This window comes from Tiliqua scincoides, chromosome 2 (genome assembly GCF_035046505.1).
Source record: "Tiliqua scincoides isolate rTilSci1 chromosome 2, rTilSci1.hap2, whole genome shotgun sequence".
NCBI lineage: Eukaryota > Metazoa > Chordata > Lepidosauria > Squamata > Scincidae > Tiliqua > Tiliqua scincoides.
In genome coordinates, this window is record NC_089822.1 from 118,108,613 (window position 1) to 118,223,059 (window position 114,447).

General features: G+C 45.9%; 4 protein-coding genes and 1 pseudogene across 10 annotated transcripts; 3 read left to right on the plus strand and 2 right to left on the minus strand.

Annotated features, from left to right (window-relative positions):
• The first annotated feature begins 12,609 nt into the window (after positions 1-12,609).
• SLC38A5 (solute carrier family 38 member 5) lies at positions 12,610-61,355 on the plus strand. Of its 2 annotated transcripts, XM_066613570.1 has the most exons (16): positions 12,610-12,696; positions 32,421-32,624; positions 34,582-34,666; positions 37,846-37,961; positions 38,264-38,337; positions 39,498-39,590; positions 40,004-40,085; positions 42,816-42,898; positions 44,428-44,486; positions 44,763-44,888; positions 45,604-45,683; positions 46,265-46,365; positions 50,214-50,338; positions 51,300-51,444; positions 56,313-56,416; positions 57,384-61,355. In XM_066613570.1, the coding sequence occupies exons 2-16, from the start codon at positions 32,533-32,535 to the stop codon at positions 57,486-57,488; spliced, it is 1,470 nt and encodes a 489-aa protein (XP_066469667.1). In that variant the 5' UTR covers positions 12,610-12,696; positions 32,421-32,532; the 3' UTR covers positions 57,489-61,355. The 2 variants fall into 2 exon arrangements, with proteins under 2 accessions (XP_066469667.1, XP_066469668.1); XM_066613571.1 differs by lacking the exon at positions 32,421-32,624 and having other exon boundaries at positions 12,647-12,696.
• On the minus strand, positions 22,272-22,388 carry LOC136642308 (5S ribosomal RNA; annotated as a pseudogene).
• A 3,715-nt stretch (positions 61,356-65,070) lies between the features above and the next one.
• WAS (WASP actin nucleation promoting factor) lies at positions 65,071-84,886 on the plus strand. 2 transcript variants are annotated; one of them, XM_066615939.1, is made up of 12 exons: positions 65,071-65,184; positions 68,933-69,073; positions 72,517-72,603; positions 74,566-74,662; positions 76,147-76,188; positions 76,982-77,032; positions 77,652-77,829; positions 78,674-78,716; positions 80,417-80,570; positions 80,841-81,256; positions 83,573-83,678; positions 84,072-84,886. In XM_066615939.1, the coding sequence occupies exons 1-12, from the start codon at positions 65,071-65,073 to the stop codon at positions 84,125-84,127; spliced, it is 1,485 nt and encodes a 494-aa protein (XP_066472036.1). In that variant the 3' UTR covers positions 84,128-84,886. The 2 variants fall into 2 exon arrangements, with proteins under 2 accessions (XP_066472036.1, XP_066472037.1); XM_066615940.1 differs by lacking the exon at positions 68,933-69,073.
• A 7,502-nt stretch (positions 84,887-92,388) lies between these two features.
• SUV39H1 (SUV39H1 histone lysine methyltransferase) lies at positions 92,389-100,906 on the plus strand. Of its 2 annotated transcripts, XM_066615929.1 has the most exons (6): positions 92,389-92,466; positions 96,768-96,913; positions 97,299-97,964; positions 99,758-99,904; positions 100,011-100,140; positions 100,567-100,906. In XM_066615929.1, the coding sequence occupies exons 1-6, from the start codon at positions 92,448-92,450 to the stop codon at positions 100,701-100,703; spliced, it is 1,245 nt and encodes a 414-aa protein (XP_066472026.1). In that variant the 5' UTR covers positions 92,389-92,447; the 3' UTR covers positions 100,704-100,906. The 2 variants fall into 2 exon arrangements, with proteins under 2 accessions (XP_066472026.1, XP_066472028.1); XM_066615931.1 differs by lacking the exon at positions 99,758-99,904.
• Positions 100,907-102,813: 1,907 nt separating this feature from the next.
• WDR13 (WD repeat domain 13) lies at positions 102,814-113,311 on the minus strand. Of its 4 annotated transcripts, none has more exons than XM_066615925.1 (10): positions 113,258-113,311; positions 109,666-109,752; positions 108,767-109,007; positions 107,941-108,050; positions 107,553-107,683; positions 106,753-107,060; positions 106,015-106,195; positions 105,773-105,914; positions 105,482-105,600; positions 102,814-105,261 (listed from the first exon to the last, which is right to left on the minus strand). In XM_066615925.1, the coding sequence occupies exons 2-10, from the start codon at positions 109,704-109,706 to the stop codon at positions 105,077-105,079; spliced, it is 1,458 nt and encodes a 485-aa protein (XP_066472022.1). In that variant the 5' UTR covers positions 109,707-109,752; positions 113,258-113,311; the 3' UTR covers positions 102,814-105,076. The 4 variants fall into 4 exon arrangements, with proteins under 4 accessions (XP_066472022.1, XP_066472024.1, XP_066472025.1 ...); XM_066615927.1 differs by lacking the exon at positions 113,258-113,311 and adding an exon at positions 111,101-111,172 and having other exon boundaries at positions 102,814-104,553; XM_066615928.1 differs by lacking the exon at positions 113,258-113,311 and adding an exon at positions 111,101-111,172 and having other exon boundaries at positions 102,814-104,783.
• Between the last annotated feature and the right edge of the window lie 1,136 nt (positions 113,312-114,447).

Genomic DNA, 114,447 nt, shown 5'->3' on the forward strand with positions numbered 1-114,447 from the left:
CATTATCATGAGCTTATTATTATTTTTTTAAAAATCACCACAATAAAGGCTCCTAAAATGCACTTCATCTTTACAAATCAAAAAGCTGGTCTTGCAACTTGCTGGAAATCTTTGTTTCCTGCCCCAACCTGAAAGCGGCACCTCTGCCCAGCCCATACTGCTACTTCAAACTTGGGTGTTTGCTTTCTAAGTCTTTGAGGGGAGGAATGGGTCCTGTTCCCCCAAGCCACCTGGTCTGCCAGCCTCTCTCCTTGGTTGTCACATCATTCTGTTGGATCCAGACCTCACATGGGTTCAGCCCTAGAACCTCTTTTCAATGCAGCATTCCTGATGGAACTGTTAACTACTTCACTATAACAGTCATAAAGATGAGAGCGCCTCTGAGCACACGCAGAATACTTTGCTCCAGTTGCATCTCTAAGCAGCCCCAGGCTTATCCTCAAATGTTTTAGTATGGGAGGTGGCGCTTAAAGCAAGGAGGCTTGGCTTCCAGGCAGGCTCGAGTTTAGCTTTTTCTCTTATTGACATTGGCCACAGTGTTAGATGCCTGCTAACTGCATTCAACACAGAAGCACTAAGTTCTTTCGTCTCAGCTTGTTCACTCCTTAATCTTCTTCTTCAGCCTTCTGAGCTGCTGTTCCTTCAGCCACATAGGGCTGTATCTACATCCTGCTGTGAACTGAGGAAAGGGCCCAGGAGACCTCCTGTTATGACTTTTTCCCCCTGGCTTTAAAAGGCACACAGATGCTTGTGATCTGCCTGGAATCCCTGAAGTGTGAGCTGTTAAATATCTTCCCTTGAAACTTTCCAATTCACAGTGAACTGAAGCAGTTTGGCGGGTTGCTTTGCTTATTGAAGACCATTTGGACCAACAGAACTGTAAGTAGCAATGATGACTGCCTAGCAGGAAGCTTGGCTGTGTTAGTGACAAAGCAGGGAGCAGCACCGAGAACGACTGGGTTGGGATCTGGGGAAGCAGAATGCATAGCAGTAGCAATGATCTGCCATGAGTCCCCAGGGGGCTTGCAGTCTCAAGTGCGTCATGTGCTTCCTATTTGCCAGGGAAAGTCCCTATTTTCTCATACCTGTCACTGATCAATCATTGTCCCTAGTTTCAGAGAAATGCTAGGGGTGACTTTAAGCATCTTGTTAGTCTGAGTTGCCATTCATTTGTTTCAGTCTCCTTCTCCCTGTCTCTAGAAGTTAAAGGTGCGTGTTTATAGCTCATGCATCAATGTGCACATGCAAACAGTCTCTTTCCCGCCCCTCTCACCTATATATGCATGGTAACTGCCTGTTCAGATAGACAGTGTTGCTGAGTGTGTTTGCCTGGCAGCTATATGATAATGATGACTGAATTCTCTCAATGAAACTGTTTTGATCAGCTTATGAACACATGCTTCTTCCATAGCCAGGGCAATCTAGATTACTGCAGTGTCAATGACTTCAGCATATACAGTCGCCAAGAGCAATGACTGGTCAGGCAGATCCTGGGATTGAAAACATGCCCATGTGCTCCTTCAAACTGTTAAAAAAGAGAACAATACAATGCACTAAGGCAGCACAACTGAAATCCAGTTCTGCCTGGACACACCCTTAGGGCAAATGTACCTTCATGATAATATCACCACTATGGTCCTTCCGCATCCAAAAGTGTCCCCATCCAGAATTAGCCTCAGCCAAATGTCCTGGGGACAACGTTTCACAGCCAGGGGGTTAGGGAATTCAGAGTTGGTTGAACTGTTCCCAAGAAAATGCAATTAAATGGCTCCCTATCAATCTGGGAGCAGGTATCAAGTGAAGTGCCACAGAAACTCTGTCTTGGTAGCTAATGATCATGTAGCCCGGTGCCAAGCTCAGAATGTTGCCCCGGAAGTGATGTCACAACTGGAAGTGATGTCACACCCAGGCTTTTTTTAAAAGTGAAAATTGGGAGAAACCTACCTCCTCCCCCCAGCAGCTTGCCACCTACTTGCTCTGCTGCCTCCCCCCAGTCAGTGGCATAGCTAAGGCATCTATCTGCTTTCTGGGGTCAAAGAGCATTTGTCACTCCCCCCCCAGACAAAATCAAATTAATTTAGTAAATAGTGTGCCCCTGACAGGTTCAAGACACTGTGCTGGGGTGAAGAGAGATACTTTTTCTCCCCTTGCTAAATATAAGAGGGGCACCACTTGAAAAAGTGCCTTTTACCCAGTTAGCAGGGGTAACTGTATTATGATACACGGAAATGAGAGCTGACTCATATTAATACCTTATTGGTTTCTTGCTGTACCATGATAACATGTCATTGTAACATGTCAATAACATGATAATATGTCACTGGCTCTCAGAATAATCAGGTTGGTTTTGAGTTAAAGAAATGCACTTTTTGTTCCGTAAGGCAATTATGTTTTCATTTTCTGCTTAATTGGTCACAACTTTTGATAGAATACCGTTATTCCAATGCAGTTTATTTCATTGCATTCTGCATTAAATTACCTTTCCAGTGATATATAACATGATGGTATTATTCATAATATCAAGATTTTCACAATTTTGGTCACTAGTGTCAAGCTCAGCTTGTTGCCTCCCTAAAGCTTGATGCCCGGTGCAACTGCTACCCCCTGCACCCCCTTAGCTATGCCACTGCTGTTCAGTATTTTCTACAAGTGACCTGGATGAGGCACTGAAGTGAATGCTTATCAGATTTGCAGATGACATGAAGCTAAAGGGGATAGCTTGTTAGGATAGCTGGTTTACGCAGCTGGTGTTTGGGAACCTTCTGCCAAGAAGATTGCTTCAGGGCATGTGGTCATAAAGGAAATCCTTTATTTATAAGGACTCCAGGTAGAGACAGAGAGAGACAGAGGTGCTACTTATTTGCTTAGCTGAAAGGGGAATTCTGGGAAGAAGGTCGAAGGAAGGATAGTCTTTAAGATTTGTATACCAAAAAGAGCTGTACTAGAAGAGTAAGAGTGGAGAACTCTCACATCCATCTGGCTAGCTCACTAGCTCTATTGCTCTCTTTGGAGCAGGGTTCTTGGGCAGTATTGTGGCACATTTCTCCATTTCCAACACAGCTAATGCTCTGTGAGACCGTATCTCAACAGTCTTTGTCTTGCTGGCATGAGCCCAATGATCACGTTCAATGGAGTCAAATGTACAAAAAAAATCTGAAATTGTACGAGATGGGAGAGACACGGCTTGGCATCTCAGTGTCTTAGGCTGCAATCCTAACCACACTTTCCTGAGAATAAGCCCCATTGAACAAAAGAAGACTTACTTCTGAGTAGATCTGGTTAGGATTGTGCCCTTAGTGAACCACCAGTTGAACATGACCAGCAGTGTGATGCGGCTGCCAAAAAAATTAGTGGATTTCTGGGCACCACATTTTAAGGAGATTGATCAGGTGGAGCCTGTTCTATGGTGGAGCCTGTTCTAGGAGCCTGTTCTAGGTCAACAGGTGGACCTGTTCTAGGTCAAATGAGATTGACCTAAATCCCTGTGTGGCAGTGCAGCAGCACCAGCAGGGCTACCGCTGTATCCCACTGGGAATTTTTGGCTGCTGGAGGTTTCCTTAGGTAAGAGGACATTTCCAGTGTCTGAACCCTATCATGGGAAACAGATGCTGAAGTTGAGACCTGGTGAATCTAGGCTCACACCAACCCCTCATGCGTATACCCCCCATGTGTACACTTCTTGGCAACAGCACTCGGCTTGATTTTGAAGGGGTCACCCCACCCTGTGAATCTCTCCTCTGGTGAAATTTCCAGTCCTGCTGCTTTGGGTGTACAGCAGGCTGTTGACTGTACCACCACAGTCCCTTTGCCCATACAATGCAAATGCAAGCTCATCAGTGGAGGACTACCTACCCCAGGCATGACAACAGCCGGGGAAGCTGGCAGTTTGAGTGAGGAAATGGTTCTGTGTGCAGCAGCCACAGCAAGAGAGGAAGCGGGAGTGTAAATTCTGCTGGGTGGGGAGAGGCCTGTTGGGTGGCTGATTTTGTTATCTCCCTGCTCTACTCCTTGGGAAAGGCCCTGTGGGCAGCAGCTGCAGAGGAGCCTTGGTTTGCCAAATATTAACTACCTTCCAGGCAGGGCTACATGGGGGCTGGACTTAGCAGAGTTCAGTCCCAGAATGTTTCCTGAATACAGGGAGGCCTCAGTCCTGAAACATGAGAACAGTGAATGAGAGGTTCCCTGGGCATTTACAGAATGCCTTGCTCCCTTACTGCTGAGTAAGCACAACCAACCCAGGTGCACTACCCCACCTAGGATTTTTTTCCCCAAGAGAATCTCCTGGGAAGACACTAGGCTACCTCCTCACCTCCTTCAGGCACATTTTCTTCTCTCTGCTTTTTTTAAATCATGGAAGTGGGCCAAAGAGGAGCAGCTAAGTGGTTGAAGCTGGCACAGTGAGGTGGAGGAGCGGGCAGACGTAAGTGGGCGCAGGGAGCACCCCTACCACTCTGCCACCTCTACCAGTCCACTGCTTGAGGCAGCCAGCTGCAGACCCATCTAGAATGTGGCTGTGCCACTTAGCAAGGAAAGCTGGTTACGGACCTGACTGAACTTCACACCTCTAAGATTAGGGGTAATGATATCCAGGCAGACTTGAATCCTAGCGTGCCTATGTATCAGTTTGTAAGTCATTGCCAGGGCTGGATAATGTTTTATTACTTAGGCTCACAGAGATACATATGCGGCATCAAATTAAAGCACAACACACAGAGAATGCGATCCAGTCTCCCCCACCCCCCACCCTCATGTATGGAAAGTGCTTCCACTTGTACATGGGAGGAGGGGCAAAAATTCTTCTGATGGCAGTCCCTTGGTTCCTTTTGGGATGCCACTACAGGGGAGAGAGATTTTGGGAGGGCAGGGTGTCTGACATCAAGTTTGGAACTTAAAACTCAATCCCCTCTAAGCATACTAGTTTAGATGCCAGCCGTAGATTTACATGAAAAATTGTAGTTTTACCAGCTTACCCAGCAAATATAGTAAATTTGATCAAAGGAAAAATATGACATCTACCAGGTGCAATCTTTAGCTGTAGTGATTGGTTTTGAGAATTCTGGGTTTGTAGATTGAAATGCGTGCTCCTTAGCCACTGGCAAAACTGGTGAGGTGTTATGGAATAAGAGTATAAGAGCCCCGCTGGATCAGGCCAAAGGCCCATCTAGTCCAGCTTCCTGTATCTCACAGCTTCCTGTATCTGGCCCACCAGATGCCTCAGGGCGCACACAAGAGAACGAGACCTGTGTCCAGGTGTCCTCCATTACAGTGGCCTTCTTAGGGGGGTGCGGGTTGCACCAGGTGATGTGCAGGGGGGGTGGTGATACTACTACTGGCCAAAACTGTTGAAATCACAGTTTTTAGGAATAATATCATTGTGTATTATTGTGATATATCTTTTGATGTGTAATTTCCTGCAGAATGCAATGAAAAAAACCCTGTTGAAATATCTCTATTCTATCAAAAGTTATAGCCAAAAAACCAGCAGAGGCCACGCCCACTGCATGGGAGGAGGTCCATCATGAAGGTGACATACTGGCCTTCTGCACCAGGTGACACAAACCCTAGTGACACCACTGGTCCCTTACTTCCGGCGTTCTGAAGTTGCCTACTTCTAAAATCAGGAAGTTCCACATATCCATCATGGCTTGTAACCTGTGATGGACTTTTCCTCCAGAAATTTGTCCAATTCTCTTTTATAGGCATCCAGGCCAGATACTATCACCACTTTGTGTGGCAAGGAGTTTCACAGACTAACTGCATGCTGAGTAAAGAAATATTTTCTTTTATCTGTCCTAACTCTCCTAACACTCAATTTTAGTGTAATGTCCCTGGTTCTGGTGTTGAATGTTCATGAAACAGTTCCGATGTTTTTACAAGCTGTCACTCAGGTTAGGGACAGATGGGGCTATGTGTTGTTGGTGAGAAAGGGTGTGATAGGGAAGGAATAGGTAGCCCCGTTACAATGCTGTTCTGTTGGCTAAACTGGCTGCAGTTGTGGGTGTGTGCGTCTGTGTGTGTGTGTGTGTGTGTGTGTGAATAAGGGAGCAAAAATGTATAGTTTCCTGAAAGGATGTATCAGTGTCAAAAATAAATATAGGGTATTGTATCTTATCAAACACATAAGCAATATGCATCGGGGAGTGTGTGAGGGAATTATGGAGGAATGGACGCGATTACCTGCAAGAATCTACATATGTCAGTGTCTTTTGTTTAATAACAACAAGGGCTGGGGTGACCGAACTGGTTGTGTCTCATTATGTCCACATACTGTTTTTACATTCTCATTTTGTATATGTAATTTTGAAAGAGAGTACCTGTAGTGGTATGTTAATTATAATCTTAATGCTTAGTTGAATAATATGTGAAGGATTACAGTACTGTAATTAAGGCTTCAATCCTATGCACACCTCAGTCCTTTGGCTATAACCATGTATAGCACTGGCCACAAAGTCCAGCATTATTGGCCCCTCCAGATTTCTCAGTGGCTGTGAGAATACGGCAGAGTGGGACTTAACAGGTAGTGGCCAAAGACTATGGTCAACAACCCCTTCAATGTGATTAGAACTGTATCATGTGACATTTTGTGACTTGGAAAAGGCAGTCCTATCCAGTGGCTAGAGCTGGCACTGGGGATTCTCTGAGCGCTCCTGGGCATTCAGGTTCCTTTGGCTTTCTTTATGGGTTAATAATCCTTAGCCCTTTGGAATCCCAAGCTGCTTGAACAAAGGAATGGTTTATAATTACCCCTAATTAGTGAGGAGGCATAATTATATCCATTGTCAGGCACTAGCCTGTTGAAAGGCTGGTGCTTGGAGAAATATGGAGATTCCAGTGAAGGGTTCTTCTGAGAGGTGGCTGCAGCTGAGCTGAGAAACAGACCCTTATACAGACATGGATCTCTGGGCTTGTATACAGATCACTGCATGCAGCATAAACAGCACAGAAATCAGCTGAAGTTCCCTTTTCAAGCAGCCAACACTGCAGCCTTTGCTGGGACCAGAGCAGCTTGGAGGGCTTGACAGCCAACTTCCTTTTTCTGCTGCCTGGTGAGCCTCCAGGGAATGGAGTAGGTAGGTAGCTTCCCTACTCAGAGTCACACAGCCATCCTGGTCCCAGGCAGTACAGTAATCTCTGTGGGAATTGGAGTGACTCCAAGATAATGTGCTCACGTTTTTCTTCACAGAGCAGGCTCTCCCCAAGAGGAGCATTGGGGGTGTATGAAACAGAATAACATTGTGGTGTGATGAGACAAGGGGAAGGAACAGGGCACACTGCAGCATTTTTAAATATTCTGGAAACAAATGGGGCATTTGTCCCTTCCATGCACATGTAGACACACAGCATCTGAATTCTGAACTAAGACAGACTGAAACGAGACAATTCTCAAGTTGCCGATGTGTTCAAGAATATCATCTCCAAGGCTGATCCAAAGCCTCCTGGCACCTGAGGTGGTGCATCAAATGTCATCACCCCCATTCCTTGTGTGGTGCCACCTCTTTACCTGGACAGGCAGACATGGCTGCCCAATTGATGGGCACATGCCAATTTCAGTAGGAGGCTTGGCAAGCCCAGACTTAGAGAAGGACTGAAACACATTCAGCCACATGGCTGCCTGGGCATGACGTTTTTCAAACAAAGGACAACAGCCACTGCAGGGGGGATGTCCCAGCAGCTTTTAGGCTACTGAACCAGCACAGATGATTCTCAGGGATTTGAAATGTCAAAGAATAAGGAAAAGTGGAGAAAAATGAGAATAAAAGCAGGGCATTCAGCACAGTGTCTAAGTTTAGAGAGTGTTACCCTGCACATGCCCAATCTTGTCTGATCTTGGAAGCTAAGCAGGGTCAGGCCTGGTTAGTACTTGGATGGGAGACTGCCTGGGAATACTGGGTGCTGTAGGCTTATACCATAGTCTTTCGAGACTGAAGGTTGCCCACCAGAGCAGGCCTGGTTTTGTCTTTGTGTGTGGTTTGCCATGCCAGGCCAGGATGCTTCTGGGCAAGGGGTCTCTTCTGGGTGCAGGGCGTCTTCCATGTGTGTTCTCCACATTAGTCGCTGGCACAGCCAGCCTCTGAGTTGGTGTGGCTTGGTCAAGGCGTGCAACAATGTTATAAAGTGCAATCCTGAAGCGCTAGGTTACATACAGAGTAAAAGCATTGGGTGAAAAATAAAGGAGAGAATGAAGCACATGGGCAAGTCCTTCTCCTTCTCCACTGACTTTTTTGCTGAAGCTACCACCCCCTTTTCACTGCTTGCAGGGTTCTGTAGGTGAGTAGATTTGGGGACTTGCCTGGCAACTGTATTGGGTTGAGTTAGTATGGGCGTTGGTTACTTTTGGAAGCACTACAGTGAATTGCGTAAATGTGACACCCTAGGTCTGCCTACTCAGAAGTAAGTCCCACTGTGTTCACTACGACTTGCTCTCAGGTAAGTGTGTATAGGATTGCAACATCTGAAGCTTTTCCTAGACAGAACTATGAGATTGTTCCTAGATAAGACTCTGTTGGCTTTATCTCCTGGATCATCTTCTGGGAAAATTTTGTGAATAACTAAAGAAGCTATTGTCAGTGGTTAAAAGAGAGAACTTACAATCTGTAGTAGCAGATAATTTTTTTTTTATAAATCTGGCAGCCTTCAAGAACACCCTCCCATAACTTGGGGCTTCCCAAATTATCTTTCCCATAAGGCATACAAGAATATGATGCAAGACTGGGGGGGGGGGGCGGGGGGAGAAAAAGCCTAAAACAAAAATACTTACATTGGGTACTTGATTGCAGCATGCAGCTGTTGGGAATGGAACAGTTTTCCACTACTGAGCTCTTCTTGTGGGGGAAGGTCTATTTGCTCCTGGTTTAAAATATTGGATATCTAGATGCCATACCACTTCGTATATTGGCTACTTGGGGATCTTGGTACCATTCCTTCCAGCTCTGTGAAACTGCAGGATAACAGTTTCCATAGCCAATGTTATGAACAGTGCAGTCCTATACTGTATATTCTTACTTTGGAGTTAGTTCCACTGAGCTCAATGGGGTGTATGTCTGAGTATACATGAGTAGGATTGTGCTGCTAATCTTACACTGTGGAGGACTCATCTAAATTGCGGAGGTTTCGTGATCATTAATTTGGTACCTGATGAAGATTTTGTGGTAAGTTAAAAATAGGTTCAGTGATGACCACCAGACATTGCTGAGTTAGGTCTGCATTAAATTATGTGGACTTCCAGATTTATTTATTTGGCAGGTATCAAACAACCAGCATATTTCATATGGACAATTTGTGACTTGGTACTACAATGAGTCCTCACAACCTGTTATATCGCATTGTATATGCATAGGTCCTTGTATATTTATCCCTCTGAATTGGTCCTTGTATATTATATGACTGGGACTAATTTTGTATCTTATTGAAATATTTAATGCCGCTGTTGCCTTTGTGTTATTTGCCTTTTGGAGGTTCAGCTCTGCAGGACACCTCCTATTTTTGTGTTTTGACTTTCACTGCTATGTGCACACGCTTATTTGATCCCTCCCCTCCAAGAACTGCATCAATCTGCAGCAACCAAGAAAGAGGCAAGACCCCAAGGAGGTCCCTGGCCTGGCAAAGACCCAGTATTGCACTGTAACAACTAAGCCTACGTAAATGTACATCAGACTATTTATTTATTTAAGAACATTTACATCCTGTCTTTTTCTTTAAAAAGAGAACCAGGGCAGCTAACAACCAATCAAAATGCAAAACAATAAAATACAGCAATAAATACAATGAATATAAAATGATCAAAGTAACATGACAGCAATAACATGACAACAAAGGCAGTAAAAATAGCAATGTTCAAAGAGCACAAATGTTCCCAAATTTAAAAAGTCTTGGACTCTTGCCAGAAAGTTTTCAATTCTTAATTCAATAGGGAAGGAGTTCCATAATTGTGGTGCCACTGCAGAGAAGACCCTTCTTTGCCACTATAGAGAAGACCCTTTCTGGTTGCCACCAGTTGAGCCCCAGAGACAGGTGGCACCCTTCGGGGGAGGGCTATCTCATATGGAAGAGAGTGGTCCTTGAGATGCCTCAGCCATAAAGTACTTTGAATAATCACATATTCCCCATTTTGCCCTTTCTCTACTCCCCTTCCTTTGCTGTTTCCTCACAACTGTTTCAAGACTATGACCTTTGGAGCTAGGGAATTGTCTTCTCTTTCTTCTCCTTCTCATTCCTTCTATGTAAATTGCAGTGAGATGTACTCAATACAGTAATTATTGCTCAATGTCTTTTTTTAACTACACGAAATTCCATTTGAAAGCCATTGTCAATTCAGCTTCCCAGCACATGTTTTGTATATGCAACACATAGATTTATATATGATCTTCAAATATAATCATGTGGAAGAGTTTTTCAGGTGTCTAGTAGACACTGTCCACGTAGTGAACACATCATGAGCTTGGCTCACATGTGCATTTTTGTCATTTGATGAACTTCTGGGAGTGACTTATGTGTATGAATGACCCATCCTCAAGCTGACACTGTAGACTGTCCACATTCCCTCCAAAACCAAGCTTCTGAGGAATTGCACATTTGATTGCCAGGCAGCGAGGCCTGGTCCACATTCAGGTGTACATTTATTTCTCTCATTGGTTTACTGTACACTTGATGGCTGTCCCTTGAATGTGAGAACTGCGTTTGTTTTGAGGAGACAGAAATGGGGGGGCATTCTTTTGGCAGTTGTAGGCCCGTGTTGACCCAAACACAAAGGTAAGACAGTCCTAACAAGGGAGGACTATGCATTTCTGACTAAGTAATTGGGTGGGGTGGGGCCCAGGGCCTAGGAGAGGGGGGTAAAGGGGGTAATTTGTACCTGGGCCCAGGGTCAGAAAGGGGGTGCATGAGCCAAAAGAGGGAGCCCAGAATGTTCCTGGGATCTGACATTTTCCTATCTCACCTGAACTCGCTGCCTACGCATGATGCAGTGTTAACTGCTGCTACAAGCCATGCACACCAGGCCCACGAAAGCATCCATGACCCTCCTTAACACAATGTTAAATCTGGGAGGAAGCTGGCCTGCCACAGTAGCTCTTTTGGCTTGTGGATCCCATAACCATGAAGGAGTGTATAGAAGCTCAGGGACCCAGCTGTGGGGCTACAGCTGCTGAAGTTCATTTTGCAGGAGGTCTGGTCTAGAGGGTAGAGCCTCCATTTGCCTGAAGATAACATCCGCAGGTCGCCAGTTCGAGGCCAACAGCACCGTGAATGGTGAAGCAGCTGACAAGCTGAGGCGAGTTATTCCACCTGCTATTTGGTGTGAGCAAAGAAGCATCTTGGTTGCCCTCCACGTGAGAGATGAAGGAGCTGCTTGTCAGCTTGCGTGGGAGGAAACTGGAGGTCAGAATGTGATACCAGATCAGAAAGACCCATCTGAAATGTTGTGGTTCTGGAAAGATAGAACCTTTCTTCAATTGTATAAATCCCTACGGGGATTTAGAACAGCCTGCCTTTGTAAACCGCCTTGAATAAAGTCTGAAGAGAAATCTGAGGACCAAGAAAGGCGGTATATAAATACCTTAGTATTGGCAACCTTCAGTCTCGAAAGACTATGGTATCGCGCTCTGAAAGGTGGTTCTGGCACAGCGTCTAGTGTGGCTGAAAAATAAATACCTGTATTATTATTATTTTATTATTTTGAATAATAATGAGCGGCCCGCTTGGAGGCAGGCTGTGCAGCATGGCCTTTCCCAGTTTGAAGAGACACTTTGCCAACAGTCTGAGGCTAAGAGGCAAAGAAGGAAGGCCCATAGCCAGGGAGACAGACCAGGGACAGACTGCACTTGCTCCCGGTGTGGAAGGGATTGTCACTCCCGGATTGGCCTTTTCAGCCACACTAGACGCTGTGCCAGAACCACCTTTCAGAGCGCGATACCATAGTCTTTCGAGACTGAAGGTTGCCAATACACATTATTTTGATCTGTTCTAGTGTGAGCCTAAACACGATGATGCTGTTTTTCTGCAATGGATTTTCTATATTTCAAAGATTTTAGAGAGACTTAGGAGTGTGTTTGGTTTTCAATATTACTTTATCTAGCTGCCAATGCCGAATGGTCGAGTAGACCTGGGCTGCGCATCAAGAAGCCTAGCAGACCTGAGCTCCAAAACTATTGTGGTTGTCAGCACCCTCCCCTATTTTGCCCCCACCCCGTCTGCCTGCTCCCATTGCCCCCTCCCCCTTTGGGAAGGGCCCAGAAGAAACTTTGTCCCCCCCTGATAAAATTCCTCTCATAGGCCCTGGTGGAGCCAGTGTTGGGCAAACCAGGCCCAGGCATGGCCAAAAGAACTGCCAAGAAGGCAAGAAGCATGTGTGTACCACATGGCTGGCCACATCCCCCTCGGCCACTGCAGGCTGGCTGGGTGTGGGCGACCCTGGGAGTCAGCAGCAGAGCGGATCCAGCGACCCACCTGCTCCCGTTCCCAGGCGCTGCCACCCCGGCCCCGCTGTGCCTGCCGGCCAACTTTTCAGGCTCTGGCTTCCAGCGCACCCGGGGCGTGATTGGTCGAGAGGCGTGTGTGCGTCTCCGGCCGTGTCTGCGAGCGCGCGGGAGGGAGGCAGCCTCTCGCCCGGCGCCCTGCCTGGGGACGGTTCACTGCTTGGGGGTGGCGGTCCGGTCCATCGCGCGCCGGCTCTTCCCCCGACGCCGGAGCCGCCCGAGGGTGAGTGCGCGCACCGCCAAGGGAACAGGGCTCCTGTGGGACGCAGGGCTGTGCGAGCGAGCCAGCCAGGCGCGAGTTGGTTCCCTCTCGCAACGCAAGCGGGCTGTTGCATCAGACTCCGGGGGAAGGCGGGCTGGAAGGGACGCGGGAGCCGCGGCGAGCGGGAGGGCTCCTCCCCGGCCCCCCGCACCCCCTCGCAGAGGCGCCTTCGCTGCGGGGGCCGCAATCGGAAAGCATTGCAGGGTCCCTGACCACAGCCCTCCCCCCCAGGGCACCCCGAAGCCGAAGTGGCGGCGGGGGGAGCGAGCAGTGCTTGGGGGAAGCTGGATCGGAGGGCGATCGTGGTGGGCTTGGCTGACCACGCGGGGATTAAACCGAGACCCCCTTCTGCGAGGCCCCTGTAAGGGGAGAGGGCGGGCGTCGAGCGGCTGCTGGGGCGGGCACTGTGGCTGGGACGAGGGAAGCGCTCGCTCGCTCGCTTTGTTGTGCAAAAGTTGTGTGACTGTCGTATGTGGGAGCGCGCGCGATTGGAGAGTCTTGACACTGCCACGTGGGCTTCCAGGGGACACACCGAATGGGTCTGGGGAAGTGGAAGGAACCATAAAGAACCTGGGCACATAAGAACCGACGCTGCTGTAAAAGACCAAGCACAATTCTTCATGGAAACCCTTGCAGCTTCTCTTGGGGTGGGTGGAGAGCCAGGCAGCCAACCTATGTCTGCCCACTAACAGCAGCACACACTGTGTTTTATTAACAGTATTTCATAATGTACACCAGTGTTTCTCAAACTGTGGGTCGGGACCCACTAGGTGGGTCGCGAGCCAATTTCAGGTGGGTCCCCATTCATTTCAATATTTTATTTTTAATATATTAGACTTAATGCTACCAAGGTATGCGACAGTGTTTGGGGAAATGTCACAGATCTGTACTTTTTAACAGGCTACTGTGAAGATGCTTTTAACAATGATAGTCAAGGGGACTTACTCCTGGGTAAGTATGGGTAGGACTGCAGCCTAGGATTGTTAAAAATGTTCCTGCTTGATGATTTCTCTTCCTGTCATGACATCACTTCTGGTGGGTCCTGACAGATTCTCATTCTAAAAAGTAGGTCCCAGTGCTAAAGGAGTGAGAACCACTGGTGTACACAGTATTTGCAAAAGTCACACTTCTGGTACACTGTTGTTGGCAACCTTCAGTCTCGAAAGACTATGGTATCGCGCTCTGAATGGTGGTTCTGGAACAGTGTCTAGTGTGGCTGAAAAGGCCAATTCGGGAGTGACAATCCCTTCCACACTGGGAGCAAGTGCAGTCTGTCCCTGGTCTGTCTCCCTGGCTATGGGCCTTCCTTCTTTGTCTCTTAGCCTCAGACTGTTGGCCAAGTGTCTCTTCAAACTGGGAAAGGCCATGCTGCACAGCCTGCCTCCAAGCGGGCCACTCAGAGGCCAGGGTTTCCCACCTGTTGAGGTCCACTCCTAAGGCCTTCAGATCCCTCTTGCAGATGTCCTTGTATCGCAACTGTGGTCTACCTGTAGGGCGCTTTCCTTGCACAAGTTCTCCATAGAGGAGATCTTTTGGGATCCAGCCATCATCCATTCTCATGACATGACCGAGCCAATGACAAACACCTGGTTCCAGACTTGTCTGCAATGTGGACTTGAATCCTCCCTTCACTCATGTTTGTGCTTTAGAAAGATGACCAAAACATCAGTGTAGCTTCGTGTAGTCCAGTCAAAGTGAAGGATGTTGAAGTCCCACTGGGCAAGTTCATTGGGACTTCAGTCCACAAGTGCTTCTGCGTTTGGTAAGTCTTTCAGGTGCTACAGGATTAGTGGTTTTGATTTTGACCGCAACAGGCTAACACAGCTGTTAGTACTACCCCTCTGGAATTTGAGACTTAGAATTGTGTAATAAGGTGGATGTCCCTAGTCATCCCCTTGATTATAGGTCCAGTTTAGCTACATGTATCTAAAGAATATCAAGGATAAACTAGATCTCATGAAGTGGTCTTGGTAATACAGTACCTGGAATTCTTTGAGATATCTCTCCATAGGAGGAACTGCAAAGAGCAATTCTGAGGTAATAGGACATGTACACACAAAATGGCAAAAGGGTATATGACATGCATATTTGGGGGACCTGTTAAAATTTGGATTTGGATTTGGATTGGGCTGCCTAAATTAGAATCTGGATTACTGATTGCGTGTACAGAGCTAGCAAGAGGTAATTATTCTAGGTTGGTGTAGCACATTGTACAAGCTTGTTATTATTTGTGCGTGTGTGTGAGTGTTAGTGGTTTGAGAGCTCATGCATGACATGACATTTTATTCCTGATCTGGAGTAACTCCCACACCTTGAACTATGCTTGAAACTGTTCCACCATATGCATGAATTTAAATGATGAAAAAGTAACCCTTTGCCACTCAGATTTGCTCCATAAATGTTCTGCTGGAATATCAAAGAAGCCTGCTGGCACCTTGACTGTGGGGATGAACTGGTTACCATGTGTTGAAGGTTACTAATCCAGATAAAGTGATTTTGGCAATGCAGTTTTGTTTTTCTCCCTATTTCTTCGCACAATATATGCAGTTTTATGATCCTTTAGTGTCCTTAACCACCTTTTTGTACAGATTTTTAGAGGGGCTAGAGAGAAGTGGCTCTCCCCCCCCATTCGTTAATTGCCTATTTATTTGGGTACACTCAGATTCATATTACTACTTTATGAGAACAGAACCAGGAGTAATAGTAGTTCTGGATTAAACCCCAGTGAAAGATTGACTGTGATCTTCTGTGTGCGTCCTGGGATTGCACCGACACCAAATACGAAATGCCAGCAGCAGGTTTATTTGATGCTGTAGTAGCAAAATTTATGGAGTAAAATCGAATCCTCTTCTAGAATGACAGGATGAAGCCAGCGCCTTGTGTGAATCCTTCACACCAACCATTGGGATCAGTTAGCCCTCGGGTGGATTAGCGCTCCATTTCTACGCCTTTTGCTTTCATATTTTTAAGAATTTGTCCTTCCTATACATTTTGGCAACATTTTAAAGTCTTCTTGCTAATAAAAAAAAACTATAAAACTTAATTACTGTAAACTAAACTGAAAAACTGATGTAAATCCAAACTATCCCTGTTCTAGTTCCCACCCCTACTCTAGTTTCTCCCTTACAAGTGTTAATGCAAGGCTTCATCTAATCCATCCCCCTCCCAGATGTGTTCTGTAGAGACTCTGCATCATTCTCCATCCCTCTAATCCAGCTATTTTTCAACCCTTTTCTTCTCTTGGCACACTGACAAGGCGCCTAAAATTGTCAAGGCACACCATCAGTTTTTTGACAGTTGACAAGGCACACCGAACTACTCACATACCCCAAAGGCCCTACTAATCCATCACCCTCCCCCAAACTCCTGATGCACACCTGTAAACTATTTGCGGGACACCAAAGTGCTGCGGCACACTGGTTGAAAACTGCTGCTCTAATCATTCCTGAGTCTCAAACCAAAGGATATTGTTATTTTTTTATTATTTATTACATCCATATCTTGTAGATGGGTGTCATCCCCCCTCCCATTTTATCTTATTAACTCCATGAAGTAGGTTAGACTGAGAGACCTTACTATGCTTTAGGCTGGATGACTTGATAGGGACAACTGACTGTGTGACCTGACTCCACCGGAGACAGAACTGATGATGTGACACAAAATGAAAAGTTCTGTTTCCTGTTCGCACATGCAAGACATCGCTGTATGTTGCTGTCCTGAAATGATGAAGGAGCATGTGTGAACCAGCCCCTTGGGGGTTGGCAGCAGACCATTATGAACAGACTTCATTGAAAAGTATTGTACGTGAGGCAATGTGAAAGCTCTGGCAGTGATGTTTGCTCAGCGGAAGCCCATTTACGTGCATTTCTGGATGTTTTAGTCAACTGAGTGATGAGAGTGCATGCACAAAGCAGCCCTGACATGCTGCGGGTGCTTTGAAACATTCTTTTCTTATTGCTGCCTGCTATTTAGGGTGCAGACCTGGCACGGAAAGCCGCCTAGAGGGCTAGAGCTTGTTGATCAGTATCTGGATTTGAGCCAGTGCCCCCTAGAGGCCATGAAGCCAATTCACTGCCTCTCTGAGCCAGCCAAGCACATTTTGGAGCCAGTTGGAAAGGGACCAATTTGTGTACCTCTCAATCATTTCCCAGAAGGTAGATACCGTATCGCTGTGCCCTTTCCTCTTTGCAGCCTTTCCCTGGACACTGAGCATGCGGAGAGCACTCTGTTTATTTCTGGACACGAACTCTTTCCATTGCTACTCCTGGGAGTAAGAACAAGGATTGCAATTATAATATGGGAGTGGTGGGATGGTTGCCAGTGGACAGAGGCTTATATGCTGGCTAGTCCACATCCTGTATGACTATCTCCCATTGCCTGCTGCAGCAGCGAGGAAGTGGCTGTAGAGCATATGTCTCATCCCAGGTTTTGGTTCCTGGCACCTCTAGTTAAAGCCAGACAGTTCATGGCGTTAGTCCTTCCGGCCACATACATGTCCTACAGTTGCAGAGGGAAACAGAAAGCTGAACTGAGCTGTCTGTGGATACAGCTGGAAGCCACAGTGGCACTTTTTTTCCAGCCAACTTGATCTCAACAAGGCTAGATGCAGCTGCCTTTGTGTGCTGGTTGGCTCATGCTCATGTTTCTGTGTGTGGTTGCATCAAAAAATCACATGGGGAAAATAAGAGGTCTTACATATGGGGAGTGGCCATCAGGCAGGAGGGCTGGGAAAAATGCTGGTCTCAAATCCTGGACAGCTGCTTTCTATTGCTGTTGACAGCAGCCAGAACCATGTGTACTCTTAAGCTATGCATATGTCTGTGTGCTTGTAATAGAGAGCCAGAGTGGTACAGTGGGTAGAGTACTGGCCTTCAGCCAAGAAGAGTGGTGTTCAAGACCCCTCTCGGCCATGAAGCTCACTGGCTGACCAGTCATTATCCTTCAGTCCAAGCTACCTTGCAGGGTTGTTGTGAAGATAAAAGGAGGGGGTGGAACTGCCTTGAGCTCCCTGGAGGAAAAAAAAATATAATACAATATATACACATGCGTGCACTTAAGATTCAGCACCAAGGTAACCCGTGTTCTGAAAACCAAATACTTTGACTTGTATAAATTATGTATTTGCTTATTTTGCATTATTTCTTCTGCTTATGTTAGTCCTGGGGATGGGTAAGTAGCTATGTGGGGCAATGAAGTTCCACCCCGAGTTATTCAAAGTTCTTTTTTTTCATCCAGTTCATTCATAGTACTTCCAACATTTATAGACATAGTCTGAAGGCAGATAATATTGTCACCACCTTGCTGAACCTAAGCAGATTTCAGGTTTGTCAGTGCCTAGATGGATGACAGCCTGGGAGCCAGAGCTGGCCCAAGACTTCTTGGCACCTGCAATTGCATAACACCTGCTGCCCTCCCTTCCCTAGGAATGTGCCAGTCTGTTTTCCTCAATTGGAAAAGGGAGAGGGGATGAAGCAGAAGAGGAGGTGGAGAGGAGAGTGGTGTGCTAAAGTCCATCCATGAGGTGAGGTGAGGTGGGCTGCATCAGTAGTAGATTGCAGAGAGACTAGAGGATGGTGAATTTGAAGTGCCCTTCACCCCATATCTGCTGCCACTACCTCTCCCCAACCCATCACAGATGTGAGAGCTGCATTGATCCACTTCCCACCTGCTAAAAGTGAGTGGAAAGCAGATTATCCAACATTTTACCTTGCTCCAGGGGCAGTTTCTTCAAATGCAGGGGCTTCTGGTTCGATTTCCAGGGATTGAGTGATCGAAGGAGCACCTTCATTTGCATGTCCCTTTAAATCAAACTGGAAGTCCTGCACTTCAACTATGAACAGTGCTAGGAGCAAGGTAAGGCACTTTCTCTCTCTGTGTGCGTGGATGTGTAGAGGCGGCAGCATACCAATGTCATGGGTAGTGTGAGAACTCATGCTGCCAATGAGCAGCAAAGATGCTCCACCCCTCTCCCCTCTTCTTCCTTATCTAAGCTAGGAAGTTGGGTAAGGAGAAGGGAACAGTGGAGGTGAGTGTGTGGACAGAGGTAAGCATTCCCCCATTACCAATCTGCTGCCTGAGATGACCACTTCAGTAGGCTTCATGGATAGGCTGATCCTGCTGGGAGCTCCCTATATGTTCCCCCAAACTGCCCAATGAAAAAAGTCAAGATATGAATGAATATCTTTTGGAAAGGCTGGTACAGGTGCCATATGTAAGTCTAGCACATTTTTGGTGTTGATCTATTTTAAAACAGGACTGCACATTTGAATCAGTTTAATTGCTAGACTGACCATAGAGAATTTCAGTTGGTTCATCTGTGCAGGCTTTGGTGATGCAGAGACTTGAGAAACTCCCCCCCCCCCCCCCCCCGTCAATGACACTTGGCCCAGGTGTCATTTATAAAATACCATGTTAAAACTGCCCTTTCCTTCTAAGTGTGAGTGGTAGCTTTTGTTTACTAAGCAGCCCCTTATCAGACACTTCCTTTTATATCCTGGAAAGGGCAACTATGTTGACTTTTTAGTCAAACACGCATTTGTTGCCATGTTGTTGATGAAGAAATCCAGCCGAAAGACCTTTAATTGGGTTGCATCCCTATTTTGAAAGGATTAAACCTTTTTTGCTGATAGGTGGAGTAGGATTGAGTAATTTAAATATAGGATTATGCTGCTCTGTTTATTCCTTAGGATTTGTGACTTAAAGGTTTTCTGGGGCAGAGCTGAGGGCAAAAATGCCTGTGTTTGATTTTTGACTGTGGAAGAAGAGTGGGACTTTTTCATCTTTTCTTTTTTGATTTAAGTAAGTTTAGCACTAATGGAAGTGCCTGTTTGGTCACTTAAGAACATAAGAAGAGCCCCACTGAATCTAGCCAAAGGCCCATCTACTCCAACTTCCTGTATCTCACAGTGGCCCACCAAATGCTTCAGGGAACACACTAGACAACAGACAGAACCTGCGTCCTGGTGCCCTCCCCTGCATCTGCCAATCAGAGGCAGCCTACCTCTACCCTGCACATACCTACCATGACTTGTAACCCGTGATGAACTTTTCCTCCAGAAATTTGTTCAATCCCCACTTAAAGGCATCTAGGCAAGATGCCACCACTACTTCCTGTGGCAATGAGTTCCACAGACTAATTATATGCTGGGTAAAGAAATATTTTCTTTTGTCTGTCCTAACTCTCCCAACACTCAACTTTAGTGGATGTCCCCTGGTTGTGGTGTTACGTGAGAGGGAAAAGAGCATCTCTTTATCCGGTCTATCCGGTCTCTGCATAATTTCGTATGTCTCAATCATGTCCCCCCTCAGGTGCCTCTTTTCTAGGCTGAAGAGGCTCAAATGCCGTAGCCTTTCCTCATAGGGAAGGTGTCCCAGCCCCATAATCATTTCAGTTCTTTTCTGCACCTTTTCCATTTCCGCTATATCCTTTTTGAACTGTGGCGACCAGAACTGGAACTTTGTGTACAGCACTGGATTTTTTTTATCTGCAAATCACAAGCTTGCATGCTTCACTCTTTTTTTGATTGTCTGTGTACCGATGTTGCTTCATACTTCTGTGTCTGTACTTGTGAAGCTGGGTGCAGTTCTGCACAGGGTTAGAAATGCTTCTCCCCTGCTTTTGGGGGTTCTCATTCAGCAAACCTGACCTGGTGCCTCTGTGCAGCATTCCAGCATTTGGAACAGGAGTTGGGTTTCTGACAGCTTTTGTAACAGCAAGTTCATGGTTTTAGAAAGTGCTCGTTTTCTCATACGCATGTGCACATGTGTTGAGTGAAAGTCAGCGAGAAACCCCAATCTAGTTAAAGCCTGAAAATGCTTATTGGTCTTTACCTAGAGTATTGTTCCTTAATACAAAGATTTGTGTTTGGCGATGGGTGAGGGAATGTTAACAGAGAGTATAAGTTCTCTATGGCTCAGCTGCCAGGCTGAATTCTCTGCCCATTTTTCCAGGTAGGAAATCCAGTTCTGTGTTTGTGGTACATGTGGAGCAGTGGTTGAGTCATGCCATAGGACATTTGTGTCTTGTTCTGCTGAAGCAGAAGGATGCTACCCGCGTGCATGTTTTCGCATGCACACATACATGCCTTGGTTTGTGCAAGCTGCTCCAATTGTATAGGCATGACTGATTGGTCTGACCTGTAGGCTTGTCCAGCACAGTTGTGCAAACACACAAAGCAAATATCCCAGCCTGGCTGTGACATTGCCCCGTGTTCCACCACAAGTCTCTTCTGAAATTTTGCATGGTAGTTCTTAGCAGTGTGACAGCCCCGCCCCCACATGTAGTCCCTTCCCCACACCCAGGAAAATCCAGAAACTGTCTGATCTTAGCAGTTTTTCACATCTTTCTTTTTTTGTGCCCTTGTCTTTGTGTTCAGACTAAGCTCGTTCACATGAAATCTGGCGGTAACAGTGCTCCTTCAGATGACAAAATGGAACCCAGGAATCCTTGTTCCACAGCCCTTCCTCTCCTTTGCCTTCTCATTTGCTAGACCTTTTCCTTCTTATCTAGCTGGTGTATTGTAGCTGGTATATTGGCAGAGAATTTGGTGCACTTAGGAGTGCTGCTACAGTGAGTATTAAACAGTTTTATTCCTGCGACCTACCATCAAAGCAAAAAGGGGCAGTCCCTCAGCACCTTCTTAAAAAGTTTGCCTGAGACCCATATTGGACAGGATTGAATCCTTGCCATCAGCCATCATATGTAGATCCAGATCCAGTTTCAGGACTTTGTATACTTCAACAGTTGGGGGGGGGGGCTGTGGGGAATCACAACTCCATGCCAGGAATGTGGATTCTTCTTTGCCAAGAAAAGTTGGTTTTGTGACACACACAAATGATGCAAAGCAAGCCAAGTTGTATATATTTGTGTTCTGTATTATTTTGCTTCTGGAAGTTAGAAAAAGGCATAAATAGCTGGGGAAGGTGATGGTTGTTAATCTTTTGACCACTGGGAATGATGCTTCTACCTTCTCCCCTGCCCCCCCCCCCACTGGTTTGCTGATGTAGTGTAGTAGCCAAGCATGTGAGCCATGTGGTCGCTAGTTCACTTAGGCAAGGCAGTATTGTTCCAGCCTCAACCTGAAACAAGTCTGCAATATTAGGATAAGTACAGTTGCCTTGTAAGCTACTATGTACATGCTAAATGTTACTGTTGTCATGTTTCTTGATAGTTCTCACAACAAAATACAAAATTTCTCATTCTGATTATTAAAAAAACATAATCATGTCCCACTTCTAAGGATCACGATAAGTATTAGTACATCTAAGAATCAGGATGAACAATAGCATTTTTTAAAATGATGTGTAATCTCACAACCAACGGATGGTTCCCATTTTACAGGTGGGAAACGGGCTCAAGGTTGTTCCTGTGTAAATCCCCAACCCAGTGCCTTCTGTCTTCTCTGGTATGAATACTCCTTGTGAGAGGACATAGTTTGGGTATGATCTGCCTGGGAAATAAAATCTCTTGGGACAAAGAGTAAGGTGTTCCTGTCTGGGCTGGTTGGCAACCTTCAGTCTCGAAAGACTATGGTGTAAGCCTACAGCACCCGGTATTCCCAGGCGGTCTCCCATCCAAGTACTAACCAGGCCTGACCCTACTTAGCTTCCAAGATCAGACGAGATTGGGCATGTGCAGGGTAACAGTTGCTATCTCTGCTATGAACTCAGCCCAAACAGCTACAGTACTAGCTTAGGGAGCACCATTGATGAAATCCATGATTGGAAAGGTCGGCATGACAATACCTTGCAACATCACAGAGGAAATAGGATTTGCATCCCATTGCAGGAGATGTACTTGCAATGAGAACCACTTGCAAGAGATCTTTCAGCCAGGGCAGCAAGTGTCTGGGACCAGCCTGCTTCTTGAAAGCGGAGTCCCAGTGGTAGCATTTCCTTTTGCTAGGGACCCAGTAAAATCAAGCTTGTTTTCTTTTTGGATTCTTTTAAACATTTTTTTTTTTAAATTAAACTTTAAAAAGAGAACTAGGCAGGGCTAAATTCCCCTTGTGGTATCTTGTTGATAGATGCCTGGATATCAATTTAAGTATGCTATATCTATCAAATAAGATATGAACGAGATAAAATATTGATTGATTTCTATTAGAGTTTTTATGGAGCTTTCTCTGCATTGGATTTCCTTGGATTGTTTTTGGTTCTGTAGTTTTTATTTTCTTTGACTGGTAGCTGCTTTTTGTTTCCAACTGAAAAGAACAGCATTAACAAATTAAAAAAAAAGCCTCCTGTTTTAGCATTGAAACAGAAATGTGGAATGAATCCCTAAAGACTAGGAAATATGTGGCAAGGGTTTTGTGTTAACATTTCTCTTTTTGGTAGCATACAAACACACACATCCGTCATCTCCACACTCCCTCTGTGATCTCTCTCCATGCACAAAACTTCTGGCAGGGAGTGGAGGAATGCAAGTTCAACACAAATGCAGTGTGAATGTGTATCAGTGCAACTGGCCTGAACAAGGAGAAGACTGAGGAAAGAATGTGGTGGTGAAGTTCTGAGGTTTGGATTGCAGATTATAGATGACATTTTTGACTGTTCCCCTGTGTGAAAAACTAGCACAGCAGAGAGTGGAACGAACTGGCTCCGAGGCTGTACACTAGTCTCCTGATGTGCTAGTGTTCTCTTTGCAGGGAGACAGTGTTGTTAGTATTACTATCATTTTAAACATAGGTAGGCAGTTAAAAAGTGTCATCTCCTGCCTGTAGTCTGAAATAGTTCAGTCTAATCTGCCACCATGGGATCCTACCAATTCATTCTGTTGTGCAGATGAATCAGACTTTGATCTGCAGCAGGAGAAGGGCCAGCTCAAGGCCTCCTGGCCTCTGCAGTGTCAGGCCAAATACTTCTCCTCCCTTACCTGGTGATGTGCCTCTGCTTCTTCTGGTCCCTGATTTGGAAATAGGAAGGGGGTGATGAGGTGGAAGGGTAAATGTAGACTTTCTCTTTTGTTCTATCCTCCTCTTTTTCCAATCTAGGGCATGGGAGGAGGAGCGATGGAGTCAGAAGGCCAGATGCAGGGGAGGGCACCAGGATGCAGGTCTCTTGTTGCCTTGTGTGCTCCCTGGGGCATTTGGTGGGCCGCTGTGAGATACAGGAAGCTGGACTAGATGGGCCTATGGCCTGATCCAGTGGGGCTGTTCTTATGTTCTTATGGAGTCAAGTGCAGGTGACTGCCCTGCCAGCCTGAGGTGATTGCCTCATGGATGGGCTGGCACTGGGCAGGAGAATGAAAACTTGTGGTATGGGCAAGTCTCTGATAGGAAGTGACTTTTCCAAAGCCACTGTTGAGTTTCGTTCCTTCTTTGCTGTTATTGTAGTTTAATCCGTTCTGTTAGTGGACAGCAATGAATTTCATAGTTTAATTAGGTGTTGTGGGGGGAAAGTACCATGTTTTGCTCACTGTAAACCTATTGCTTTCCATAGCTGACCCTGAAGGTTGGTTGTTTGGTATTTTTGAGAATGATTTCTTCACTGCCCTCACTTATCACCCTAATCAGAATTTTAGGAACTTCTGCCTAATGAAGCCCTGATAGCCTTTTATTTTTAAAAATGAAAAGCAATTTCAAGTGTGGGCCACTTTCAGCAGAGAAGCACAGGTGGAAGGGGAGGGCAGTCCTTAAATTTTTCCTTCCCTGCTACTTAATCCATGAAACATGGCCCCTACCCAATTCCCCTCCCCTTTCAAACAAACAAAACATGCTGCTTGGACTTTGTTACACTTGTTTGCATGTAATGCACAGTTTGCCTGGCAACCTGCCTTCTCCTTTGGCTTAAAGAGTTCGTTCTTTTTTCTTTGCTTTTTTTACTTTTCTTGAAAGAGAAAATAATCTCTTCTCTCCTTGTTCATTTTAGTTTCAATGTTTTGAAACTTCCTCTGGCTTTGTTTTATTTGATTTTGAGGTGGAGTGCTCACCAGATGCGCACCTGGGGTGCGCACCATATGCGACAGGTGGCCACACCCCAAAGCATGATGTGTTAGCAATAGGATACTTGCTGTTACAACTGTGTAGTCAGTGGCTGCTTACAGTTCTGCATTCTTCTAGAACAGCTCTGAAAGGAGGGTCTAGGAATTTGTCCCACTTATGTAGAATATTTCAATGGAGATGTTGTTTATTTCTTAGCTTTGTATATGATCCACCTTCCAAAGAGCTCAAAAAAGTATTTAGCTTCACGACTCTCTCAGGTAGGATTGCCAGCTGACCAGAAAAACATTGGCCTTACCTGCTCCTGTACCTTTAACAGAAGTTTAACATGCAGAAATCAGGAGGTGACTAGTTTCATGGCATGGAGACAAGAACTATTACCTCTGAAACCCTACAATCAAGGGACAATTCTCACTTTTAAAAATTTGCCCATGTGTATATATGCACAAATACAAATGGGTGATGCTATCACTCTTAAATGGTGCACATGGCTGGGCTTAGTGACATTATACTGGCAGTTTGGAAAAGACCAGCGTCCTGCATTTTTTTTGTGATGTTGAATGTGTGTGTGTGTGCCTTTCACAACAAAAGTTCTGTTGCATGTGTTTTGTATTTGGGTATATGTTCAAAAATGCAGAGAGTAGCATGGGTTTGGCCCTGGTGTTTTGATTAATGCCTTCTTTGGCGCTTCTTGACTGAGCGTGGATTTAAATATGGGCTTCCCATGTTCAAGCCCAGCACCCTGTCCCACATTGTCTCTTGGATGCCCTAATATCCCACTTTACAGCTGCTGAGACTGATCTTTGGATTAAACTAATCTCTGGGCAGTTCTTAATTTGAGCCAAGGTGAAGCAGTGTTGAGCCCCAAGTCTGCTTTTCAGAAACAGGGCTCAGTGCTGTGTCATAAATGGAAATTGGAGTAACAGGACATATTGTGTCTCTGAGCACATGCAGAGGGACTACTGAAAGATTCACAACCAGCCCCAGTCCATCTATAGTGAAATGATCCCCTCTCATGTGTAAATTTCCACTGGTCTTAACTGTGACTAAGGATTACATTGGCACTACTCTTAACCATGGTTAACTTGAGCCAAGTCTTACTTTTAAACAGTATTTGTTTAAAATCCTAGTTAAGGGCAAGCCCAGATTTAGTGCAAAAGTTAGAGGTGAGTTTGTGGGCTTGTGTGTGGAATTCAAATGTGAAAAGGAAGGGACTAAAGTGGTGTAAGATCCTGCAGACCATTTTGTTTTTGTTAACTACAATTAAGGAATTTGAAGCATTTTGAGTACATCCATGTCAGAATGTGCATGCTTGAACCCTGGCTACCTCTCACTGTCTAAATGTGACACTGTTAGGCTGAGTGGCTCAAACTCTTGGGTTTTGTTTCTTCCCAGCAATCCTCTATTAGGAGTGCCCTGGGAACTTTTTTTATGGCTGTGTGTGACTTCCCAGTCCAACCATAATTGCAGCGGACCAGCCTTACCTTTCCCCCAGTCTCAGAATCCAGGATACACACCCTGCATGGGATGACACCCATCCCAGTGCTTTTCTGGTAGAGCAGCCAGAGTTGCAGATGAGATGGCAGAAATGGAAATACTATGCAGAAGAGGGGTGTTTTGCCCTTTGAGTGTTGCAAAGACTGCTCTCAGAATTTCAGAAGTCGGGGCTTCTTGTATCTCCTGCTTTAAACATCTGCAGAACTTGTACCCCTTCCAGCATCAGAAGCAGGAACCAAGAAGTCCTGGCTGCCAGCTGTTCTGCCCGAGCCCAGCGGGCATCATCCTCTTGCCAAAGCAAGTGTAGGAAACAGGTGTCCTGCATCTTCTATATGGGAACATAATTTTGAGCTAAGGATGCGGTTAAAGATCAAGGCACCAACCAGACATCTACATTGTGCGTCTGCCTCACCCAGTCTCTGGAGTTCTTTCCCAGGTGCAATAGGCAGCAAAATTAACCCTTGAGTTCTTTGGTTCCAAAGACTACTGCTTCCAGAGTCAAATGTGGTTAACATTTCTAAAAATAGAGGTGAATGGGTTTGCCATGTTTTTTTTCCTAGCAACAGTCCTTTGGCTATAGCAGCTGTGTAACAAGCATCCATTCTCCAACAGCTAAATGTTTGTCCAGTACTGGAGACAGTGACTGGGCACAAAGTTTCACTGGTTCAGTTTTTACCTGTTGTGCTGGTATTCAGGGCTCTGCCAGAAGAAAAGCTATCAACTCTAGGGAGGTTGAGCCTTCAGATAGTATTGCTATATTCTGGTTTCCCCCCACCCCCACCCCTCCTGCAGGGCTGTTCCTGCACCCTTTACAGTTGCATGACAGGCAGAAATTTCAGAAGGTGAAAATTTTCCCACGAGGTAATGTGGGGAAAGTTTTACCAGTTGAATTTCTGCTAGTCCTACGGGTTAGAGGTACAAGAGGCTTTCTAGAAAAACAGACCCCTGTCCATTTATTTCCTGTTCATTTCCGTGAGGTTTGTGCAGGAGAACGTGCACATTTGGTGAAATCTGTACCCCACTTATTGGCCACCTTTCGTGAAGTTGTCACGTTGTCTCATGGTAGATCTTTTGTGCTGAACTCCAAGGGTGCATATGCATGTTGCACATGGCATGTTTTCAGCCCCAGGATGTGCTTGTGCAAGCTCATTAGATTTTTGCAGTCTTGCAGCCCTGAAGTCATCAGTGCACGCTGGTCCCCTGGGGCTAGATACGGTAAAAGTGACTTGACCTTGCTTGAGCTCCTGATGTGCACATACACTTTGTGGTGATGATAGCAGAACCAGCACAGGCTTAGAAATCTGCACAACGGACCTCCTATTTTCATCACTGAGGCATTCTGAGCAAAATGGCCCCTGATTTTTCTACGGGCACTAACTCCATTTCTGGCTGCACGCCAGGGCACAATATCTGGGAGCGACAAGCTACTTGGCTGAGGTTGACACTGATTCTCATCCCCATTAGATCTATTAAATATGCAATTAAATGCACGCTTCCCTAGGAATAAGCCCCATTGAACAAATGGAACTTATTTCTTAGTACTGTGGTTCTCAAACTTTTAGCACTGGGTCCCACTTTTTAGAATGAGAATCTGTCAGGACCCACCAGAAGTGATGTCATGACCAGAAGTGACATCATCAAGCAGGAAAATTTTTTGACGATCCTAGGCTGCAATCCTACTCACACTGACTCAGGAATAAGTCCCATTTATTATCATTATTAAAAGCATATAAACAATAACCTCTTAAAAGTATAGATCTGTAACTTTTGTCCAAATGCAATCACATACCATGGTAGCGTCAAGTTACTATATTAAAAATAAAATATTGAATGGGGATCCACCTGAAATTGGCAAGCAACCCACCTAGTGGGTCCTGACCCACAGTTTGAAACACTGCCTTAGTAGATATGCATAGGGATTGTGCTGTATATCTTGCCTGCATAGTGGGAATTGATTTCAGCATGCTGTTTTGTGTGAACCTGCACAAAGACGATGTTTTTGGTAGGATGGCAAGATGGAATGATTTTAATCAAACTTTAATTTATTTTAATCAGTAGTCACATCAACTCAGCCTAGGTGATCAATCTGTGAGAGCAAATTTGTGTGCGTGTGCATGTGTGAAAGTTGGAGAGATGAAGCATTGGGGGAGGGAAGGGACAAAGGAGCTATTTTCCTCCCTCCCTCCCTCCAGCCCTCTTGTAATCTTGCATACATACGAGCCACTTCCCAGCATTCCATCCCACTCTCCCTCCATTCCATCAAACTCTAGAATAACCAAGAAAACCAAGATGGGGCTACATGGAGAAGAGGTCTCTGGATTGTCAGTGGCTTCCACAGAATTCAGTGGGACAAAGGAAGCAAGCTGTAATCTGGGATGCAGTTGTTGGGGGGTGGGAGGAGCTTTGTGTTCACTGCTTACATTGAGATAATCAGGGCGAGATTAGCTCCCAGCCTAGTGCTTGCCTTGCCTGCACTTTCTCCTATATACTGTAATGTGGTCGTTTTCCATGGCCACCTTTCTGTGGTGTTTAATGTCCGTCAGATTGTGTCGTCAGGCTCCCTTTATCTCATGGCAGAATTGCCTCTGCTGAACTCAGAACTAGGGTGTATGTGCATGCTGTAGCCCAATGTGGTTGGCAACCTTCAGTCTCGAAAGACTATGGTATAAGCCTTACAGCATCCGGTATTCCCAGTCGGTCTCCCATCCAAGTACTAACCAGGCCTGACCCTGCTTAGCTTCCAAGATCAGACAAGATCAGGCATGTGCAGGGTAACCCAAGCAAGGTGATCAATCTACCCTGGAGTAGTTTGGTTGCCTGTAACATCATGCCAAGTAGCAGGTAAGATTTTACTGCAGATCAGGTGCACACGTGTGCTGAATGAGTTGTCTACATGCACTCAGTGAATTGCTGCCCTTCACTATTATGGGAAAAAGTAAAGCGCTGCACCTGGATACCATGTTGGGATGAGGACAAAGCCCTTCCTTCCTTCCTTCCTTCCTTCCTTCCTTCAAGCATTGAGTGGTCTCTTTCCTCTGTCCTAATCAAATGCAACTTCTGGCTTAGGAGTGTTGTGGGAGGGATGGAAGCATTCCTTAATCCCCTCCCCAGGGACTGGGGGCCACGTTTGGTTTCGAAAAATAGAGTCAAGGGTTAAGCTTGCAAAAGACAACCCTGGCCTTGGCCCTTCCACTGCATGAGGCCATGGCCTCAATTATGGGTGAGAGTGGGGGAGGAGAAGCAGCAGAGTGAGGTTAAGGAAAAGTCTGGAACTCTTTCCATTCCACCACCACTACCCATCAAACTTAGTTGACTGAAAAGTGCTTGTACATGCTGCCCAAGCTGCAGAAATTAGTCAATGAAGCTTCTCATGGGGTGGAGAGAATATTATTAACTGCTCACATCTTCCCACCCAGCTGTAGGTTCAAGAGCTTGCTGAAATGTTGGCAGCAGATCTCTTTTCTGTCAGGGCATCCTAGTACTTACCATCCCCACCTCCCCTGGGATCAGTCTTCCATGACCCTGCATCAACGTCTGATTTCCAAAAGTACACCTTCCATTTTCCTAATCTAAATGGAGATGATACATATTTGGCTCCCCACAGTGTTAACTGTATTGGGTCCAGGCTAGAAAGTCTGTTCGGAGGGGTAGACTCCACTGCCATACATGCAGGAGTTAAATGGAGTCCCACCTCTTCCAAGGAGGCTGTCAGAAACATGCTCTTCCACGCTTGGCTACCCCAAGTACACCAGGAAAAAAGCAACTACATAAACCACAAGACCAAAGAGAACCAGTCTCTAGGGAGAGGTAGCAACCCCCCCCCCCCATAACTACCATCACTCCTTGGCAAGGAATCCTGGCTTCCAGCTCCCTCCCTTAATAAGGTGCATTGTCTTTTCTCAGAGCTAGTTGTGGAAGCCAGGAGCCCTGACTTTTAAGTAATCCTCTCTAACCTCTCCAGAACAGACTTGCCAGAACAAAGTATCAAAGCCTCCCAATGAAATGGATTTCATCAGCATTTCTCCAAAGCGGCAACATTTGGTTGATTCATACATTAGAAGCCTTTTGATCTAATAAAAAGTTGTTCCTGATGAATCAGGCAGTAGATTTTTCAAAATCCTGGAACAAATACAAGTACATAATTCAAGCAAGCTGCAGCAGATGGGTCTGGGGCCCTTTGGGGGGGGGAATGGCAGTTGCTGTGACCAATGCCTGCAGCCATAGCCAATAAAAGATCCATTGCAAAAAAGATCCCTTGCAAAGTGAGGCCCATAGGAGGGACCTGGCTGAAGGTTCCCTCAGGCCTGGAACTGACCTTACCCAGTTGGGTAGAAGAAATAAAAAGGGGGTCATTTTATGGAGAGAATTGAGATGTGGGGGAAGGGTATCATTTGTAATATAAATAATAATACATTTCACTACCAACCAAAAGTCTCCTGCACCCTCCAGCATCTCTGCCCTTTCTCCTTCCCTGCCTGGAGCTGCCCCCCACCCAACTCTTCCACAATGGATCCTCTTTTTGTTTCTTTATCTCTTCTTGAAACCCACCTTTTCTGCAGAGCCTTTGTTACAGTGCTTCTGTCCATTCTACCACTGAAGTAACTGCACATTCTTCTCTGTCTTCCCCTGCCTCCATTTTCCTTCCCTTTCTCTATTATTTTCTTTGGGTCATATCTCAATTGTAAGCCCTTTGGGGCAAGGACCTGCCCTCTCCTATGTATAGTGCTATGTGCATCGATGGTGCTCAACTTATCAATTGCAGTAGTCCCCGCAAATGTCTCCCAGACTTCCTGCTAGTGGTCTGAGGGAAGGGTGGAGTTGGAACCCCACATACCCTTGAAAACTCATTTAGCTGTCAGGCAGCAGGGCCGTAGTATCTCAGGTTCTTAGTGATTACAGAATAGACTGAACTGGATTAAGGCCACCATCCTCCATGTACTTACCTGAAAATTCCATTGAATTCAGTGGGGCTTATTTCTGAGTAGACATGCATAGGACTGTGCTGTAAATGTACTCGTGATTGAACACAGTATGGAAGTAGCTCCTTAAATCCTATGAATTGCATTTTCTTTGGAATAAAAAGTTTTCTGTTTTGTTCACTCCCCATGGTTCCTTTGGCTAGTGATTTTGCACTAGCAAAATCTCTTTGCCTCTTCCTTCCACTACTGCCCTTTTTTGGCCTGTGTATCAGACTCCAGCAGAGGGCATCACCCCTCCCCCCATATTCACACTCTAAAATCTTTTTAGGAAGCAGTCTGAATTATGCAAAGTTGATATGGTTGCTTTAGATAATGTTTTGGAGTGCAGTATTTGTCTTTCCTTGGTGCAGTTTTTGGGTCTTTTTAGGAGAGGGGGTTACAGCAGGTTATATGCCGAGTATATACCATCCTGCCCCTGGGGGCTGGGGGATAAGAATAGGCCCTCAGTTTGGCTGTACTTGTCATAAGAGGCAACTAAACAGCCACGGAGTAGACATTAGCCTGGGAAGGCAGCTCATCTGAGAGAAGGAAAACTCTGATTCCCAAACCTCCACTGCCTTGTGGCTACATCCAGTTATGGAAAAGGCTTCAGGAGTCAACCTCGAGGCAAAATCCGAGCCGGAGTCCCTGAGGCAGTTCATGGCTGAACACAGTCACGTTCTGGCAACTCCTGTGACGCCGCTGGAACCAACCGTATTGGCCCCTGCCCTTCCATTGGACCATTTCAGCGACGTGGAGAGGGGGGATTTGCTGCATGGGTAACAGTCTATCCTCCATATCTACTCTACCCAGGCTTCACGCACTGGAGAGGACACTATTCCAGAACCACTATTCAAAGCACACCATAGTCTTCCGAGACTGAAGGATGCCAACAACAATATACCATCCTTTTCGGGCAGGTTTTAAGATGAGAGAAAATGCCAGACAGGGCGGCATGCCAGCTGTTGCCTGAAGGGGAGGGAGGGAGGGGGAATTGGGGAACGTCCTTCCTCACCCACCTCCTGTTGGGACAGACTCTCCCCCAGGCAGGGGGTTGGAGTCGTTGCATGTTCCGTAGCATGTGGTAAAGTAAGTGAAAAGGCAGTGGCAATACATTTCTGGCAGTGTCCCATTCCCTTCCCACCCTCTTCTTTTTGTTCACACGCATCCTGCAGCTGGGAGTAGAACTTTGAGGTAACGTGGTTCCAAAAATCACCCTCTTTCAACCCCCACAACCCTTTGCAAATGCTATGGTACGTTGCTTGCTAAATCCTCTGCTCCATGTCCTCAGGTGTGTTGCTGATCCATTTGCATTGCTGCTGCTCTCCCAGTTGGGAATTTAACTTTGCCACTTACACACGAATACTTGCACACCCCAACAGAGGATTACTTGCACATCTGGGATGGAGCTGCAGAAAATGGGAGAAGAGGTGGGCACTGAGAGGCTCAATGGGACTGTACCCAATCATGACAAGGCTGCTGTCCTTGAAAATGGGTAAGTGTTCGGGATAATGATGGGCAGGCAGTGTAGGGATGAGCAGCAAGGGAGAAAGATGTATACCAACTGGGAACAGGGGAGTTGAAGTCCAGCAGTCAGTTTTCGAAGTCTTCAGAGTGTTCTGTGCTTCCATTTCCCTGAGTAGTGGAACATACCAGCCTTTTATAAGGTGAGTTTTTTGAGCGTTGGAGATCCAGTCCTAGTTACACATTTTGTCTTGTAAACTGCAGTTAAGCTACAGCTCCCAGGTTCGAATAAAGCTGTGATGACGGAATCCTGGTTAGTTTAACCACACCTCTGCCCTGGGTGGGGGAGGACAGAGCGTGTGAGCCGAAGCTCATTCCCACTGTGTTTATAGCGCCAGCAAGAGCTGTAAGTGGTGAGCAGTTGTTTGCAGGGTCCGCGTGACAGTGGACAGCAGACACCCACCGCCAGTAAGCTTGCAAAGGGGGAGGTTTGTTGGTTTGATTGTCTGAACTGGTCTGTGAATATAAAATGGCTGGGACAACCAACACAGGGTGCGGGCTAGCAGTCCCCATTGTGCATTATATGTATTGCAGGGGAATATGACTGGTCATTTACTCCCAGAGTGTAGAGTAGAGTGTCGTGCTTTTAGGCCCTGTATTCCAGAATATCACCACTGAATGCAATGAGTATCCATTATTTTGACCCAAACATCCACAGATCTGAATGAAATGGACATTTCCATTTTTGAAATCTTTGCTGACTTTGCTGACTGTGTAAGTCACTGTAAACTGCTGTGCAAAATCCCATTTGCTAGAAGGCAAGGAAATAGTTGGAAAGAGGCTGCACTGGCAGGACACTTCTATAGCTCCCTTTCATTTCAACGTAGCTTGTGTAGGAGAAGCCCCCAGCTTTTTGTGCCCACCCCCTGCCAAAACTCCCAAATTCTTATTCTGTCTGCTGTCGAATGGAGGCTCCTGAGAGTATTTTCATTTCATTTTAAAAAGCAAGTTTCTAGCCTTTCTACTTATGGAGAGAAATCTGAAATCATGCTGACAACAACTGTTATCCAGGGACTGCTTGTCAAAGCTATCTGTCCCTCCTTCTGTGCTATTACCCACTTCTACAGCAATAACTTCCCTCATGTATTTTCTTTTGCCTCTATTTGTTCCCTTGTCCAGATTCTCCAAACCTCCATATTATTATCATTGGTAACCCAATCCTAACCCGCGCTGGAACAGACAGGCAGAGTGGCCCACGCTGTATCCAATGCAGTTTAGGAGGTGGTTGGAGGGCAACGGGGTAAGGGGATATTTTTCCCCTTACCTGAGTAATACCCCAGCCATCCCTATAGGGCTACTTAGATCTGTGCCAGCGAAGTTGCTGGTGCAAATCCGAGCAGCCCATGTAAGGTTGATCAAGTTGGGAGTTGCGGTTAGGATATGACCTGCACTGCCGCGTCCAGTCCCACCCTCCTCCTGAACCCAACCTGCTTCCTGGGCTGCCCTCCCCCCAACCAGAAGCACCCCCTCTCCAGAATGCCCTCTCACCACCCGCTGTGCCAGCCTGCCTGGGTCAGCACAGACTTGTCCTGTTTGGGCACTGACCAGCATCTGTGGGCCGGTATGGGCCTCTGCCCCAGCCTAGCCCAGAGGAGGCGCAAATGTGCTTTGCGGCACATTTGTGGCACTCTTGGCCAGCGCAGGGGGCCTGTACCGGCCTAACGGAATGTTAGGATTGCATTCTAAGAATATTTATATACTGCTTTTCAACAAGAGTAGTTCACAAAGCAGTTTACCTAGTAAAAGAAATCAAATTATTTCCTGTCTGCAAAGGGACTGAACAGAGGATCGGGGATAGTATCAAATTATGTGTTGGAAATGTGTGTTTGATTTTGAGGGTGGGACTCTTGCTGATGTTGAATAGGAGGAACAGGTGTGGCTACAGGGCCACCTCCACTGCACTGACCCTGTGTCATCCCCCTTCTCAGCTTTGAGGGAGAAGAACATGCCATGACTGAGCAAGAGGAGTTTCTGCCCCACAACAACAGCAAGAAACTGAACCAGTTCACAGATGTAAGTAATTGTGGTGCCCAGACTTCCCTGTCTCACACAGGGTAGAATCTGAGAATCATGACTCCCAAACTTCTGAGAATAGAATTTAGGACTTCAGCAGTTCATGGACCTTCTTCCTGACCATATACAGGCTCCACTGCATTCCTCAAAATTTATGGGGTTGGCAGAAACCCCATACAGACCAACAGACATATATCACTACCTTTGCGTCTCTAGTTTCCCTTCCTGTCTTCAGTTTTTCAGATGCTCCTTTTGGGTGATCTTTGACATTAAGAGCTGAAGCACATGATCAGGAGAATCACGAGGAACAGATTTTTTGTGTACTGGTCACACCGCTGTGGGTGGGGTAGAGCAGAAGGTATTGAATGTTCTGTCATTCCTGCATGAGAACAGCTGGCTCAGGCCAAAGGCCCATCTCATTCAGCCTCCTGTTTCCCACATAGGCCTAGCAGCTGCCTCTGGGTAGGCCACAAGCAGAAGAGAAAGGTACGCCTTCTTCCCACCATTGCTCCCCTACATTTGGTGTTCAGTGGCATATTACCTCTGAACTTGGAAGTAATGCATGGCCGGAATGACTTATAGTCATTGATACTCCTCTCTTCCATTGGAATCTGCCCAATCCCCCTTTAAAGAAATCCAAACTGGTGACCAACACCACATCTTGTGGTAATGAATTCCACAGACTTAATTATTCACTGTGTGACTAATTATGTTTCATGTACCTCCTTTTCTATGTCCTAAATTTCCTGTCAGTCAGTTTCTATGAATGATCCCTGTTACTAGTATTGGGAAAAATAACAGTCCATCCCCAATGTGAGGAATGCAGGTCCACTGCATCCACTGTGCCATCTCTGGGAAGAGGCTGGGTGAGAGAGGTTGGAGGGGGAAAAACTTATCTAGGTTTAGGCTGTGGAAGGTTCCCTAATGGGACTCCTCAAAGCAATACCAGCTCTTTTTTGTAATGTAACCTTGAAGAGCCTGCTGAAGGTGTGTCCAACCCAGGACAGGCCTTTGGAATATGGCGGCCATCGGCTCAGCTGTGATCTTCCCCCATCCTGCCTCACTTCCTGCCCTGCCAGCAAAACCTTCCTGGTGGCCAGTCTGCACCACACTGTTGGCGGTGCATGGCTTTCCAGCTGCTTCACCACCAGCAGCGTGGTGCAGACTGGTAGAAGGCCTACCGTGACGGTGGGTCCCTTGTAGTGCTGGCGCACCTTGCCGTACAGCCTACAGAATTGGGCTGTAAGATAAGCTTGTCTCTGTCCACTCTCAACACCATGCATAATTTTATAGGCTTCAGTCATATCTCCCCTCATTTGCTTTTCCCCCCAGCAATAACAAAGCAAAAGCACTGTAGTCAAAAACAAAAGCTAAAAAACAAAAGCACTATAGCCTTTCCTTATAAGTAAGGTGCAGAATACCTGAGTTAGAAAACAAGCTTGTCAGTACCCTTCTCCATGCTTGCTTTATAAGGGAAGAGTTTTTGTTATACAGGAGAGCATGCAAACATGCGCTCCCCATCTGCAGTCGTGAATGGTACATCCTAGCAAGAGCATTATTCCTCCAACACACTTTCAGCTCAAGGTCAGGCTGTAGCCCACCATTCTTGAATTCCTGTTTGTCCATCATCTACAGTCAGTCTCCTGCTTACTTTTCCTTCTCTTACTTTTAATCTCTGAGTTGTACTCTGCGACCTCTTCCCTCTTCATTGTTGATTGCTCTGGACACATAAACTAGTTCACAGCCAGATACTTCACATTAGTACTAGAACAGTGATTTTCAATTTTTTTTCATCTCATGGCACACTGACAAGGCACTAAAATTATCAAGGCACACCATCAGGTTTTTGACAATTGGCAAGGCACAACATGCTGCCAGTAGGGGGCTCACATCCCCTATTGGCCCTATTAACAAATGACCATCCCCCAAATTCCTGTGGCACACCTGTGGACTACTTGCGGCACACCAATGTGCCACAGTACAGTGGTTGAAAATGGCTGATCTAGAATCTTTGCCAGCCCTCTAACTCTGTGCTTACAGGGAATAAGCCCTCTTTAGAAAACAAGATTTTTGCACAATAAATGCCTAGTGACATCCATTTTGTTATGCACAATCCAAACTTCTTTTCTGTAGGTTGTCCTTTTGTTGTGGAATATTTGTTGTATTTTCCCAGAACTGGTGAGCGTTATTTTGTACATGGGGAAAATGCCTTTCTTCCCCTCTGGTTAGCACATCTATTCCTATTGTGACTGCGGTCATAGGTATGTTGCAGGCTCCTATTGGACAACGCTTGTGATGTGGTGCTTCAGTTGCTGTCTGCGATATGAACCAATGCATAAAATGCTGTTTAAATCCTCCTCTTCTGCATGAACAGCAATATCTTTCACAGAGCACTTTCCTTAAGCACTTCCACTGCCATTTCTTTGCGCAACAGCAAATGCAAGTAAGCAGCTAACTGACACAATGACGGGACAATCCTCCATTGCTGTTCATACAGTGGTAGGCGGGAGGCTTTTGCTTTGTGTCTGCTTTTCCATGGGATTGAGTCAGTTTCCCTCTCAGTTTCAGCTATAGCCATTATTAAAAATTAAAAGCGAAGGCTAATTAGTTGTGTGTCTTAAACCTGGTCTGCACATGCAGCAGAATGAGGTGATAGGTCACTGAGATGGTCGAGTAGAATGACTCACTTCAGAGTGCAGGTGGGGGATCACACTTTTGAATGCTCCCTATCATTAAAGAACTTCCTAGAAAGAGAAAACCAGCACAACAGCAGGTGAAGGACTTATGTGCTCATTTTCACCTGGCTACGCATTTTTTTAATATGCTTCAACACAATATCCCCCACCTGCAGTCTGAGATGGTATGGTCTACTCTGCCTTATTCACATTCTACCACCTCATCCACAATCTTCTTGCATGTCCAGAACCCCAGTCTTTATCCACCATGATTGTGAGTCCTAAAGGGTGTTAAGTGGCAACTAATCTGCATGAGGTTACCACCATATTCAGCTTCTGACTTTTGACATGAGAGCCTGTTGACTCTTCCCTCTTTGCTTTCTTGATTAACATTTCCTTCGTTCTCTCTCTCAGACACACACAACACATGCCCCATTTCTCTCTTTGTGTCTTGCCACACTCACTAACCTGGCTTTTGTCTTGTTCTTCTGCCTTGGCTTGCAGTTTGAGGGGAAGACTTCGTTCGGGATGTCAGTTTTTAACCTCAGCAATGCCATCATGGGCAGTGGCATCCTAGGCCTAGCCTACGCGATGAGCAACACTGGAATCGTCCTCTTTGTGTGAGTACCACACCCATGGCACACAGCCCTGGAGAAGTTCACTGCTCTGGGAGGGAGTGGAAACTCACCCCACCCTCAGTAGTAAACCATGAGATGGTGGAGAAACCATGCATTGGGGACCACAGAGTGAAAGCTTGGGAAGGGGTTGGGTGGAGGTCTGTGGTCTTCTCCAAGCTTTTGGGAGCGGGGTGGCTGGGTTGGGCTTGAAGTTGGAACTTGAGGAGGCTGGGCTTCCAGGTTCTCCACCTGCTCCTGGAAGAGGGGTTTGGGGCTGATGTTAGTTTTTGTCCTTCTTTCACTAGGGTGCTTTTGATTTGCATTGCTTTGCTCTCCTCCTATTCCATTCACCTGCTGCTGAAATGTGCTGGAGTTGTGGGTAAGTTGTGGATGCCTGCAGAAGTCCTGCAGTGCTCTCAGTGTGCCAACAGTGGGCACCATAAGGTGCAAATTGAAAATGTGCTGACTGTGGGGAGTGCAAACTTGAGAGCTTTGTTCCTATGATGATGATGATGATGATGATGATTTTATTAATTTGTACCCTGCCTTTTTGCCCAACGGGCACACATGATTGGAAGCAGGCTGCAATTTCTTGAGCAGAATGAACTTGATTCCAAAAGGGTTTAGCTTTTTTTTTTCCCCTGGTGTAAGGCATTTCATTGGTCCATTGTGTTAGAGAAGGGCAGGTAGCTTTTCTCTCACGACATCCTCTTGTGCCAAGCATACTGTTTGTGACTGTCAGACTGACAGTAACTCTGTGGATTGCTGATAACCACAAATCGGAACAGCACAGATCTGAAGTGCTCTTAGGAATGCACACAGTTACATGGAACTGAAGACTATTACCCAGCTAAGAGGGCATATCTATCCTACATATCACAAAGGGCATATCTACCCTACAAACTTACCCTGGTTGGGTAGTCATTCCATCTCACAAGAGAACCTTAAGAATTGTAGTTCTGTAAGGTGCACACCAGGATCTCTAATATAAAATCCTCAGCACCCTCACCAAGCTCCAAAGTCTAGGATTCTTTATGGGAAACCATGGCAACTAAAATGGTATAAGATCAATACAAATCTGTAGTATATTGCCCTAAGTGTCCTTAAGCCTCTTTCACATCAGTACTGCATGTGACCAAATGACAATCATGCAATTTTCAAAGTGCCAGAATCCCATTTTTTGTTTTGTAAATTGATTGAAGGCCATGTAATTAAATGAGTGAGATTCGTACTTAAATCTCCATACCAGTTCTGTGTCTCCTGAAGAGCATTATTGGTTCTCCATCTGCTATTACTACCACAGAGCTGTTTATTTTCTTAACCAGGCAGGTCAGGAGGGAATGTCCTCTCCTACTATAGCAAGGGGGCATCATGGTGACTTTATAGTGAAAGTAGCTTTGCTTGTAAACAGAGGTCCTGTGAATCAGCTGGTGACTTCAGCCGTGATTCAGGGATTATCTTTAAGGTGATGGCGAAGCCAACTGTAAAAACATCTTGCAGCTCTACTCTCCCCTTTCTCTATTTCTCTGCTTTATCCAGGAATAAGAGCTTATGAACAGTTGGGTCTCAGAGCATTTGGCCACTCAGGCAAAGTTGTCGCTGCTGTGATAATCTCGATGCACAACATTGGAGGTAAGGACTTGCTTTTACTGGAGGATCATTCCCTCACCAGGTCAAAGGAGGGAAAACAGGCAGAGCTGTGTGTGCTTGGAAGTTTTGAAAAAAGAGACTCTGCCATGGGAGTACAAATTCTGCGCAGCACAGTGTGGAATTCTGCTGCCTGTGTGCATTGCGCAGGGCATTTATTCATATACATTTGCAGAATGTGCTCTGCTTCTGCTGCCTGGGGAAAGGGGTGTGGGTGAGGAAACCTGCAGGTTCACTCAGGCCCTCTCTTCACACAAATTCTGTGCTGAATTCTGTGCTCAGATTTGCACTTTCCAGTGGCAATTGCAGAGTATCTGCCATTCAGGCCATCAGTCCCTCCTTCCCAGCAGGCTGAAAAGGGAATGCGAACTCTTCCTGATGGGTTTCTCTTTCCACAGCAATGTCCAGTTACTTGTTCATTGTGAAATCTGAACTGCCTCTTGTGATCCAAACCTTCTTAGGATCAAGTGGGAACACCAAGTAAGGAAAATGACATCTGTTTCTACCTTCCTTACCAACTTTCCCTTTTTGTTTTTTTTGTCAGTTGGAAAGGACAGCTAACAGTACATGCACAACAAAGATGAAATCATACAATTAAAAAATAGAAAGGGTTCAGCTGCAGCTCTGTTTAGAAATATATGCAAGAAATAAAGAGACCTTCTCTCAAATGGCCCAGTCTTAATAGCGCCTTACACATAAGGACCTTTACCACAGTTGCCAAGCATGCACTAAGTGCACCATTTAGTGTAGCCTGTTGCTGTCGAAAGCAGTTAGCACATGCCGGCGGTCCATCTACATCCCCTGGCAGTGGCAAGTCAACTAGGGAGAGGGAGGATGGGAAGGAGATCAGTGTGGGGAGGAGGACACATAAAGGCCAGGAAGGGGATGGTATGCCAATATCCTATCCCCCTCCCCAGCCTTGATCCACCTTCCTAGGTCTGAGTAGACCCAGTGGGGCGAGTCTCTGTGAGGCGGGCTTACTGTGAGGCTGGGAGCAAAGGAACAAATGTCCCCTTACCTCAAGAAGGCTTTCACAGCCTGAAACTCCCCTGCAGGATGCAGCACACACCCCATTGGCACAACTGCATCACTGCACAGGGAGTTAGGTTGGATTGGGCTGAAAGTGGGTTTACTCTATTGTGTGCTGCCTTAGTACTCCAATTGATCAGAGGGGAGATATAAATAGCTTACATAAATAAATACATTTCTGCTCTCCCTCCCATGCCTTCCTCAGCCAGTAGAGGGTTTAGAGCTCTATGAAGAGGTTTTCAGTTGTTAGCAATGAAAATTTGAGTAGTAACCAACAGTATTTCCTTTAAAGCCTTATACATCATCTGTGAAAACGCATGCCCTTGGGTCAGCTTGGGGAGGGGACACCCAGTCATTTTTTAAGGGCCTGAACCTTCCTTGCCTCTCCCTTGTGGAGCCAGCATTAGACCCATTATGACCTGGAATGAAACTGGAGATGGTATGTGCTAGGAGAATGCCTCCACCCCCTCCTTCTCTCCAAGCTAGCTCTGCTGCAAGGTTTTCAGAGGAGTTTTATTGAGAGAAACAGCTGGTCTTTTTGGCTCTGTTTCTCATCTATAAATGGATACATCTGGGGCTTGCTGACGTATTCACACATGCCTTCCCTGACCAGGAGAATTCTGAACCACTGTCACCTGCAGTGCCATGAATTGGAGGACCAACCAAAAACAGGGAGGAAGAGGAAGGAGGAGGAGCGTTACTTCTTCATAAATAAATCTTACCCGTGACATTTCCCTTTGACGTCTGCTTTAGGCTTGGCGATACTACACATCATGTTGTAGCCGTGTGTTTAACCAGGAGCGGCCCAAGCCAGTTCACTGCATGAACCCACCCCCAAATGCAACAGCCCCCTCCCAATTGTGTCACCCACACCCAATCCTTGTTAGTATGGACGTGCTAGTGCATTTACACAATTGCCTCATTCATCATGCCATCTTCATCTTCCTTTTTTAGCTCTGTCACTGAGTGGGGCAGCCCAGTGGAGTTGGCGAAGCAGCTAGCAGGGCAGGAGAGGTACTAGGTGGGCTTGGGGTGCGGGACATCTCCCACCGGCTTGTTGCCTTCCCCAGTCTACCCAAGCACAAGGTTCAACTGGCTTTGGGGCTGGCTGCCCCTGCATGTTACATCCCCAACAGCTATTTCTCCAATCCAAAGCAAGGTGGGTCTGGAACCCCAGCCAGGAAAGGGGTGTACGAGCAGCTGGAAGAGAAAGTTTCGGGGGGAAAAGAGGCACAATGGAAAAGAGTTAAACATGCAGAGACACTGCTGCTTCTAGATTACAAAGCACCCCCTGTTAAGAATGCCTTACAATGGAGAAGCAGTTGTCGGGCAAACATTTCACACAGCTGTCTTGTAATGAGTAGTTTGATACTTGGGCCTCACAGTCCCCCCTATTTTATTTATATTTTTAAACCATAAGGACATAAGAACATAAGAACCAATTGTTTAAGATTTTAGACTGGAGTTAGATGGAGTCTTCTTCAGCTTTGTAACCCCTTGAAGATGCTTTCCATAGTTGAAAGTGAAACGTTGAGACTAGATTCTACAATTTGTTTTAAACTGTGACTTGAAGACTCGAGCAACATTTTAAATGATGTTTTCAACTCATCCAGCCACGAATGTCTTAGGGCACAATCCTAACCGACTTTCCAGCACCGAGATAAGGGCAATGCAGCTCCGAGGTAAAGGAACAAACATTCCCTTACCTTGAGGAGGTCTGTGTGACTGCTGTTCAATTGCAGGATGCAGCACATGCCCATTGGCACAGGTATGTCAGTGCTAGAAAGTTGGTTAGGATTTGGGCCTCAGTGTGTTTGTAACAATATATATATTCCCAGGTAACAATATGCAGATGTTTGCTGAACTGTAGATGGGTTGTTATTTGGCACCCTATGTGTTGCCCTTGGGATCACCAGGAACAGATTTCACCCTGCACCCTTGTGGTGACCCTTTATACACCCCCTTTATTTATTCCTATACAAGTGGATTGGCTGCTGTTGCTGCACTTGGAGAGAGTGGTGTTGTGCGACTGAAACCTGCCCTTTGCCCTGAGTGCCCAAAGCCCCTTTTAGTTACAACTGCTGAAGGGGAAGGAGCCCTATTTCTTTTGCTTCTGGACAGCCTTGGAAGCAAGCTGGACTGCTTTCTGGCTCTCATGACCCTTATATTGTTTATTTTCAGTGAGTGGTACATGAATGGGAATGTTTTGATCATCGTCGTCAGCATTTGTGTCATCCTGCCCCTAGCTATGATGAAACATTTGGGTAAGTGATGAAGAATTCCTGCCAGGGCGTTTTACTGGAGTACTTTTGGATAAACAGCATCAGTGTGTGCAGAATCGATCATCTTCTAAGTGAGAGTTCAAGGGAGCTGTGTGTATGTTTTAGTTTCTATTGGTTGGTGGGTAGGTGGATGTCTCTGTTATCCCCTGCTGGAGGGAATGAGTATTGCTTCACCTGAACAACCCTTCCCTCCATGCACATTCAATCTGTCCTTAAAACTTGCTGCTCCAAGGAATTGTATCTCTCCATGCAGGGTTGAAAATGTAAGGTGCTAGCACTGGTCTTCCACTGACCATTTAGTTTTGGCCCTACCAATGCCAAATTACTCGTGGTGGCACTGAAAGGTTTCTGAAAGAAGGGGCGGGTGAGTTGATGGACTGGACAATGTAATCATAACAAAAACACTCCAAGATTTTAGCATTGTTAAATTCTGATAGGAAATAATATGTTATACATTCATCTGGCAGAAAGTAGAAATTATTGTACATCTGTAGCCCTGCTATGAAGCTGGCTTTATTTGTTAAGAAACAAGCCTTTCCAAGGTGCTGATTTTTTGTGCCCCTTCTATCTTGAAGTACCTAGAAGAGAGATCTCTGTGTTTCAGACATTCTCCAACTGAGCCATCTACTAGGGTAGCTAACATTTCTTTTTAAGAAAATAAGATTCTTGAACCTTTTAACAACCACATGGCTGGAAGAAATTGAACAGGTGACAGCCCAGAGATATTATGATGAGGATTGCTCTGCTGGTTGAATTTCTGCCTGTCACACAACTTTAAAGGCACAAGAAACCTGTCCCCCTCCTGTCAATACACCAAGTGGCATACTAGGGATTGGGGCATTGTTTCAGCACTCCTTATATCTGAAATGAGAAGCATTTGGGCAGTCCCTTGGAACAGAGATATGCACTCGTACTAGGGTAGGGCCTTCAGCTTGTCAAGAGCTAGGACCCACCTCTGACTCCAAACTGCAACATGCGATCCATCTTCAAGAGCCCACCAGCAAGAAGAGTGGGCAAGTGTGCAGCTTTTTCCTACCCAGTGGCAGCCAATCAGTGTGTACTTCTTTGTGTCATTCTGCCCCTTCTTTCCTTCCAAGCCGAGCAGGAAAAGAAAAAGGAGGAGCAGAGAATGGCATGGCAAGAACGTGCAGTCCATTTTGAAAGATGGAAGGGGAGGAAGTGGAAGCCAGGCAAGGCAGAGAGCAGAGGAAGTGCCCAGCAGCAAGGGAGAGCAGGTGGATAGGAAGGAGATTGAGGGGGCCTGCTGAGGATTGAGAGGGCCTGGCCAAAACAAACCCTCCAAAGTCAAAATCTCTGGTTGGATTAACCTCATTTAGGACCCTTCGCCCTGGCTACTATTCAAACTGCACACTCCTGAGTCTCATAACAACTTGGTGATGGTCGCATTGCCAAGACCCACCTGTTGAAGACTGATTTAATAGAGGACTTAATTGAATCAGATTCGTCTCTGATTTTGTGTATTCTGTCTCTCTCATTCCCTCTTCTCACAGGCTATCTTGGTTACACAAGTGGACTCTCGCTCACTTGTATGTGTTTCTTTCTCATCTCGGTGAGTTGACAAAAAATGTTCAGATACCTTTGACAGGAAATGTTGGGAAATCCTACATGGATATTAAAGGCCTAGGAGACCTGTCCACTCTTGAGTCTGGCAGCTCACAGTTTAACTTCTCTGTAAACCACCAGACTTATTCATGGACCAAGTGCTTGCTGGGCACTTAATATTTGCATATTAGAGAATATTTTGGCAGAAGCCATTTCTCTACCCACTCCCTTCCTGTTCTATAGGAATAGCACTCACCATCTATTTTTCATTCCAACCACAAAGGTAATCTACAAGAAGTTCCAGATCCCCTGCCCCCTCAATGAAACACACCACGAAGTTCCTGAATACTACAATGTCACCACTGAAGATGATGTCTGTGCTGCCAAGATCTTCACTGTCAACTCCAAGGTTAGCATGAGGAATCCTAAATTAAGAGGGGCTTGGGGTGCAGAAGGTGCATCAAATAAAAAACGTAGCAATGCAGGGCCCAATCCTATCCAACTTTCCAGCTCCGGTGCAGCCACAGTGCAGCCCCGAGGTAAGGGAACAAATTTTCCCATACCTTGAGCCGACTTCTGTGTCTGCCTCCCCACCACAGGATGCAGTGCATGCCCCTTTGGCACTGGAAAATTAGATAGGATTGGGCCCTAACTTGGTACATTCTTATAGGAGGCTATATAAAAATGATGGCTCAAATGTTGCAGATATAAAATGTGTCATTTTATGTTTCGCTGAAATGAGAAACACAGAATTCTGGCTAAAGACATGAACGCATTTTATTTGAGATGAAGTAGAAGAATCTTTTATTACGGTCACTGACCAGTACAAATTTGAGATGAAAATCATCTTTGGATACCTTATAGGACACTAAAGAGAAGGGAGGTACAGAATGAGTAACTATTGCCTTATATTTCATGCCCTAAGACTCAAATTGACAAATGGATGGATGAACTTAGGGTAAACTGCATGTTATACAAGTGCACATAATGAAGTCTCAATACTGTAGTGTTCCTTTTAATAAACAAAAACCAAGAAAACGTCCCTGTCACAATTGCTGGGATCTAGCTTCGGAACTAGGACAGCAGTGTACAGGAAATTAACTTATTTTTCTTGCCTTTTGCAGACAGCATACGCCATCCCCATCTTGGCATTTGCCTTTGTCTGCCATCCTGAAGTGCTCCCTATTTACACTGAACTACGCAGGTGAGTAAACCATGGACATGAAAAAAGGGTTAGAGGGAGAAATGTTTCTGAAATGTTCAAAGGATGTAAAATGGCCTGACAGTGGACCTTGACTCACTAAGGGTGCAGTCCTAACCCACTTTCCAGCACCAAGATAAGGGCAATGCAGCTCTGAGGTAAGGAGGCAAACATTCCCTTACTTTGAGGAGGCCTCCGTGAGTGCCCCCCAACTGCAGGATGCAGCACACGTCCCTTTGGCACAGCTATGCCAGTGCTGGAAAGTGGGTTAGGATTTGGGCCTAAGAATAAGACAAAGATGCAAACACATTTGAATTACATGAAGCAAGATTTTGGTAATGAGAAAAACTTGCTTCGTAGTTCAGCAGTTTCTCCTTACCTCAGAGCTGCATTGCCCTTATGTTGGTTCCAAAGAACTCATAAAGTTTACTTCCTCCAGGAGTGGGATTCTAACGTGACACCTTGCAAAACTCTACTGCTTACAGCAACAAATGCTTGGAAGCCAAAACTTCTTGGTTCTTAATCCCACCACCAAGAAGGGATTGATTGTAATGGCATGTGTTAACTGTCTGTGTATTGCCTAGGGCCTCAAAGCGTCGGATGCAGAATGTAGCAAATGTCTCCATCCTGGCCATGTTTGTCATGTACCTACTGACCGCCATCTTTGGCTACCTCACTTTTTATGGTAAGGGACAACCCTCACTACCACCCCAGTAGGTGATTGTGTGGGCACAGCTTTGTTTTCTTTCAGGAAAGGAGATAAAGGCAGAAGGTAACTTTCTTTCAATTTTGTGAATTGTCTCTCACATCTCTAGCTACCTGACAGATGCTCCTTAAGTGCCTTATCCCCCACTGTCCCAGCTTGATGCCAACACTACTTCTTTGTTTGTGGTACTTTTTTCCTGAAGAAGGCAGAGCACAAAGTGACATGGGACAGCCAGGAAACATTCTGGTTAAAATGAGCAAATGTGGGGAACATTTCCTAAATCCTTACTGGGTGCCTGGGAGACAGAGATACTGAGCTATGATGTGGGAGCACCTGGAAGACAGAGCCCAGGAGAGCCAGTTGGAAACACTGGCAGCCAGCTTATGCTTCAGAGTTGCAGAAATTGCAGTTGTGTCTGTGAGGTTCTCTGAGGCCCTCCAGTTGTAGGTTTGACTGCAGGAGGGGCCACTGTATAATTTTCAGGCCCAGGTTCCTGGCATACAAGGGGCAAAACAGAGATCAAAAGAGACAAGGAGGTCTGTAGCCAGCACAAGAAGCAAAGATGGCCAGATGCCGTCACCACATCCACAGACCGACCACACGCTGAGTAAAGAAATATTTTCTTTTGTCTGTTCTAACTCTTCCAACACTCAATTTTAGTGATTGTCCCCTGGTTCTGGTGTTATGTGAGAGTGTAAAGAGCATCTCTCTATCCACTTTATCCTTCTCATGCTTAATTTTGTATGTCTCAATCATGTCCCCCCTCAGGCATCTCTTTCCTAGGCTGAAGAGGCCCAAACGCCGTAGCCTTTCCTCATAAGGAAGGTGCCCCAGCACAGCAATCATTTTAGTTGCCCTCTTTTGCACCTTTTCCATTTCCACTATATCCTTTTTAAGATGCGGTGACCAGAACTGGACACCTCCAGGTGTGGCCTTACCATCGATTTGTACAATGGCATTATAATATTAGCTGTTTTGTTCTCAATACCTTTTCTAATGATCCCAAGCATAGAATTGGCCTCCTTTACTGCCGCCGCATATTGGGTCAACACTTTCATCAACTTGTCCACCACCACCCCAAGATCTCTCTCCTGATTTGTCACAGACAGCTCAGAACCCATTAGCCTATATGTGAAGCTTTGATTTTTTGCCCCAGTGTGCATGACTTTACACTTACTGACATTGAAGCGCATCTGCCATTTTGCTGCCCATTCTGCCAGTTTGGAGAGATCCTTCTGGAGCTCCACACAATCACGTTGGTTTTCACCACTTGGAAAAGTTTGGTGTCGTCTGCAAACTTTGCCACCTCACTGCTCACCCGTCTCCAGGTCATTTATGAAGAGGTTGAAAAGCAACAGTTGAAAACTGCAATTTCTTTACAGAGAACAAAGACCCTATGAAAATTGCCCATTGACACCCATTCTCTGTTTCCTGGTCTTCAACCAAGTCTCAGTCCAGGAGAGGACCTGTCCTCTAATTCCCTGATTGTGGAGCTTTTTCAGTAGCCTTTGGTGAGGGACCGTGTCAAACGCCTTCTGAAAGTCCAGATATATAATGTCTACGGGTTCTCCCGCATCCACGTGCCTGTTGACCTTTTCAAAGAATTCTAAAAGGTTTGTGAGGCAAGACTCACCCTTACAGAAGCCATGCTGATTCTCTGTCACCAGGGCTTGTTCGTCTATGTGTTTTGAGAGTCTATCTTTGATGAGGCATTCCACCATCTTACCCAGTATAGATGTTAGGCTGACCGGCCTATAGTTTCCTGGGTCCCCCCTCTTTCCCTTTTTAAAGATCGGCATGACATTTGCTGTCCTCCAATCCTCTGGCCCTGTGGCCATTTTGAGGGACAAGTTGCATATTTTAGTGAAGAGATCAGCAACTTCATTTTTCAATTCCTTAATAACTCTAGGGTGGATGCCATCAGGGCTTGGTGACTTATTGATCTTTAATTTATCAATGAGGTCTGAAACATCTTCTCTTTTAACCTCTATCTGACTTAATTCCTTGGTCAGGAGGGGCCATTCGGGCAGCGGTATCTGTCTGAGGTCTTCTGCCGTGAAGACAGATGCAAAGAACTCATTCAATTTCTCTGCCATCTCTAAGTCTCCTTTTATCTCCCCTTTCCCTCCCTCACCATCCAGAGGGCCAACCGCTTCTCTGGCGGGTTTCCTGCTTCTAACATATTTGAAGAAGCTTTTATTATTCCCCTTAATGCTGCTGGCCATGTGTTCCTCATAGTCTCTCTTGGCCTCCCGTATCACCTTCTTACATTTCTTTTGCCACAGTTTATGTTCCTTTTTATTCTCCTCATTAGGGCAAGACTTCCATTTACGGAAGGAAGCTTCCTTGCCCTTTACGGCCTCTCTAACTTGGCTGGTTAGCCAAGGGGGCACCCTCCTGGACTTAGTCGAGCCCTTCTTCCTTCGCGGTATACACTTCCGCTGGGCCTCTGTTACTGTTGATTTGAGCAACCTCCATGCTCTCTGTAGAGACTGGACTCTTTTTATCTTCCCTTTCAACCTCCTTCTAACCAGCCTCCTCATTTGAGGGAAGTCCACTCGTCGGAAGTCAAGGGTTTTTGTGAGAGATTTGCCCGGTATTCTTCCCCCGACGTGCATGTCGAAAGAGATCGCAGCATGATCACTGTTCCCCAATGGCTCAGTAACATTGACATCTCTAACCAGGTCCTGAGTACTAGGTACTAGGTACCGCACAATATTAAATCCAGAGTCACCTGTCCTCTGGTGGGCTCCATGACTAGCTGCTCCAAGGCACAGTCATTTAGCATGTCAAGGAATCTGGTCTCCTTTTCATGACCAGAACACAAATTGACCCAGTCGATGTGAGGATAATTGAGGTCCCCCATGATTACAACCCTGTCCCTCCTTGTCACCTTGGAAGGCAGAGAAGGACCATGGGGAGACTTCCGGGGATGATCAGGCTTCATCCCAACCTCAGGCGTGCAGCTCCTCAGCTGCCCAGGTGGGAAGTCTCGGGGCTGGAGGACGTCATCCTGGAGAGGAGGGAAACAATCCCCTAGGGGGGACCCCTTCTCCAGGGGACGGGCCCGTATCCAAATGCACTCAGGATACATGGAATGCCCCAGGGATGGGCTGCTTCCTGCCTTCCTGGGATGGGATCCTGCCTTCCTCTGGTTCTCCAAGTCGGCTACCAAGGCTTCAAGGGAGCGGACGCATATCGGGGATACACCCATGACTTATGCCCCAGAGGCATATAGTCATACATGTGGCACTCAATGCAAAACACTGGATACCTCCCACCCTGCTGCTGGCTGTCTGACTGCATAGCTTTTTTATTTTGTTTGTTTTTGTTTAGGGGTACTTAAAAACCCTACACTGGTTAGCAGCTCTCTTCTCAAGGGAAGAGAAGGGCAGTGTCTGGGGCCCTGGCTTCCTTGTCCTGCTGCTGAACTTGCACAGATGCTAAACTCACGGTGCCTTACCTGGCACTTTGTTCCCGAGGCACTTGGTGTCCCAGAGGCCACACGCTGTTGTTGTTGGTGAGAAGCTTCCTTGCTGATCTGGTTGGTTTCCATGTTACTCATTCCTTGGGTCAAAGTTTGGTGATGGAGCACAGGCTGAACACTTTCCTGACATTGCTTGTGTCTCTGGTTCAGTATCTGCAGCAGACTTGAGTCCTGACACTAACCCTGGAAAGTACTTCCTTTTTAAAAAAAATTGTGTTTTTAAAAGACTTTCTGATATAAAAATTAAAGTCTTTGTTCTGCTACTGTTTTTTGTGTCCATCCCAACCCCTGGCACTATCTCTCTGACTTCCCTCAACGTATCCCTTCTGCTTTTTGGCAGGGAATGTGGAAGCTGAGATGTTGCACACCTACATCAAAGTGGACTCTCTAGACCGGCTTATCCTCTCTGTACGGTTGGCTGTGCTGCTGGCTGTGACACTCACAGTACCTGTGGTTCTGTTCCCGGTAAGAAATCATGTACCTCTAGATCCAGTTGCAGTGCTGAATGGCACTTCCCCCAGATCACCTGCATCTGAGTTTCTCTACAAGCAGTTTCTGCTTCTAGTTATTACCACTCCAGGGCAATTGTCAGGACTGGATCAGCATGCTTAGGTCATGACTAATTGGACAGGCTGAATAAAGACTAATGGAAGCTGGCCCCAGAGCCTGTCTAGAATAGGTGTGAGTAATAATACATAACAGTTATTTAGCCCCTTTAGAATGTTCCAGAGTGCTTTGTAGTACAACAGCCTGTAAGGTTGGTTGGTAATATCACTCCCATATTGCAAACATGGGGCTGTGGCTAAGAGATTGGTTTATGCGTTCATGGCAGAGGCAAGATTTGAGCTAGGGAGTTCTTGGTTTACAAGCTATTAGCCACCGCAGTATACCAGTTCTTAGATTTGGGGTGGAGTCAGGTCTAGGCAGGAGGCAAAGTGGAATCATGTCCAGGACAGAGGCGGGTCCAGAAACTCCTGTGCAGCCAGACAGAAACCAAGCACGTAAGGCTGGGAACAGGAATCATGGCCAGATAGAATGGCCAGGAGGAAGACACATTGAAGCAAGCAAAGTCTAAGGACAGGCGGACAAATTCTTGGAGACATCTTCCCTTCCTTTAAGGGCCTGCTGGGAAGTGGGGCCAGAGAAGCTAGGGCAACCCAAACTAGTCCTGTCTGCACATCATTCCAAATACATGGGGGACGGACGGACTGGGAAAGGAATTGCCGGTGTCACAGCCCTGGGCTTGAGTCTCCATTCAGACTGCTGCTGTCATATTTGATGTGAAGCAATCTCTCTGTTTTATATTTTATAAAATATAAAAGTATTTGCATTTTAACAGTGTGTGAGAGATCTCTGTGCAGCATCTCTCCATGGGTGCTTGACAGTTGTGTTGTGTGTTGCTTATATAGAAATGTGTCCCCTATAGATCCGCAGGGCCATACAGCAGTTACTTTTCCACAAGAAGGATTTCAGCTGGCTTCGTCATGTCATTATTGCCATCTGCCTCCTTATCATTGTCAACCTCCTTGTCATATTTGTGCCAAACATCAAGGACATTTTTGGTTTTATTGGTAAGTATGCGCTGCTTTTCTGCTCGGTGTAATAAGATGCCATAACTTAGTGGATCAGCCAGATTATTCTTGTTTTTTTTTTCTTGTGAAAGAGCAAAATGCCAACAGTTGTAAGAGTTTGCACACAACCCTTTTATGCGAAGCTAGTGAGATTTGCAGAGCATCACAGAAGTCCGCACAGCATAGGCTGAGGTGTTGGAGGATTGGGATTGGATAAGGAGATTTCACAGCTCTCCTGAGAGGATGTAAATTCACTTGAAGTTTTGCTCTGGGTGAGGAGGGAGAACAAGGGGGGGGGAATGGGAAATGGCAACCACAGCTCTGGCAAGGAAGGGTTCTGCTCTTGCATTAGCAGTGCCAGTGGTGATAGCACTCAAGCTTCTTCCCAGTTGGCATCTTGTACTGCCTTTCCAAAAGGTAGTATGCATGTCAGGCGGGGCGGATCCAGAGTTTGTGTTGGGGGGGCCATGGTTGGCAACCTTCAGTCTCGAAAGACTATGGTATAAGCCTACAGCACCCGGTATTCCCAGGCGGTCTCCCATCCAAGTACTAACCAGGCCTGACCCTGCTTAGCTTCCGAGATCAGGCATGTGCAGGGTAACAGTTGCTGGGGGCCATGAGCACTAACTTAACTCAACAGCCCAGGTCAACCAAGCAGACAGACCTGGGCTCCTGTCTGGACTTGGAGCCCTGGTCTACCTACTAGGTAGACCAGGGCTCCCAGCTGAACCTGTGGCCTCCATGGCCGAGATTTGCTATGAGGGTAGACCTGGGCTCCCAGTCTGACTGCTGAGTTGGAGTTGGATGCCCCACCCAGTGAGTGCTCCCTTTTCTTCCAGCTTTGCTCCCCATTCCAGCAGCACCCTTAAATTTACATACAAGTTAAAAGTGTTTGGGGTCACAGAGTTGGACATACCATTTAACATCATTATAATAGGAAATTTGTAATGCTCAGAATGGCACATTTGCATAGGATATTTTTCAGGGACCATAATCAGTGCATCAAATCCTGCAAGCCAGTCAAAAAACACCACTTTTTTCTGAGGTTCAGCTCCCTATATTTCTAATTTTTCATTTGACATCAACACAGATCTCTCCTCTGTGAATATGCCCAGAAAATGACCCTGCTCTCATATCATATTTAAATCAGACTCAAAACAAAAGTGCAGCTAATCAGTTACAAACACTTCCAAACAGGATCATTTAGCCAGATTTCTGCTTCTTCAACAAGCCCATACCACACTTAATGTGGAAAGTCTGCTTTGGAAACTTAATATGGAAAGCCACAGGTCTCCTATGCCTTTGACAGGGACATTCTATGACAGCAGCTGTTCTTTTTGCACCAAGGACCAGCTATTCTAATTAAGGATCCAATCCTATCCAACTTTACAGCACCAGTGATGCTGTAATGCAGCCCCAAGGTAAAGGAACACATGTTCCCATACCTTGAGGAGGCCTCGGTGACTGCCCCTGCACCGCAGGATTCAGTGCATGTCCCATTGGTACAATTGCACCAGTGCTGGAAAATTGGATAGGCTTGGGCCCCCAGTTCAAGATTGGAAAGGCTGGGATTCTCTCATCCTGTAAAAGGAGCAGAGGAGCACTTCAGGGGTTGCCCTCCTTTCTCCTCCCCCCCCCCTTTTGCAGGTAAATGTGGATAGTGTTGCAATCTAAGACAGGGGTCAGGGAACTTTTTTACCTCTTACCCCCCAAAAAATTTATAAACGCAGACGTTACCCCCTTGATTTGAAAGTAAGGAAATAAAATAAATAAACAATAAAAATAAATAAACAATACTCACCTTACCTCGATCCCACGTCGGTCGGCGCGGCTTTTCTTCTTCCTCCCGCTCTGTCCGCTCGGCGGGAGACACTGACGGCCCGGCGCTGTGTGATGACATCATCACTACAGCGCCGGGCAGCTCCAGTCTCCCGCACAGAGCGGAGAGAGCGGGCGGCTGCGATACAGCCTGAGTGTATCGCCTGCTCCCTTCCGCTCACCGCATCTGAAGGTGAGCGGAAGGGAGCAGGGCAGCGGGCGGTGTGCACACAGCGCACCAGCCCGCTGCCGGCCCCCTGGAGCGGGTGGAGAGCGGGTGCGCTGACTCCCTCCGCTACCTCCCCACCCGGCGCCCGCACACAGTTAGGTAAGGCAACCTTATTACCCCCAGATTTTCACTTTTACCACATTTGGGGTAATTTACCCCTGTTCCCCGACCACTGATCTAAGAGAACCCAATCCTTGGCATATCTACACAGATGTAAGTCCATTATAGTGACTATCTGGCTTGCTCCCAGTTAAGTGTGGATTGCAGCCTAAGAGAGCCCAGTCCTCTGCAGGTATACTCAGAACAAAGTCCCATTATAATCAGTGGGGCTTCCTCCCAGTTAAGTGTGCACAAGACTGAAGCCTCAGAGCCCAATCCCAGGCATGTCTACTTAGATGTAAGTCCCATTATAGTCTACGGGGCTTGCTCCCAGGAAAGTGTGCACAGGACTGCAGCCTCCGAACCCCATCCTATGCATGTCTACCCAAGCCTGTGCTTGACTACTCAAAAGTTAAGTCCCATTATAGTCAATGGGGCTTACTCCCAGGAAGGTATGGATGGGATTGCAGCCTCAGAGCCCAAGCCTGTGCTTGTCTACTCAGAAGTAAGTCCCATTATAGTCAATGGGGCTTACTCCCTGGAAGATGTGGATGGGATTGCAGTCTTAGAGCCCAAGCCTGTGCTTGTCTACTCAGAAGTAAGTCCCATTATTAAGTAAGGGGTTAAGTAAGTAACCCCTGCTAATTGGGTAAGAGGCACTTTTTCAAGTGGGTGCTCCTTTTTTTAGCAGGGGGAGAGTAACTGGCCCACCTCACCCCAGCACTGTCTGTTCTAGTGGCTGCCAGCTGGTGTTCTTATGCATCTTTTTAGATTGTGAGCCCTTTTGGGACAGGGAGCCATTTAGTTATTTGATTTTTCTCTGTAAACCGCTTTGTGAACTTTTAGTTGAAAAGTGGTATATAAATATACTGTTAATCATCATCATCATCATCATCATCATCAATGAGGCTTACTCCCAGGAATGTGTGGAGAGGATCCTAGCCTGAATTCAGATGCAGTTTCAGAGAAGAGAGGCCCAGGGCAGCGGGCAGCCACCCCTCCCCTCCCTGCTTGACCCCTTGGAGCTCCCAGGGACTTCCCTCCTGAACAGCCCGGCTTGCCTGCCTGAAGCCAAGGGCAGCAAGTTGGCCAGGTCGCCTGCCTTCCTTGGAGCTCCCAGTGCCCTTTCTCCTCTGCAGAAAACCTCCTTCCCCATCCACCCAGACCAGCCTGGCTCAAATATGCAGGGGACAGAGAGCAGCTGTCGTGCACAATGCACTGGGGGGTGAGGGAGGAGGAATGGGGTGGGGGTGGGGAGCTGCCTGACCAGGAAAAGTCCCCGTGGAGAAGGAGGAGGAGGCCAGCAAAGCCCCACATAGGAAACTGTGCATGGCTGCTTGGATCCGCCACTGATGTCAGGGACAGATGAGGGATGGACAATTCCTCCCTTCTTTTTTTCTGCCTGGTACTGATGATAACACCAGATCTCATCAGTGGACTGACCCTGGCATCAGGAGGAGCAGACTGGAAACTGATGCTCATGAAATTGAGCTGGAATTGACTTTTTTGGGGTGAAAAATGATGGCTGCAGGCTCCTAGGCCTCTGCTTAGCATGGAAGTTGACTCCTGAACCCATTTGAGTTCCAGACCCATGGAGGAACCATCTCCTTCAACAGATTTGAAGAACTCCCTTGTCACCAACTAAATTTAGAGTAGAACTGATGGTACTTTGTACTCTCTTCCCTTAAAAAAGAATTAGTTCATTTGAAATTAAGTGTTCAGAATAAATGTATAGCATAGCTGTGTATCAGTGTAATACAAAAGTTGCCTACTTGTGATTACTGTTTTTGGAGGGTTTCGCATAACTCAGAATATTTCAGCAAGGTCTGTGAGAAGAGGCCAGGGACCTGTATATTGAGGACCATCTTAGTGACTGAGGATTTAGTGTCACAGCACTGGAGTGCTTCCTAAGTTCCCTCCCAGCTTCCCCAAATATAGAAACCCGGACTGCAGAGTTGGCAACCTCAGCATTTAGAAAGCATGTAGCATTTAAAAATAGACCTATGCTAAGGAATGTAAATTGCCATGGCCGTGAGCCATAGGAGGTCATAGGAAAATTTTGGAAGCCAAATACGAGTGTGACAATCTCCAGAGTAGCACTGAGAAGGGCAATGTTCACCTCCATGGATTGATGCATCTCCTTACCCATGTCAGCATGCATCCTGCAACAAGCTCTGTCATGCAAAATGCCACTGCCCTGCTAAAAGTGGAATTTGTGCCAAATATTTTTTAAAACTTGCAGCATTCCTGCTAGAGAAGTTTGTTGACATCTGGGATAATTTCCTAGAACTTTTTGAATAAACTTTTGAAACTATGAACTGACAGGTATTTGGGGCATGTAACCAGGGCATAAGAATTACTGTAATACAATCTTCTTTACCATTTTCTTTTTTTTTTTTTAACCATCAGTGGGAGAGGTTGGGGATGTGGGTGGGGAGAAAGGGTTGGGAATATAGGGAAATGTTGAGACTGAAAGCAACTGTGTTTGAAAACAGGAAGAGGCAAGGAAGAAAAGCAAGCAGGAGCAGAGGAAAGAACAAGGGAACAGGCAGGTAGAAGCCATGAGGAGAGAGAGAAAGCAGGACCTAACACTCCCCCCCCCTTTGTGCCAGAGCAATCTATTTTGGGATCCCTTTTTCCATGACTCAAAGTCTAGGAGGGTTTTGTACCCAAGAGTATGATGTCACACTGTCTGATCATTCCACATTTCTCTTTTTCTTAGGAGCCACATCAGCCCCCAGCCTCATCTTCATCCTTCCTAGCATCTTCTACATCCGTATTGTCCCCAATGAGAAAGAGTCCCTGCTCTCCAGATCTAAAATCCAGGTATTGGATGTTGAGGGGTAGTGGGAACGGGGCTACACAATGTGAGAGGTCCTATTGGACAATGGATTCAGTGGGGGCCCAGTGTCAAAGGCAACCATTCTGGAACTCAGCTAGAATTGTATGAAGTTTGCCGTTGTCAGGCCAGGCCAAAATGTGGTCACACTTCCTGTTGCATGATCAGTGTGGCTAAATGTAGTTGGACAAGCTGAGATTAATTAAAGTGGTAAGGAGCCTGCTTGGTTCTTCCAGGCTGAAGTTGACATTTATTCACTTAGGATCGGTCAGATCTGTTCCATAGAAAAACCTCCAGTGGTTCTACCAGGCACCCTTGTATTCCTAGCACCTAGAAGGTCCTTTTAGCAAAAATTGACAACCTCACAGGTGGATTCAGGACTGCCTACATGTCTGAGGCAACAGCTTCCTTGTGATCTCTGATCTCTGAAAGAGAGAGCCTCTTCTTTTCAACTCCACTTAAGCTAAGCAGTCACCCACTTCACCCCCACAGAAGCGGGCAAGGTGATTTACAGGGTTTCCCAAACTATGGGTCATGATCCACTGGTGGGTTGTGAGCCCATGCCAGGTGAGTCCTGGGCCGTCTCACCTGCCCTTTCCACTCTTTGGCTCCAAATCAGAGCCATTCTGTCCAACCTGCAACCCACTCTACAGGGCTCTGCAGAAGCCTTGGAAAGTTACTTCTGGATTTCATAAGACAACTCCATTTTGTCTTCAAAAAACAGGTGTAGCTTTCAGAAGCTTCTGCAGGCCTTTCTGAGGCCTGCTGAGGTTTGTAGAGTGGATCACTGGCCTGGCATGACCCATAAGAGGCCTCTGGGGCCTTCCGGCACCACCAGGATCATCGACCAGACAATGTGGGTTGCAGGATGGGAAAGATTGGGAACCCTTGGATTAGAAGATAATACGCACTATACCGTATGCATACATATCACTACTTCTTCTTCCTTCACAGGCTGCCTGTTTTGCTGGCCTTGGCTTCATTTTCATGGTGATGAGCCTCAGTTTCATTATTGTTGACTGGGTAACAACAGGAAAAAGCAGTGTAGGGGGGCACTAGCCCCTCCTGCCCTCAAGAGACACAGTGGTTCCAACCAGGGAGGACCCTTCCATGCCTCAGGAGTGGCCCCAGCACCTCCTGTTTATCCTCTGCTCCTGGAGATGCCACAGCTCCTACCCATTGCTATAGGGAAGTATCCAAAGGCACCCTTTCTCGTCAAGGCCATGCCAAGGAACCTGAAACAACACCAGCTTCTCTGTGGTCCTTCTGGGCTTTGTGACCATGAAACAGGTTATTGGAAAGAGGTGACCTGTTGCCATGGTTAAAGCATACAATTTCCTCATTGGTCGGTTTTGGTGCTATGACAACACAATTGATCGTTAAAAGCCTTCAGCTCCTATGGTAGCAGCACAGTGCTCCTCATCCTCTCATCTTTGGCAGTATGAGAAGTATTGCCAACTGTTGCGTGTCACAACAAAACCATGGTGGTGGTTGTTTTTTTTTAAATCCAGTGCAATATGAATATCTCTCAACATCTGTTTTTTGCAGTTATGGAAGGAATCCCTGGTTGGTCCCCTCTCTGCTGTTACTGTAGCCACAGTGTCTGGCTATTTCAATGGCAGCGTTTTTTATTTCTTTTGGTTTTGCTATTGTTAAGCATGGAAGCAGGGCCCTGCTGTTTCTGTTACCATAGAGGCATGGCCCGCAATTCCATCCACTTGTCTTGTCCCTCTGTGTGGTGTCAGTTAAACAAGGCTAATGATACCAACTATGCCCAAAGGGTAGTAGCCTCAACATGGGGCTGGCAAAAGCCGACAACACCCCGTAGTGGACAATCTAATTTATTTGATAGTATTTAATTTGGACCTAGCTACCAGACCAAAGACTACAGCAGAACAATCCTTGCCATGATTCCTGATCTCTGTCTGTGGAGAGGTCTGGGGTGTTGAAACTAGGGAGGGTGGGCAGTCTGGGAGCCTGGACCTCATAGTTTTTATTCTTAGGTCTGGGAAGATTATAGCAGAATATCTGAAAACGGGGGTTCTGGGGTAGTGGGAGGGAAATGCAGTTATCCCATGACTTGGTGAAGGGTCTTTTTTCTGTCCTATCACAGAGTGATGTAAGATTTTTTTCCTGAGGCCACCCAGAAAAATTTCATTCTGCCTATTTCACAGTGCCATCTGTTGGTTCCCCTTTGACACAGCCCCTTGCAATCCTGGTGTTATGTCTGAATTTGGGCTTCCATCATTTGCCCGCTGAGAGCAGAAAGGTGAGTTGAGGTGGGTTGTGTGGCCTAAGGCAGGTTAGAATAAATTCAAGTTGATGCTGAAGTACCTCAAGCAATTAGTGCAGGGAAGTGCTGATTTGAGGAGCATTGTAAGCAAACTAGGAAGAAATTTGCACTCTTACTCTCAGAGTTTCCTGCACCACTTCCTCCGATATCAAGAGGAGGCAATGGCGTAGACTAGGCATGGAACCCTGGGAGAGCAGAGTGGCACCTGACCAGTGTTAAACTGTAGTATAGACAAGTGTTATTTTCAGGCAGTAACATGCATGGCTGTGCATTGGAGCATAGGAAGTTACTTTCCTAGTCAGCCAGACCATTAGTCCATCTAGCTTAGTACTGTTCGCACTGACTTGGGGCCCAATCCTATCCAACATTCCAGTGCTGAAGCAGCTGCAATGCAGCCCTGAGGTAAGGCAATAAATGTTCTCTTACCATGTCCCATAGTTGCATTAGTGCTGGAAACATCCCATACTTGACAACAGTATTGGGTCCTGACAGTAGCTGTCCAGGTTTTCGGACAAGGGTCTTTCCTAATTCTACCTAGAGATAACAGAAATTGATAGCTGAGACAGTGGCATAGCTAAGGAGGTGCAGGGGGTAGCAGTCGCACTGGGCAACAAGCTTTAAGGGGGCAACAAACTGAGCTTGACACTAGTGGCCAAAATTGAGAAAATATTGGTATGTACGAATAATACCATCATGTTATATATCATTGGAAAGGTAGTTTAATGCAGAATGCAATGAAACAAACCACATTAGAATATCTGTATTCTATCAAAAGTTATGGCCAATTAACCAGAAAACTAATACACAACTGCCTTAAGGAACAAAAAGTGGATTTTCTTAACTCAAAACTGACCTATGACATTGGTAGTTCTGAGAGCCAATGAGATGTTATTATGACACAGCATGGAACCAATAAGGTGTTAATATGAGTCAGCTCTCACTTCCATGTATCATAATACAGCTACTCCTGCTAACTTATATTTAGCAGGAAGAGAATTACCAATCCTCTTCACCCCATCATAGTGTCTCTAACCAAGAAGGGGCACACCTTTTATTTATTTACTTAATTCAATTTAATTTTGTCATAGGGGGTGGGGGCTACAAAATTTTCTTTGATCCCAGGTAGCAGATAGATGCCTTAGCTATGCCATGGGCTGGGGGGAGGTAGCAGATCAAGTGGGTGGTGAGCTGCTGGGGGGAGGAGGTAGGTTCCCCCCCCCAATTTGCACTTTTTAAAAAGCCCAGGCGTGATGTCACTTCCAGTTGTGACTTCTGGCGCAACATTTTGAGATCCGCACTGCGCTACACATTCATTAGCTATGCCACTGAGCTGAGACTACCTGCATGTAATTTAGGTACTGTACTCCACTTTGATTTGCAGTTGCTAGCCTTTAGGCCTGATGGGGTAGGAAAGCCAGGAGCCCCCTAGCAAAAGGAAAATCAGAAGGGCGGACAGCTCAAGATCGTCTGACCTCTGGCCACATCTCTTGCTACCGTACTTCAGCATGACACCTGTCTGTCCCAGCGAAAACCCACCTCTTCATCTTTCTTTCTTTAGAAGTGACGCCTACTTCTTCTGATCCCATATTGTCTTCCAAGAGCCAGTCTTGGCAGGTGGGTGTCCAGGTTAGGGGTTCATTTCAGATCTTACCCCCGGTATGTGTGATAATTCCTTTTGTGCACAGGCTGCTTCTGCTGACCTAATTTATATCTAATATTTCAAAATAAGCCTCCCAAAGGGCTTGTTTGGGTAGCCAAACAGTGACAATGTTTTCTTGTTTGGGCACTTGCTTTGCTCTTGCTAATATAGACCAGACTTTGAAATTCTGAAAATCAATAGCACTTTTTTTTTTAAATGAAGGTGCCCTCAAAGATGGCATCTTCCCCTTGTGATAGATTTTGCTGCTCGCTCTTTGTTCCCACTAGGATGAAGAGCTATTTGCTTACACTACATAATCTGTCTGATTTCATCTGACAAATATTGGCAGGCATTTCCCACAATGCTACTTATGGATGTCAGCAGGGGCCATGTAGACTCCCCAGCCCATCTCACCACCATCTAGTCCATTGCCTATGTCTCCTGCCATCGTTTCACCTAAAGTCATAGCTCTGACTCCATTGGCAAGCCATTATGAAACATCAAAGGAGGAGTTAAGAAGATTGGCTGTTGCCTACTAACTACAGCCCAATTTTCTCTGGCTCTAGGGAGCCTAGGGCTGAAGCTGTAACTAGAAGCAATGAGAGTACTTGGATAGGAACATCAGCTGCCAACCTAGAGAACATGCTGGATTTTCTGTATACCCAGTAGAGAGGATTTGTGTCCTCTCCTGCCATTTGTGTCCACATCTTTATTCCTGTTCCCAACAAGGTACGCATCTCTTTCTACTCAGATCTTCCCTGTTCTTTCCCCCTATGTGTCTGGGTGGCCTCGGCTCTCTGTCTTTCTCTTATTCCAATCTGTGAAAACTTCATGGTAGTGTTTCATATATACTCAAGGGCTCTGATTCTGCTTGGGGTGGAGGTGGGGTTCAGATTTAAAGGAGGAGGGAACATGGATTCAAAATGTGAAGTTGATGGAAGGACACAGTATTTGTATAATTGTGGGATTCAATTAAAGAAACTAAACTGCTGACTTTCAGTGGAGGCATTCTTCACGATACATCTTCACTTATGTAACCATACACAAATGCACTCTCATCCACTATAGGAAAAAAAAGGAGGTGTCAAGGTCACAGATCTACCATATTTTCCTCTCTCTTTTTATACTGGAGTCCAAATTGGTATCAAAGTGAAGACTGACTGCTAAAGCCCTGGAGATTCCCATTATAGTTCCTCAGTTTTGTGTGCAAAAGTAGCAGGAGGCCATCAAACTAGTTTTTGTTCTGGATGCATCGATGCATGAATAGCACAAGCCAATCTTATGAATGTGTACGTCAGAAGTAAGTCCTACTAACTTCAACTGGACACATTCCCAGGTGGGCGTGCAGAGGATTGCAGTCTAAAATCCAGTTGTACACTGTGCACCAGGAAGCATAATATAAAGCCAGAGGAAAGTTTGCTATAGATGCTATTGGCATCTGAATCAAATTCAAGCTTCAATTATTTCTATCATTATTAAACAGAATAATTGTAATCATTACTACATTATTATAAAGAGGGTGTAATAGAAGTTAATGAAACAAAAGGGAGCAGACTGAAAAATTTATTTGGCACGTGACATAATAGACCACTGCATGGCCAATAGATCAAGAAAACAGAAGACAAGGTAAACATGGGCTCCAGCTGGAAGTGGTTGCAGCATGAAAGAGTGAAGAAACTGAGGGACTGATATTTGCTGCACAAGACCAGGCATTACCGGCAAATTTTACGAAGGGAAAAGTGGAAAAGATCTAAAATGATGCCAAATATAAGCTCTGTAAAGAAAAAGATTAAACAGTTGTTCATATTGGGTGCTGCTAAATCACACAAAGTGATTGCAGAATTCTCCACAATAAAGTCCATGTTATGCTCCACTGGAACTTGTGCAAGAAACATGGAATAATATCAGTAAAGAAATGGTGGGAGCACATGCCTAAGAATGAGCTAGAAAATGAGCAGGTTAATGTGGCCATTCCAAGAGATAATCAAATTGAGGAGTACAACTGGAAAAGATCACAAAATACAAAAACCTGGAAGTTGAAATACATTGCCCTTGAGGAAAGAAAACAACCACCACCCCTATTGTCATTAGTGCACAATCTGTCATTATTGTCATTATCTGTCATTAGTGCAATTGTCATTATTGTCATTAGGGCACAATCCCCAAGGCCTTTAAATATCTGGAAAATATAGGCATTGATAGGATAACAGTTGCGGCTGTGGCAACAACTGCAACAATCCACACTACTGGGAACATCAAACTTTATATAGCAATATCTCACCAGTTCTTGGGTAGAGTTCAAATTTGTGAGCATCCAAAAATCCCAGTCCAAATGTTTGATGGCACCACTGACGATAGCGATAAATTCCGGAACATTTAGGGACAGCTGCAACTGTTTAGGAGCAGAATTACACATCATTAGAAAAGCCCACTCTTCTCAATGCCAAGTTTTCATCATGTGGCATCATATGGGGCTTGCAGGGGGTCATCAACAGCAGGAGTGCTTAATCTATCCCATCTAACAATGCAAATGTTCCCCTGGGCATTTTAATTTTTTTTCCTCTCGGCCAAGCTCCAAAGCTAGAATCCAACCTAGCTAAGAAACAGCCGTGGTGCGTGGGCATTTGTAGAGGAGGATCACGGCATCCCTCCCTCCCACTGTTCCTTTCATAAAATTCCTTCTTCACGTTCACATTCATGTCACTTCAGCAAATGTAGAATAGGGAACAAAGTGCAGTTAGCAGATTGCAACTGTTTTTTTAGATCACGTGTAACACTTCCTTGTATTTCCAAAGCTGAGTCGTGTTACCAGCATCCCTTCCAGTTTGCACCGCTGACTTTCTGCTCAGTCCTATTTCTGCCTCAGTCCTACAAGTGGGGCTTTTATTTGCACTACATCACATGGCATAGAAATCTGCTGCAACACTTAGGGCACAATCCTAACCTGCTCTGGAACAGGCAGGCTGACTGGCCTGTGCTGTATGCAGCACAGGTTTGGTACAGCCCAGGGTGCAACTTGGAGCAAGGGACTTTCAGCCTCTTTACCCTGAGTAACGCTATAGGCAGCCTTATGGGGCTATTTGGATCTGTGCCTGTGATTTTGTAGGTGCAAATATGAGCAGCTCAAGTAATGCTGCGTGGGCTGGGGATGGAGGTTGGGATCCGGCCTGCGCCACCATGGCTGGCGCCACCCCCTCCAGGGCTTGATCCACCCCTGGGCTGCTCTCTCCCCGCCCTGAAGTGCCCCCTCCCTTCCTCTCTCCCTCCACCCTCTCCCACCCCCTATGGGCCAGCACAAACTCACCCTATCCTAGTGCCACTCCCGCTCTGCTGGGCCAGTACATGTCCATGTGCTGGTCCAGCCAGGCTTTATGGCACATTCATGACATTTGGGAGCCAGCACAAAGGACTCGTGCTGGCTCAGGTCAGCATTAGGATTGCACTGCCCAAGTCTCAAGAAGCTTAACTGTCATTGTTTTATTTCACTCTTGTGAGAGTACCCTTGAAAACCCACCACCTGTATCTAAAGAAACTTCAGCATTTGCAGGGCATACCTTTGTTCCTTTGTTAAACACTCTTCATCATGCCTGACTATTCACTTAGCATATACTAAATATTTATTTATTATTCACATTTTTATACCATACTGTCCTTCCTCCAAAGAGCTTGGCACATTGTGTAGTGCTCCACCCCTCCTTTTATCCTCACAACAAGCCTGTGAGGTAGGTTGGCTGAGAGTTAGTGACCGGCCCAAGTTTGGCCAGTGAGTTTCATGGCTGAATAGGGATTTGAATACACGTATAGTGCTTTCAAATGTTTTAAAAAACACTTCACACATATTATCTTGTGGCACACCTTACAGCAGTCCTGTAAGGTAAACAATGTCTCCATATTGCAGCTGAGGTTGAGAAGGCGTAGCTTAGATGAGTTCGTATCAGAAAGATTTTCAAATGGGGAATTCCTACTGCACTGCTCAGTCTCTTAGCACTGTGCCATACCAGCAATTGTGTACTCCTCTACAGCTTGTCACTTAGGGCCCAATCCCATTCAACTTTCCAGCACTGGTGTAGCCACAGTGCAGCCCTGAGGAAAGGGAACAAACATTCCCTTACCTGGAGGAGGCCTCTGGTGTGCTCTCTGGGGCATTTGGTGGGCCGCAATGAGATACAGGAAGCTGGACTAGATGGGCCTATGGCCTGATCCAGTGGGCCTGTTCTTATGTTCCAATTGCAGGATGCAGTGCATGCCCCACTGGCACAGTTGCACCAGTGCTAGAAAATTGGATAGGATTTGGACCTTAGGCACCCACCCATCTTACCACTCCAATGCCAAGTTCTGGGAAAACTCCAGCTACCGAAATTACACTAAAGCATGCATATTATACATGTTTATGCAAACTAAATCCATTTGTAATTCTTTTCATAAGTTGCAGAATTTATTCTGAGGACAGAATCTGACTTATCTCAGAGCAAACTAGATTTCTGTGGCTGAATTGGATGTCAGAATCTTCATCCTTACACCATTGGTGCTTGTTTGTGCATCTTGTTAGTGCTCAAGTTTGCTCAGGCTTGGATGCTGCAGACGGGGAACCCCGCTCTCTTTTGTGTGACTTGGTGGTTTCCGAGCTTCCTGTTGCAGTGTGCAACACGGAAGTATGCTCTGTGTGAGACTGTGGAGTACTGAGCCCTGAGTAATTCAAGAGGGCCAAGATGAGCCGGAGAGCCAGGCCAGGAGCCCGAGGGCAGCAGGACAATGTACCTTCCTGTCTACTTGAGGACCATGAGAACTGGCAGGTGTTTGAACTCTTGGACAGGAAATGCACGGTAGGTGGTCCTGGAAGAAAGACTTCTGAAGAACCTTGAGTTTCCTCTAAGACCTGAGGTGGGAGGGGGAGGAGCTTGTCTCTAAGCCAGGGCATGGAGTCTAGGACTGGAAAAATAAATAAATTTTAAATATAAAATTTAAATAAATACATTAGAAAGCCTAAGGCCTTCAAACAGCGCAAAAACATCACTTCTGGTTTTTCAGGAAAACTGGGAAATGATGATTTTAGGCCTTTAGAAGGCATTCTGAGGGGAGGCGCATGGCCTTCCCCGCACTCAGGACACCCTCCAGATGCAACTGGAGCATAGCTCTGGTCACATTGGGTTGAGTGGGCCAGATGCTTGCAGGGGAACAGGCTTGCCTAGGGCCGGATAGAGGCTTGTCGCAGGCCGCATCTGGCCCCCAGCTGGGGTTTGGAGATCCCTGCTCTAGGTGATGGTTGTGGATTGGAATTTTATTCCTAAAATTGGGAGATGCAAATGATGCAACAGAAAAAGCACTGACTTTGGTCTGGAAGTAAAACAGCTGGTGACCTCCTGCAAGTTCCTGCGTTGTTTTGAGGATAAAAGTGCTAAAAAATATGATCAGTGGTAAGACTAGGGTCATAATGTAGGTGCAGAGGGTGTTAACTTATTCCTATTGGGTTTTACTGCTGCTGGAACAAGCTGCTTCACAGCCATCACAAACCATGCTTTGGCAGTACACAAAACTATGTGCTTCTGGAACACCAGAGGAGAGGCCAGAGGTCCTATGTGGGGTGGCAGGGCAAGGAAGGCCCCGCAACGTAGGTATGTCAGCAGGGAGGAAGGAATGGGGTGGAAGGGAGAGCGAAATGGGAAGAGCTGAGGGTGTGATGAAGGCAAGAGGAAGTGGCACCCAGCATGTGCCACTTGCACTGGATGCAATCCCCTGCAATAGCAGCTGGCATGTGCCCTCTTTGTGTCCTCAGACACAAAGCTAAAGAACTGGTGCAGGTCCGAGGAGACCTATTGGCAATGGGCAGCCCAATCCTGAGCTGCCCACAGCGCCCAGGCTTGGCGGTTCCGAGGAGGGCTGCTGCTGAATCCTGTGCCTCAGGCGCTACCACTGGAGGCACCTCAGGAGAAGGGGATGCCTCCCGCCTGCCCCCGCCGGCCTCCCCCCTTCCCAGAATGCCTCCTCCCACCCCTGCCCCCGCCTCCCGTTCCACAGCCCAGCGGGAGCCCGGCGGTGAGCCCTACAAACGTGCCTTATGGCACGTTTGCGACTGTGGTTCGTGGCACGGAGGCGTGCCATGGACCACAGGATTCGGCTCTGAGAGGCTTATGGAGTAATAAGGGAAAATATTTTCCCTTTCCCCTTCCAACCCTCCTGACCCCTCGGGGGTGTCAAACAAGGCCCGTGGTCTGGAAGCAATTTACTTTATACCCCCCCCCCATTATAATTGGGCTCTCCCAACATGACAATTGGGCTCTTTCATATCTTGGAATTATAAACAAGACGTGCACATTTTCTCTTCTGTCATTTGCAGGTAATGAGTTTCTATTTGAGAATGAAGTGCTTATTTCTAGCCAACATCTGCTTCATTATGTCAATTCCAGCCCTCAGCAGGTGTCATGAATACTATTTGGTCCACTACGTGAAATGAGTTTAACACTCTTGGTTTAGAAGTAGTTTTAAAAACAAAAGAAGAATACTGCTTGGGTTAGTTTAAAATCAAGCAGATGGCAACTCTTCAGGCACAGGCTGAATGCTTAACATCATGATGTGGTCTTCTTACAGCTTTTTAAACCCTCCAACTTTTGAAAATGGCTGAGGGTATCTCTGAAACAACAACCTGATGCGTACAGAGAGAATACTGCAGCTCAGTTTCTAAGTTTCCTTGCCAGCAGGAAATGAAAAGAGAAAAACCACTTCCCCAGAAAGGTCTAGGGTGACAGCTCAGGCAATGATGACATACATTCAGCTGCCAATCACAATGTCCTGCCCCTCAGTGCTGAAATTAGGCTCTCTCACCTAGCTTGAAAATACAAGGGAAGAACATGAAGGAAACCACCTTCAGCATGAACAGATTCATGGCCTATACTGGGCAAATTACACTGTATCTCTTATTTTATAGGATCTACAGCGCATGCCCACACTTCACATTTGGGAACCAGTTTGTCTGACGTGATTTCCACCCAAAGAACATTGGGAGTTGTAGCCTTGTGAGCTGGCTGAGTTGAATTCTCATTTAAAAGGGGATTGGACAAGTTTCTGGAGGAAAAATCCATTATGGGTTACAAGCCATGATGTGTATGTGCAACCTCCTGATTTTAGAAATGGGTTATGTCAGAATGCCAGATGCAAGGGAGGGCACCAGGGTGAGGTCTCTTGTTATCTGGTGTGCTCCCTGGGGCATTTGGTGGGCCGCTGTGAGATACAGGAAGCTGGACTAGATGGGCCTATGGCCTGATCCAGTGGGGCTGTTCTTATGTTCTTATGTTTAGAGACCTTCATCCTATCTCCGGGTTTAAACTTGTAGTGTGGACATGGTATGCTTTTCTAATGTTAAATCATTGTTCCTTCCTGATTCCAAAACATTGCAGTTCCACAAAATGAATGTTCCTCATTTTGTCATTGCTGCAGAGTGGCTGTTCTTTTGCAATGCTGGTTCAGTATCCCTTACTGTGACTCCAGGACTGTTCTCTGTGCCAGAATGCAGGAATATCTGCTGTAGAAGACACATAAGTGTGAACCTTTCACCATTTGAGACCAGATCATGTTTTCCTATTTATGCTTACTTGACAAGTCACATCTCTATTTTAAAAAACCTTGAACAGAGAGTGAGGCAGTCACACATGGGGTAGAAATGTAGGACAATAGCATGCACAACAAGCATTCATTATACCTGCTGAGGGCCTGAAGTGATGTCATTAAGCAGAAAATGATGCTTATCAAGCAGGTCATGACCAGAAATAAGCACTTTTTCACACGTAGGAATTCATTAGCTACAAATGACAGAAGAGACAATACAGAAACCTTGATCATATTTCCAAGATATGGGAGAGCCCAATTATCATGCGGGCTGCCCTTGCTGCAGTGAAACCTCAGCAAAGCTCAGCGGCTGAGAGCAACTGATGAAGGTGTTGGGAGAGCCCAAGGGCCGCATGAAGAGCTTCACATCTGGACCCTGGGTCTTCTGTTTGACACCCCTGTGATAGACAATCCCATTTTTTATAGGAAGGAAAAGGGTTCTAGTGATCCTGCATATATTATAAAAAATAAATGGATAAGAGTTACAGTACTTTATATGGCATCAGGTTTACAATGGTGTTTCTTACCTATAGCAGATGCAAAACAGTCACGTGCCCCTAAATACACACCACAAAACACACAATCAATCAGTCCATTAAAAAAAAATACTTTTCTGCATGAAAATATTATTTTGATTTGAATTTCCTAAGAGCAGACACATGCGGTGGTCGTAGTAGTAGTAATAGTAGCAGTGGTAGTAAATAATAAATAAATAAATAAATAAATAAATAAATACAATATGAAGAAATCCACTCTTACCATTATCCCAGATTGTGAATGAGTGTGAGTAGGTGGTTCAATTATGCAGAGTGTAACTACTATAGGAAGTGTTAGGGTTTTGGTAGTGGTGTGCATCATGTGATTGGAAGGGGCAAGTCCTTATGATGCTCAGACCAAAAATTATCTAGGTCCCTTAGTGCTGTGCATCCTGGACCCAGCTAGGTTAACCTGTTGTGTGTTCTTTCCTGGTAGGCCATGACCACAGCTGTGGCCCAACTGTTCCTGGCTTTACCTCAAGGCAGTAGAAATTGGTCCAAGCAGGGCAGCGGGGTCCTGTGCTTTGTGAAGGACAACCCCAAGCGCTCCTACTTCATCCGCTTCTATGATCTTAAGGTACCAGTTCTCTGAATCCATTATGATCCATTCCCACATTCCACCCTCATCGGAGGCAATTGCGATACCCCTTTCACTCAAATGACCATGGGTCCATTCTGGATTATGCCAGTTCTGAATGCTTCTCCCTTCACACATGAAAATACAGTAAATGAATCCCCCCATACAGAAAAGCTAGAGCGATAAGCATTCTAGCAAAGCTGCTTTCTTCCTGAGTGCCAAGGTAACTGTGACATGATAGATATGTGCTTGGGTGTGGAATATGCATGGGGGCAGTTGCTGAATCTTGCTCCCACTCCTGCACTTACCGTAGATACTCAGGTATAGTACCTGAAATTTTTGCCAAGTAATCAAGCTCCAATTCTCACTTTGCCTGATCTCCGGGTCAATCAGAGGGCAGAGCCTTTCAACTCTGAACAGGTTCTTTCTTCCCTAAGCTTAGGCAGGCAGCTGGTTAGTTGCTATAGTTACTTTCCTGGGACATTTCAGCCAAAGTTAACCTTTTATTCCCCTCGGTTCCCTTTTGCTGCTGCAACCTGATTCCCTTTTGCAAAGGCTTTGCATTTGGCAGAGGTCTTTTTTTTTCCAACACCAGGATGGGATCCCCCTTCCATTTGAAGCAACAATTCCCAGGCTACAATTCAGTGCAGCATTACTTAAGAATAACATCCATGGAAAGCAGTAGGTCTACTTCTGAGTAAAAAGGGTTGCAAATATATGCAGCTGCATCTCTCTGCTGTGAATTGAATTGCACACTCTCAATTATGAGTTATGGGTTGTATGTTGTATGTAGAGCTTCTGGCTTAACACATCAGACTCCTTAAAGGTGGATTTGATTCATGGTTCTCCTGCAGTGGTTGCCAACCTTTTTCACTTGCATATCCCTTGGCAATAATAAATTGTACCCTTCATATTAGCAAAATGTTTGTAATAATACAAGCCCTCATCTCCTCTCTATGAAAACCCAGACTTCATGTATTCATCACAGTGTTTTCTCTTTTTATCTGTTTGAGGAACAGAACACTCTGCCTTTGCACTGTTTTGCACCAGAAGTGTGCTAAGAAATTCTGGGTGATTGATCACTTTACATGTTATGTTTCAGCTTTTTTACTGTGCTGGTTTTCAATCACTGGTTCATACATGAATTGATGACCAAAAACTAGCTCTTGGTGGGGCTTTCAAAGCCAACTAGCTACCTCCCTTCCTGCCTTGCTGGTCCTTGCAAGGCATTCTGGAGCATGACCTGCCTTTTTCTACAATTATTCCATTCTTTTTCAAGTACCCCTAACGGTCCTGTTGAGTGTCCCTGGGAGTACCTGAATCCCAGGTTGGGAACCACTGCTTTACTGGTATGTTGTTTACAGTGCACTTACTCTGATAGTGTTTACAAAAAGGTGGTGAAGACCAGAATTTAAAAACAATAAAAATGTATCTTATGATCTTTTACTGTTTTTAATAAATTAGAGGCTACAGTTCTTAGGTAACAATTAGTGGTAGGTTATTTTTCAGGATCAGGCCTCGGGTAAAATCAGACAAAACTATAGTCAGAAACCCCCCTAAGTTTAACCCCCAACTTATCTGAGGGTCATAGAAAATTCCACGATTGTTGACTCAAAACCTGCCCTCAACTTATCTGTGGGGTCGACTTATAGGCGAGTATCTACGGTGGCTCTATGTATTTCTCTGGGCATTATTCCCAGCTGTTATCAGAGCCAGGAAGGCAGAAAAGTGCTTGGAGTAATAGATTGTGAGGAGATAAGGCACAAGGAAGGAGAGGGTTCAGTGCCATCCTCTCACCCATTCATTCCTTTTATTTTAAGGAAGGCCTCCCCCTTCCCTAAGGTGCCCCCCTTATGCCCCTGAACAAGGCAGGTGCATAACTTCTGGCCACCCACATTTGGTTTGGGCCCTACAAGTTTTCTGTTTTTTGGAATGTTTTCAAATGGACTATTCTGTAAAGGGGGGGAACTACAGTCTGAAGTGCTATAGCCCAGGCACAGGTTTTCCACCTCAGCAAGGGCCAAACTAGACATAATGAGGGCAGCCACATTTGCTTATGCATTTATCTGCCCATGTCATAACTAAAGCTGGAGGGGGGGGGAGTAGTTTTTCCAACAAAACATGGAGGTGGATGAGGGGAACTGAATGCTCCCCCTTCTCCTTGTTGTGGTCCACTACTCATGGCCATGAGGCCAGCTTAGGTAGTAGATTGGCAAGGGGTGGACACCTTCACTTCCCTCAGCTGCTTCTCCTTCTGCATTCACTCCCTGGACTGGAAAAGGAAGACAAGGATGGAGGAGGAGACTTCCACTCAAATCCCTTTTCTTTTCTACTTCAAAGCGTGGGAGGAGACCATCATCAGGTAAGGGGGGCAGCATTTGTCACACGGCCTTGGTGCTGAGAGGCCTTGGGGCCTCCCTACAATCACTGAAGGCCAGGGCTGGCCTTAGAAGCTGTGGGACCTAATTGGAAATGCTTTTGCGGGGCCCCCTCTATTTTTGTGGGGCCCCCTCTACTAATTTTTTTAGCTCTTGAATAGAGCCAGACCAAGAAACAAAATCTGTGCAGGTGGATAGAACTCCTGTACCTTTAGTGGTTGTGCAGAATAGGCACCTGGGAGGACAACCAGAGGGATGGAGGGAGCGCACACCCACCCCGCAGTGCTCTCTGACTTTTGCCTGTCACCACGCTGTCTGCAGCAACCCACTCTAGAGCAAGAGGGGTAGAGGATGGTACTAGGAGATGTGAGGGCAAGGAAAGAGCAAGGTGTGCATATTGCTGCCTGCATCGTACCAAGTTGGGGCCAACTGAAGCAGCGGTGGGTGGAAGGGTAGTGTGGAGTCCCCACCATGTGTGGGGACCAATTGGGCGAGATTCTCCAATTGACTAAAAGCTGGCTCTGCCGAAGCCCTTCCCTCCCAGCCTGGCTCCATTCTAGTATCAGAGCTGGGCTGGAAGAAAAGTCCCTGCCACAATGGAGCCAAAGAGGTAAGGTTAGGAGGGGTGCTTAGCCTCCATCATCTGTGCAACTTTGTGTTTAAAAATTAGACACCACTTTAAATGTGAATGGAGGAGATACTTGATATAACAAACATGGCTGTCTTCATTCCCAGGATTGGCAGCCTTCCAGGCTTGTCTAGGATTGGCAGCCCTCCGGGATTGTCCTGGGGTCGCCAGGAATCATCATCAATCTCCAGGTGACCTCTGAAAGTAATCCTGGAGATTTTCACTGGGCCTCCAAAATCTCCGACAGCTTCAATTTGACTTGGCAATGCTATCACTTTTTGAGATGCTGCTCATGGTGTAAATCCTGGCTGTAGTGTCTGGCCTCTTGGCATTTATAAGTTCAGTTAAATATCTGGTAAATCTAGATGTGGCTAGAGTAGGAAAGGCAAAATGTGAATTAATGGGTCTCTGTGCCCTACTGTGTTCCTTGGTTGCAGAATAGGACAATGACCTGGGAGCAGGAATTGTACAACCAGCTGGTCTATGCTGCCACTACCTCCTATTTCCATACTTTTCCAGGAGATGTGAGTATTACTCTGCATTTGTGTACTCAAATGTGTAGGGTTTCTAGAATGTCTTAGGACTAAACTGGAGAGAGATGGTAAAGGCTGGAGAAGAGATTACTTTCTACTTTTAAAACAAAAAAGCCAAAAAGTCTATTTTTCTTCTCTTTACTATGAGTCCAATCCTGAGCTCAACACGCTGGCTTACTGCTGGTGCACACTGATGCACAACTCTAACGCCGGGTGAGTGCCCGTGCTAGCCTGGCACTGGCTGGCACTGGGCTAGTGCCGGGTGGGCACCCAGTCTTCGCCGCTTGGCGGTCACACAGACGCCAAGCCGCGGAGAGGAAAGCGGGGGCGGGGGCAGGCGGGGAGGAGGTGTTCCAGGGAGGAGGGAGGGGGGCAGAGGGCTGGGAGAGGGCAGGGGGAGGCGTGATGGGGAAGCAGGAGGTGGGTAGAGGGTGGGGAAAGTGTGACGGGGAAGGGGTGGGGAGGGAGGGAGGCGGGATTGGTGGAGCGATGCTACTCCCTTTACCCTGGGGAAGGGGACAAAAATCCCCTTCTTCCAAGGTGCCACCCGCATCTGCCGTGGGAGCGCAGGATGTGGCAGCAGCCGCTTTTGGTGCTGCTGCAGCCACGTGCCACAGGAGCTCAGGATTGGGCTCTGAGTTGCCTACAATAATGGTTTTGCATTTACCGATTCAATAAATTTGTTTTTATACTGCTTATGAAATGCACTTGTTCAAATACTTGTTAACACATTTCATGCATTTTTGAATACCTCTCTCTTCCAATGTGGTATTTGGGTGAACAGCCAGTAATCGCCTAGGGCAGTGTTTCTCAAACTGTGGGTCGGGACCCACTAGGTGGGTCGTGAACCAATTTCAGGTGGGTCCCCATTCATCTCAATATTTTATTTTTAATATATTAGGCTGGTATGTGACTGCATTTGGGGAAATGATACAGATCTGTACTTTTAACAGGCTACAGTGTCTATGCTTTTAACAATGATAGTCACTCCTGGGTAAGTGTGAGTAGGACAGCAGCTTAGGATTGTGAAAAATTTTCCTACTTAATGATGTCACTTCTGGTCTTGACATCACTTCCGGTGGGTCCTGATAGAGTCTCATTCTAAAAAGTGGGTCCCGTCACTAAAAGTGTGAGAACCACTGGCCTAGGGTGTTGTGATACACAATTGCTGCTATTCACATTTTTCAATTGATGTGAGTTGATGTGCTCAGCCTTAGAGTTAAGTAATATCAGTATTCGTGTATTCATCAGTATTCTCCTGTACAAGCCCAACTGAAATGAATGAATGAATGAAAGAAAGTGAATATTTGTTTTGGTGAGGTTTGTGCAAAAGATTGGGCTTTGTATTCATTGTGGGAAAAGCCTGGTTGCTGATCACATTTTCTGTCTCTTGCACCAACATTTCTTGGGCAAGCAATGCTCCAATGTCTGATGAAACTCACTTTAATTGTCAGAATTATGGGCTAAGGCAAGGGTTGTCAAGACATTTTGTCTTTAGGGAACCCTTTCTACACTGATCTGACTGCAAAGGAACCCTTGTGATTTGCAGAGGATTCCAGGGCTTGCTATTCTAGGCTGGACTCATGGTTCATGCAGAGTGCCATACAGGCTGGTGGAATACTCCCAACAGTGCCCTGGGCTGTGAAGTGGCCTGCTGGGGAAGACTGTGTTGTGGTGGAAACATGTTATCCCCCATTGCAGATCTTTTCCCTGAGGAATTCCTGACAAGTTTCTGAAGAACACCAGAGTTTCCCAGGAGACATTTGGAAAACCACTCAGCTTCAACGAACTTCTGGTTTAGCTGCTTTAAAATAGTTCTAGCAAGGGTTTAGTTAGGGAAACTCTAAATGCTGGTGTGTTTAGTTGCAATACTGAGGAACCTGGAGGTGTATGGAGTGGTTAGGAATGACTGTGGGCCATATTCCCAATATGTTGTGCTCTGGTTGCTTGCAGGAGTGCCAAGTGGGGCTAAACTTTGCAGATGAAAATGAGGCGTGTGCTTTTCAACAAATGGTAGAAGAAAAGATCCAGAAGAGGAGCCAGAGGATGGGTAGGTGGGAGCTAGGAGGCGTAACAAAAGAGGGCTGTGCTTCCTTCTGCAGCTCTCTTCCTATAGGAAACATTGTGTAGGAAAATAGCTCTGGAAAGGAGGGCTGTGCTGTTGCTTGCCACTGAGGGGCACATGATGAGTTACAAATAAATGCATGTTATGTTGCCCCAGTGGCTGCTTTTTGTCAAGGAAAACAGCTTTGGGAAGGGCCTGTTGTGAGTAAACTGGGTGGAAAGGAGGCAACTAAAGAAGTAGGAAAGGGAGAAAAGAATGTAATTTATGCCTCATTTTTTTTAATATAATGAAAGCACATCAGACCAGTGGCGTAGCTAAGGGGGTGCAGGGCGTAGCAGTTGCACTGGGCATCAAGCATTAGGGGGGCAACAAGCTGAGCTTGACACTAGTGACCAAAATTGTGAAAATCTTGGTATGAATGAATAATACCATCATGTTATATATCACTGGAAAGGTGATTTCATGCAGAATGCAATGAAACAAACCACATTAAAATATCACTATTCTGTCAAAAGTTATGGCCAATTAACCAGAAAATGAAAACACAACTGCCTTTATGGAACAAAAAGTGGATTTTCTTAACTCAAAACTGACCTATGAGACTGATTGTTCTGAGTTCCAATGAGATGTTATTATGATAGAGCATGAAACCAATAACTTTTTATTTACTTATTTAATTAAATTTGATTTTGTTATGGAGGGGGAACTACAAAATTTTCTTTGACCCCAGGTAGCTGATAGATGCCTTAGCAATGCCACTGACTGGGGGAAGGCAGCAAAGCAAGTGGGTAGTGATCTGCTGGGGGAAGAGGTGGGTTCCTCCCAATTTTCACTTTTTAAAAAACCCAAGTGTGACGTCACTTCTGGTTGTGACATCACTTCCAGGGCAACATTTTGAGCTTGGCACTGGGCTACAAGATCATTAGCTACGCCACTGCATCAGACTCCAATACTCTGGAAAATAAAATGGCCCCAATTAATACTGAGTTTAGGTTTAGGATAATTCAGCTACAAGTTTAATGTTAGATGTCCAAATGATCATTCTGGCTCTCCCACCATCATCCTTAACTTGCTTCCTGGTCCCTTTTTGCCTTTCTAAAGTAACAGGTTTTAAGTCAGGGAAGGTGGTTGCCTTGGCTGTAACAAGAGGCTCTGTCAGATGGTAACTGGAATGCCAGCCTGCTTTTTTTTATCACGCTGCACTAGCTCCCTCTTGTGGGTAGGTTTGTACCCTGTTCTGTGGCTTTCACCTAAACTAATGTCACCCAAACTGATTGATACTTTTAAATGATGCTTTTTTCCTCCTGTACATAGCAAAGTGGGTGGAGATGGAGCAGTGTTAAAGAAACCTCAGGGCCTCATAATTCTTGCAATTTTTGATTGTGTGGCAACTGCATTTTGTGAGCCTCTCTGTACAATCCCAGGCACCCACCCTCACCCCACTTCATAAATGTCTCCACCTTTTACAGATAAAAGACAGCTGCCCCCACCACCGCCTCCAGTCAATGAAGGTGTGTATTCTTCCTTTTTGTCCCTTGTTCTTGTGTGTATGGTCTAATAAGCCAGGGGTGTCCAAAGTTTTTGGCAGGAGGGCCACATCATCTCTCTGACACTGTGTCGGGGGCCGGGGAAAAAAAGGATTAATTTACATTTAAAATTTGAATAAATTTACATAAGTTTACATAAATGAATATATTAAAGATGAACTTATATGAATGAGGGTCTTGCAATAGCTCAAGGCCTATAAAAGGCCTTGCACAAAGCCTTTCCTTTGCTACTGCTACTGCATCACAGACATGAAACAAGAAGCAGTGGAAGGAGCCCTCATCCCACAGCTCACGTGAGAGGTCAAACAGTCACACTCATGCCAAGAGCAGTTGTGTCGGGCCAGTTTGGGCTCCAACAAATCTCCGGAAGGCCAGAGTCTCACTGGAGACTGTGGGTTCCCTGAGGGCCACATTGAGAGGCCTCGAGGGCTGCAAGTGGCCCCAGGGTTGGGGTTTGGGCACCCCTGTAATAAGCTATTGGATAGGAAAAACACCTGTGAGAATTGGTGTAATAAGAATTTGGCAGTGCATTATGCTGGTTGTGGGGTGACTCAGATTGCCAGTGGAAGGTGTAGAAGCACTGCTGGAGGGAAACCTGACTGCTAGGATGCAGGAGAATCTGGACAGGAATAAATGATGGCTGTGGGAAGGTCCTGGAAACTCTGGGTCAGGGTTAGAAGGAGACTACTGCATGGAATTGTCCTGGGGCAGTTCATATTGAACGATCCCTAATCGCTGATCTCTTTACCTCTATTAGACAGAAGACCAACTCTCCCCCGGCCCCCAGTTTCTGCAGATGACTTGAATGGTAAGCAGCTTGCAGTGACACAGACTTGTAACAGAGATAACAATATGTGGTGGACCATGATGTGAAATGGCACCACTGTTGCTAATCAGTCACATTTTGAAAGGTCACTACAAGAAAGTCATTCATAATTCTAATGGCTGGGTGTTCCCTGCTGGAAACTCTGTCTCGTGGTGCTGTATAAGAAATCTTGCTCATTCCTGTCCATCACAGGCCCGGACTTAATATATGAGCTTAGGACCTTTCATAGTGAAAGTGAAAGTTCAGAAAATTCAGGAAACGGAAACATGATTGAATCTTAGTGCTACAGTAGCATGCATAGTAGCTGTACAGAAGTTTAGGCCATATGTTATCATTCTATAAGCTTTAGAAGATTCACCTTGATACAGGAAGCTGTGGAGACAGCTTGTCAGACCCTTGGTTTATAAGGCACTTCATTTATTTTTTAAGAAGGGAAGATGCACAGGAAGAAGAGAGCACACAGCCTCCAAAATGAAATAATTAAAAGAGGGGAAAAAGGAAACAGAAAAGGTTCATGAATGATGGACATTGCAGAGGGCATGAGGAGGGGACTAGATCTGGTGATGTTCGGCTCATCACTCCCATCTTATGTTCACAAAAGGACCTGGGTTGCAGTCTAACTCTCCATCATCTCCTCTGACTCTGGCAACTGTCAACATCCAGAATCCAGACATCACATTTTCCCGCTACCGTGGACTCCCTGTTCCTACTACGGTAGATAAGAAAAAGGGGAAAAAGAAGATTTCTAAGGCTGACATTGGAGCTCCAAGTGGGTTCAAGTGAGTGCTTTTTGGAGCTACGTATACCTCTCAGGAGACAGGACATGGAAAAGAGTAGGACCTCTGCAAACTTTACAATGATAACACTGGGCATTCAGAAATGATTTATTACTGGCTTTTATTTCTGATATTTTTCAGTGAGACTGTCTTTTCTTTGCATTGGGGGTGGCTTGAAATTCTCTTCAGTTCTATGCAGGTTTGCTGTGGAACAGTTTGAGAGCTCCTGCTTTAGATCAGTAATAATTAAACTTTTGGATTGACTGCCCCATCCTCTTATCCCAGGTGCAGATGTTGTGGTAGCAGCAATGGGGAATGTTATCTGTCCTGAGCAGTGCCTGCTTGTGGCAAGCTCATGCTCACAGCAGGTGATTGACATGTTAGTACACGTGTAGGTGCAACATCATGTGGCCCTTGGGTTGTCTGCGGAGAAATAGGACTCCAGTATGCACTAGTTCTAGTTTTACAGTGTCAGTGTAGAGGGCAGACTGAGCTGAATGTCAAAAATTGATCCAGAATTTGTTGAAATGTAGGACCAGTTCCAAAGGATGGTGAGGTCAGGCATTTGTTGGGATCCCATTACAGCAAAGGGCCCACCACCCCAGCAGGTGTGCCAGACTCACTTGGCATAGAGCACCCCAGGAGGTTAGAGACAGTGTGAGAAAACTGTAATTTTGCACACTCTGTACCTTCCACTCTGCACACTTTCAGGTTAAAGGGTGCCTTTCATGTGAGTCCCACAAATCCTCCCACTAGCATTGTTAAAATCCACTTCCCTGATGGGGAGACATTGGCTCTATGATCCAGGGTCTCTGCTCACAGAATGTCTTCTGTCTTTCCTTTTCAGGCATGTCCAGCACATTGGATGGGATCCCAACAGTGGATTTGATGTATGTAGCCACAGGGGTTAAGCAATGGACTTGAAAAGGAGAGTCTAGTTGTGATCCCTAGGTCTTTGAGATAAGATTTTCGAGCCACTGGAGACCAATCACATTCTGTGTTGTTGGGCGTATTACCTATTTTTCCCATGCCTAATGGTACAACATGAGGTCCTGCCTGCCAGTTTTGCTTGTGCATTCCACTGTTGCAGTGCTATCAGACCCAATTTCTGTGCACTCAAATTCAGGGTGCCAACAATGAAAGGGAAAGACTGTAGCTTAACAGGAGCAGGTCTCCTTATTGTGCAGAGAAGTGAACAAGCCTGACCCAGAATTTTTCTAAGGGTGAAGGAGTATTGCCACTTTGGTCTCTCTCCAGTTCTCTCTTCCTTTGGCCAGTGTGGCACAGATTGGATATCTGGGGAAGGAAGAGATGCTTAACTGTCACTTTTTTGTTGCAGTTTTTCCCTCACCTATTGCAGGGTTCCAAAGCCAAGTTTCACAAACAGATTTGAAACCGGGGAGGAGAGGAATGGTAGCAGAAAAGCAGTGATGGGAGAAGGGTTAAGCATTCTCTCCCTTGTTGTAAATCAGGGGTGTCCAAACTTTTTGGCAGGAGGGCCACATCATCTCTCTGACACTGTGTCGGGGCCAGGAATAAAAAAGAATTAATTTACATTTCAAATTTAAATAAATGTACATACATTTACGTAAATGAATATATTAGAGATGGAACTTATCTGAATGAATGAAGGTCTTGCAATAGCTCTAGGCCTATAAAAGGCCGTACACAAAGCAAGATTGGCCTTTATTTTGCTGCTGCTACTACATCACAGACGTGAAACAGCAAGCAGTGGAGGGAACCCTCATACCACAGCTCATGCGAGAGGTCAAACAGTCACCCTCACACTGAGAGCAGTTGCATCGGGCCAACACAGGCTCCAGCAAGTCTCTGGAGGGCCAGAGGCTCATTGGAGACTGGGGGTTCCCTGCGGGCCGGATTATTAGTCGTTGAGGGCCACAAGTGGCCCCTGGGCCAGGGTTTGGGCACCCCTGTTCTAAATCACAGATGACCTGAAGATACTTTATCCTAATTTATTTACTATATTTATATTCCACCTTTCCTCCCTGCTGGAGCTCAAAGTGGCATACATAGGATCTCCATGCAGTCTCTCATCCAGGCATTAACCATACCCTGATCTGGTGTATCACAGGCCTTTGTGCTATGTCCTGGGACCAGCAGAAGTGGCTTTCAGGGTTTTGCTACACATATTTGTATACAACACATAGTTCTGCTCTCAGGTACTAGAGTTATCCCTTACAGCCATAACTGTAGCACTAAACAATTTATTTCCACATTAGTTTTTGTCATCTACAATCCACTTCATTAGATGCATGAAGTGAAAGCCTCTGTAGGCAGGAAAACATAAAACTTATGTATGTATGTATGCATGTATGTATGTATACACACATACACCACACACAGACACAATCGCTGGGACAGAAAAACAGAAAAAAGTTTGAAAAGGTGGGAGCTGAAGGACTTTGTTGGAAGTCAGATTCTGTCAAATTATGGCATGATGTTCATGGTGCAATAAGCTATTACCCCTGTCCATTATATTGGCTCAAACAGTAAGCTGAACACAACTATAGCAACGTATTATTTCACACACACACAAGCACACTCATGTCAGCCTGTGCTTTTCTTTCAGGTAAATAATTTAGATCCTGATTTGAAGACATTCTTCTCCCAAGCGGGAATTAGTGAAGCTCAATTAACTGATGCAGAGACTTCAAAGATAATCTATGACTTTATTGAAGGCCAAGGAGGGCTGGAGGCTGTGAAGCAGGAGATGAGACGACAAGGTGAGCTGGTAGGGTGAATTGGGCCTCTCTAGTTTCAGGCACTCTTGATTTCTTGCCCTTTGGGGTTAAACCAGTTAATGGTCTGGATATTGTCCCTGAACTAGCACTAGACCATTGAAAGGCATGCCCTTATGGACTTTTTGTTTAGGCTTGGATGTACTGATCTGAGTGCAATTCACACAAGAAAGATATCGTAAGATAATAACAAACATGCTGACAGTTATTCATTAAAACTGTCCACAATATGTTTTCACATTTGTCTCTTTTCAGGTCCAACTCATCCCCCACCTCCACCTCCAAATCGCTCTGGCCCCCTTCCCCCACCACCGGGACATTGTCGAAGTGGCCCTCTACCATCTGTCCCAGGTCCACCACCAGGTGCTCCCCCCATATCAAACAGAGGAGCTGTACCCTCCCCACCCCATCGAGGACATCCCAACCCTCCACCACCTGTCTCTCGACCTGGAATATCCCGTCCTCCACCACCTCTAAGTGGATCAGCCCCGCCGCCGCCGCCACCACCGCCTCCTCCTCCCCCACTCCCATTCCAGGGTTCTGCACCATGTCCCCCTCCTCCTCCTCCTCCCTCTGGAGGGCTTGGATCTTTGGGGGCTCAGCCTGCTGCTGTCCCCACAGGGCGTGGTGCATTGTTGGATCAGATACGACAAGGAATACAGCTCAACAAGGTGAGATACAGTGGGGGGTTCTCATCTTATGGATGACCCTTAATGCGTCAAGCATGATTGTGGTCAGAAAGGGGTTCCCACTACTTCTTACCCAATCAGACTGGCTAGAACTCTCCTTCTTTTGGCTTATTGGAGGTCAGTCTTTAAGTATATCATATGTCAAAGTGGGGAGGGATAGTATAGTTGTGGCACCTTGCCAGGGAGGAGAAATGGATTGCAAAGTGATGTCATGTTCACGTGTTCATTTCTCTAGTACAGGGGTGTCCAAACTTTTTGGCAGGAGGGCCACATCATCTCTTTGACACTGTGTTGGGGGCCGGGGGAAAAAGAATTAATTTTCAATTTAAAATTTGAATAAATTTACATAAATGAATATATTAGAGATGGAACTTATATGAATGAATGCTTGCAATAGCTCTAGGCCTATAAAAGGCCTTACACAAAGCAAGATGGGCCTTTATTTCGCTGCTGCTGCTACATCACAGATGTGAAACAGCAAGAAGTGGAGGGAACCTTCCTCCCACAGCTCATGCAAGAGGTCAAACAGTCACCCTCACACTGAGAGCAGTTGCCAACACAGGCTCCAGCAAGTGTCTGGAGGGCCAGAGGCTCATTGCAGACTGGGAGTTCTCTGTGGGCTGAATGGGAAGTCCTCGAGGGACACAAGTGGCCCCCGGCCCGGGGTTTGGCCTTTCCTTCACTGCCACTACTGCATCACAGACATGAAACAGCAATTAGTGAAGGGAACCCTTGTCCCACAGCTCAGGTGAGAAGTCGAACAGTTGTCCTCTTGCTGACAGCAGTTGCTTTGGGCCAGCATGGGCTCCAAAAAGTCTCTGGAGGGCCAGAGACTCATTAGAGACTGGGGCCTCCCTGAGGGACTGATTGAGAGCCCCTGAGGGCTGCAAGTGGCCCCCAGGCTGGGGTTTGGGCACCCCTGCTCTAGTACAAACATCCAGTTTATCAGTATGACATATGCTTTGATTTCTTGTTTTTCTTTGACTTCCTGTCTTTCCTCATGACTAATGGCCCAATCCTAATAGGGCTTTATGCTGTTGGAACTAGTGTTTTGCCAACATAGAGCCCTTTATGGATCCTGGGACAAATGTCCTGCCAGCATAAGGCCCTTTACAGCTGTTGCAAAATGTGACATGCCATTCTGTGCAGCCTGGTTGCTGCTGCAAGTGGTGAACAGCAGGGGCCACGCTCCAGCAGGCGTACATATCCCCTGGCATAGGTAAGTCAGCATGGAAGTGGGGTGGGAAGGAGATGGGGAGGGCGAGGAGGATGGCAGATTGAGGCCGGGAGTGGGGTGGTGTTGGTATTGACGGCAGCAGTGCCACCTATATCTTATCCCCCTTCCCTGCCGTGACCCTCCTACCCAGATTCACTTGGACTTGCACTAGCTATATAGCTGGCGCAGATTTGAATACACCCATTCAGGCAGCGGGGGCTTACCCCCAGGCAGGAGAACAAATGTTCCCTAGCCTGGAGAAGATGTTTGGAGCCTGAAACTCCCCCACCGGATACAGTTTGTGCACTGTTGGCACGGCTAAATCATCGCATGGGGAGTTACATAGGACTGGGCTGTACGTCCAAAGTCTCATTGCACTACTTCAAATGCAGTTTGGAGCCCACATAAAGGAATACTTACTGCTGTCCGCTGGAAAAAAGATTCTTATTCATAGCAAACTAGCATCTCAGGGAGATAGCTAGGCTGGAATGCCTTTTCCTAGCATCTAGATTTCTTTGTAGAGAGAATGTGTTTTTTTTTGGAGGACAATTCAATCATATGAATGCTCAATAGCCATATGAAGTGCTATAACAATGACACAGGTTTCCACCTTGGTGCAAACTAGACCATATCTTTTCCTAGCCTACGTTTTCCCCCCATCCACTACCCTTCTCCAAGGCCATCTAATAAGACCATCATCTGAACTCTGATCTACCAGATCAGCCATTTTCAACCACTGTGCTGTGGCACACTAGTGTGCCGCGAGTGGTCCACAGGTGTACCGCAGGAATTTGGGAGAAGATCATTTATTAGTAGGGCCAATGGGGATGTGAGCTCCCCAGTGATAGGATGGTGTGTCTTGTCAATTGTTAAAAACCTGAAGGTGTGCCTTGACCATTTTAGTGCCTTGTCAGTGTGCCATGAGATAAAAAAGGTTGAAAATCACTGTACCAGACAGTCAAGCTCACCACTTGGTTGTGCCAGCCAGTGAACAAAACAGCACTGTATGTTTGAAAAGATGCCTCAGCCAAGTTTCCAGAGCCCCTCAGCCCTCGTGACAACAACTCTTTTGTGCATTTCAGACTCCTGACACGTTGGATTCGCCACCACCTGCGCAATGCTCAGAAGGCCTGGTAGGGGCTCTTATGCATGTGATGCAGAAGAGGAGTAAGGTCATCCACTCATCAGGTGAGTTGTGTTTCTCACCACCAGCTAGTACATTTCCTCTTGGAGTTGCATGCTTATACATGGCTTTTTCTCAGACTGAGTTCAGAGCTTTTATGCTTATCTGGAAGTGCAAGAACAAAGCAAAAAAACCTGAGACAAAGCAGGTGGGTTTTTGCAAGGGTGAAATCTTGGCTTCTGCTGAAATCTGCACTGGCCCTGTCTCTGGTGTTGGATAGGTAGAGACATACAAAGGGATAGGAATAGGCTAAAATCACTGGTAAGTATACACTAGTGTGGGTGGGTGTATCAGATGTACATGGGATGCACACTCATAACCCTTTGAAAAACTGTTGAGTGTGTTTCAGACAGCTTTGTCTTATTTCATATTATTGGCCTGTTCTCTTGTACCCATAGATGAAGATGAAGTCAACGGAGGAGATGAAGAAGATGATGATGAGTGGGATGATTGAGGCCAGAAGGATGCCTGATCAACCTTTTGCCGACTGAATTGCTGTGGGCTTTTAATCTGGTGGCTGTGTTTTCATCACCCCCACCCCTCCATTTTGTGCAGACCCCTTTGAGATCCATTTGATTCAAGGACAGCTATTATTTAGCCTACACAGGAAAGGGCCATTATGTTCCACCCTTCTCACCAGCATCACTGAGGCCTTAATATAATTCTTATTCTCTTCCCTTCCCTGTGCACCTGGGTGCCTTTGGCAGTCTTAGAAAGTGAGGCTGTAATCTTATCTCTTTCAAATGCTCAGACTTGACAATACCAATTATAATCCCCTGCTTCTAACATTCTAAGAGCCATATCACCTTCCACCCAACCCCCTCATCATCTTTTCTTTCTCCTAGCTATATAATCATTTTTTTTCTCAAGTGGTTCCCATTCTGAGGCCAACCTGCAGGTATGAAGACGATAGGAATGTAAGCAAAACCTCTGTCTATAAAACAACCTGTGCATTGTTAACTTGGTCTGAAATCTTAGTTGTCTAAATTCTTTGCACACCCTTCTAAAGAAAGTGTTCTCTTCTTTGCAATGCTAAGCTTTAAGACAGGTATGCCTGTTTCCCTTCAAATTTGGTTAATGCTTTGGTTATAATGTGATTGAGGGGGCAACAACCAGGTTTGACCTCAGTGAATCCTTCTCATTAAAAAAAAATTTATACTCTCTCAAAAAAATGTATACTGCAAATTAAAGTATTTTTTATGTTCCCATTGGACACTTGATTACAAAAATGCCTAAACAATGTTCTGGAAGACTTTAGGCAACAAATAAATAGCTCTGCTGGTGACTTTGGAATGGATTTAAAGTTGTAGCAATTAGAGATTGTGCTTGCAGTTTCCACTGTACAGGAAAACTGGGTTCTACTTTTGGCATCCATGGAAAAGAGCCTAAGCAGCCCAGACAAAAACTACACAGTCCTTTCCTTTTGAGCCCCAAGACCTCCTCAGCCTTCACTGTTGGGGATCAGAGACAGGCTTCCTTCCTTCCTTCTTGTGTTGAATTACTTCTGTGGTGTTTTGCCCAGTTTGGAGGGTTCCACCGAAGCATAAAATAAACACACTGCAGTGGTAATATGTGTAGTGGGTTCATGCCAGTTTAAGTGGCCTGACTGAATCCTGGGGGTTTTAGTTTGGTGAGGATACGAAGAATTCTCTGTTAGAGATCCCCTCATCCACCTATATTTTCAGGATTGCCTGGGCAGAGGGAATCTTAGTTTGTTTATATTTTTAGTGTAGATATACTCAACTTCCCATCTCCTAGGTCTCACTGGAGTTGTCAGGCTGCAACTTGGAGAATTCTCCTGAGTGCAAGCAGTACTCATGTTTTGCCCCACAACAGGAAGGAGCAAAATTGTGAGAAAGGGAGAAGCCACACCACCATCATCTGTGGCTGAAGGCCTCTTCAATAAACCAAATTGTTTTCTGGATTGCAGCCAGGCAACACCACTTCTCACTAACACTGGTTTTTCCTGTGCACTAAATCATTGGCAATATCAGTTATGCTTTTTAGGGTGTAAGAAAGCAGAGGTGGTCCAACAGGTATAGCCTGTTGCCCACCCACCGGCCTACATTTATGCCATCTTTCTGCTGACTAGTGCCTCGGTACTTTGGTGGTGATGGGGTAGTTAGTTACACATAGCACTTTCCAAAGCATGGGGAAAGTGCACCATTAGGAGACCCTCACAAGTTTTTGCTGCCCACCAAAAGCTGGAGCCACCACTAAGAATGCATTTTTTGAAGTTAATATATCAAATATATCTTTGAAAAGGGCTTGAGTCTAAATCTCACGGAAGGTTCATTTATTACCTTTCACATGGTGGCAGGCATGGAACACTGACTCCTTCCACTTAATGCCTGGTGAGTCTTAAAAAGCACATTCCTACAGTTGATGAGAGTATGCAGTTCTTTCTTACACTATGTATTAAAGTTCTTACACTACAGTTCTTACACTACACTACAAGCAAGGAAAGAAAGACCCTGGGAATAAGAGCAGACAAGCCAATATGGAATATGTTCATACAGCCTCTGTAACTGACAACAGATTACCAGCCTAGTATTTAGTGCAGAGACTAGTTTGGTGTCAGGCATTTTATTTAAGGCCCCTGGCAATCAGAAGGCCAGCAGGGAGAAGCCTATTAAGGTTTCAGAAAACAGAGGAAACAGATGAGTTGTATTTGTGTGAGTGGAACAACAGGGTAAGGAGGCCAGGGCACTCCAATTCTCTTCCCCCTTAAAACTGAGCTCTCTAAAATAAAGTACAGAAAGAAAATGCAAAGGAACGCTTCCAAGTAAAGAAGCTGTTAAACAAACAGAACTAATTATGAAGGTAGAAAGCCAGGATAGTGGTGGGTGCATTCCAGTGTATTGCATAGAGTGCCATATGTATGACTATCTGCCTTTTTAGCAGAAGTTGTAGGTGTTTCATCAGTGCAATTAATTCCTGGTTCTCAGGGAGCACCTCTGCTTTCTTACACCCTAAAAAGCATAACTGATATTGCCAACAATTTTGTGCACAGGAAAATCCAGTGTTAGTGAGAACTGGGGTTGCCTGGTTGCAAACTTTTGATCCTTTGAAGTCAAGATAGCTGACCTGGAGAAGCTGAGAGAGGCAGAGAGGTTTGTAGATGAGGCCTTCAGGGATGTGATATGCATGTCCCACTCCCAGGATGACCAATCCACTGATGTAATACATCCACTGATGTGATGTAATACATCCACTGATGTAATGATGGTCTTGGGGAAGGAGGACATCAGTCTGAAGAAGTAAGTGATCCTTGGGTGATGACTCATACGAGGGACAATCCTTGGTGTTGAGGTAAGGGTGAATTTAATAGTGTTTCATTAGGAACACAGAGAGATAAGTTTGGGACGGGCATGTAGACGGCATGCTGATCTGCCTTCTGAGTGTGAAGGAGTGGATATTGCATGTTGCCTAGATAGTCAGGTTTACAGTGCTGAAGAGGAACCAGCAGTTGTTATGTATGTCAGCACCAAATACACTGGGAGATATAAGTGGGAGTTCTGGAATCCAAATTTAGGTTGCTAGGTAGGGTGCTGAAGGAAATTATCATCAGGGTTGCATTTTCCAAAAATGCTACCTGTTCAGTTCCCAGAGCCAGCTAGATTGGAGGAGCTGGGGGAACTCAATGTGTGGATGAAAAGGTGATGTCAGGAGGGATTTGCATTTGTTAGGCTCTTGGGAATATTTTGGGACAAGCTGAGCCACTGCAAACTGGATGGGCTCCATTTGAACTGAAATGGAAACAAACCGCTTGGCACTTAGTACTGTGGTACAGCAGCTTTTATACTGACCCCTGGGGAAAAGCTGACAGGAACCTGACAGCATCTGGTTCAGGCCGAAGTATCCCTAGAGGAAGAGGGTGTAAATGTAATACAGATCATTCTGAAGAGGGAAGGGTACAATTAGGAAATGAGCATGTGAACGGTCAGGACAACAAGCCAGTGAGTTAAAGATGCAAGGTAAAAAACACACGCCAACTACTTTCTTAAGCTGAATCTTATATAGATGTTTATATGTGAATACTAGAATCCTCTGAACCAAGATGGGAGAACTAGAGTGCTGAACTACAAATGAGATATAGCAGGCATAATGAAATCCTGGTGAAATGGAGACAACCAGTGGCTTATGGTTAGTCCAGGTCACAATCTCTATAGAAAGGACTGGGAGGAATGTACACTGGGGGCGAATCTACAAAACTAGAAAACATAGGGGAAGAGACTCCGCCACAGAATCATTGTGGGTGGAAATGCCAGGATCCCAAAATAATGTAGTACTGTAACACTGGGGATATGCTTCATAACTTCTTGAACAAAATGCTGAGGGTAATCTTGACTTTGCGAAAGAAATCAGGGAGGCATTTAAAGGGAAAGGTGTTATAGTAAGTAGTTACTCCAATTACTTACACATAGACGGGGTAAATTCATATAGTTGGCAACCTTCAGTCTCGAAAGACTATGGTATCGCGCTCTGAAAGGTGGTTCTGGAACAGCGTCTAGTGTGGCTGAAAAGGCCGATTCGGGAGTGACAATCCCTTCCACACTGGGAGCAAGTGCAGTCTGTCCCTGGCCTGTCTCCCTGGCTATGGGCCTTCCTTCTTTGCCTCTTAGCCTCAGACTGTTGGCCAAGTGTCTCTTCAAACTGGGAAAGGCCATGTTGCACAGCCTGCCTCCAAGCGGGCCGCTTAGAGGCCAGGGTTTCCCACTTGTTGAGGTCCACTCCTAAGGCCTTCAGATCCCTCTTGCAGATGTCCTTGTATTGCAGCTGTGGTCTACCTGTAGGGCGCTTTCCTTGCATGAGTTCTCCATAGAGGAGATCCTTTGGGATCCAGCCATCAACCATTCTCACGACATGACCGAGCCAACGCAGGCGTCTCTGTTTCAGTAGTGCATACATGCTAGGGATTCCAGCACGTTCCAGGACTGTGTTGTTTGGAACTTTGTCCTGCCAGGTGATGCCGAGAATACGTCGGAGGCAGCGCATGTGGAAAGTATTCAGTTTCCTCTCCTGTTGTGAGTGAAGAGTCCACGACTCGCTGCAGTACAGAAGTGTACTCAGGACGCAAGCTCTGTAGACCTGGATCTTGGTATGTTCCGTCAGCTTCTTGTTGGACCAGACTCTCTTTGTGAGTCTGGAAAACATGGTAGTTGCTTTACCGATGCGTTTGTTTAGCTCGGTATTGAGAGAAAGAGTGTCGGAGATCGTTGAGCCAAGGTACACAGTCATGGACAACCTCCAGTTCATGTGCAGAGATTGTAATGCAGGGAGGTGAGTCCACATCCTGAACCATGACCTGTGTTTTCTTCAGGCTGATTGTCAGTCCAAAATCTTGGCAGGCCTTGCTAAAACGATCCATGAGCTGCTAGAGATCTTTGGCAGAGTGGGTAGTGATAGCTGCATCGTCGGCAAAGAGGAAGTCACGCAGACATTTCAGCTGGACTTTGGACTTTGCTCTCAGTCTGGAGAGGTTGAAGAGCTTTCCATCTGAAATTCATATATGATCATATGATATCATATGAAATTCATATATTCATCATATGATCATATATATGATATGATCATATATGATCATGACAAAGAAAGAAAATTTTTAGATATGCAAAAGCCCCAATCCTTTCCCTTGCCACCAGTGCTGATGCAGTCACTCCAAAAAGGTGCGCGCTGCATCCAATGATGGGGGGAGGGAGCAACTCTAGGGCAAATAGGAAAAATAAAAATAATTTATATTTACCACTGTGTAAGCCCTGTAACGTGTCAGTCAACAGTCAACAAAACCTTTATTAGGCATAAACATTTGATAGGTGAAGACTCTGTACAGAAATCGTAGGGAGAGTATAAACCTAAGTAGTACCCAAATATATGTATATGTGTTCACCTATGTGTACACACAGAAATGAACGTACATTACATTTTACGTACAAACATGAATTATTAAAAGACAGAAAACAATAGGTTACTCTGCAGATCTTGCCAAGATGTAACCTACTCAGTGACTACTTGGTACAGAAAGCTTGGCTCGATTCAGAATACTCAAATTTAGGAACTGTGTGACTGAGAGGGTTGTATGCTCTATATCACCTGCTAGAAGGAATTGAATTATATCTTTCTCAAAATGCCCTGTTTTAGGATGGAGTAAGGGAGAAATTGCTTAATGCTTGATATCTGGGACAGTGCAACATAATGTGTGTGGAAGATTCTACTTCGCCTAAATTGCAGCTACATAAACGATCTTCCCAGGAGGCATTTCTAAATCTGCTATGTAAGTCATTAGAGGGGGTCACATTACAGCGTGCCAAGGTAAAGGCCCTTCTCTCCAGGGGGTGTATTAGGAGGGACAGATATTTTGGTTGTTGACCACTTTTAAGTTAAGTTGAAAATTCAGAGAGGAACATTTTTTCTGAGCTGCGCCTAGAATCTCTTGCCTTTCTATATCACATAGTCTGGTTTTCACAAGTCTGGTGATAACCTCAGGAGAGGGAGCTCCTTGTAGATGGACCTCAAGGGCCCTGTAACGTGGTTACAGCACAGCAGCACAGCCTGATCATAGGATTTGGCTGCCAATGACTGTGCCCAGAACAGCCTTGGATCAGGCTTAGAAAGGGGATTTGGATATATTATGTGCTGGCACTGCCAAACCTGCCCCCCTCCTGACAAAAAGCTGTTTTAAAGATCAACAGCATAGAGTTTCTCCTGCAGGGTGTCTGTACTTCCTCTTTTATGTTGCTCTCTTTTTACTTTGAGTACAGAGTTATCTCAAAAAACATGGGCTTCTCCTTTATTCAGGAACAGAAGAGGCAGTTGTAGCACTGCCACATTACTAAGAAATATGGCTGTGATTTAGGATTGAAGCCATGTAAGCCAGCATAGGGGACACAGTGGTCACCCTGTACTTGTGGGTTCCTGTGGATGCTACACAAAACTGACTGTAACACTTAGTTTTTTAAAATAATGAGGTTGAAGAGAACATTTTATCTTACAATTGTGGTATTTATAGAACAGCTTCAATTGTCTGGAAAACATTTAACAGCATTTCGTCTCATAGTAGAGGCGAGGTGAGGTGGGGCGGGGCAGGATGGGGTGAGGAATCAATGCACTCACATTTTATGCATATAAGTGTGTGCATGTACCTACATGTGAGGAAGAATCAAGAAATGACTATTTCCTTCCAAAACTAAACTTCTAGATAGTCAACAGCTCCCACAAAGACAAAATTGGTGCAATGATTCACCAAGTACATATGCCAGAAAACAGGTACTGATGGGACATATGAAAAATCATCATCCCTTTTAGATCCAAGGTCTAAATTCTCAGATGTCAGTGGGACATGATGTCAAGGAACAAAATTGTGCTCTTTCAAATAACTGGCAACCCAATCTGATGTGTGTTTACATGGAATTAAGTTCCACTGACAAGCCTCTTGAATTCCATGGCCTTTTGGTTCCACTGTTTACAGGTTTATTTGTACCCTGCCCTTCAGCTGACAAGGCTCCCAGTCAGAGCTGTTTACATAAAATCAAACCAGGAGAATTCGCAACTGAAAAGGGCTGAGAAGTAGGACAGAGGGGAGAAATGTCTGTCAGGATTTTGTCCTCTTGCTCCCCACTGGCTGGTTCAGGATTTGATGGTCCCAGCAGGGGGCACAGCACAGTGTATTTCTGTGGCACAATGTGTTCAACGTTGTATTAACACATTTCTTAGTCTGAGTATGTAGTTCGTACTTAAGGTGCCACATGCCTCTTTTCTGGTGTTTTTTTGTACACATTAACAGCCCAATCCTATGCCTCAAAAAGGACATAGTGGAAATGGAAAAGGTGCAAAAGAGAGCAACTAAGATGATTACGGGGCTGGGGCACCTTCCTTATGAGGAAAGGCTATGGCGTTTGGGCCTCTTCAGCCTAGAAAAGAGACGCCTGAGGGGGGGCATGATTGAGACATACAAAGTTATGCAGGGGATAGACAGAGTGGATAGAGAGATGCTCTTTACACTCTCACATAACACCAGAACCAGGGGACATCACTAAAATTGAATGTTGGGAGAGTTAGAACAGACAAAAGAAAATATTTGTTTACTCAGCGTGTGGTTGGTCTGTGGAACTCCTTGCCACAGGATGTGGTGATGGCATCTGGACGCCTTTAAAAGGGGATTGGACAAGTTTCTGGAGGAAAAATCCATTATGGGGTACAAGCCATGATGTATGTGCAACCTCCTGATTTTAGGAATGGGTTGTCAGAATGCCAGATGTAGGGGAGAGCACCAGGATGAGGTCTCTTGTTATCTGGTGTGCTCCCTGGGGCATTTGGTGGGCCGCTGTGAGATACAGGAAGCTGGACTAGATGGGCCTATGGCCTGATCCAGCGGGGCTGTTCTTATGTTCTTATGCCCACTTTCCTGGGAGTAAGCCCCAGTGAATCTAGTGGGACTTACTTCTGAGTAGACACGCGTAGGATGGGGCTGTGGCGCGGTGCCGGTGGCAGCGGCGAGCCAGCCGGCCCGGCAAACGCGACTTGTCAGGCTCCGCGCCGGCCCCGCTGGGGGCGATGCAAGGGAGGTCGGAGGCGGCCCTCGCGGCTGCGGGGCGGGACTTGGGGCGGCCCCCGACCTGCCATTGGGCTGAAGGGCTAGCGCTCAGAGGCGAGGCGCAATGGCAGCGATGCGGAGCGCGCTGCAGGCCCCGCCCCGGCCCGGCCAGCTCGCTCTCTCGTGAACTGAAAAGTTTCTGGCGGCCTCAGTGGCTGGAGGGAAATAAAAAAAGCTCAAGATGGCGGAAAATTTAAAAGGTGAGCGAGGCTGGGCAGAGCGCGCGGCGGCGGTCGGGAGCCGTTGGTGTCGCGAGGGCGAGAGCCGCGCAGCGCGTGTCGAAGCGCTTCTGGGCGGCGCGAGGCGGAGGCGGCAGCCCGCGACCGTTACGGGGGGGAGCGCGCGACGCAGCGTGCGTGGCGTGGCCACCGGTCGCCTCGCGCGCTGGGAGCGGGAAAGAAAAGGGCGGGCGGAGAGCCAGAGCCTGGCTGAGGCGGCTGCAGCCTGTCAGGCGACGCAGCCCCCCGTGCGCCCTGCCTCCCACGAGTCCTCGCTTCTGTCGCCGACCTAGGAGGGCCCTCTTGGGACCCCCACGTTTCTGCCTGCAGTGCCCCCCCTTCCGCCTCCCTCCCCTTGCCGCTCGCGGGGCTCTTATGTTCTTATGTCGCCATGTGCTTCCTGAGAAGAGCCCCGCCGGATCGGGCCCAGGGCGCAGCTCGTCCGGCTTCCTGCATCTCACAGTAGCCCACCAGGTGCCTCGCAGCCCAGTCCTGCCCACACTTTCCTGGGAGTAAGCCCCAGTGACTCTAATGGGGCTTACTACTTAGTAGACACGCATAGGACTGGGCTCTGAGGCTACAGTCCTAGGCACACTTTCCTGGGAGTAAGCCCCAGTGACTTTAATAGGGCTTGCTTCTGAGTAGACACGCATAGGCTTGGGCTGTCAGGGAGCACACAAGAGACCTGCTTCCCTCTCCCGCTGCAGGGAAAGCCTAATCACCCTTAATAGGTGCCTTTGAAGGGTCCCTCCCTTCTTGGGACAAACCCCAGAAGACTGACTTTTGACCCAGGCTTCCCCCACTGGATGACCTTGCAATTGCCCAGAAGGCCACTCAAACTCTGGGCCTGTCAGAACTTGAGTTAGAGCCCAGTCCTATGCCTGTCTACTCAGAAGTAAGTCCCATTGTAGTCAGTGGGCCTTACTCTCAGAAAAGTGTGGGTAGTGTTGCAGTCTTAGGCCAGCAGAGGGGGAGTCTTCCAGATCCTGCTAACTTTGTAGACCTTCCTGATTAAACTTGTACTTAGCCTGCAATTCTGGTTTGGCAATTCCAAGAATGGGGAATGATGAAACATTAAAAAAAAAAACAAAAAAAACTGACCTGACCTGTCTACTACTCCTGGGCTGGTGATTTTTCAACTTTTTTCATCTCATGGCATACTGACAAGGTACTAAAATTGTCTAGGCACACCATCAATTTTTGGACAAGGCACACCATGCTGTTGGTGGGAGGCTCACATCTCTACATCCTCCGATGACCCTCCCTCAAACTCCTGTGAAACACCTGCAGATCATTCATGGCACACAGTGGTTGAAAATGGTTGTTATGGGCTATAGGGGAATCTCAAAATAAAGGGATTTGCCTAAATTAAATGCCCTCCTTTCGGCTTGAATTTTTTGGGTATCAACTTGTCTGTCCCAGAGTAGGGCAAATATAAGTCTTCTAGTTAAATCTTTGAAATGCACTTGTAACTGTCCTCCCAATTTTTATTAGTGCATTATATTTTCTATCTTGCAAGGGCTTGATAACAATATGCTAATTTGCAAAATCCAGTGATCCATATCCTATCACACCCACCCCTGTCTGCAAGCTCTCTGTACTAGCCTTTCACCTAATGCAGTCAGCTTTATATGCTTGAAAGGAATTACATTCTTGCAAGTGAAAAGACAAGTTGAGCAAAACAGTGTCTTAAAACTTTGCTGTCGCATTAATTGCTGGTACACATGGGATTTTATCACCCATGCCCTAGAGCAGGGGTTTCTGAACCCTGGCCCAGGGGGCCAGATTGCATCCTGCAATTGAAAGGGCAAAGGCATGTGCAAGGGTGTTCTTGGAGGCTGCCCCACAGTTTCTCTAGTCAGTGGGTTGTAAAAGTCCAAACCTGAATACAGGTGTCCCCCAATATCTGTGGGGGATCCATTTCAGCCCCTTCCCCGGATATGAAAACTGGATATGGGGAACACTATAGGTACAATGCTCAGCATCCTCCCCCTGTGCCCAATACCTTCTGTTTTTTTTCATGAACAAGCAGTAATGTGTCTTCCTTTTATGGATGCGACAATTGGAACATGTTATGCAGGCAGGCAACCTCCACACTAGGGGGAGAAGAATAAGTGAACCTTAACAGGAAGCCAAACAGTTCCCCTAGTGTGCAGGCTGGCTGCTTGTTAGTTTCCTCTTGTAATGCCTGTAAAAACAAGAATCATGACTGCTTGTTAATGAAGAAAATGGAAGGTAATGGGCATGGGGTGTGGGAGGATATGGGGGGTAGCCTCTTTCTGGCCGCAGCCAATCTCTTGTCCCCTGAAAGCCTCTGGCCCACTCAACTGAGCATGACCAGAACTGTGTCTGGAGGGTGTTCTGAGGGCCAGAGAGGTTGAATGAATTAGGCCATTCGTTCATTCATTCACTCATCTAAGTTCCATCTCTAATTTATTTATTTAAATTTTTTTTTTCAGCCCTCCACACCACACCAGATAGTTGATGTGGCCCTCTGGCCAAAAAGATTGGAGACCCCTGCCCTAGAGTGTTGAATTCAGACTACAATTTTGCAAAGAAAGTCTGCTAAAATGATTGCAAGATTGTGAGCCTATTCTGTGAACAGTAGAAACCATAATGTGCTATAAGTTCAAATGCCTTTGAACACTGGTCAGAAATTTCAATGTCCAGAATGTGGCTGCTGAAATGCTTAGTTAATGTGGCAGTTTGTAGCATCTATAACTTTCATACTAGATCATTTGTGCTGGATACCAGTTTGTTACTGGCTCAATTTAATCTCTGCATTTGGGCCTTAAAGCCACAAATGACCTGGGATCAAAGTATCTTACCATTGCTTCCACCCTTATGAAACTACCTGACCCTGAGATCATCCACAGAGGCTGTGTTTCATGCCCCTCTGATCTCTCAGTTACAGACTGTACTTTTCTGTTATGGTGCTGAGACTTTTCTGTGATGGCCCCTGCTAAGAGAAGCTTGTCTTGCCCAAACTCTGCTTGACTTTTGGCAAGCGGCCTGAACTTAATTCCTTTTCCAGCAAATTTTTTTGAATGCTATTCTGAATTTGTTTTCTGTCTTCTCCTACCTGCATGTTTTGTTGATTTTACAACATTAACATATTGTTCCTGTATTAGCATGTTGTCCTAAAAATCTGTAGGTTGACCTAAGTAAAGGTTTTTAAAAAGATGGACTATTAAATTGAAAAAATATACTTTAGGTGCAATGATTGATAAGTGTGAATTAAGCTAGAGATTGGAAGGTTTTTGTTAGCGTGATGAGGTTTGGGAGTAGGTTTGGGAGTAATCTTGCTCAGAAAGCTGTGGTGCCACAGAATATTACTATGTTTTAAGACTGATAAATTTGAAATCATATTTTGTGTTTGCTTTCCTCCTTATATGGAGTATGTTATTTTATATTATAAAAATCCATTGGGAATATTCTGTTGGTGATAAATTACCAACTGGCAAGTGTTTTTGTTTCTTTCATGAATGGGCTATGAGTTGTTCAAAAGGCTCAACTGCTACCTTTCAATTTTCTCTCATCCACTTTTTCTTGAAGATAGGATAATTTAATGAAACATTTCATAGCACCTGAGCTTTTTGGAAGAACTGACATGCTAAGAATGATCCTTTGCTTAATGGTCATTGTATCATGGTAATGTATGTTGCTTGGACTTCTAAGCAGCTAGGATGCCTTGAGTTTATTTCTATTCAGGCTTTCAGGATGGAACTAAGAAAAATGTCATGACAGCTGTCATAAGTGTGCAAGGGCAAGTCCTGTGCCATGTTATCATTTTTTTGCTATAGGCTGTTGTGTAGGAATGCTAGCTGAGTTATATACAAGAGTGTTTAAGAGAGCTGAGGTGGCTTTAGCCCTGCCTTGGGATTCTTGGCCATTAAGTGCATGTGTGTAAGAAAGAGCAAGTTAGGTACAAAAGTGAAAGTGAAACACTGTGCCTGCATCTTTGTGGTTCTTGATAATAATGGTTAAATATAGCAGAAGCAAGGCTGGTGCTAGAATAGGGACTGTGGTGCAGAGGTAAATCTGGGTATATAGTACTTTGTGCCTTTTAACATACTTGCTCAAATCGCTCTTGAGATGCTGTTGTGCCCTGAAGGAAATCTCAGAAATGTGTGTCAGATTCAGTATTCTCTTTTCCCCCTTATGATCTCCAGGTAAACTGTGATAGAGCCACACAAAGAAGTGTATTTTTTTTTCTGTGTCAAAAGGTATATGTGTTCTAACAGTGCATAATTATTTCCTCTACTCATTTCCATTATCTGTAGCCTCCGCTGTTTGTTGCAAATCAACATTATCCCAGCTCCAGGATCTATGTCGCTTGGAGAAGGTGTGTTGTCCTAATTTGGGCATCACCAGAAAAAATCTTTATGATTTTGAAGTGGAATATCTGTGTGACTACAAGAAAGTTCGGGTGAGTTTCTCATGCTTTCCCCACTTTACTGTTGTCTTCCTCACTAGTTCTTTGTTTCTGTACTGAGACTTTGTATTAATTGGCTTTAGTTTGGTTTTTTTCCTCCTACTGCTTCAGGTCACATTACTCTTAGCAAGGCATTACTGAATTGGAGAGCAAATTTTCCTCTCCTCTGCATGGAGGTCCAAGATTGTCAAAGGATTGAAGCTGTTAGGAGAGTATGATTCTACTTTGGAACTCCTGAATTTGATCCTTGGCTTTGGGTTTAAGTAGGTTAGAGAAAAAGGGATTACTGGGAAACTTTTTGAAGTCTTGCTTTCCATGCTGGAAAGAGAATTATTGTCATGTTTTAGGCTGACATGGCATTGTTATTTTTTTTCCTCAGGACGAGGAATATTATCTGGTGAAATGGCGGGGCTACCCTGATTCAGATAACACCTGGGAACCCCGTAAGAACCTGCGTTGCATTAGTATCCTCAAACAGTTCCACCGGGACCTAGAGCAGGCATTGATCCGACGAGGAGGCAAGCTCAAAAAGAATGTACGCATACTTGACCAAGGCATCTCCAACTACCTAGTACAGAAGGCCAAACAGCGGCAGGCTCTGCAGCATTGGGAGTATGAGCTCAATGCAAAGCGCAACCACAAAGGACGCATCGTGGTAGAGAATGAGGTGGACTTAAGTGGACCTCCCCGGGACTTTGTCTACATTAACGAGTATAAGGTTGGAGAGGGCATCACTCTCAACCAGGTAGCTGTGGGCTGTGAGTGCCGGGACTGTCTGTCAGAAGCAGCTGGTGGTTGTTGCCCTGGTGCCTCACACCATAAATTTGCCTATAATGAGCTGGGCCAAGTGAAGATCAAGGCTGGCATGCCTGTCTATGAGTGTAACTCTCGGTGCAGCTGTGGAATTGATTGCCCCAACCGTGTGGTACAGAAAGGCATTCGCTATGACCTTTGCATTTTCCGAACGGATAATGGGCGTGGCTGGGGTGTACGCACACTGGAGAAGATCCGCAAGAACAGCTTTGTCATGGAATATGTTGGAGAGGTAAGATGAACAGGCATGATGTGGAAGAAGTTTAGTTGTGGTCCGGGTTACTGAAAAAAAGAATCAAGCTAAGTTAGCGTGTTCCAAGTGCTGATGTAATAATGGCATGTGTGTTGATGTACACATATCACAGGGATAGGAACCTAGTGTATGCCAGCTAATGTGTGTAAAATGCAGTAGACTACTAAGTAGACTAGTGGTTCTCAAACTTCTAGCACCAGAACTCACTTTTGAGAATCTGTATTTGAGAATCTGTCAGGATCCACTAGAAGTGATGTCATGAAAGGAAGTGACATCATCAGGCAGGAAAATTTTTAACAATCACTCCTGAATCGGCCTTTTCAGCCACACTAGACGCTGTTCCAGAACCACCATTCAGAGCGTGATACCATAGTCTTTTGAGACTGAAGGTTGCCAACTACCACCATCAAGCAGGAAAATTTTGAACAATCCTAGGCTGCAATCCTACCCACATTTACCCATGAGTAAGTCCCATTTACTATCACTGTTAAAAGCATATACATAGCCTGTTTAAAGTACAGATCTGTAATATTTCCCCAAATGCAGTCGCAGATCATGGTAGCATCAAGTCTAATATATTAAAAATAACATATTGAAATGAATGGGGATCCACCTGAAATTGGCTCCTGACCCACGTTTTGAGAAACACTGAAGTACACATTGTATGAGGTTGAAGCCAATCTTAGATGGTGAAATTTAGAAAGTTCCTATAAGGAGAGCTTGTCTTGCGCAGGGATATTAGGTAAAGTACTAGGATGGATGGCATCTTTGGAACTGATTTATTTGCAGAGGTGTGCCTTATTACGAAGAGCATTCTGAGAACTTTCTTGTGAAATTAGTGAGAGAATGCAGTTATGAAATGAAAGTATTGTCTGCTTGCCTTCTGTTTCTGTGCAAAAATTAGCAGTTGGTCTTCTGAATTCCAGGGCTAATGCACATGTGAATGGATACTTGACCTTCTTGTTGAATTAGCAGGGCAAGCAACTGGACAGGTCCAGAAAAAAAGAATTTTCTGGATGGTGTTGCAGCTAGTAATTTGTCTCCTGTAAAGTCTTCTTATAAAAAAGCTGCTTAGTCCAGAAATTGCTATACTATTTCTCGGATTAAAATGAGAAATCCCTTTTCATTGTAGTCTTATGCAGCACTTAATTTTTTACTCCAAAAGATAAAAGCATTAAAGAGACTTGCTTATATATTTAAGCCATTTAGTTATTTGATTTTTCTCTGTAAACTGCTTTGTGAACTTTTAGTTGAAAAGCGGTATATAAATACTGTTAATAATAATAAATAATATTTCTGTTTATAAAAATTATAATGTACATCAACAAGGAGGCTACAATGGGACAAAAACCCCATGATATTGTCCAACTTGTCTGCTAGAAAGAATACAACCTACCGGTACTTCAGTGGAGAGGTACTTTGGCGCCATCTACTGGCCATCTGTGACATAGAAAAGTTTAGGTGGTTTGATAATCCTGAACGTTAAAATATTCTTTCTGTAACCAGCATGGTGGAAATGGCTTTAGGGCAGTGGATGAGGAACCTGCCATCAGAGCTTTAGGAAATCAGAGCTTCTTTTGAATAATTAATGGAGGTGGTGACAACAGACAGGACTAAGATGTTTGGGAATGTGTAAAAGGGTGTAGGGGTAGGCAAAACCTTTCTAAAGGAAATGGGAGAAGTACAGGGAGCTAGAGGAATAGTTCACAGCAGAAAGCAGGAACGGCTCCTTTTTTGTTGGCAGTGCTCACTGCCTTTTCCATCTCTTCCAGATCATCACTTCAGAGGAGGCTGAAAGACGAGGTCAGATCTATGACCGACAGGGTGCCACCTACCTGTTTGACTTGGACTATGTAGAGGATGTATACACAGTGGATGCTGCCTACTATGGCAACATTTCACATTTTGTCAACCACAGTGTGAGTAGAGTAGATCACAATGAAAAGAAAGGAATTTCCTCAACATAACTTCTAATCCAGGATTTGTCTTGGTTTTTTCTTTCATCTTTGTGTTCTCTACTTCCAGTGTAATCCCAATTTACAAGTGTACAACGTCTTCATTGAAAATTTAGATGAACGGCTGCCACGCATTGCCTTTTTTGCTACTCGGCCTATTCGTGTTGGTGAAGAACTCACCTTTGACTATAACATGCAAGGTAAGAAGGCCAGGGCTGGAGAATTTGGGAGCATATTGGAACCTATCATAGTCTAATGCAGTGTAGTTTGTGAAGAAGGGCTGGGATGGGGACTGGAGATCTGTTTAAACTGTTAACTAGATTTTTTATTTTCCTCTGAGTTCTGTTGCTGAGTACTTTTGCTGAGTACAAAAGAGTACAGTACTCTGAGTACTGTTGCTCTGCTCTGCTCATAACTTTACTTAGGTATCTTCTCGTCTTCTTAAGAGCGTATAACTAGAAGTTACTCTGATAGGCACAAGCCAGAGCTTGGTCTGTTAGACCAATAGGTAGCCTTGCTATCAGGGCATTTGCTAGGAGCTATCATCTTTGATGTCAGATCTTTTATAAAGTAAGAGCTCTTAACTTCAGTGCTAATCCTTCCACCTTACCCTTTCTCTCCCACAGTTGACCCAGTAAATGCAGAGAGCACAAGAATGGACTCTAATTTTGGTCTAGTAGGAGGCCTGGCTGGGTCGCCGAAGAAGCGGATGCGCATTGAGTGTAAATGTGGCACAGAGTCTTGCCGGAAATATCTCTTCTAGTTCTTTGCCGATTTTTCTTGGAAGATGTCTGGTCAGACTTGGATTAGAAGCCAAGGGACAGGCTGGCATCTGCTGAAAGACTGCAGAAAGAGTGTAAGAGTCAGGAACCTATGTGCTTGAAAAACTGATTACTGGGACCACATACTGCACAGAACACAACAATCAACATCTCTTGTGCTTCCCAACTACACTTGGCTGCTTCTTGTTGCCACACAGGAATATTCTTATGGCAGCTGAAGAACTCCTTGGTAGGCAAGAGAGTGGCTTGATTTGTTGAACTTGCTGCTGAGATGCTGGCTGGAAAACAGCAGACTAAAACAGAACTCCCATCATAAATCTGCAAGAGTCTTATTGGAACTTTGGTTATAGCTTCTTATTGTTTTAAAGGCTTGATTACAGGTGCCCTGTGTCAGGAAATACTGACTATTTCTGTGTTTTCAGTATGGTTTTTTAAGGGATAGGAGTCTTGATTTTAAAAAAGAAGCACTTCCTGGCTGCAGTACAGCTAGGTGAGAAAACAGCCTCTTGACTTTTTAAAAAATAGATTTGCCTATTACCTCAATGTGCCATATATGATTGCTGTCTATCCCGACATAATCATGGAACCTCCTTTCCATGAGGATGCGGGAGAGAGTCCCGTATAACTCGTACTTGAAGTCGCACTTAATACCAAACTCCTATGCAAATTAAAAAGCCACAATGTTGCCTCTTAACAAATGCATTTGCTTTTAAAATGACTTTTAAAAATATATATATTTTTCAAAGTGGGTTGGGGTAAAGAATCTAGCTTCTGGGAGCAGTTGGATTTTTGATACCATGGTGAAGTTGTTGAATTGTGAGCCATTACCTGAATTAGATGGTTGAATTCATTCCTTATTTTGCTTGTCCCAGCTGTATACTGGTTGTTTCTTTAAAAACAAAACACAAATCCTCTGACTTCAGTGGCATCATTCTCTCTGTGTGTGTTTGTGACAGAGAAGCAACCTAACAAATTTGGGATAGTTATACCAGCTCTTCAGCTCATTGAGTTGTGGATTCTTTAGCACAGCAAAGAGAGTTTTGTTAGTTGCAGTGCCCATGTATTTTGGTTTGGTACACATAAGCGATGCTTTACTATCAGTTAATTGTACTGTAGCATTGATTTCCCTTTTAGTCATCAAAACTACACCAACTATGTGTTTTTGCCGCTACAGGCTAATGTGTAGTAACCTGTCTGGAAGTTGCAGCTCATTATGTTCACAACATTTTACAAAGCATCTTGTGGCACATTATCCTACAATAAATGTGTTAGTATTTAATGAGCTACACAGTGTTTCTTCCTTATCTTCTAGATCAGGGGTGTCCAAAGTTTTTGGCAGGAGGGCCACATCATCTCTCCGACACTGTGTCGGGGGCTGGGGAAAAAAAGAATTAATTTACATTTAAAATTTGAATAAATTTACATAAAGGATTATATTAAAGATGAACTTATATATATATGAACGAAGGTCTTGCGATAGCTCAAGGCCTATAAAACACCTTGTACAAATCAAGGCTGGCCTTTCCTTTGCTGCCACTACTACATCATAGACATGAAACAGCAAGGAGTGGAGGGAGCCCTCATCCCACAGCTCACATGAGAGGTCAAACAGTCGCCCTCACACTGAGAGCACTTGCGTTGGGCCAGTGTGGGCTCTAGCAAGTGTCTGGAGGGCCAGAGGCTCATTGGAGATTGGGGGCTGCTTGAGGGCCGCATTGGGAGTCCTCAAGGGCCGCAAGTGGCCCCAGGGCCGGGGTTTGGGCACCCCTGTTCTAGATGTATGGCAAAAGAACTGATGAGCTGTTCTTCCCATATTCACTTTTGCAGATTGATGCAAATTATGGGGAATTTCTGGGTGTGGCTTCTCTAAATGTAGTTCATAGAGAATCAGCACTTTCAGTATCCATGTAGAATACTAGGCTTGATGCCAGACTAAGATGTAATTGTGGAGATGGGGTTAAGTGTTTCAGCATTTCCATTCAACATGCAAGGAAGGTCTTGGCCTCTATCCCTGTCAAACACTGCTAGACATATCAGTAAGCATATCCCAACTCTTCACAGCTTAAGGAATGAAAAGTTCTCACAATATCATCAAGTTTGCTTTCCCTTTAATGAAGTGCATGCAGAATTGGTTTTCACACTATGGAAACTATTACTTGAAGCAGCTACCTGGTAAAGGGGTGCTCTGTTTTGTTTTGCTTTAAATTGCATGCCAGGTAATGCTTTCCCCCCTATATTCTGTACCAATTGAACCTTTGCATACCATGCACTATTACAACAGACAGCTACTGAGAATGTTGATGACTTTAGTAGATGTAATCCTCTGCCACCTCCCCACAAAAACAAACCAGGGGCCCGCAGCCTGTCAGCCTCAGGTGCTGCACATTTGCTGCCACCAGCACAAGGAAACCTATCATCATTAGCCCATGCACTTTTGGAGTTTGCCTTGCATGGATATGTTTGGCCCCCTGACCTTATTTGTTTGTCATTGGTCAGGGTCTTCTGCATTTTGTGAATGGGAACTCCGTGTGCTAGATGTTTTAATGCAGATATACTGCTAAAGCAGAACTCTTAACAATTCAATATGGTCAGTGAAGTAGTTCTCCAAAGTACTGAAAAAAGCAGTACCATCTGTCAAAGTCACATCATCAGTTTTATTTTTAAATTAGATCTAAGGCAATTGCAGTTAATTCATTAGAAATGCAGCTATATTCATTAGACCAGCATCCAGACTGCATGGAAGTTTGTCTGAAGTTCCTGCATTACTTTTAACTCTGTCCCTTTATGGATTGATCACAATTCTTAATCCTGTACATGTGTTAATATTCTTTTCCTAGAGCTGGAATGACTGCTTTACAAATTACCACCTTTCCTTACCTGCCATTAGCACACATTCCTCAACTGTATACTCTTGACTCTCACCATTGCTGTAGTCTGTATAGTTGACTTGATGGAGAGATGTGGCTGACACACTGCATGAATATGATCCCCTCAGCTAGGTTCATCCTTCTTCATGAAGTGACTATGGGACTAACGTATGAAGCTTCCCTAGTCAGCTATTTTATCTTCCAGGTACCTGCCTGAAAAACTTACTTAACCAAGCATCACTTGTCACCTTTTCCTGTGCTGCTTAGTGAATGTAAAAATACTTTCTCCTAAACCACTGAAAAGAAAAACAATTTTTTTAAAAAGCTACTTATCACAGCCACAATACAAAAGAGTTTCAATACAGTTAGTCACGTCACCCCCCCCCCCACACACACACACAATATCATACATGCTATGGAAGAGAAACCAGTTGGCTTTTGCCTTTTAAGTAGCTGCCAAGTTCACTTTAACAGACTCTACTTTGTCTGCTTGTAGAAATAGGATAGTAGGAGCACTGTTTGTGCATGTAGTTGTCATCAGGAGTAATCCAGCCAACATTTATGTAAAATTCTCCAACAACTAATAGCAGCATTTCAATCAGTCATGGTGATTCAGACAAAAGTCCTATGTTGACCATGTGTAACTTTTTCCTCTTTGTAATAGGTAGACATTCGGTCATTGTCAGTTGCTCCTGAAAAGCATGCTGGAGCCCAGTCTAGAACTGAGCAATTAATATTCTGTTGAATTGAAGGGAAGCCTGTGCACAAAGTTGAAGCTGCAGATATGTGTAAGTTATATGCGTAGATCGATGCAGGCTCATCCTTTCACGTAGATACCTCAGCTTGGCCCTTACTAGAGGCAAAGCAAAAGTGTTGCTTGCTGGAGTTTGATGTCCTTGGTGTGACATAATACTGAGTATGGTGCTTTAACCAATGCTGTGTACAATTCCCAGTTCTAGCATTTCTAGGAGGAAATGAGTTATTGGTAGAACAAGGTAGTTTCATACCACAGAAGAGCAGGTGGTTATTAATCAGAGCTGTGATCACTGGACTCTATGCTCATGAGTCAGAGAGCACACCTGAAGTCCAAAGTCTTATTCTGTCAACAGTCAGCAAGAGAGGACCCTATGGCATTGTTCATCCCTTGTAGCAGACAGTGATAGCTTTACAACCTGCACATCAGCTGAGGACAACCTGCACATTTGATCACAGATATAAAACTGAATAGCAGAAAGCAGAACCTCTCAGAAAATAACCTTCTTGAATATTGTGTCTGCAGTACAGAGTCATATTAACTGAAAAGCAGGGAGGCAATGGGCACTAATTCATTGCAGAGATGTGCTCAGCATTTGTAGCTGTATAACTACCAACAAAAGGAGAAGAGGTGGGTCTTCTTAAGGCCTTTTCAGGCCTCCTGACTTCCACCTAAGCTGCTTCTGATAACAATCTACCCTGTAAGTGTACTTCTTTCCTCTTGTCAGAGAATGCTATTTCTGTTCTCTCTTCCAGACAATAACCATGCCTTTGGCATCACTAGAAGCCAACAGACTCTCATCACAGTTAAAACTGACATCTAGCACAGCAGCACTGTGACCCTGTAGTTTGTTAACAATAGCCTTGGTGGCTCGCTCCACGTCAAAAAAGTAGACACACATATCCTCACTGCCGGTCACTGAAATGCACAAAGAGGAGTCATTAGACGGGACAAGAACAAACTGCATTCCTTACAAAGGACGAATTTGCTTGCTTTCTAAACTTACAGCAATCAGGCGCCACTTATCATGGCAACCACATGAAACAAGAACTGCAGGAAGCTAGAAAACCCCATGAAATCACAAGGAAAGAGCCTACTGACCCCATGTTCTCTTTGCAGTGGCCCCATGGGTACTTACCAACACAGGCTCCCTGGCGGAAGGACATGAGGGGACAAAAGATACTGCGAACAGGATGGGAGCTCTGCTGTATCTGGAAGCTTCTCTTAAGCTGAAGAGTTCCTTCGTTGTCTACCACCCTATCAGAAAAATGGCAAGAACAGAGACCAAATAAACTAATCATAGCTTACAGTTTCTTTGAGATTCTATTAGACCAGTATTTATTCCATCCTTTTTGGTACAGTACTCTATATACAATTAGAGCACATGCATCATCGCTAGAGGAATGGTGCTGTGAAAGGCTCTCCTCACCTATACAGCAGCAATTTGTTAATACATGCATTGATGAGTAGAGAGGGATCACGTGCTTCTCGGCTGATCCAGGAGCGTGCGGAGATGCTGGTGATAGAGCTGCCCTCATTAACCACCAGCCGCTTGGCCTTTGTCAGTTTTCCTGCAAAGCGGGGGCAGGAAGCAGAGGGTCATGTCTGAGCCAAAGGGAGTATTAGCCAATTCCCTGCCCTACTAGGCTTCCCACCCCATTCAAGTCTCACCTGTTGCCATGTCAAAGAGGAAAGAAAAAATGCTGCCTTTGTCATCACCTGCCCAGAGGATACGACCAGGGGAATCAAAGGAGAGAGACAGCACTCTGCCCGTTAGTTTGCTAGAACCACCTTTCACTTTCTTCCCTGTTGAAATGTTCACCACGTGGAGGTTGTGCTTTCCGTTCCCCACCTCATGGATAGACAAAGACATCAGTGTCATTCTATAGAGCAGGGGATGGAGAACACATGCAGCATTCCCTCTAAGAGGTCCATGCCAGTGTACTAATCCCTCTGGCAGCTGTGTGGCATTGTGATTTGTTGCAATGCTGCTTCCAGACATTTAGTGATGTCACCATTACATAACTTCAGGATTACCAAGCGCTGTGCCGCATGGAGCTTGGTTGGGTAGTACATGGCCCTGCAGCTATGCACTTTAGAGGGAACACGGCACACATGCACTGTGTACCAGCTTCTTACATTCTTCACTGCATTTTGGCCCTTTTTCTCCACCATGCTTCCCTAGCATAACAGTGAAAATACCAGTACCCTTGTCTTATAACCTGAAACCTACCTGCCCACATCAGCCACAAGCAAAAAAAATCAATAGTGTCTTGAATAAGTCAACTAGTTAATTGATCTTAAACTAGAAAGTCTGCATTGTCTAAGAAGTGGTGGCAAAAACCCCACTTCCATGAAAGCTGGAATCCCCTAAGTGGTCAGCATGTCCTAGACACTATCTTCACTCACCACTGTGAGATTATTGTTCATTGGCTGGAAGGTGCAGCAGAGCAGCTCAGAAGCATCTGGATCTGGTATTTCCCGAATGCACTTGCCATCCTCTGTAGCCCAGATGCGCATAGTGGCATCAAGCGAAGTAGAAACAATAATGTCATTGGAGAGAGACCAGGCAAAGTCAGACACTCCACGACTGTGCCCCTTCAGTACTCGCAACACCACAGGGGGAGTGGGTACTAACTGGCATACTGAGATAGTGCCGTCCAGAGAGCAGCAGGCTAGCAGGTGTTTGTCGTCATTGGCAAACTGAACCTTTGGAACTAAGGAGAAAGAAAAAATGGTTGTCAGATGTTGATGGCAAAGACAGAACAGCATCACTCTGAAAGACTTTCAGATTCTTAGATATTTTTCTACATCTACAGCCATCCCCATGCCAGGCACCAATCATAACTCCCTTTCTCCTTCAAACACAATTACCCAGCTGTCTGAGGACTAAGTGAGTACTGCTGGGGGGGGGGCAGCACTGTGCCAGGCTACTGAATATTGTGCTGAACAGTATTTAGGCATGCAAAAGCACCAGCTGTTTCCCCATTTTTCCCCTTCTTAAAGCCCTCATTCCCCACTCTTAAGAAGGCAGAAATAATAATCCCTGTACTTGGTGTGGAACCTTGGGTGTCATCTATCCTGTATCTTTCCCTGCAAAGAAAGATCTTTATGTCAGCCTGGTTCACATCCTATACCCTAGCGTGACATCTGTGGACAACTGCACCCAATCCCCAATACCCTTGCTACTGAATTCCTGCTCTACTCACCAGCCTCATCCACATGCTGGTCAAAGATATGGTACATGCCAGCAAAGGCATAGTTCTCACTTAGTGTAGTATCCCCGGCCATGGCACGGCTGGCTTCTGCCACCGAAGTGGGGACAACACTGCCTGGGGGTCTGAAGGAAGACATAAAACACTAAGGAAAATGAGAATACACTGTCAACTACATTTCTAACAATGTGTTGGGGCAGGATAGAAGCAGAGACCCACAAACACTTTGTTCTGACTGAATCACTAATACCTAGGTCAGAACAAGTAACATACCAGTCCTTCCTGATCAGAAATCTGGGCTGCAAACAAAGAGTAGCTTGAGATAAACACAAGACTGTATGCCCACTTTTAGCCCCAGATGAAGTCTCTATTGGCTTTATACCTTTCATCATAAACAGCTCGGTTCATTTGTGCCTGCAGCTGGTAGGACCCTCGACTGACAGAACGACGGTGGCCACGGGCACCCAGTGCTCTTGGGTCGTCATCAAAATCCTATGGCACAACACATAACAGTCAGCAAGGAACTGACAGACATACTACAGGGAAGTGCTATGCTGAAGGAAGCAGGGTAAGGCCAATGCCCAAACAGGGCAAGAATTCAGAAGAGGAAGCTGCAGCAATGCTCTGCTATGGGAAACAGATCACTAACCCCATATTTTGTTTTCTCTCCTTTTTGCTCATCATGATTGAAAATGTGGGGAACTCTCCAGTGAAGCTCCTGGAACAAGAGGGGCGCTCCCTAACCTTTCCAAGAACCGTTCTGCCCTTTCCAATGCCATACCTCTGCATTCCTCTGTTTCTGTCCCCTCTGTAATCCCTAGTCTTTGCCAGGAATTCTAAATCCTTTAAAAACTTGGAATGAGAAATGATGCAGAGCAGCCACATGCAAATACACTTAGTTCCCACATGTCTGTTATGCATATATTATTTAGTTTCTTTGGGGGCAGAGTATATATGGCCCTGATCATAGTGGTAAAGGATGCTGTGCTGCATGGAGCAGAACCTCAGATGGCCCTGAGTGGCAAATAGCAGGAGGCTTACTTGGAGCCATTCTCTCCTCACAAGTGTGGATGTCAGTGTCTTCAGCAAAGCACCTACAGCCCCCCTCTACACAAGGGCTAGCTCCCCTGGAGCTTTCGTTAAACACAGGATACACCCTGCCACACACACTAGATGGATATTCCCTGAGACACAAGGGCCCTTTTTACCTCCATGCGGTCAAGTGTGGTACGACTGCTTCGCACAATGCTGTTGCTGTAGGCACGGAAGCTGCTCTGTTCTGAGAGGGGGCCGTAGCGCTGGGCCAGAAGCTGGCTGCGCAGTCGCAGGTACTGCTTACGGAGCGAGGGGTCGTAGCCGGCTTTAGCGTTGTCCCGCAGCAACTGGCTGCGCCGGCGGATGTACTGTGTGCGGAACTGCGGGAAGTTTGGGGTGCGGTATGCGTTGTACCTGCAAGAGGGGTTGGTGCATCAGCTATAGGACACCTCAGTCTGCAGCACCTTGGTTGAATCTCCTCCCCCCCATTCCTATTGCTCTTCATATTGGGCAAGTACCAACTGAGGGGAGAGAATCTCCTGCAAGACTCCCTGCAGCACAGTGCCCTGTATTACTATGCTGGGGTCAGTACTCGGCTGTGAAGAACACATGCAAAACGAAATCCCCTTTACAGATTTGGGGCTGTCACACATAGACTTGCTACCACTGAAATATTGGCCACTTTCTCCCTGCCCCCCATCAAGATGATTAAAGAGAGTGACCCTTCAGCATTCTTCAGGACTTGCTAAGAGCAACACAATTCCTAACAAGTACGAATTGTGTAGGAATAACTATTATACTTTTTGTAATTGATTGCAAAGACAGTTCCAAAGGGTGACCAATTCATCAGGAGAAATTAATCTAAAATAAGAATGGAATTGTGTTTGTAGCCATGTATCTGGATTGTTGAGATGTTCACCAAATAGAGAACCAAGGGTCTTGCACAAAATATCCTTCCACCACCAATGCCAATTTGATCTAGCATCAATCTAACACTTTCTCTGCACCTCATTCTTCCCAGTGGCAGAGACCTGTGCCCAAGCCACCCCCAAGAGTGACCCAGCAGACTTACCGGGCATCTACAGCTAACACCTGCTGCCAAACTGCGGCCATACCCCACACTGACACTGGCCGCTCAGGGGAGCTTGTAAGTGGGCGCCTGCAGCCGGAAAGTGACAGAGAAGTCAGAGTTAGGTGTGGGAAACTATTAAAGCCTAAGGCAATTTGATGGTCCATCCACGACATACCCCTACCAGACACAAAGGTGCTTAGATAGTATTGACATTTTAAGACATCTTTGCTGCTAAGTTTCCTGGATTGAGCAGGAGCACTGGATAGAGAAAGTACAATTCACTCTTGCATTAAAATACAGATCTGGGAAAGTGGTTCTGAGTGGGAACCAATCCAAGCAGATGATGGCAGTGTCTACCGCCAATATGGATGATGGTGATATATAATTTTTCACCAAAGGGGGTAAACAGTAGGGGAGATTTGTCCACCCAATTTTCAGAACCACTTTCTTCTTTAAGCTTCTTTCAGAGGAGGAAGAAAGATTATGATAATACACAAAGGAGCTAGAATGTCCCCTCCACATAGTGGCAACAATAATATATTAAAGAGATGTAGGCCAGAAAATCTTCCATAACATTAGAGCAGCTCACAGGGCTGCTGAAGTGCCATCTGGCCCCTACAGTCTATTATTGTATTACTAATTTTTGGCAGCCCTACCAGGTCTGGTGATCTGGAAGAGATGCGTCACAGCAGCCTGGCAGAAGAGGGGCCGGGCCCCAAGTTGACCATGGCTGCATTAGACTAGCTATCTAAGAGAACAGCAACTGGGGGTTGTGCAAGCCAAATCCAGGCCTCTGGCTCTCAGTGCCAGAGACAGCAGTGAACATGCAGCATCTGTGGCAACAGGACGTTGCAGCAGGCTGGGTGGGCTGCTTCCTCACAGTACCCTGACCAGGGAGGAAGCAGCAGGAAGAGAGGGAGGGAGGGAGGGAGGGAAGGGCTGATGGTGTCTGGGACAGAATTAGGAGGATGAAAAGCAGGGACAAGGAGGGGGAATGGCTGGATCCCGTGAACACTTTAGGAGGGTGGGCTGGATCTTGTGAAGACTTTGGGGTGGGCACTGACAATGGCATTGGGGAGAGAGGCAGACAAGGAAGGAGTGAAGCTGCCCAGCGAGATGGCTTTGGCTGGTTTCCATAGTGACGGGAAGGGGGGCAGAAGAACGAGTGGGGGCTGAGTGACGCAGGGATGGAGTGAGATGTTCCCAGGCAGAAGACTGACAGGGATGCGGGTCTCCATGGCGACCACATCACTGGAGAAGGAGATGCCAACCTTCCACACCGAGGGGTGGAGAAGAGGGTTTCGTGGGTGGCTTGTTTCCATGGTGACAGGGCCCGGGGAGGCGGTATTATGGGATGGAGGCACATTACGGGGCCTGGGGGGGGCACGGGAGGTCTGCCCACGGAGGGAGGGAGGCAGGGAGGGAGGGAGAGTACCTGAAGCGGCTCCCCGTTTCTGGATGACAGCGATGGCCGACAACAGTGGCGGCGGCGGGAGGAGGAAGAGAATAGGAGGTGGAGCCCTCCGACTCCAGCCCAGCCCAGCCGCAGCAGCGCATGCGGCTCGCGGCTCTCCCCTCCCCGCACTGAGATCGCACCGCGTCAGCCGGGGCTCCCTTGCAAGCCCAGAGCGGGTGCTTCTTGGGCGTGTCGTGCCGGGGGCATTTCCCTGCCCGTGCCAGAGCTCCACAGTGGATGGATGATACGAGAAGGAAGAGTCCCCCTAAGCATGTGCAGAGTGCATTTCCTTCCTTCACAGAGCGTTCCCACGCCGGAGGGATTAAGAGCCCAAGCCTATGCCTGGCTACTCAGAGGTAAGCCCCATTATCGTCAATGGGGCTTCATCTCTGGTAAGCGTGGACACAGTCGCAGCCTCTGTCCAAAGCTTTGTTCAGGCATGATGCCCCCGGGTCAGCACATATAAACAAGAAACCGGTCAGTCATCCCCAGTACGAAAACGTGAGCCTTGAATCCCATTAACAGGGGGGCTCTTGCTATTAGTGGTTCACCTAAAAGGGGCTTACACCACCCAGGGAGCCACACTCCAATTTGAAAACCTCACCCCCCTAGCAATACCAGAAGTGTGGCGAAGGCTGTCCTTAGTCTACAACAGGAGTCTCAACTTTTCAGCCAGAGGGCCACATCAAGTATCTGGCATAGTGCCAAGGGCCAGAAAAATAAATTTTAAACATAAAACTTAAATAAATACATTAGAAAGCCTAAGGCCTTCAGACAGCCCCAAAACATCACTTCTGGTTTTTCAGGAACGCCAGGAAGTGATGTTTTTAGGCCTTTAGAAGGCATTCTGAGGGGAGGCACATGGCCTCCCTGGCACTCAGAACACCTTCCAGATGCAACTAGAGCACAGTTCTGGTCACATTTGCTTCAGCAGGCCAGAGGCTTGCAAGGGACCAGAGGCTTGCTGCAGGCCAGACAGAGGACTGTTGCGGACTGCATCTGGCCCCCAGGCTGAGTTTTGGAGACCAGTGGTCTACAATCAGGGCAGAAAGTCAGTTTGCATTAAGGCAAGGCTATTCTTTTATTTCGCTCCACATGACACAAAATTGAGCCCTGGAAAAGAGGTGTGTGTGGGCTTGAGGCACACTCAAAATCAACCACTGTTTACCCAGGCCTAGCCTCAGATGTTCCTATATGTATTTGTTAAGCATATTAAGGCTGCAATCCTATCCACACTGACCCAGGAGTAAGCCCCATTGAACTCAATGGAACTTCCTTAAGAGCAGATATGCATAGGTTAAGGCTGTAAGTTATATCAGTTGTTAAAATTATAGGATGGTAGTAGAGTGTGCATTAAAGAACAATGTAAACACAAGCAGGCCTCCTTCCCTAGCTTACAATTTAGTTGGTGCTGGAAAGGGCAAGAGATAAATGCATATAAATACAGTTGCATTGATGGGCTTCATTTCAATTGAAATAGCAGAAATCCAAATTAATGAACTCCAGGTTGTAGTGCCCTCTCCAGTTGGAGCCAGAGCTCAGCAGTGGAACACTGTTTCAATCCCACAATATATGAATAATGGTCACAAAAATGCCTCCAAACATACAAGTCTGCTCTCTCACTGAATTTGCACAGCCTAATTCAGCCCCCATCTTGGACTGAAGACAAATTTCCAGGTTCTGTAGTCTTGGGGCACAATCCTAACCAGGTCTACTCAGAAGTAAGTCCTATTTTCTTCAATGGGGCTTACTCTCAGGAAAGTGTAGTTAGGATTGCAGCCTTAACCTCTCAATGAAAAGCCCTAGGGTTTAGCTACTGCTTACCAAGAACACATAAAAAGAATTCAGCATTTTATTCTACTTCTGTACTCCCACTTTTTGCTCCAAGGTTTCATATACACATTTGACTGGGGAGGAAATCTCATTAATTACTTGGAAGTAATGGGAATTACTTCCAAGCAGGCATAGGAACAGAAGCCTGCCTATGATTACACCCTATGAGCTAGGACAGAGTAAGTGTCCTTCCTTCCTATTTCTACAATCAACACATCCCACTCTGAGGGGCAGGCAGGAAGAGTCCTGATCATAAAAGGGGTCGATGAGTGATCAAAGAAACACCAAAATCAGGCAACTTACTGGAACCTCCTCCAGTTTTGGGTGTCCCAGCTACTGCAACTCAAGGAGCTGCCCTTCCGCCTTTCTGGTGTCCCTGCCATCGTTGCCCTAGGCACTCCAGCTAAACCAGCTACACCTGCTGCGCCACAGTCTGGGGCTTTATAGCGAGAGGGTGGAGCTGGTATGGAGATCTGCTGATGAAAGGGAACAAGAACAGCTCCAGCCCCAGCCCCGCTTGTTGGAATGTTTGCTTCATTCCAGAAGAGCCTGGCACAAGCTCCGATCGTCGCGCAGCCGTGGGGTCAGCTGAGATCATGTGTGTGATTTGACAACCGAAACCTCATTGATCGCTTGGCAATATAGAGATTCCCACCTTGGCTTTTTTACTTCTACCCTCCGCCTTGCGAGGGATCCACCTGTTTCGCTTGGTGTTGTAGTAACTGCTGAGGGGTGCTTTTTTTGTTCCCCTGGTAGCCCTTGAAAGCGAACTGGAGTGGAATCACAGAGGCGAATCAGATTAAAGCCGCAATCCTATCCACATTTTCCTGGGAGAAGCCCCATTGACTCTAATGGCGCTTGCTTCTGAGTAGACATGCATAGGATTGGGCTCTCAAGCCGCAATCCTAGACCGTACACTTTCCTGGGAGTAAGCAGTCCCACCGAGCACAAAGGGACAGCCCAATCCCATCCACGCTTTCCTGGGAGCAAGCCCCATTGACTCTAATGGGATTTACTTCTGAGTAGACGTGCCTAGCTCTGGGCTCTTACTTCCGAGAAAACGTGCATCGAACTGCATTGTTAGTTTGCCTAAAACCTCCTCCGCTCCTTTTGAAGGCTGCGACACATTTCACATGTTGACGCCTTCCCCTCACGCACACCCACTTCCTCGTCTCCCTTGTGTCTTCTTAGAGCCGGATCCTATCCACACATTCCTGGGAGTAAGTCCCATTGACTAAAATGGGACTTAATTCTGAATAGACTTGGCTAGAATTGTGCTCTTAGGCTGCAATCCTATCCACACTTACTTGGGAGTAAGCCCCATTGACTATAATGGGACTTACTTCTGAGTAGACCTGCATAGGATTGGGTTCTCAGGCTGCAATCCTATCCACACTTTCCTGGGAGGAAGCGCCATGGACATAATGGGGCTTACTTCTGAGTAGACATGCAGAGGCTTGGTCTCAGGATGCAATCCTATCCACGCTTACTTG

Excerpts from the sequence above, each read along its gene's own strand:
- SUV39H1 (XM_066615929.1), top strand. Across the intron at positions 96,914-97,298 it reads GTGACTACAAGAAAGTTCGG|GACGAGGAATATTATCTGGT; the intron begins GTGAGTTTCTCA and ends TTTTTTCCTCAG. Across the intron at positions 97,965-99,757 it reads TCATGGAATATGTTGGAGAG|ATCATCACTTCAGAGGAGGC; the intron begins GTAAGATGAACA and ends CATCTCTTCCAG.
- WAS (XM_066615939.1), top strand. The coding sequence starts at position 65,071 with ATGAGCCGGAGAGCCAGGCCAGGAGCCCGAGGGCAGCAGGACAATGTA. Across the intron at positions 65,185-68,932 it reads TCTTGGACAGGAAATGCACG|GCCATGACCACAGCTGTGGC; the intron begins GTAGGTGGTCCT and ends CTTTCCTGGTAG. Across the intron at positions 80,571-80,840 it reads GCAGGAGATGAGACGACAAG|GTCCAACTCATCCCCCACCT; the intron begins GTGAGCTGGTAG and ends GTCTCTTTTCAG.
- SLC38A5 (XM_066613570.1), top strand. The coding sequence starts at position 32,533 with ATGGAGCTGCAGAAAATGGGAGAAGAGGTGGGCACTGAGAGGCTCAAT. Across the intron at positions 44,889-45,603 it reads TCTTCACTGTCAACTCCAAG|ACAGCATACGCCATCCCCAT; the intron begins GTTAGCATGAGG and ends TGCCTTTTGCAG. Across the intron at positions 51,445-56,312 it reads GGACATTTTTGGTTTTATTG|GAGCCACATCAGCCCCCAGC; the intron begins GTAAGTATGCGC and ends TCTTTTTCTTAG.
- WDR13 (XM_066615925.1), bottom strand. The coding sequence starts at position 109,706 with ATGGCCGCAGTTTGGCAGCAGGTGTTAGCTGTAGATGCCCG. Across the intron at positions 108,051-108,766 it reads CCACACTTGACCGCATGGAG|GATTTTGATGACGACCCAAG; the intron begins GTAAAAAGGGCC and ends GTTGTGCCATAG. Across the intron at positions 105,915-106,014 it reads CCTCTTTGACATGGCAACAG|GAAAACTGACAAAGGCCAAG; the intron begins GTGAGACTTGAA and ends CCCGCTTTGCAG.